Genomic DNA, 138,300 nt, shown 5'->3' on the forward strand with positions numbered 1-138,300 from the left:
ATGGTATGGCATAGTAAAAGAGAGCGGCAACCTTTCTGCTTCATTATTAATTGCACTCTATGCAAATCTCCCACCTCACCAGCACAAAAGCAGCCCCATACCATCACACTTCTTCTGCGGTGCCTGATAGAAGGCATCAAGCCCTCCTCCAGCATCCTTTCACTTTCTGCACATCTCACATACGCTACATTACATTCATTCATTTAGCCGACACTTTTCTCCTAAGCGACTTACAATGACATCTTAAGCTCAGACTCATCCGTCCAGAATACTCTTTTCCAGCCGTCCGCCGTTCAACATCTGTCTTCTTCTACCCGTTTTAACCTTTTCTTTTTATTTGCAAGTCTCAGTTATGGTTTTTTCTTTGAAACTCTGCCTCTAGCCCAGCATCCTGGAGTCGTCTTTTCACCGTTGCAGAGGACAGTGGTATTTGGTGTGAAATATTTAAGGAAGTAGCCAGCTGAAGACCTACGGCCTCTTATGTACTTGTCCTCTTGTGCAGTTGTGCATCTGGGTCTCTTGCATCTTTTTCTGTCCTGGTTAGATCCAGTTTGCCCTTCTCTCTCAGGACAATAGTGGACACGTCTGTGTGAAATTTTCCGTTTCTTCGCAGTCTGACGCATTGACTAATTACGCAGTTCTTTCAAAAACATGAAAATTTCCCGGCTGTTCCAAACTTTTGACAGCTAGTGTATCAAAAGATCAAACGTCCTTAGCGATTTCGTGTAATTTACACGTCACATTCCACGTTGCCGGGTTTTTCAACTGCTTGGATGTTTTTATTCATGCAAAGTTTTGATTTTTTAAAGCACAACAGCAATATAGAATAAGAGTCATTTTGACTGACATTTTGTCTGTCATTTGCGTCCACGCTTGTGAATTATAAATATAGGAAGGCAAAAGGGAGCTTGTTGACTTCTTCCCTAGACTTACCTCACTCAGTGTAGCTATCGGTGGTAAAATTCAGCAGCAAATTATTGCTTAATCCTGCAGAATTCATGCTACTGGAACTGAATTATCGTACAAAGCACACCGGAATATCCAAATGTACAATGAAAGTTTATTCAAAACAAATGGGACACGGATATAGAGAAAAGGTGGAAGAGATGATCAGAAAAGCACGGAAACAGCACGTCCAACATTGATGTCATCAGTATTTTGCCTGAAAGGAACATCCTTCTGTCACCAGTGCTGAAGAATGGGAAGGATACACACTGACAAGGGTAACTGGGGTAACTGAAGATCCACCACAGGGCCCTACATACTGTAACTACCACTATAAGTACTTGAGGAAATGACACTATGAATTGGAACAACAACAATGAAATGCCCAGTATTCCCCTTTAGAAACTTATTTACATAAATATATTACTTATATATAGTTATGACTTGAGCTTTCCTATCAGCTCCGAGTCACGTCAATAAATGATTTGGTTGTAATGAAGTGCAGTAGTCTGGGGAAGTAATGAATGAGAGAATTTACAGAGTGAGTTATGAATAATAATAAGCCCGAGTCTGTTTTCCTTTCTATTTCTTTCTGCTATTTTTGTGATCCAGAGCCGCGATTCGGTGCATCTGCCCTCTTGGGCTCCTCCGAAGCCCTCCAGGTCTACAAGTCAGACGCCCGCTGGTACATATTGGGACACATGTACAGCTTGAGGAGCGCGTTCACCCTGTCCATATCCACTTCCGTCGGGCTGTGGAGGACAGCAGCGTCAAAGTGTGTCAAACAGCCCACACTTGGCAGGAGAAATATCATCTCATTAAAATCTAAACCAATCGAACATTGCGTGATCATGCTGACTCCAAATGCCTGCGATCCATACATGTCAAGAACTATGGCATTATTCATAGCTCGCTGATAGCCAGGCCACTTGGTAACATTGTGGTTAAAGCTGCTGATGCCTTTGGACCCAGAGGTCTCATGCTTGAATCCCACCCTCTGTAGTACCATTGAGCAAAGTACTTACAATAAACCAGTAAAATCACTCTCCTCTTCAAATGAGAAAATAATTGTCAGATGCTTTGGAGAAAAGTGTCAGCTAAATGTCATATTCCGAAATATTAGTTTCCAGCATGACTTGGATGCTTGATATGCGGTCAGACATTAAGAGCACAGCTACCCAAAATCCAGTGTGACAGTGTTCGGTGATGGGAGGGCTTTGCTCCAGTGCCTGAGCTCTACCTGTTCTTACTGTTCTTCATGCGGTGCAGCAAGGAGCAGAGGGTGTTGAGCTTAGCCTTGGATCTCAGGTACTCTGCGTATCTGTTGGAGAACTCAATGTCTCCCAGCTGCCTCGTGTGGAGCCCAGACTCGTGGGACACGCTGGACCAGCAAGGGGGAAAAAAAAGGAACAACCAAAGAATTGAGCCACGCAATGGTCCTTTTTCTAGTAGTCTTTTCTAGCGAAAGTTCTGAGAAAAGAGACTGAGTTTGAAATGAACAGGAGTCTCGCGTGGTCTAATGTCAGAATAGTACTGCTACCTTTGAGCAAAATGCACAACAAAAACCTCTTCAGAAAACATTCCGCTACACTAATAGATGAAGCGGCATTTAAAGTTCAAGCTGTTGATTTTGGATGGAGGAAAATATTTGTCACCTTCGTTTTGCTTCCAAAAGAGCAGCATCATAGCTACGAGAAAGAGAATTCATCTGGTTTGCTGTGCTTCTTGAGTCCTCGCCCATATCCTCCTGATTGCTGCAATAGTGTCACAAGGTGGAACTGATTATGCACAATATCTAAAATATAAATAAAAACTGACCAGGCAGCACAGCTGGAATGAGGCCGCAAACAAGAGCACGGCCTTTGGTGGATTTTAGCAGACAGTGAGTGCCAAAGAAAACATATCGACGGGGTAGGAAAACAGGAGATCGCCTGATAAATTTAATTCAGAGAGGCTGGAAATAAAACAGCCACGTTTTGAAATAACAGCCTGGAAATAACAGCCTATATATAAGAACTGTGATTGTTTGAAAGAGAATATATGAATACTAAACAAATATATAAACAGCCAGGATTTTTTTCACATTTTGAGGAAATGTTAGAAAGCGACTGACTCCTCCAGGAAGAAGTCCAGATTTTAAACGATTACATTCAAACGAAAAGTTTAGCATCTTAGGCAAGCATGCGAGGGCTGCGATGTTTTAATTTTGACCTTATAATTCATTCAATTATAAAAGCAAATTTAATCAACGATGAAGTCGAAATCCGAAATTCTCGATTCGTTATGAATAAATTCATTAACGCATATTGTAGTTACGTAAAAGTTATGTAAAATTCTGAATTGCCAAGAAGGTGTGGATGCAAAATACTTCCTAAGTAGAAAGCGATCAAAGAAAACACTGAGAAGGTGAACAAATATTCACTCGGGGGACGTACCTCTGAAAGACAGGAAGGGATGTAGTCTGCTGGAGGAAAATTATGATGAATAACAGCAGTTGCCCTAGGTTGATAAGACAGGCCATAATGTCACCCTGGAAAAGAAATATTTGAAAATGTCATAGTTTCACTTTTTAAAGTTTCTCAGCAGGCCTCTTTGGCTCAGGTGGAGCAGTGGACCTCAGCCCCGATCTTGGCGATCCACGGGCTTTCAAGCTCTCGCTGAATTCTCAAGAGGCAGAGAAAAGAAGAGTTGCAAGTTTCGTTATCGTCACGATTCATTCAGATCAAGAGCTGCATGACACAGAAAGAAATCCTGCACACAATACAACCTGAACCATGGTTAAGGACCACAAGAGATGGAGGCATTTCAAGATCTGAGGAAGAGAGCCACCCCTCACCGTAGACAGGTCAGCGTTGGAGTGGAGCAGAAGAGCAGAGCTGGATCCAGAAGAGTTGTGCTCACTGGCCCAAAGCTTGCCTTAAGTACCCATCTTTATTGACCCTCTGACAGATAGAGTCCCACGATGACGTCATCATCATCACCTGAAAGACCAACCACCAGGATGCCTGACAGATGGCATTATGGCTATGCTTGTTTGAACTTGTCATTATATCTGTTTGCTATTGGTTTTCTTCATTGTCACACTTGCTCTTCTTGTGTACTCCTTCCTGTGACCCTTCAAACCCCAGCTTCCTTAATTGGCATCAGTTGCTGCAGATAACGTTTTATTGTCATTGATGCGAGCGTACGGCAAAGAAGCATTCATGGAAAAAATCAATGGGAGGGATCTGATTTGTTGACATTTAACACAACAACCCCACCGGAAAAGATTAATGAGACGAGACGTGTTGGCTGTATGGAGTGGACTGAAATGTTTCTAGGCCTTGAGACTCTGTAGGACATCATTATTCTGGAAAAAAGAATTTTCCTGAGATTGATTCAGGAGAACCAGTGTGAATGCTGGGTTTTGTTTTAGCTATCTTCATATTTTGTCTGAAGGCACACCATATCATATTAATAAAACTTCTTTAAGTGGAAATGAGCAGCAGGCGTTCTATAATCTACAGCTGGTCTTACTATAGTCAGGTTTGCCATTTTTTAGACTTAATAAATCATTAAATATTCAGATAATCGAAAATGATTGAGAATAACACTGTGTGAGAATAGCAATATTGTTTATTTACATTTATTAATTTACTCTGTTTGAGTTCCATGTTTCAGAAAGACTTATGGGTGTTTCTGTAAAGAGCTAATAATAATAATAATAATAATAATAATAATAATAAGAAGAAGAAGAAGAAGAAGAAGAAGAGCTTTTAGTAATTTTCAGCATAACCCTCCGAATTCATGGATATGAGTCAGAGGAGATGACACCACATGTTGGTTCCAGTTTACCGGGGACATGGAATTTAGTCATTGAGCATCATTCAGGACTTCAGATGTGACCCTTTGGACAGAAAAGATTTCTTAGAACCAGCACAGTTGCTAGGGGTGGCTTCCCATGTAAGTGTTTGGATTGAAGAACAGGAACCTGGGGGGGGGGGGGGGTAAAACAGCAGACCGGGACTGAGACAAACGGGAGTTGTTCCTGAGCACTGCTGCGCAGTTGCACTAGGTTGTGACACAGAGAGGAGCCTCTCTGCCATCGCAGCTGCCATTGTCACCGGTGATGAATGAATAGGGCTAAATCTCCTCCTGCAGGCGTTGCTCTAAAATCTGTCTTTCAGAGAACCTCCAGTTCACATCTCAAATCTCCATTGCATTTTTGGCACCCGGTGCACCACCTCAAGAGTGATTTTTTTTTTTTTTTTTTTGCCCGAGTTCAGTGTTCAAAATAAACACTCCTCTTCGCCGCTGTGATTTATTCCAGGTGAGTGGTGTTTTGAATTTGTCATCCTATCCTCTCGTGATATTAGGGGGAGTGTGACTCTAAAAATTAATATCTACAATAAAAAGGTCCGTTTAATAAAATTACTCGAACTGTGAAAGCTTGTGTCGAAGAGAATTAGACGACCTCAATAAAACAAGCTGTTACATAATGAAATGTAAGGCATCATCAGACTGAATTATGAAATTAGTAAACATCAGCAACAGATGGGACTTTGGTAACGGATAAGTAACAGGGGCACATTGCTAGGATGGTTTTCTACTCTGGGGAAGTTGAAGTCGGACCGTATAGTAGAGGCATGATCTAGGCACACATGCTTCAGGCTGATACTTTAGATGAACTGTGGCACTAAAAATGATGGATTATAATTCAAATGGACACATTCAGAAGGAAAATGATCAAAATGAGCCATTATGAGCCATTCATTCATATTCAGCAGGTGGCACAGTGGTTAGGGCTGTCCTCTTGCAAGTGCAAAATCCCCAGTTTGAACCCCTGTCCAATACCCTTCTGTTTAAATGTAACTAGTCTTGAACAAAGGTTCATATTAAATTCTGGGAAGCCAGTTCAGGACAAAGTGAGGTGCAATAAAAAAAAACTGTGTGAGCAGTTAGAAAGAGAATAATGGTGTACTGCAGACTCCATAAAGCTGAAGTGTCAGAAATAAGCAGTTGTGGGTCATAGTTTTGAGCAGCGAAAAGTTTAATTCAGGTTTTTCGTGCAGCAGGTAATTCGTGAAGTGATTGAAAGTATGCACTAGGGTAGCAGCGAGGTAAAAGCGAAGTAAAAGCGAAGTGATCGTGACAGAGGAGGTGAGGGGGACCTCAGACTGACCGTGTTCATCTTCGAGACCATCGAAGTGCCCACTGGAGCCGCGATCGCAAGGAGAAATGCGAAAGGCGTCTCGTAGAAAAATACGACGCCAAGAAAGGGTAAGGAAAAATCCAGGATCGGCAGAAATGTTGGAGCGAAGAAGTGAAAAATGAGTTACTCTGCCGCGGATCAGGAAACGACATGTTCTTTTGTGCTTTAATTATTGTAGTCAACATGCCCAGAGTGATTTTCTCTCTGCTGATCAGGCAGGTCGTCATTAAGCCACGTCCAGGGGGTTGAATCGGGGATGAAGGACTGTCACGCTGAACAATGCTGAAATAAATCTGACGCCTGAACTCTTCATTGCACTGAAACCTGCAGCGTGGGATACACTCGCATTGCATTTATCAACATTTTATTCATGTAATATGTATAATAATTGTCTTATTTTCCAAATGCTAATATCTATTTCTGACCATGGAATTTGTACATATAATTGACTGCCTGCTTGCAAGAATTATAGTTTACATTATTTTTGTCCATATTGATTCTCTGCCATGTTTCACCCATCAATATGTTACTTTATGAGTTTGTAGTGAGAATGTGCATTTTTGCTCCATAAAAATTAATAACAGTGAACTATCATTTATTCAGGGCCACAAATAATGCAATTTTTCAGAAACAATTAACATTAAAGTGATTTTTTCTTTTCTATAATGAGGTAGAATTTGACTCCAAGGCTGAACCGTTTTGGGGCATTTTAATGGACTGGAAATTTTACATTTGTATAAAACTGTCGCCCTCAAGGATAAGCAATGTATTAAATTGTACGAAAATATTTTATTTGAGAGGGAAAGTCAGGGAAAAGCTCGGTGCCTGCATTATCATATTGATTAGTTATCGTGACGTTTCCCAAAAAAGGTCCTCCGTGTTTTTTGTGGTGAAGGCTGAAGTTTGAGGAAGCACGTCAGCCATGAATTTTCCTTGGAGATGCAATGAAAAATAATGAAAAATCTAATCATTTTATTGTGGCTGTAAGAAATCAGATGTGAGCGTTTGTGTTTGGGATTGAAATATCCCCTGCTGAATTCCAATATGTAGTGTGGTCTCGAGCAAGTTCTGTGAATAATTGACAGAGCCTCAGAAAAGAACCAAAATGTTCATTCCGTTTCCTCTGCAAAAGTCACATTGTCAAAACCATCATCATTCTATAGTAAGGAAAAAAATTATAACACTACGCATTCATGTTTAACTTTAGTGAAATATGACAGGAAGTGCAATTTTACCTTGAAATCTGACAACAACTGGAGTAATGAACAGAGAAGCTTCTTCAGCCAGGAACATTTCTCAGTGCATCTCGAAATTTTATAAACATCTACCTTACTATCATTATTAGGTACGAAATTTAAAGGAAACATTTTGAACGAAAGCCCAGAGACTGGGAAATCCTGGGCACTTTTTACATTCCAGTACATTCTGTAAATGTATTGCTGTTGAAATTCATTTTAAGAAAGTGTTTCCCTTAAGAAAGTGGTCCCAATGTGAACAATTCAATGTTTGTTTCGAATGGAATGAATATTAACTCACACGAAGCAAATATTGTGTGAAATGAAAGCAGCTGATTCAGTTTTAGAAATTTTACAGTCTGTAGCTAAATATTGTCCAAAAAAACCAAATAATTTGGACACTTGACCTTCTTGGGGGAGTTCCAGAGTACCAGGCGTCTGACACTTTAGGATTTTTCACTTTTTCCAGACGGACACATAAATGTGAAATTATCTACCGTTGGGACCCATTGGGATCATTCACGTGGATATTTACCATCTATTACAACCTGACTATATGAAATCGTGGAGATATTGACTGATACCTGTCTTTCAAAAGTAAAAATACATGATTACAAAAAGTTACACCTTGGAAGTTGTTTTCAGTGAAACAAAACGGTGCATATTTATTGATCTCAAATATAGATAATTATTTAGAGGCAGAGACCTTTGGTGCAAAAAACCGATTAAGGAGTGCTGGAAACCGCCCATGGGTGTCCTGTAGATAACTGTGTAAAGCTTTGCTATTGTCTTCATTTTAACATTATTATTATTATTATTATTATTATTAGTAGTAGTAGTAGTAGTAGTAGTAGTAGTAGTAATAGTATTTATTCTTACCGTATACAAAGTGGTAGCAGATTAATAAACTGGTTACATCTATCTTTGCTCAGGATTGAAACCCTACTCCAGCAACAGTCCCCTTGAGTAAGGTACCGACCCTGAATTGATACCGTAAAATACTCCGCTGTATCAATGGGTAAATCATTGTAAGTAGTCTAGTACGCAAACCTAATATTGTACGATGCTTTAGAGAAGGGTGTCGGCTAAATAAATGTACATGTAACCACATCTAAGGGGGGCGCGGTGGCGGGGTGGGTTGGACCGGGTCCTGCTCTCCAGTGGGTCTGAGGTTCAAGTCCCGCTTAGGGTGCCTTGCGACGGACTGGCGTCCCGTCCTGGGTGTGTCCCCTCCCCCTCCGGCCTTACGCCCTGAGTTGCCGGGTTAGGCTCCGGTTCCCTGCGACCCCATATGGGACAAGCAGTTCAGAAAATGTGTGTGTGTGTGTGTAACCACATCTAATGTTGCCATAGTAACACACCGACACACATGTAGCTGCCAGATGTGCGTGGGAAGATGGAAATGCAACAGCGGAGAACGCAGGAGCTTCATACGGACACGCAGCTCGCAAACGCGAGGCTCATCCCGGGTGCTCGGAAAGCGGACTCAGCTGGAACACAGGGACACGGCGCTCCCCGTCTCGCTGTTCGTTCAGCCAGCGAAGGTCTCTGACGCGTCTCTGACACATTGCCGGTGCACATGTGTGGCAGGCTGGGGGTTGGCTCCACTCCCTTGCGTGCCACAGCGTGTCATAACTGTTCACCTCACTGAGTGTAAAGTGCGCACTGCATCTATACAGTATGCACAAATAATATTACAATAAAGGATGGCAGGTAACACAGTGGTCACAGCCACTGATGGTCACTTGTGCCACTTCTCCTGCTGTGGCACCCTTAAGCAACACACACTGGCTGAAACCTCTTGTACCGAGCAGGGTCGAGGTGAACCGGAGCCCAACCCGGCAACACGGGGCGCAAGGCTGGAGGGGGAGAGGACGCACCCAGGACGGGATGCCAGTCCATCACAAGGCATCCCATGCAGGACTCGAACCCCAGACCCACCAGAGAGCGGGACCTGGCCAAACCCCCAGGCGCCACCGCACCCCCTTGAGCAACATACTTACTGTGAATTCATACAGTAGAAATGATTCAGCTGAATAAATCGAAAATAATTGTACAAATCGGGCATTGTAAGTGTCTATAGAGAAAAGCACCAGCTAAAAAAATAAAGTAATACTGAAGTTTTCTGAGGTCGGCATCAACGTGACGAGTCGGTACAACCCTGGAAAGAGATAAACTGTCGTGACGACATTGTCAGCGTTGTCCAGATTTGTTAGCGTCACACCTCGCGTCTTGGTGTGGGGTCGATGTGCTCCTTCCGTCTTTTCTTCAATCGGCGGTAAGTGGCAACATGCCTTGTTAGCGCCAAAGGTGTTTATTAAAGTTCCCCAGTAAGTGAGATAAAAGAACTAAATACAGTACGAAATTTATATAAGTCCGCAATACTTCACATTTTCCACGCATCATACACATCTAAACCTCTCCTTTCACAGAGTGCAAAGAGAGTCCTTTAAATAGCCCCCCCCCTTGTTCTCATAATGAGGACTGAGGCTTTTTCACCAAAAAAGTCTATCGATGACATCGACACGACCTCAGCAAACACTTATAATGAGGCATGAACCCCCTGTTCCCTTACATTGCCATTCATATTTTCATAGAATGCAACGATTAATGAAGACCACTTCATGACGTGCTTCCCGGGTAATTTTTTGTTTTTCCCATTTACATCCCACTAAGCACGAGCCACCATACAACAGGTAGCATTGAGGGTCGTCTCAAACCTTACTTGGGTTTTTTTGCCAGGCCTACAAACAATACTGCTGGATAAGTGATGTAAGTATCAGCAAAACTCAAACATTTGACACATACATGTGCATCACATAAATAACAGACATACCAGGAAGACTTGCTTGTGTGTGTGTGTATATGTATATAATCATTTTATAAGATATATAAGGAACGGATGTGGAAGGTGAAGTCCAGAGTGGTCCCACTGGTAATAGGAGCAATCGGGGCTGTGACCCCCAACTTGGAAGAGTGGCTCTAGCAAATTCTGGGAACAACATCTGAAGCATCTGTCCAGAAGAGCGCAGTCCTTGGAAGAGCTAAGATACTGCGCAGAACCCTCAAACTCCAAGGCCTCTGGTAGAGGACCGGAGCTTGAGGAAGACACACACACACACACACACCACCCCAAGTGGGGGTGAGAGAGAGATTTTATCTATATATATTGCTATATATTTATTTTTACATATACAAAATACATATAATGTGAATGAGTACAAATATAGTATATTTATTTATATATATAATATACGTATATAGAATTTGCCCCAGATGGAGGGGTTCAAGTATCTTGGGGTCTTGTTCACGAGTGAGGGGAGAAGGGAGCGTGAGATCGGCCGCAGACTGGGAGCAGCGGCAGCAGTAATGCGGGAAGGGGGAGCTGAGCCATAAGGCGAAGCTCTCCGTTTACCGGTCGGTCTACGTCGCTACCCTCACCTATGGTCGTGAACTTTGGGTAATGACAGAAAGAACAAGATCGCGGATACAGGCGGCTGAAATGAGTTTTCTTCGCAGGGTGTTGAGACTCACCCTCCGTGACGGTGAGGAGTTCGGACATCCGGGAGGAACTCTGAGTAGAACCGCTACTCCTTCACATTGAGAGCAGCCAGTTGAGGTGGTTCGGGCATCTGATAAGGATGCCCCCTGGGCGCCTCCCTTTGGAGGTATACCGGGCACGGCCAACTGGGATGAGGCCCCGAAGTCGGCCCAGGACCCGCTGGAGGGATTATATCTCACAGTTGTCCTGGGGGCTCCCCCAGGCTGAGTTGGAGGAAGTTGCGGGGGACAGGGGTGGCTGGGCCTCTTTGCTCTCCCTGCTGCCACCGTGACACAATTAGGACAAGCAGGATGGAAGATGGATGGATGAATGGATGGAATATAAGTGTAGTGTGAATGAGTATATTTGTATATATATGCTATATGTATACAATATTTATGTGATGTAAAGAATAAGTAGTGTTATGAGCCCACACACCTTATACTGCTAGATACATTACTTACACTGGCTCACTCATCCATACATCAGTGGAACACACTCTCGGTGAACCTCAAGAGCATGTCTTTGGACTGTGGGAGGAAACCAGAGCAGACATGGGGCGAACATACACCTCCACACAGACTGAGTGGGGATCGAACCCACATCCTCTCACGCCACCCAGGTGCTGTGAGACAGCAGCACTACTCGCTGTGTCACCGTGCCATCCCCATGTTTAATGTTTAACGTTTCACATTTTAAAAGCTCCCACATCAGTACCTGCCCTGAAATATGAACATGCAACCTGTGATTTGGATCCTTAACCACTGCTAAAAGGAAGAGATGAAATAGTGTTGGTTTATGCCAAAAAGATTTGAGGATTTTGAGGGATTGGGTCAGATTCCTCGCTTAGCTTTCACTGTGTAAACCTTGTCGTTGCTTGAGCAGTAGGAAGTTTCTCCTTTTGTCTTCTGGTTCGACTGTAGGGCTTTGCTGAGATTTATGACTTCATCTCCCGGACAGAATACTGGACGTTGGCCCGAGAGCACGATTATACGTCCACGGAAAGCGTTCGCCTTGGCAAACAGGACCGGTCTCAAATTAAGAGCAATGACAAATTGATGTTGATGCTGTGATGGTAAGGAATGAAAACTTTGAAATGTTTAAAAGATTATGCTGTGTGCAAGCAATGCTGGTTCCCTCACACATAAATGTGGAGAAACTACGTCACACAGAGCAGAGAAACCGAACGTTAAGACGAATGAAATGTGAAACGTTACACAGCAGCGCTTCATCCCCACTAACCCTTTATTATGACTGCAAAGTGTGACAGTTGAGCCCCTTTGGCAGGGAACCGACTAGGAATTTTTGGGTAACGGGGAAATTTCAGATACGTGAAGCAAAACAGGACAGAACAGAGAGCAGGAATTTAGAGTCACCACAGCTGGATGAGACTCTTCTTCTTGGAACAAGATTTTTTTTTAACACTGACGCATAGGTGAATAAAACCAACACATTCCTCAGCAAATCGTAGTGAAACTTATTTAAATAAACAGATTAAGAATACTGTGGCATGCAGCACCATGGATTTGGATGGGGCAAAGAAGGATGCTGAGACAGCGTTCATCACAAACAGTTTATCTGAGCACCAGACCCAGAGAAATAATGCTCTCAGTCCAAGAACCCCACTTCCTTCAAAACCTGCACCCACAACCAGCCTGCTTAGCACCCCCAGGCTCTTTCTTAACATGCTCGTAGACAGAGTCACCCCATCATTTTCCCCCGAAGTCCCCCAATGGTTGCACGCCCACATTTCACATTATTCCCCATAATGCAACTATTTACATTTAGGAGTTTCCCTCCTGAAACAGTAATGCAGGGTCCTTACAACATATTCAAGCTTCTCAAATAGGAACAAGGGCATTCTTACCCTTTTCTAGTGCACAGAAAACACACACACACACACACACACACACACACACACACACACACACACACACACACTGTCGGAACCGCTTGTCCCATACAGGGTTGCAGCAAGCCGGAGCCTAACCTGGCAGCACAGGGAGCAAGGCTGGAGGGGGAGGGGACACACCCAGGACAGGACGCCAGTCCACCGCAAGGCACCCCAAGCGGGACTCAAACCCCAGACCCACCAGAGACCAGGACCCGGTTCAACCCGCTGCGCCACCGTGCCCCCCCCCCCCCCCGTGCACAGAACAGTTAACACAAATCTAAAATCTATGGCTTTCTATCTACCCAGCTTTCTCATCACGAAGGGAGTTGTGGAGGATAAAGAGCTGCTGGCTTGTTAAATGGATTACCTTCCCATTACCTCCTGATTTCATGCCTTTTCCTCTCTGGCTGATTGTTTATTCCTCAAGCATCTCTCTGAGTGCCAGAAAGAGCATACACAGCATGGGTTCCTTCCGAGGGTCCTGATGACATTTAATTTTGCTTGTTTGAAGTTGCAACTCATTTCCATATTGCTGTCAGAATCTGGGCATCTTGGGAAGAGTTCAAAACAGCACCGGAGACCTCAGAAGGGAAAAGGAGGGTGCAAATAAAAAAGGCAAAGGAGGTTCATCGTCAAATTTAATCACTTCTTCGTATCAGATTCGTGCAGCGTCGGGATTTCTTGACCCAGTGAGGTCTGAACGAAATCTCAAAGTTTTTTCTTTTCTCGGTCCAAAAGCCGCCGTTGGCAGAAGCGGCGCGATGCGTCTGCGACACCATCACACCGATGTGTGCGGAGGCGTGGCCCATGTATTTCTACCTCCTTCACTGATGCACACTGATGCTGAGAGATGCTGGCAGAGATGAACGTGACGCAAGCTTATTTCCATTCAGTATTGTTCTTATACATCTGCTCGGATATGAGAAGGAGTTAGAGCTCTTAGATAAATCAGTTATCTTTCTCTAATGACGTTCGTTCTGCGTTATGACTAAATGAGAACGAAATTTGCACGCACACATTCTACATTAACAAGCGGTTGGACTCTAATGACCTTCTGTTCCTGCATTGGTCCTCAGGAGCAAACGTCTCCGTCATAAAATGAAGGCTCCGAACATCAGGAGGAAACAAGGCCTATGGACAGGTCTAGTCCGGGGAGAGGAGGAGAAACGTCACTGAGCCCCTGCTGAAAATGGGAAGGGGACTTGTTTCAAAACGAGGAGTGCAATACCAAGCTCATGAGGTCGAAGGTCTGCCACCCATTCAGCCTGCCTTGGTCTCTCTGCTGTCTAATTCCCAGGACTGTTACAGCGAAGACTCTCCATCACGTCTGATTTGTTGGCCAGTCTTCCTGTGCTACACCCCAGAGTACAGAGGTGTAACTGGTTCCTGTCATTTCTCCTGCTGTCACCATCTCTGGGGCAAGGACAGGTTAGCTATCCAACATAAGGTGTTCCTCAGGCCAAATCAAGACCTTTGTGCATTATTCAGGAAGACCATTCTCTCTTTTAAAAGACTGCTCCTTGTATATTATTATTATTATTATTATTTTACAGGGATGTCCCCCATAACTTTAACCTTATTATCAATGTCATGATGATGTTTAGTCTCAAAAGACCAAATTCCATTTTGGCTTCATCTCTAATGCTATAATGTCAATCCAGTCCTTTTAAATCTTCTGACTGTTTTCACCTTTACTTTGTTGAAAGACAATAAAATCTTGCATGAGTTTAAATGTAGTTCTGAAGTGCTGTTATACACATAGTGATCTATGCCTTAATCTTTCTGATCAAGATACAGAGGAAGCGTTTTTTTTTTTTAATGTTTTTGACCTGAAAGGTATGGCAAAAATCCATCTCTCTTGTAAATCTCAGTGTTTATGACAGGTGGAATCCCTACACTGAGCTGGGCCTTTCAGATTAAAAAAACCCAAAGCAGATGAACAGCAACTGAGTAGATGCAGCAGGTACTTCCTAGGCTGTGGGTTCAAACTTGGGGTCGGATCTGTCTGGAGTTTGCACGTTCTCCCCATGTTCACATGGGGTTGGTTGGTGTGTGGAGGGTTGCCCTGTGATGGACTGGCATCCAATTCAGGGTGTACCTGGACAACCACAACACAGCACTGGACCATCAGTCTTCTGTAAAGGGTGGATGGATGGATAGATGGATGGATGGATGGATCTTAACACGGAAAAAGGTGACAGAGGGTGTTCAACACGTGGAAATGTAAAGCTCATCGAGTGCATACAACAGTGCCCTGAATGTTACACGTCATCAGAGAAGGTTGATGGTTTCTTCCTCCACAAATAAATGCTGTGCAGTCAACAGAATGTTCACTGGGTGAACCCTGAGTGGGCTAGTGAACCAAAAATTATCCTTATTTTCCATCCATTGAGTATATCATATATCCACTGAGCCACAGGGCAGTAGCTGGGGGAAGCATGTGGCCAGCTGATAGCAAGCGAACACAAAGCATCTGGCATCAACACCGCAGCATCAGATATCCTGGGAAGAAGAGCACAATGAAGGAGTCTGTGGGAAGTAAAAACCAGGTGAACACCGGGAAAAATAAAAAGTGACTTCATCTGCTCCTTTAACAAATGCCCCCCAGCTCCGCACCAAAAATTACCACAAAAACTAGTCATATTAATGGTGACATTATGGCCATGAAAATCTGGGTGAACAGACCTGATAAATCACACTAGGAGCACAGAGCCGGGGTGGCAGAATGGTCATTTTGTGGAAAGTTCCCAGAAATAGAATGATTTAGTCTAAGGGCGCGTCGATGAAGAATTTGCTTCTAAATGGGATAAAACTACAAGAAGCTCCAAGCAGCCACAGCAGCTTCAGTTTCATTGAAGCATGAAATGCTCTGCTCAGCAGCAAAGCTTTTAGGTTGTCTTCTCCTCGTTTTCGTCAGAACGTCACAGAATTGTCAGCTTTTGGCCCATCGCGCCGGTTTTGGTCCGTCACACCGCTACCCAGAGGCTCGGAAGATGTTTAACATCTAGAACATGTATTTCCTCCCTTTATTAATCTCTAAAATGGGCCAGAGCATGCTTCTGAATGGTACGTATGTTGTTTTTTCATATCCCTTCCTTTTGTTTAGACACACCTGGGATGTAAAAAAAAAAAGACTGACTAATAATTTATTTCAACAGTCTCGCGTCCTCCAAATGTTTATGCCTGCAGAAAAAAAATGTCAGTGTGTTATGACCTGTTGATAAATATGCTCCACTGTAACATGTAACGCTGCAGGTTGTTTCAAAAGGACAGACGGGCAGCGATACCTTCAGATCTTCAGAGCGGAGCGTATGTCTGATGTTCGGTCACAGGTCTTCCCTTACACACGATCGTTTCAACGCACTCCTTCACACGCTCACGTCCTCACGAACACACAGGAATAGGTGTTGTCTGTGAAATGATGGCAAAGAACTAAAGATCGCATGAAAAATGCACAGCGGTGCAAATGGTTTCACGTTCATTTGGACGATTCTTTAAGTTTTTAGTACTGTAATTTTCTCTGACTCCCATATCAGTCGGATGGTAATATTTCATAGCTTCAATACCGGATTAGTTTTTTTTTTTAAACTGTCAGCTGACATCTTTATCCAAACACTCTCACATACACGACATATAATATAAGTGCTCTAAATACTTATTTTTGTACAACTCACACACACTGGCTGAACCCGCTTGTCCCAAGTAGAGTCACAGCAAACCAGGACCTAATGTGGCAACACAGGGTGCAAGGCTCAAGGGGGAGGGGACACACCCAGGATGGGACACCAGTCCATCACAAGGCACCCCAAGAGGGACTTGAACCCAGACCTACCAGAGAGCAAGAGTCAGCCAAACCCGCTGCGCCACCCTACACAAGAACCAGTAGAGACACAATTAAAGTTCCCTGCTAAACGGCGAAACATTAGTAGCCAACCTTAAATAATATTGCAGCATTTTCTCTTCATCCAGCTCCTTAACTGTACATCACCAGCTGCCAATATATTGACAGATCTTAAATATTGTTTACTAGATTGCGTGCAGCCGACTAGAATACTCGTCGCAGATAATAATGGGGGTGATTAGCATCTCTGCAGCTCCCACATCTCCTACAGTATGCAGGCATATTTAGATGCAGACGACCTAACCAACATCCACATCCTGAACATTAACTACAATCTGGTCTGGATCTAGCAGAGCAGCTAGCGGTTTTGCTTTGTAGTCTGGTTCAAATCCTGTTTCTCCTGTAAATCCTTTGATTCAAGAACCCCTTCTTGCCCCAACAGGGTGGCACAGCAGGTAGCACTGCTGTGTCACAGTGCCTGGGTGGTGCCAGAGAACATAGGTTTGATCCCCACTCAGCCGGTGTGGAATTTGCATGTTCTCCCTGTGTCCGTGTGGGTTTCCTCCTGGTGCTCTGGTTTCCTCCCACAGTCCAAAGACATGCTGTTCAGGTTCCCCCATGTGTGTGAGTGACAGAGAGAGAGTGTGTGTGTTCCACTGATGTATGGATGAGTGACCCAGTAAAAGTAATGTATCTAGCAGTGTAAGTCACCATGGTGAATAAGGTGAGTGGACTAACACTACATAGAGTTCATTGGAAGTCCCTTTGGTGAAAAGTGCTAAATGCATGTAAATGTACCCTAACTGATACAGTTAAAATACCCCACTGTATAAATGCTCAGTTACTGTAAATCACCCTGGTGTCAGATGAATTAAGCTTAGTAATAGTCATTTACTTTTTTCAGTCTCTAGCTAATCTATACTTTAGTTCAGGTGAAGGCCTATGAAGTCCAGCATTGGTACGTAATATATTTTTAATTCGTAGTACCTCTGTCCCTCATGTCCCTCACCTTGAAAAATGTGAAAGATTTCATTTAATCCCATGATCTGTAGTGAACCAACCCTCTTCTCTGGTGCCTGACAGCACGAGGCAGAGTGAGACACGTGGGAGAAATAAGTGAGATGAGAACGAAGCCTTGAAGCCCTATAGAATTAATTATACAGGGTAATGTCCCGAAATGACCTATCGACACCTACAAGCTCAAGCTGGAGACGCGTCGCCCGTGAACTCGAGTCGAGGGGGGATTTTCCCTTAAATCTGCGCTCCTTGCGCCTGCAAAACTGCGAGCCTCTTCGTTTTATTTCATCGTGCCATCGATCATCGTCCTCGTGCGCAAACAAAGTTTCGTGCGTTTTCCTCCGGTCAGTCCTGGTCGCCGCGGAGAAGCACGTGCGCGGTCCCGGGTCCGACGAGCCGCCCTTTTCTCTCCAGCTTCACCCTCGCGGAGCCGCTGAGCACACAAGCAAGCGCTCCGACTCCCGTGGATCGGACACGTCCCGGGCGCGTTACGCATGACGGCGCAGCCAGCTGCCGGAACGTGTCTCTGTGCGCGGACGGGACTTGATGCGTCATGTGATGTGATGTGTCCCTCCTGCGATCTTTCCTCACTTTTCCTTGGGAAAACCCTCCTGATGTGGCCGTGGGAGGGAACCTGCGTGTGGCTCGGGAAAGGGCGGCACGTGCAGTGATTGAATGGGACTGTGTGTGTGAAACATGATGAGGAGGAGACGGGCGGGCAGGGCGCGCGAGTGACTCAGTCAGTGTCCTGTGATTAAGGGACCCCCCCCCCCCTCGGCAAGAAGAAGCGGACACTGTACGCTGGTACAGTAGTAAAGTAGGGTTGCGGAGGGGCAAGTTGCAGGAAGACTCTTCTCCTCGGTCGTATGAGCTGCAGACGGACCCAGGACCAGGAGCGGGACCGGGACCGGGACCAGGCAGGACCGGGACCAGGACCAGGCAGGAGCGGGACCGGGATCGGGATCGGGACCAGGCAGGACCGGGAGCGGGACCGGGACCAGGACCAGGCAGGACCGGGACCGGGACCAGGAGCTTCAGCAGCCGACATCATGCCGCCGGGTCTCAACGCGTCCGACCGCAGCGTCCCGCCGCTGCCGCCGCCGCCGGACTCGGGACACAACGTGCCCGCCCTGCTCATCGGGGTTCTGCTCATCGTCTTCATCATCGGCGGCAATGTGATGGTGTGTCTCAGCGTGTACGCGGAGAAAGCTCTGAAGACAACCACGAACTACTTCATCGTGAGCCTGGCGGTCGCAGACCTCTTGCTGGCGGTGCTGGTCTTGCCTCTATATGTGTACGCGGAGGTGAGTGACCCCCTGCGTCCTGCCTGCGGGCTCTCAGTCACATCACTGCTAGGGACTCTAGGGATCATCCGCTGTGCGAACCGCTACAACTTTTACGCGCTTTAAGGGGGCGAGAAACGCGGTTCATTTTACAAAACGTAGTAATTACGCAAGTACTGAAACGTCGGTAGCCCTAGCCCTAACCCTAACCCCTAATCCTAACCCGTAACCATGACCCTAACCCTAACCCCTAACCCATAACCATTACTCTACCCTCTAACCCTAACCCCTAACCTTAATCCTAACCCCTAACCATGACCATAACCCTAACCCCTAATCCTAACCCCTAACCACGACCCTAACCCTAACCCCTAATCCTAACCCCTAACCATGACCCTAACCCTAACCCCTAACCCATAACCATTACTCTACCCTCTAACCCTAACCCCTAACCTTAATCCTAACCCCTAACCATGACCCTAACCCTAACCCCTAATCCTAACCCCTAACCACGACCCTAACCCTAACCCCTAATCCTAACCCCTAACCATGACCCTAACCCTAACCCCTAACCCATAACCATTACTCTACCCTCTAACCCTAACCCCTAACCTTAATCCTAACCCCTAACCATGACCATAACCCTAACCCCTAATCCTAACCCCTAACCACGACCCTAACCCTAACCCCTAATCCTAACCCCTAACCATGACCCTAACCCTAACCCCTAACCCATAACCATTACTCTACCCTCTAACCCTAACCCCTAACCTTAATCCTAACCCCTAACCATGACCATAACCCTAACCCCTAATCCTAACCCCTAACCACGACCCTAACCCTAACCCCTAATCCTAACCCCTAACCACGACCCTAACCCTAACCCCTAACCCATAACCATTACTCTACCCTCTAACCCTAACCCCTAACCTTAATCCTAACCCCTAACCATGACCATAACCCTAACCCCTAATCCTAACCCCTAACCACGACCCTAACCCTAACCCCTAATCCTAACCCCTAACCATGACCCTAACCCTAACCCCTAACCCATAACCATTACTCTACCCTCTAACCCTAACCCCTAACCTTAATCCTAACCCCTAACCATGACCATAACCCTAACCCCTAATCCTAACCCCTAACCACGACCCTAACCCTAACCCCTAATCCTAACCCCTAACCATGACCCTAACCCTAACCCCTAACCCATAACCATTACTCTACCCTCTAACCCTAACCCCTAACCTTAATCCTAACCCCTAACCATGACCATAACCCTAACCCCTAATCCTAACCCCTAACCACGACCCTAACCCTAACCCCTAATCCTAACCCCTAACCATGACCCTAACCCTAACCCCTAACCCATAACCATTACTCTACCCTCTAACCCTAACCCCTAACCTTAATCCTAACCCCTAACCATGACCATAACCCTAACCCCTAACCACGACCCTAACCCTAACCCCTAACCCATAACCATTACTCTACCCTCTAACCCTAACCCCTAACCTTAATCCTAACCCCAAAAATATGAAACTCCATATTTTACGCACAGGTTCTTTTGGAGGTTCTTCTAGAGAAAATTAGTATTTTTTTTCTTATTCGCATAGATCAGGAACCACCACAGTCACTCTCATTAAGAAACGATCAAAATGAACATTAAATACATTGACATTAAGAAACAAGTTAGTGATAAGTAACCAGGTAAGAAGCAAAAGAATAAAAACTTGGTGCCAAAGTGAATGTGGAGTCAAAACTTGCACTTTGTTTTTAAAATAAGCAAGCGCACATGTATAAAGCAGTAAAATAAAGTAATGGTAGCACATTAATATGTCAATAATTAAGTGTGGCATAATGTAGGTGTCACTTTGACTCCTTTGAGGAGTTTTGTTCTGGCCTTTGCTCCAGATTTAGCATGTGACGTCAAGTATTGTGTCCTTGACAAACAGGATTTCACGATAAATCACAGAGAGTCACTTACATGCCCTAAAAGTGAGATTTTTCATCAACTAAGGATTTTTCAAGGTTTCATATGACGTAAGAGTCGGTTTGACACGAAGTGCAGTTCTGCTGAACAGGGTTTTCGTGCTCATTTCAACAATCGAGGGAAGTATTTATTTATCGTTTTAAGCATGGTTCTTACTGGCTCTCCTTTAGTTAATAACTTCATGAAAATCCTCAGTTTTAAGAATTGTTTGTCTAAATTGATCTCAGTTTGTCTTCTTTTAAAGTAATTATAAACCAAGCAGTAGAGCACAAGGGCACAGCTGGTAGTGCAGCGGTTTGAGCTGCTGCCTTCGCACCCAAAAGTCAGCAGTCTGTATCGCACCTGTACCTGTAGTACCCTTGAGCAAGGTACTTGCCCTAAACTGCCCCAGTAAAATAACCCAGCTATGGGTAAACAGTTAATTAATTTGTATCTTAAAATTGTAAGTCACTTTGGATAAAAGTGTCAGCAAAATGAATAATAGTAATCAGTAAGTTTGTTGCTATTATTAAATATGGTCATAATATGACAGTTGTTTATGAGTGACAGAGAGAGTGCGTGTGTTCCACTGATGTATGGATGAGTGACCCAGTGTAAGTAGTGTATCTAGCAGTGTAAGTCACCGTGGTGAATAAGGTGTGTGGGCTGATAACACTACATAGTATCCATTCAATGTAAGTTGCTTTGGAGAAAATAAATAAATAAATAAATCAATAAATGTAAATGTTTTATAAGCTCTGTTTTCATGAATCGTGGCTGATCTTTAGCCATGCTAGCGCAACCTCATCAGTGCATCAACATTAACGGACGTTATTTGAAATCTGAACACGAAAACGTTTGTTTAGTAATTAAGGTTGACCTTTCCACTCCAGGAACAGTCTTGTTGTCGAGTTCAAGGATCACATGAGTGAAGCGGTGTCTTAATGACACTCTTGCACTCCAGTATGAGGGTTTATAAGGGTGGGAATAAGATCAGCAAATGCAGAGGTTATGGGTCCGCGATAACATCTGAATTGAACACGTACTCGAGGTCGTCATGCCGTCACGCGTCCCTTCCAGTGCGCGTCACGTGACTGAGACCCTCTTCACGAAGGCAGCCTCGTCCAGATGTTTAAGGACTCGTGTGGCTACACCTGAGTTCGGTTTTAAATCAATATTAGCGTGAGGACGTATCCGCCGCACCCTTCTCTCCCGAAGAGGCGGAATGTCGAGCCGTCGTAATCCGCCGTTATCTGGCCTATATCTGATACCAGCTACGCCTCTGTAATCGTATCACTTTCTCTCCTATCGCACCTGCAGGATTCTACTCGACTGATTTTCCGCAAGAGATCGGGGAACGGTTTCGCGTTTTCCCCGCAACCTCGCACAGGTTCTCTGTAGTAAATGATGGATTGATGTTGGCTGAAGTCGAAGCATAATGACACACGCCGGGTACACATACCGCACACGGTGATCCTGCTTCGCACGGGGACAGTCGAGTTCATCAAAGCCACGATGTGTAAATGCGCTCTCTGCTGTGACGTTCGCCCCATTAGCGGAGCTCTTCGAATGTCACCTAGAGCCAAACAAAAGTTAGTCCTGAATCTAGAGGCCCAAACGCGTCCCGGACAAACACCGAGCCCTTTTCAGTTCCAGGGCGGCACGTGGACCCTGAACACGGTCATCTGCGATGGACTCATGACCATGGACGTGATGCTGTGCACGGCCTCGATATTCAACCTGTGCGCCATCAGCATTGACAGGTTTGCGTTCCCTCGCCCGCTTTTTCATCGTTTGCTTCGTCTTTATCCTCGACTTCGTCTCGTGTCACTTTTCCTTCTTTCGAAGTCACCTAAGCAGTGCGGTCCAGTTATGACTACTGACCTCATTTCAAGCTCGTGGAGGAAAAAAAATGCTTTTTTTCCCCCCTCGTGCTCATCTGATTTGTTCTTTGTATCGATTCTATCGATTTATTGATTATCGATATTGATTTTCATAGTTTCCTTCTTTCGTGATGCAGCGTCACTCCTCCGCGCAAAACACGATAATCAACGCACCTAAACTGCCCACCCGGCTCATTCGCACGAACTCTCTCCCTGCAGATTCATCGCCGTGTCCATCCCTCTCAATTACAACAGGAAACACATAGACCAGAGGCAAACCGTCCTGCTCTCCGCCACTTGGATACTGGCGTCGGCCGTGGCGTCGCCTGTCCTCTTTGGCATCAACGATGTCCCGCAGAGGAACCCGCTGGAGTGCAAGCTGGAGGACGACAACTACGTGATCTACTCGTCCGTCTGCTCCTTCTTCATCCCCTGCCCGATCATGCTGCTGCTCTACTGCGGAATGTTCCGGGGCCTGCGGCGCTGGGAAGAAGCGCGCAAGGCCAAGCTGCGCAACAGCGTGGAGATGTGCCGCAAGCTGCGGCGGGCCGCCGCCGCGGACCGCGCCTCAGCGGGCCGCAAGCCGGAGGAACGGCGCCCGCGGGCGGACTGCCCCTTCCCGCCGGCGTACCGGCACAGCTCCATCCAGACCGTGGCCTTCGCAGACACCGTGTACGAAACCCCGGCCAGAGCCAAGAGAGCCAAGATCAATGGGCGCGAGCGGAAGGCCATGAAGGTGCTTCCAGTTGTGGTCGGTAAGCCAGCCCCCTCCCCCGCGGCAAATGATTTCACTTCTCGGAAGTAACACTCTTGCAGAACGGCATCTTTTTTGCAGTACGAGTAATTTTCCCCTAAACGTAATTGGCGATATGAGCCAGTTTGAAGCGGTGGAAATAGAAGCACAAAGAATGACAATAAAAATACAGATTCATTCTTATTTATCTTATTCTTTATTCTTAAATAAGAATAGAAATTTAAATTTACATTATCGGGATTTTAGATTTTTTCACCGGCGGCACACGGTGCTGCTTCAACTAAGTGAACCCCGTAGGGAAGGTTATTATTTGTGTAAAATACTAAAATAAGATTTAAATTAAATCTTGGATCTTATAAATAAGATCTGAAGAGATCAAAAGATCTAAAATCTTAATCTCGCACGCAATGTCTACGACCGCTTGTCCCGAGCGGGGTCGCGGCGGGTCGGAGGGGACACGTCCCGGACAGGACGCCAGGACACCGCAGGACTCCCCAAGCGGGACTCGAACCCCAGACCCACCACAGCGCAGACCCCGGCCAAGCCCCCCCCCCGCCCAAATCCCCATCTTAAACTTACAAAATGAGTAAGTGATTGATTGACACACCTGATTCTACTTACCTGCTCGGTTTAACCAATACAACTTAGGCTTCGCCTTTTTTCGCACCTGAACTACTTCCGTGTTTCTCCTACGCACGTGATTTCCTCTAAAGCGACATATGGAATCGGTCACTGCGCGCCCGTTATGTCATATGAGAAACACCGATTCGTTAAGTAACCTTTTTGCGGTAGAAGGGAGGGACGCAAGGGCTTCGCCGTACAAGCTGCGGACAGGAGGCGGCGGAAAGTGGAAGACGAGCTTTCGGGGGCCTCGTAGAAAAGGAGCAGGTGCTGCTCAAAGGCAAATGAGCTGTTGTGGATCTCCGCGTGTGTATTTGTGCGCAGCCCCCCTTCAGTGGCGTCGCAGCCGGAGCAACAGGTCGGTGCGGCAATTCATCACGTTTCTCTTTCATAACAAACAGCGCTCTTGCCTTTTATTAGCTCCTCACTTTGAGGTCGTCTTCTTTAAACAACGGGCAGAAAGTGGGAACTTGAAGCAGGTCCAAAGGCGGAGGAGCGATCGCTCGTCAGATAAATGGAGCGCCCGGCGGCCCTGCCGTGCCGTGCCGTACCGCGGCCGAAGTCGATTTGTCGCCCGGAGTCACTGACCCTGCGAGGAAAATGGAATATCACTTCTGAACGGAACACTTTCCCCCCAGAAAGGAATCCGGACAATCAAAACACGGGCCGTTTCATGTTAAATCCACAAAGCGATGTATCTGTAACCTTTTAAAGCTTAATCCATTCGGGCTTCCGCAGCGCTTATAGAGGCTCTTCGTTACCCTGCTGCTGCTGCTGCTGCAAACTGCCATGGCTGCACGGGGCCTTCTTCATTTTTCGCACAAATGTAACATTTCTACGCACGCTGAACTCATTTTATATCGTAACTTATTTAATATAAGTATTACATAAGTAGTAAAAATAGCAATAAGTTACTTGTTAAATATCAGGATTTTATACTTATTTTGTATGCGGGGAGTGCGGTGGTGCAGCGGGTTTGACTGGGTCCTCCTTGGAGTGCCTTGCTATGGACTGGCGTCCTGTCCTGGGTGTGTCCCCTTCGCTCGAGACAAACTTATTTTATATTGTATCGGGCATCACGGTGGCACAGTAAGTAGTGCTGCTGTCTCACAGTGCCTCGGTGGTGCGAGAGGACGTGGGTTTGATCCCCGCTCAGTCTGTGTGGAGTTTGCGTGTTCTCCCTGTGTCTGTGTGGGTTTCTTCTGGGTGCTCTGGTTTCCTCCCACACTCCAAAGACATGCGTGACAGAGAGAGAGTGTGTGTTCCACTGATGTATGGATGAGTGACCCATTGTAAGTAGTGTATCTAGCAGTGTAAGTCACCTTGGGTGCTCTGGTTTCCTCCCACACTCCAAAGACATGCTGTTCAGGTTCATCCATAGTGTGTGAGTGACACAGAGAGTGTGTTCCACTGATGTGTGGATGAGTGACCCAGTGTAAGTAGTGTATCTAGCAGTGGAAGTCACCGTGGTGAATAAGGTGTGGGGGCTGATAACACTATAAAGAGTTCATTGGAAGTTGCTTTAGAGAAAAGTGTCTGCTAAACAAATGTAAGTTCTGGATATAGAAAAAAATCAAAACAATTTCTGCCATTTTATATTCGCTTCTTAGCAAAATGGATTTTGACTCCAGTCTCTAACATAGCACATGGAATAATTACAGGTCATTTATTCTGTATGTTATCTATTATTTAAGTATAAATTGGGTTAAATAAAGAAATCAGTAGGAGTTTTATTTTCGTATCAAAGACAAAGGATGACAGTTACAGGATTGAATGTTTCGCTGTCGCTGGTCAGAGGGAGGATCCTGAAATTGCTTATCCGTGTTGTGTCAAGGTCTAGACGGGAAAAGTCAGATGCGGTCAAGCTTGCCAGCGAAGATGGCTGTATGCCCGGAGGGCAGGTGGATTATGGGAAAGGACGAGTTCCTCCGTGCAGCGGGAGCCTCGCCGCATCGGGGCGCCAACCTTTGCCGTTCAGCCTATTCGTACCCGGTCCCCCGCGTCGCACACGCACGTGGCTCTGGGTGATGGCTGCGGCGCGAACGACCGCTGGTTCTACAAGGGCTGCTCGTTAATTCAAGGCATCTCGCTGAAGCCGAATAAATAGCGAACGGGGGGCCGGCTCCCTGTGTCAGTCGCCAACTAGGTATTTATAGAAAACCCATTAGCGTCCCTGAATTATTCAGCTGCGAAGAAGGCGTTGCGTGAGAAAGTCATACTCCCGACCTACAAGCACACTTGCGGTGCAGCTCTGCTCGTTTCCCACATGCATGTCATTAATTCATCATCATCATCACCTGAAACCGCTTGTCCCAGGTGGGGTCGCAGGGAGCCGGAGCCTAACCCGGCAACACAGGGTATGAGGCTGGAGGGGGAGGGGACACACCCAGGACGGGATGCCAGTCCATCGCAAGGCACCCCAAGCGGGACTCGAACCCCAGACCCACCGGAGAGCAGAACCCGGTCAAACCTGCTGCGCCACCGCGCCCCCCGGTGCGTCGTTAAGTGGGTCCGCGCTACAGTCAGCCGCATTTCGAGGCGTCGGCGTGAGTTCGGTTCACTTACGACTCATGAATCCATTTAAAAACACTTAGAAATGAGTGAATAATTGAAGACTGAGCTGTTTGCGGTTAACATGAACACCGAGGTTTTGAAACGGTCGAGGGAGGAAATCAGACGCTGGGTAGGAGCTGGGAGAGGAGCGCTGGTTTGCTGTGTGTGCGGACAGTGGCCGCGCTAGGATCGCGAGACCCAGGCAGGGATCTTCATCCCCCTCGTGCTGCTCTCCTTCTCCCTCCAGGTGTCTTCCTCTTCTGCTGGACGCCGTTCTTCGTGGTGCACATCACGCGGGCCCTGTGCGCGACCTGCGACATCTCGCCCTACCTGATGAGCACCGTTACCTGGCTGGGCTACGTCAACAGCGCCTTGAACCCCATCATCTACACCGTCTTCAATACCGAGTTCAGAAACTTCTTCCGCAGATTCCTGCACGGCTGCTGCTGACGGCATCGGAGCCACCGTGCGGAAAAAGCACAACATCTGCATTTTATGCATATGCTTACGAAGGAATACGCGCGTCGGCCGTATCTCGCTCCAGCACCTCTCTCGCATTTACTCTTCTTTCGGTTTCGAATCCACGTTTGCTTTCCGTTACCGCAGCAGCCGCAGCTCGGCGGGAACGGCGTCTTCTGTTTGGATCTTCTCCATGTACGCGATGACACGTTTTAAAATAAAGATACTATCAGCAGAGCTGGCGGGTTAAAGATTTTACAGGGTCGTTCATCTTGGTCTATTATTGTACTTTCGAGGCCTTTGGCAGACGTTTGGTTTAGCGAAAGGCAGAGCGAAAGCAGAAGCAAGAGTGACCCCGACTCTTAGGAATTTGCACATCGGTCAGACTTTGTACGTGGCGGTCGGTGACGACGGCAGCGCGGTCGAGTTCCCTCAAACGGAAAGGATCCGTAAACCGTACCGATTCCTCCGTTAGTCTAGGCGGGCGAGGTGATGGAACCCGGTAGTTGACCGTTCGGACCGTTTTCTCCAGGCCCAGGGGTGAAGCGCTCTGCTCGAACGGACAGGTTTCTTCTACGCTAAGTAACGGTGTAAAGAACGAGTTTGGCGTCCGGTTGGAGCAGAAGGAAAAAACGCATCGGCGTGTTTTACGAACCATGTGGAAAATTGGCGGTCGGTTCGATTGTCCATTCGGCACTTGCCTCTCAACGAATTATCCCACCATCGCGACCCGGAGACGGCAGCTAGAGGTAGTAAAGCAGAAAATCGGTGTCACCGGAGCCCCGGAGATGACCCACTTTTTGAAATGTAATATTTAATGTTGCATTTATTCATTCAGCTGATGCTTTTCTCCAAAGGGACTTACAACATTACAGTTACAATTATTCACCCATTTATCCAGCTGGGTAATTTTACTGGAGTAGTTTAGGGTAAGGACCTTGCTCAAGGGCACTAGGCAAGTGAGGATCGAACCTGCAACCTTCAGAGCCAAGGGCCGCACCGCTAACCCCTACGCCACCCGCTCTTAATATTAAATGCTGCAAGTGACTTATTGAAAAGCACTGCTGCAAAAATTATTTCTTATGAGCAAGTCAAAATCCCACAGCCAATAATAATGATATGTATAGGAATATGTACGAGAAGCTGGATTCTCTTTGCTCGTGACTGAGCCTCCAACTGACTTTCATTCCTTCGGCTGCACGCAGACGGCGGCGCGGCGCACGTATTTTTAGCACTTCTACGAGCCCAAAATGTTTGTGTTGTTTTACACGGAGTAGTGAGGTGCCACTTGGGAGAACACAGATGAAGGAATGAGGGACACAAATCACCGCAAAATCCCGGCTGATCGTCCGGTTAGAAAACTTTGACGAGTGACAGCCTTAAATATCGTGGCAGATTTCGGTTTGCTTAAATTCGGCCTGCGTTTATGCAGCGCCCCTCCCAAAACGATTGCTGCGCAACGCTTCCGGGCTGATCATTTTATATCGGTTTGATTCACGGAGAGAACCTGTCATGTGGCAAACAGAGATCATCTCTTCTGCCGTCCTTAGTTACGGCTCGGTTAGTAATAAGACAGGCCAGCAGGTGGCGTAGCGGTTATAGCCGCCGCATTTGGACGTCCCAGGTTTGAATCTCACCTCCTGCTGTGACCCCCTGAGCAACATACTCACCATGAATTGCTAAGGTAAATTTGCCCAGCTGTATAGATGGGTAAATCAGTGCACGTAACTAAACGCTGTAAGTCACTTTGGAGAAAAGCACCAGCTTTATCAGTAAATGTAGATATTGGGGGAAAATCCAACATTAAAAACCTAAACATATTTAATATATTAACTTAATGATATATTTAATCATGACCTCAGTACTGGTGTTTTAAATTTCACAGTTTTATCGATGAGTCGGGTATTTTCATTCCACATGTCCTCAGAAGAAAGAGAAATCAGGCGATGGAAGACTAACCCACCGGACCCCACTATCTCAGAGTCGTGAAATAAGCAGCATCGTTGCAGGAATGAACATATCTAAACCCCCAAAGTAGAGCAGCTACTCAAAATGCATGCCTTCTATAGAAAGCTTAACTTGTTCAATGCAAAGAGGGACTTCATGATACTTCAAAGCTCAAAAATCCTACCTGCGAAGTTCAGATAAGTGTCACTTCTTAAGCTCTTCTTCAGGGACTTCAGACAGTTGCGCGAAGATGACCGCAGCTGAATTTCTGCTCTTGCCATAGTGCCATCAACGCCCCGGACTCATGTTAAAATGCGAACCCATCTTCCGACAAAGCATTTGTGAAATCCAAGATGGAACTGTTAAAATCCCAAAGCCTGGAAGCAACTTCTCATGAACATCATTACTTTATTGCTTAGCTGATGCTCTTGTCCAAAGCAAATTAGAACCTGACCGGTTTAATCAACTAGATATCTGTAAAGAAATGCCACATAAGTACCTGCTGTAGGGTACTACAGCAGGGCTTCTCTTGGGACTTGAACCGACAACCTTCGGGCGACCGATCCTTGCCGTAAGAGCAGCCGTGAAAACTAAGACGAACGGTTAATTAGCCATTCTCTGAAGTAGTGTGATGTTATGAGGTTCATTCATCGAGACGTTTGGAACATCTTTCTCGGCTCCATTTTACGATCCTAAACTGCCCTTGACGGGGACGCCGTGTCCCACCGTTCTCTTGCCTCTCGCCTCCTCTCTTTAAGTCCATCGCCCAGGACCCGCCTGATCTGATCAGACTGAGAACCCTGCACCGTTGCCTTGATATGACGCTGGGTGGACGTGCATGCGCACGTTCGCGGTGAACCAGAGCCGATCCCGGAAGCACTGGGCTCAAGGGCGAGGGGGGTGCAGTCAGTCCATCGCAGCAATCAGGTCGCCCACATCATCGTCCTCATATGAGAAATATATTTATGCCCAAACCAGACTGAGATTGAGCCCCCGGAATGAGGGTCGGTATTCATTTAAATCTACGTTTATCCATTGAGCAGATATGCTCTCCAAAGCAACGTAGAACTCGGAGTAAACAAAGTGCATTTCACCAACAGGTGGACAGATACAAATGTAGACATGCGACTCCCCAAGCACAGTCACTTAGTGTAACACCACCATTTCTGAGACCCTTCTTGAATGAAGAGGGGGATTCAGCAGTTCTGAAGGACAGAGGGAGCCCTATTCGCCCGATCGTTTTTTTATTGTGTTTTAGGAGCTCAGATGCATTGACCGGCAGTGAAAATATAACTATTATTCTTAAGAGTGAAGTAAAAGGTCGATTTCAAAAAGAACCCGGAGGGCTGCGTTCTCACCAGCGCAGGGGGCCGCAGTCACACCAATATGACTAGTGTTGCACTCAAACCAAACGGGGTGCTGCTGCTTCGGCGCAAACGCGGTCCCCGAGGCGAGATCGAAGGGCCGAACGCGTTCGTTGAGAGGAGCCCGCCGATTTGTGGGGGCGCCTCACTTACGCGCCAATAAATGGTCTCGGAGACGGCGAGGAGGGGCACGCCATCTTCACCTGGCGTTGGCGTTGACGGTGACATCGGCTCTACAGCTTCGCAGGGCTCTTGCCTCTGCTTCCTTTGCTGTTCCACTAAACTGAGCGTGATGAGTTGGGGAAAATGCCATAGATATTATATCGCCCGAGTTCCCCACAATGCCCCTCTGGTCTGCGAAGGTAAGAGAGCAACGTCCCTCAAGCTGCAATCCTCTGAAAAAGGTACCGCGGTACGCACCCCCACCGGCCCACTAAAGGATTAGAGAATAATCACCCATGGCAGCATGATCTTCACAGGGAAACGTTCCAGCTGCAGGGATTAAAGATGAAGCAAACAGAGCGCGTGGACCACGGAAACACCTCATATGCAGCTATCGATCGGTTCAAAAGCGATCGGAGCTCCGAGAGAGCGGGCTCGTGTCCACCCCGGGTGTCCGGAGTCGTGACGTAGCTGTGAAAGCAGAAATGCCAGGGGCGAGAAAAAATGAACAGGTTCATCTTCTGGTGCATCTGTGCTTTAGTCCTGTCACATTGGAGGAAAAGTGCATTTTGGAGTTTAAAGCCAACCCTAGAGGGAGAAGCAGAGGAGGAAACGGGAAATTATACAGCACGTTTACATTGATCGAACCGTTTTGGAGTTATACCACGTCGCCTCGCTCTCATAAACATCTAATTTCATTTTGTCCTCATCTGCAGCAATTACTTTTTGCCTGAAATGAAGAGTGAAGCGAAGGACTCCGGTACCAGAAGGGTAGAGTCAACCTGCATTGACTTACTTAGAGTTACTTAAACACAAAACTTCTAGACAAATGTCGTTTTTCAGTAGTTATACCTTTTAACTCAAGTACAAAAAATCAGCTTTTACTCTAGTACATTTCTGCCACCCTCTTCTTCTCACTGTTTTTTTTCACTTTTAATGTTGACATGATCTGAACTGATCACTCGTGCTGGGTATATTCTGCCCTTCTGGGATAGGCTCTAGACCACCATGACCCAGGATATGGGATGGTATGGGATATGATGGATGGATGGATGGATGATGTGATACAAAGGTTTAAAGAGGGTTTAAATATGCCGTCATTACAGAAGTCAGACTGGCAGCCAAATCCCATTCCCTTCCAGCTCATTTGCGCGTTTGTTTTACTAAACGTTGGATTTTGTAGTGTGTGGTCATAGCGAGCAGTCGCATTTAACCCTCTCCAGGCCGACGCTGCAGATTAGCGTCAGCTGGTGCAGATTTTTCCACTTCTAGTATTAATTTGAGCCCGAGAGGGTTAAAACTAATTGGAAACGACATTTTAAATTTATAATTTTTTATTTTAAGTTAATTTTACATTATAATTTTCCATGACACAGGACTTTGACTCGTTTTTCCTCAACTTTACCGATTTCATTGCGGAACTGTGAAATGAAGCTCAGGAAAAAAGAGCAGTGTGGAACATTTAAGAGCAAGGAGAACAGAACTTACTCCTCTTTTCTTCTTCTTTTGTGCAGGAAAAGACCTTGTTCAGTTTTAGAGTCGGGCGGAGACAAGAAGGTGTCTATCGGTCTCCACTCTATACAAATAAACAAATGTTTCCTTGGCAGCATCAAAGCATAAGTGGAACACACTCCCTGTGTCACTCACACTATGGGTGAACCTGAACAGCATGTCTTTGGACTGTGGGAGGAAACCAGAGCAGACACGGGGTGAACGTGGAAACTCCACACAGAAGGAGCGGCGATCAAACCCACGCCCTCTCACACCACCCAGACGTTGTGAGACAGCAGAGCTACTGACTGTGCCATCGTGCTGCCGGATCATCGATATCAAAGCACAACGGTCTATGACACTTACTGTACATGGTGTACTTATAGGCACTACCCCTTTACATTTACTCTGGTGTGACACTGATACTTCTACAGGACAAGAGAAATCTCAGTGTATTTCATGTCTGTAAATCCACTGCTACTTTATTTTTTTTAAAACAAAAAAGTACTTTGGTCTGAGGGGTGGAGGCATCCTTTGGAGTCCGTGACAATGAATTAAAAACTGTAATGAAAAAGCAACGGAGTGGGACCAGAGGAGATTAACAGGCATTTTTTTTTTTCCCCATTTATAACATTTCGCATCATAAACAAGCAGAGCACTCCAGCATTTCAGCTGCACGTCATTGCTGATCAATGGGGGGGGGTTTGGTCAGAAGAAAACCGAGATGGAAGGGTGAAAAGTGTATTCTGTGACACGCCATTAATTCCTTCAAGAAGACCCCTAGCATTTTAGTGAAAAATGTCTTGGACAATGCCATTTATGACATGTGAAATCTTGTACAAAAAAAATGCTGGTAGTGTAGTTGGTTAGAGCTGCTACCTTTAGACTCACAGGTTGGAATCTTACCTCCAGCCGTAGTACCCAAAAAGAAGGTACTTACCCTAAATTATGCCAATAAAATTACCTGGCTGTATAAATGGGTAAATAACTGTAGGTAGCCTCATGCTGTAAGTTGCTTTGGAGTGAAGCATCAACTAAATGAACTAATACAAAAGAAATGATGGCAGTGAAAAGGAAGGTCAACCAACCCCCTCTAACGGCCATTTGACATGCTGAAAGTCATTCAGTTTTCTAGACTAGGTTTTTCAAAAAAGCATTTCAAAATTATTGGTATAAAGCCAAATGTGTATAGAAAGTTTAAGTGGGAAAACATGAACTCACATTTAGGACTGTGTAGCTTTTCTATATCTTACATAAATAAATCTGCTTGAACAGGTAAAATACTGTACTAAAAACACCGTAAAGTAACAGCACAATATCATCTATTGTTTACATGCATGGCACACATTCCAGCATCATGTTAATAACACACACGGTATTAGACCTCAAATTATGTAAGATTTATTTTAATTATAACATCCAAAGGAATTACCTTGAAAAACCAGACTCTCTGATGGCCAAGACTGCACTCGTGTTTGGGTTTAAACCCCACAAGACATTAGTGCCTTGCATTGTTACTTTGTTACAGTAAAACTTATCTGCCTTGTGCTTCTAGGCAGAAAGCACATGCTTATTTTTTATTTAATTTTTTTTTATAAAAATGGGTTTAGAAGATCCCTTTGAACACACAGTCAACAAAATCAGAAAGCTCCAGAAAAAAAAAATCTTAAGAAAGTGGTGCCCATCTCAAACAGGAGCTCATACAATATTAAAATTGTGGCTCATTTGCAATGTAATCCTACAAATTTCTCCAGCCAGCCAGCACACCAAATACGTCAAAAAATAACCAAGGCATAAAACTCCTAATTTTCTAATTTTGCCATATTACAAGAAAAACTAAAGGTAGACATTGCATTACATCCAAACAAAGAGGTGGTGCATGCATTTTTGGTTTGATTGGTCTTTATATGAAACGTCAGTGTAACTTGTTCAAAAAAGAAAAAAGGCAAAACAATTAGTAGTCATGGGATTTCTTTCTAAACAATCTATCACTTCCCCTCAGACAGCTCATGTTGGCAAATCTTTGCCCTGTGGCATGACGAGAGCCTCTATAATACTACTGTTAGTGCATGTCCAGCTACAATATTACAAACGCATACAGGAAAAAAAGAACTTATCTATAAAAATTGGTCCACCAGTCTTCTGTACCATAAATACAATATACAAGTAATTTGGTAAACTTGCTTTATATATCCTCGACAAGTAGTTACAACTAGAAAATCAGTATTTGCACAGGGTCCGAATTTCAAATGCAATATTGTTAAAGACTCCTTATATAGTGTGTCCAGAGTTAAATATAAAAATATAGTTATATTATAGCTATCTGTACAGAGAGGATCACTACATATGAGTCACTACTTTTTACAAACGTAGTGATGTTCAGCAAACTGCATTATGTCTATGATCTGCATGACCATGGAATCCACCTCTTCATTACTGGGATGAAGTGCTTTGGCTTAAATGTCGCATTATAAATCAACGTCATAATATCACAAGCGCCTTTCTGTACTGTTGGCGGTCTTATCTAACAACACGCATATCAGTGAGTAGAACCTGGACATATGGCAAAAACCACCACCATCAACAGGGCTCCACTATATAGACCAGTTTATATTTGTCCTCAAGTCACTGGGCTCATGACTTCAGGAGGACACGAGAGACAAAAAGAAAAAAAAAAAAAAACAATTCTTGCTCATTCATCACGACTTTCTAAGAGTGAAAAGTCCCAAGTACCAATATTACTCATACTGAGGTCTCCTGCTTCCCGGTAAACACACCTTTTCTTAGGGATTTAATGCAGCCATTCAGTCAACAAAATGAAAACGAGCAAAGACCACGTGTCCACAGAAAACGACTGATCCCACATACGTAAGAAATAAATATCCCCTTGTCTAAGATGCACTGTTTATCCCAGCAGTCCTTCCTTACGTCTGGGCCCTGGACACCAGGTAGTAGAGCAGAAAGAAGAGCAGCACCAGGCCCACGGAGACGTAGCACAGGATCTTGCGGTTGTCTCGGCCCGAGCGCACCATAGTGGAGAACCTCTTCACGCTCCCTGTCAGCAGCCCCGTGGCACTCAGAAAGTTCGAATCCTGTCAAGAAAAGGTCGTACGGAAGCGCTTGGTAGCCGAAATGCTGAAAACACCCACTGAAGTACATTTTAAAGTACAAGTGAGAGTGAAACTCACCATACTGTCCAAGTATGAGTTCTGCTCCTCTGCTTCCTTGTCAATGTCGAAAGCCAGCTGAGGGACAGAAGGAGCACCGGCAACCTCATTAACAAGGCAGAAACATTCTACTGTATCTAAAACAATTATACTGAGCTCTATTATTAACCACACAGCTCTACATACATTGTTATAGGAATAATAATAAACAAAAATAGACCCACAGATTTCAGTCTGGACACTTTGGCAGCCAGGTTGTCCCCCAGCAGCTTGTTCTCTGCGTCCAGCACATCATCTACTGCCCCGTGACCACCTGATCACAGTAAAAAAACCAAATATGAATATTCACAGCTTTTTTAAGCAGAAATCATGAACAGTAATCATCACATGTTGCGCGAGGCGCATAATTCTACAATTAACAACATGCATGCTCCACATTAGTACTGTGTGAGAGAACCGCTTATGTTGAATTCTTCGTATTTTCTTTAAAATATGGTACGTATAACAAGTTTCTAAGTTGTTAGCTGTCCGATTTTATGTGTCTTTTTTTATCAAAATTATTAGGCTAGCCTCTCTCGTCGTGAGCTCAGCCGGCCACAGTGACACAGTGTTTGCTAACGGCGGTAACAACCAAGAAGCCTGTTTTGTAACGTTACGGTAATCGGTGTTTAGAAAAAACATTACGAAATAAACATGATTTTATATACGACAGAAAAGTTAAAGTATTCCAAAGTTGCCTACGTGGCAAAGAATACCTCTATTCCAATCGGCCATGTTTTGTTGACTTCCTCGAAACGGCGGATCCTTTTTCTTCGGTGGTTTTTCCTGGGGCGCGAAGATTATCAGAAATGTGACAGCGCCCCCTGGCGGCCCCAGGGAGCACAGGCCGCGAAGGGAACTGCGTCCTCGGCATTGGACAACTCTACATGTTCATGATGTACCATGCTGTACATATGAACATTAGGAATTAATTGGTTTTGTATTCAAATGCCACTTACATGTAATACTCAAGAAATTAGAAGGCACAAAAGCATGGCTGCCAGATCCTGAAAAGCTCAATTAAATGTACTGTTTTCGCTTTCAAGTCCTGAAGTCCCTTTTTTCAGGAACTCTTTATTAGGACATTTATTTTAATATAATTAAAATGATGGCAGTGTTATTGATTTCTACATATTAAATTAGGACAAAGCTACTTATTCTCACACCGTACACTGGAATGAGTGCGATGCCACCTCTGCAATGTTACCTTTTGTCCAGGTTGGCCTCCTTATTCATACACGTATCAAGTTATGTCAAGGGTAAGGGTACCTTGTTCAAGGGTACTGCAGCTAAAGGTGAGAATTGAACCAACAGCCTTTGGCTCCAAACACAGTAATCCTTAGCCCTGCGCTATGAGCATGAGCTCTTAATGTGTTGTTAGCATCTTAGAAAATCCCAGTTCAGTGCATTGAAAGCTGATAGACAAAAAACACAGAGAGACCGACACCATATTTTTCTAATTTTTTATTAACCTTACATGAAATCAGACATATATAATAAAATATACATAAATAAATATTTAAAGAAAATAGAAATAAATAGAGGAGAAAAATATAGTTTGCCAGTGTTCAAGCAACAAAGAGGATGCATTTCTACATAAATGTAAGGTTCAGGGTTTGTCCCTCATAATTCTTCCTGGGTATTTTTTTTTAACCTTTAAATGGCACAGTTCAAGAGCAGAAAAAAACAGCAAAAATATTTTACAGTGTTATATTAGGGTCCAAAATAGAGTTCATTCACATCCTATGAAATTAAGTTACAGCTGCAATATTTTCCAAAACAATTATTTCTCCAGAGCAACACAAAGTGTCAGGATTGTACGCCAAGCTGGTGATCGGGATTTATCCAACTGTACAGCAGGGTATTGTCAATTTATCAGTTCAGGGTAAGTATCTTGATCAAGGGATCTACAGCAGGAGAGGTGACGATTCTAACCACTACGCCACCTGCTGGTCAGTATGATTTCTCTGAAATTAAGCGGAGGTCGAACCAAAGCCTGAGGTTAAGGAAGGCCACCTGAGGCAGTGAGATGGGCAGCATTCTGGGCAAAAAGCAGTTCGTACACTAACTTGAAAGAGAGTTTAATGTCACAAGTGAGAGGAAATGCGTAGCAATTTAACATTTCATGGCACAGTGTCACACAACAACAGAGCTGGGACATAACAGCACGAAAAACTAAGCGGTGGAATTCAATGTAGGATAATGCCTGTTTTCCCTGCTTCACTGCTCAAGACAAAATGCATGGTTCCCAATACAGAATTATAAGCTTCTGAAGTTTTTAAAATGTCATCTGCAGTAAGGTTACCGTCATCACTGTTCACAAAATCACATACAGGGTTAGTGTGGTTAAAGTGAAGCGCTCAAAGTCTCGCTCGCTCTCTTCGTCTTAAGCAGTGCGGGTTTTACACAGTACCGGCGTGACAAAAACACTCGGCACAAAGATGTGTCCAACTACGCAACGTCTTCATCGCTGTCAGATGCATTTTGCGGTGGCTCTTGCTCCGCTAGTCTCCGCAGAGCGGTGACGTCCAGGGAGCTCATCTTCCCGTCGGGCCCTAGCTTCATGGGCTGGATCACGCGGTCCCTGCAAAAGGACCTTCCAACTCGGTTACATGACATCACCCTCCACTGCTTTGCACACACTCATATGGAATGGCCACATTACATGTAAATAGATGCAAATAAAAACTATTAAAATACTCTCATTTACATGCTGTTTTTCTAAAAAAAAAAAAAAATCTGACACCCCCCCCCCCAACACATGCCTTCAAAATGCAAAAAAGGGCTCATATCTATTTTACATTTATTCACTTAGCTGACGCTTTTCTCCAAAGCCACTTACAACCATTTACCCATTTATACAGCTGGGTGATTTTACTGAAGCAATTCAGGGTAGGTACCTTGTTCAGGGGTACTACAGACAATTGAAGAGTTTCAAACCAGCAACCTTCAGATCCAAAGGCAGCTGCTCTTACCGCTATGCCATCAGCTGCCCCATAATATACTATTTTGTGCTGCTGAAATGTATTTTAAGCATATATATATGCTTAAAATATATATATAGATATATATATCTTCATATCTGCTCTCCAGAAAATACAGATTTTCCACAGACAAAATCTATAATTTATGTATTTTTTCATTTATCTGACACTTTCCTCCATAATGACTTGCAGTGTTAAGTTTGTATATTAATCCACTTGTACTTTTAATCTGCTTAACCTGATTCATCTGCTTATACAGGGAAGTAATTTTCACTGCATCGGTTCAGGGTATGTGACCAAGTATGTGATCAAAGGCGCTACAGCAGAAGCCTTCATTTAAATCCAGGTTTTTCAATTGCAAGGCAATGGCTCTAACCATTCGTAACACACCGAGGCGGGCACGGAGGGGGGCGGAGTCCGGGGTAAGCCGGCCGCAGCTGGAGCTAATTGCAACCTCTATTTCTCCCCCCCCCAACCCACCAGTGAGGAGAAGAGAGAGACGGAGGAGAGAGAGAGAGAGAGAGAGAGAGAGAGAGAGAGAGAGAGAGAGAGAGAGAGAGAGAGCGAGCGACCTGAGACAGCCACGACCCCGGTCCTGACCACAACCCCGACCCCAAAGCACCGCCCCGCTCTACCAGTTCCCGGTTCCCCCCTTTCCCCGCTGTTATCTTCCCCTGCACTGTCATAAATAAAGACGCCGAGAGGCGAGCACCTCACCTGTCCTGCCTCCTCTGTCACAACATTGTTTCATAATTTGTTTCATGCTGGAAAGCCAATATGAAGGTACTCGTGTAATGTACACTGCTTTACACTACGGGATGCGACAAATGGACTGTACTCAAGAATCACGTGTCTGCATGCCAATCTCTCCTTCTGTGATGTATGCCATTTTGGAGAAAAGCATCTGCTAAATTAATAAATGTAAATATGAACCACTATGGCACCTGCCACCCATTCATTTAAAAAGTGTGTCCCCTCGGCTCCCTCAAAATGCTCCTTTACCTGGAGAGCTTGTCAAACATGTCGACCAGCTTCATGGCCTCAAATTCCTTCTGCTCCTCCGTCATGCCCTCCATGGGGTTGAGCTGATTGTCCTCCACGCGTCCCGTGACGGGGTTAATGCTGACACGACAAAGAATTGTGTAGAGAAAAAAAAAATACAGAAACACCGTGAGAAACTAATTCCCTTTTTTCTGCTGTTACTTTGACGTAGGACAACTCTGCGTTTTCCTAATTTATTCCTCCTTTATGAAAGGTAGTACCAGTGAAAAGTCTGAATACACTTTCTGGGCACCAGTTTGTTTTCCATGACACGTTGGATGAGGAGATGAGGTGCCATGTGTCCCCAGCTCTTCTGCAGAAGTTCCCAGTGATGTAGGAAACCTGTGTGCTGCTTTTACGTCGCTCTTCAGTCCAGTTTGCCCCTGAAAGGTGTTGTCCAGGTGTACTCAAACTTTTGACTGGTACGGCGCATACCCCAAAACATACAGACGTTTGACACGAGCCCAGAAACCCCACGCATCCCTTGTCTTCTCTAAGCCCCTGTGGCTCAGAGGTGCCGACACTCACAGAGGCTTGGCTTCCCTGTACTCCTCCGTGTCACTGTCCTCATCCTCGGAATAATGTCCGGGGTCCCTGGCCCCTTGCATGAGCCCCCGTGCGGCCAGCAGTCCCGCCGCGTTGCCGTATCCCGTGTACTTTATGAAGCGGGACACTGCGGAGACAACGCCAGGGGAGAACGTGAACAGGAGCACAGGCCGAGATCCAGTACCTGGTATGTGTGAAGGGATCGGCGTGTGGCAACGGATCTTTTTCAGACAATTCCAGCTTCTTCGGAGTCTCAGATGAGCTGAAAAAATCTCCGCAGATGTTCCCTCATGGCAGACGGCCGCTTGGCCACAGTCTCACTTATCTGGTTATATATGCCCACCGTCCCTTATCTGGTTGCGCCCATAAAATATACCATCCAAGGCCTCCTAAACAGGAGAGCTTGGTATTCCAGAAATTTCCATGGCAGACAAAGGGAAGGAAAAAAATAATGGAGTAAAAAAATAGCACAAATTAATACTATACAGGTAGCTCCTAATGGAGTTCTGTTCGGATGAGTTCGTCATCACTCAGAAATACCCATTTGCTGTATGATATCAACAATTATCATGCACGAAAGCTGCATTGTATATAAGGGCTTAGTTTTTTGCACTAATTTCACACTATATTCATTTCAAAATAAGAATACTATATAGAACTGGAGGGAGGTGCGGTGGTGCAGCGGGTTTGACCGGGTCCTGCTCTCCGGTGGGTCTGGGGTTCGAGTCCCGCTCGGGGTGCCTTGTGGCGGACTGGCGTCCCCCCCGGGTGTGTTCCCTCCCCCTCCAGCCTTGCACCCTGTGCTGCCGGTTTAGGCTCCGGCTCCCCGCGACCCCGCATGGGACAAGCGGTTTCGGATGATGTGTGTATATAGAACTGTATATAATGATATAGAGTACTGTACTGAAATTATTTTTTCATGCTGCAATATTACTTGCACTTTCACTTCTAAATCTGATTTCTTTTGCTTTCCTCTTTTACTCCACCGGAATCCTCACGTTTTTGCTTGCGAGCCGCTGTAAATAAAAAGCGACTTGAATAGAATCCCGAGCGAAACGATCCGGAAATAACTTTTTCGTAAATAAAACACAGCCGCTGCCAGACACTGACCGAGTCAAAACGAAATACTGAAATAAATATACTGTAGAGCAGGTGGAGCCGTCGCCATGAGACGGAACGAATAAACACCGGGAATAATATAATCGGGATGGCTGTCATAAATCTGGGTTCGCATAAGCTGAGGACCACCTGTAGTGAATAATATAAAAATGAAACAAAAGAAATACAACAAAGAAAAGAACAACAAGGAAATCATAATGATATAATAAAGAGTAAATGATTAAATTTTGAAAAAAATAAGTACACCTCAACAAGCGTTTCTCTGAAGGTGTGTGTAACGTGTAATTCTCCGCGTGCGGCTCACCGCTCTCTTTGCAGAGCACGAAGAGCAGCTCAGCAGCGCAGTGCTTCAGGTCAGTGTCGATGTGCGTCATGAGGCGCACCAGCTTGTTGCGCAGGGTGCTGCCCACCTCGGGCCTGTTCTTCACGTCGCGCAGAGGGGGCAGGATCTGCTCACACACACACACACACATTACTTCATTTAGCAGACTTTTTTTTCTCCAAAGTGACTTCCAGTGAACTCTATGTAGTGTTAAGAGCCCAAACACCTTATTCACCGCGGTGACTTACACTGCTAGATACACTACTTAAACTGGTTCAATCATCCATACATTAGTGGAACACACACACACACTCCCTCTGTCACCCATTGTGTGTGAGTGACAGAGTCACCAATCCACCTGAACAGTAAACTGTGGGAGGAAACCAGAGTACACAGAGGAAACCCATGCAAACTTCACGCAGACTGAGCGGGATCGAACCCACGCTGCGCCGTCGTGCAGCCCACGACGGCACAACGGGTGCACGTTCCATCCATGCCAGCAGCCGCAGTAAAGCTCACCTTTGCTACCAGGTACTCCCATCGAAAGCCTTACCTTCATCCTGAGGAATTTCCTGGTCTCCCGGTGAACGCGTGCGCTTTCGGTCAGGAGGTTTAAGGAGGGCAGGAGAGTCTCCTTCAACTTGTTCCCCTGAAGCAAAAAAAAAAAATTGTCATTCTTGTTCAGAAAGAAGCTTTGTGATAGTTTATTATAGTCTAAAACATTTTGGAAAGTCTGCAAACAAATATGGTCCAGGGGCATCGATACGAGTATAACGCCTAATATCAATAAAATATGTTCAAAGGTGATTCAGGCAAAGTATGAACCAAGTGCAACCAATGGGTATTAATATTTTACTATTAATATTAATATATTACACTTACATTTATTCAGCTGATGCTTTTTTCCAAAGTAGCCTAAAACAGTGGTTCACCCGTTTATACAGCTGGGTCATTTTTACCGGAACAAGTAAAGTACCGTGTTCATGAATACTGCAGCAAGAGGTGGGTCTCAAACCAAGATCTTCCAAGTGGATGGTGGCCGTTCGAATCACTATGCTGCCTGTTGCTCGTCACAAAAATGCGTTCAAGAGACATCGACGCAAAGGTTTACCACCGAGTTAAGAAACACGATTTGACAATTTAAATTTAAAAAGTTGCTTAACAGTTAAAGTGATTGCTGGGGCAATAAAACAGGTTTAAAAATACTCTTTAGCGAGACCCATCGATAGCAATCTTGGCATCATTTTCAGGTAACATTAAGTAGTTCAAAATTCAATGGAAAAACAGTCATTAAAAGTATGCGTACTTTACATCCCCATCTAGGCACTCCGAAACCACACGTTAAAACAAATAAACAGTTTTGGTGAAAACAAAGTATCTTTTTCCAGTACTTTGATTCTGCACGTTTTTCATTTATTTGTTGGTTTATTTACTTATTCATTCTGCTGATGCCTTTATCGAAGGAGACCTAAATGCACACGGGCGCACTTGGAAGGAGCTGATCTACAGCTGGTTCTCCACTTATGATATATGTAACTTACAACAATTAAGGCTTACAGCAATCTCATGAACCTTATTATATTATTTGAGCTACAACGTTTGGCTGTGACATCTAACAACAATCACTCCATCTGCTCTACGGTAACATCAGCTGACTGTGCTCCTGCAAGGCACCATAATCCTTACGGACTCAGTCAGGGTGTCTATGAGCAACTGCTTTATTTACAAGAACACTTTTATTTAGAGAACGTTTTGCTTGCGATTCCATTCAAGTTACTAGCAAGCACTCATCCATATATCCTTATATCTACATATGGGGGGCAGCTGGTAGTTCAGTGGTCGAACTGGTGCCTCTGGACCTAAAGGTTGCAGGTTCGAGCCTCGCCTCCAGCTGTAGTACCCTAGAGAAAGGTACTTACCCAGCTGCATAAAGGGGTAAAGAGTAAGTAGCTAGACACTGTAAGTCGCTTTGGAAAAAGTATCAAATAAATGTAAAATGTAAGCAAAAAAAACCGTGTGTTCCGCTGGTACAGAAAAGGGACGAGATCTAGAAGATAAAAATAACAGTATAAAACAAAAAATACTGTACGGTACTTATCTTTATTCTATATGAGTATTACTTCAACATGAATCATCTGCAAAATGTGTGGAAAGTGTAACAAAGCTATAGAAAATAGCATTTCATGTCTGTTAGTTGTTTATATATCCTTATCATTTGTACAATACAGCAAAGTGGGGTTTGCGACTTCCGAAAAAGCCGACTTTTGACGGGGTCGTTGGAACGGAACCCCGCGGGAAGCGGAGGACCACCTGTACTTAAGTAGAAAGCAGCCCGTGCCGCGGCTCACCCTGTCCAGCCTCCTCTCCACGAACCGCAGCAGCACGCTGACCGAGTCCATGTTGACGCCCATGTACTCGATGGAGCCCTGCTGCACCTTGGGCATGAGCAGAACGTCCAGGCAGAGCAGAGGCAAGTTCCCCAGCAGGTTTGCTGTATGTCTGCGTGAGACACACAGGACAGCTAGAACGCAAACGCACGCAGGTATCCGATCCGCTCGGCAGTCGGACTGTCGGCTTCTCGTCCCCTTCACCTGTGCAGCTCCTCGGTGCGCTCCTCTCCGTCGGCCGTGCTCATCAAACAATGCCGCAGGATGGCTGCCAGGTGTCTGTATGTTGCTGCCTCCTCCTGCAGGACACAGAGATGAAGCACTGCATCGCTGACTCCGGGATTTTTCCCGATCAGGAGCACAGATATTAGGCGATGCGGTCGCGCAGCGGGTAGCGCTGGAGCTCCTGGGCTCTGTGATTTAGACGTGGGTTTGAACCCGACTAAGTCTATGTGGAGTCTGCGTGTTCTCTCCAAGCTCAAGGGGGTTTCCTCAAGTGCTCTGGTTTCCTCCCAAGAACAAAGAGATGTCTTTCAGGTTCATCAATGACTCGGTGTATGAATGTGCATCAGGAAGTGTGCGACTGCCCTGCAACGCGCTGCCGTGCCATCCGGGGTGGACGCAGCCGTTCCTCTCGAACGCGACTCACCTCGTCCACCTTGTGGCGGTTGGTGTCAGAAGTGACGGTGAAGAGAATCTTGAGGATCTCCATGGCGCGCTCCGTCTCCTCTCGTCCCAGGGGCGGCGGGCGTGCGGAGTCCTCCGCGTTGGCCTGGACCACCTCGTAGGTATCGACCCAACGCAGGCGCAGGGTGGCGTCCAGGACGTTGGCCAGGAGGGTGACGCCGCGCAGCTCGCGGGCCAGCTGGGCGCGCACGTCCACGCGCAGCGCCGTGAGGAGGAAGGTGAGTCGCAGGTCGAAAAAACGCACTTCGTGGCTCCACTCGCGCCCGCGGCACTGCTTGAGCCGCTCGGCCAGTCCGACCACCAGGCCCAGCTGGGCGCCCGCCTCCCGCGCCGCCTCGCTGTTTAACGCCACGTTGCACAGGCACTTGAGCGCCTCCACCACCACATCCGCATCGGGAACCTCGGGCGCGGCGCTCTCTCCCCCGGCAAGCCCCGCGTGCCGGACGAGCATCTCGACGGCATCACGCGTGGAGAAGGGCCCCAGGCTGTTCTTGTCCCGCGAAAGGATGCGAATGGTCTCCAGGCAGGCGAGCCGGCAGGACGGCTGCAGGTCTCGCTTCAGGAAGCTCAGAGCGAGCTCTCCCAGCCGCTGAGGGGACAAAAGTAGTATTCCACTTGGGCTCAGCTACAGGGAACATGCTGGGTCCAGACAGGTTTTGCACTTCCAAGTCACCAAACAACACTTGGGTATGTAAGCTTTTACGCAACATCATCCCCCGCAACACATCAGTGAACATGCGACACCACGGTATGTATTCAAGAAGACTTAGGAGATGAAGGTCTTCACAGCCTAACTCTGGACAGGTAGCGCAAAAAATGGCCCCGGACCCAAGACAACTTTGAGGGGCCATAGAGACAGCAGACAAAGAGATACCAGCTACAGGCAACAGATGAGGGAGAGCAGTAAAGGGAAGACATCCTCAGAGAGGGAGGCACAGTGACAGCCAACCTGCTACACCCATGATCATCACTTTAACCTAATATTAGCTTCTTGTTAAGCCAGTGAATCCATCTAAATGTTTCCAACAGGCCCAACTTTCAGAGCTGAGTCTAATAAGCACCCGCAATGATCCCTGGGGGGGGGGGGATATGATGGAGAAATGCAACTCAGATAAGAAGGCCATGTCCTTCACAGAGTTCTGGATCCAAAACCAGTTTCCCAGTGTTGGCATTATTATGAAATTTAATTCTTTGTACTCACATTGTTTAAAAAAGGACAATCTGTCTCGACTTATTGCAAACTGAAGAATAATATACTGGTCATTTCTGAGCCAGGGAACCAAATGGACCTCTGGACTATACAGTTGATCATGTAAATGTATAATTTGATGTGTACATTTATTCATTTAGCTCATGCTTTTCTTCAAAGTGACTTACAGTGTTAACCTACTTAGTTATTTATCCATTCATACAAGTTAGATCCCTGTTTGAAGAATGATAATAAAAAAAAAATTATCGGAAAAAAAGAAGAAGTTTTTGCACTTTCAGAAACACCTTTGGGGATGGGGGAGTATTCGAACCCTGCTACCGCAACCTCCAGAATGCGTCCAAGTCGACCGTTTCCTCGATAAGTGTAACCTCCCGTTAATTTACATCCATTCCTAGAGCTGATACTTTTTTTCAAGGACACCTACAATGATAAGGTACTTACAATTATTTACCCATTTATACAACAGAGTAAGTTTTACTGGAGCAATTCAAGATAAGTGCAGTACTGTGCAAAAGTCTTGGGCACTTAGATGTTTCATAGGAATATTTGTTTTAGACGGTTACGTAATGTCTTATCTATTAGTGTCAATGGGAAAGAGCATATTTTACATTTCCCAGAATTCCTTTTGCAAAAAGTTACAGTATTAGAGTAAGGGTTTTGTATGTCATTAAAGAAAGAAAGCACACACACAAACAGAGTCTGAGACCTTTTGTCCTGAGCAGGGTCACGGTGAACCGAAGCCTCACCCGGCAACACAGGGCACAAGGCTGGAGGGGGAGGGGACACACCCAGGACGGGACGCCAGTCCATCACAAGGCACCTGGGACTCGAACCCCCTACCCGCCAGAGAGCGGGACCCGGCCAAGCCCGCCGTGACCCCACTCGGGACAAGCGGTTGTTGACGATGGACGGATACTAAGCTTCGCAGGAAGTTCATTAATCAAGAGCATCATTTTTGGAAGCATTCTCACTTTTCAGATTTTTTCCACAAGCGCCTAAAACTTTTGCACAGAACTGTACCTCGCTCAAGAGTACTACAGCTGGAGGTGGAGTTCAAACCCGCAACCTTTGAACCGAGCAAGAACCCGCACCCGTTACTATGGAAACGAGCCCAAAGCAGAGCAGCAAAGCGAGCATGTACCGTACTCAGGCAGCCGCAGCAGCGTCTCCACGCTACGAAGGATAGACGTAACGGTTCCTACCTCTCGTTCCTCCTGCTCTTGAGCGGAAAACGCGAAGCACTGACCCTTCTGGAAAGAGGGAACAAGAGAGACAGAGGAGAGCATCAGAGCACAACTCAAACTCCATCTGGGCTTTACGCACTTGGCGATGCCGATCTCTTCTTCTTGTGCCACCGGGAGTGACGGTCAGCTGCTCCCCTCCCCTCCCCTCTCCTCCCCGAGAAGAACCGGCCTTTCGCACGGCTATCCGGATCCACTGCTGCTTCACAGGGACGCCGGCAGCAGCGACGTGAGATCCGGTCCACGACAAGCGAGCCGCCGGTCGAAAGCGAGCGGTTCGCCTGCTCTTGGGCGGAGAAGAGCAGCGACCGCAGGAAGGTGCAGTCTCCGCATGGGCCAGCAGGTGGCGTGCTGGTTAACACATACACGATGTTGCCGGTTCGAGTCCATAATCCTCGACCTTAGTAGAACTGTGATGAAGGTATTTACCATGAATTGCTACAGTAAAAAGACCCTGACTGCTGTATAAGTGTGTGTCTGACGCTGACTGTCACATCTGGACCGAAATAAGTGCGTAACGTAATAATAACTTGGAAACATGTTTATATATATAATATATAATACTACGTAACAGTATTGCTGTGTGTGTAGTATTGCTGCCGGGAGAAAAAAAAAAAATCGAATTTAGCTTTACTTCACTCCATCCATCGTGCAAAGACAAAGATTAATAATAATATTAGCTGAGGCTGTTCGTGTTCCTCCTGACCTGCGCCTCGTGTCGTGTCGTGTCGTGTCGTGATACGCCACACCTGCTGCTGAGATGTAACGTTCATTTACCTCTCTGTTAAAATCCTGCAGCGCCGTCAACGCGGCATCTTGATCGCCCATCTCCATCTTCTCTATAATTGTATTTATATTCATTTTCCTCTCGTGCAGAAGTAGCTAATCTAAAAACCGATGCGATTCTAGGTTGCTTTCCTTTGCAGGTTCGACCCCGGAACTACAAAGGTCCGGGTTGAAGGGATTTGCGGAGGTTGCACGCCCGTCGCAGAGCATTTTGGGATATGTAGTTTTGACGCGCCTTCTGCTTTCAGCCAAAGAGACTTGCGGCGTCTCACCCGTTTGCCAAGGCTGATTGTTTTACTAGGGAAATTCAAGATAAGTATGTCCAATAACAGGGCACCAGAAGCAGTAGCACACAGTCAGTTTTCAACCGTCTAGCTATCGCTTGTCCCGAGCGGGGTCGCGGCAAGCCGGAGCCTTAACCGGCAACACAGGGCGCAAGGCCGAAGGGGGAGGGGACACATCCATTACAGGATTCCGGGCCATTGCAGAGCACCCCAAGAAGGGCTCGAACCCCAGACCCGCCGCACGGCAGGCCCTGGCTGAACCCGGCGTGCCACCACACCCTCCCGGGTTTTAACCAGAAACCTTCAATTACAAGTCTGTGCCCTTGATCACACCACTACCTGTTTGCAAAATAACAGCATGTTTATTTTGTGATTACACAAAGTTTTTTAATTTACTGTAAATCTGAGGACATACAGACCAGCTGCCCAGAAACTGGCACGACGAAAAAACCCGGAAGCCCATGAGATGCTAAGGACAACTGGGCAGGCAAAATGTCGTCAGGTATTCAGCCAAGTTCTCGTAATGGAGACCCAAGGGGAGGAGGTGCGAGGGTAGCGATCACTTAATGACCGAGCCGTACCGAGCTGTCCTGCACCATGTCAATACACCTTGCGCCACTTCGCTTAGCTCTGCCCTCTCTTATGCTAAATACACTTGTGTATTAAATAACATTATTTACCTGATTTATCCGTCTTCAGTGCATGCGTGTACCAATGTCGTACATGGCGTGCTGCTGCACCCAAACAGAAGCTCCCTCTCCGATTAATAGTTTCAAGCATTAACCAGTCAATAGATCAATCAACAAATCAATCGATTCAACGTTTGCAAAATGAGAGTACGATCATTCATGGTCTGCTGAGCTAGTGCAGGTCACAGGATGCCAGAAGATTCATGAGGGAAAAGTACCATCTAATAGGACTTTAGCAAACTTATTTATAACTGTGGTAGCAGGACAGAAGGGGAGAAAATGAAACGAATGGCTCCAGCAGTGCTCAGAATTTCATTGTATTCCCTCATTAAATCATCAGTCCGTAATGAAATTAAACTTATGATGCATCTGACTGCCTGCCAGAGGCAAAGATCAAGAAGAGAAAAAAAGGTAGAAGGAAAATAAAGCAATGTGATGCATAGAGTGGCATGTTTCTCTAACGAAATGAACTGACGCAAGACAGTAGCAGCTGCTACAATATCAGGGCATCTTTGTAATTTACAAGGACTTCAAAGTTCTAGATTCCTATATTTGGTATATAATATGTACATGTTATACATATGTTCTTTAAGTCTGAAGGCAAAACAACCACAGGGATCAAGGAACAATCAACATGGGACTATCGCAGGCTTTCGGCCGGAGTTTCAACCCCATAGATACATGCGATCACAGCCATCTTCAGCTTGCTGTTTGGATTTTATCAAGAGGGAGGACTTTATGGCATTAAAAAAAAAAACTTTATGGCTCTTTGAGTAATATAACATTACCAATAACAAATTACAAATGATATGTTTTCAAATATTACCAATTTTAAGAGGTTATAAAAACATACATACAATCACAGACAGCAAAAAGTCTTCCCAGCTCTTCCCGTTTCTAAAGTAGGATCCAAACTGCATTTTAAAAAAACTGAACCCAATTAAAAGGCAGGCTGTTGACACTGCCTGTTTTAATGAGCATATTTTGTTTCAATAGAAATTTTATTCGTATATAACAATTCAGCTCATAATTAAACATACCTTCATTAACTCCATAGTAAGGTTTGAAGACAACCGCTACACCCCAGCCAGGCCCCTTCGATCATCTACTTCTGCTCACTTGGCGGTCCCGCGCACGAAAGGTAAAGCACGGAGGTTCTCAGTTCTGGGTCTGTTGTGCTAGAATGACCTTCCCCTGTCACTCAGAACTGCGGAAACTCTGTCTATATTCAAGAAGGGTCTGAAAACTCACCTTTTGCAGATACATTTTGCCCAAGATCTCTCCAGCTCATTTACAGTGTAACTGTTCAAGTATCGTAACTCGATAAGCATCCCCAGAGTCAACCTTTACTCAGCCACTACTACTCTGGCATTGTACTTGCTTATTTGTGTATCTTATAATATTTAAATAAAAAAAAAAAAAATTGGTAGGAGGGTATCAGGACCCTTTTAGGACAAGCGGGACAGAAGATGGATGGTATCAGGATTTGTCTATCCTGCATTTTACGCACCTACTTGAACGATGAACCTCGGTGCAGCAAGTGGTGGGCAACAAACTAGGTTTTCTTGAGTCACATGTCTGCAGCTATGTCTCTTTCTCTTAACGTAATGCATAAATTGTACTTTTGCTGAGATGTACGTGGCTTTGGACAAAAGCGTCCAAAACGTAAATGTAAAACAACTAGCATATTAACCAAGTGTCAGTTTAAACCAAGTTTCAGTGCTCTCTAGCACAGAGTGCTCAAGTAACCTTCTCTGCATTTCCATCATCCAGCAACAAGAAAACAGTAGTACTTTTTCCTTCTGGACATAAAAAAAAGCGTCAGATGACGCTAAATTTCCCTTTGTGTGTATGTGTGAGTGAGTGAGTTTGATCGCCCAGCTATAGACGGGCATCCAGTATGTATCCTGCCTCGAGTCCCGTTTTTCCAGGATAAACTTTGAACTACAACAACCTTTCATAGGACAGTTAATAATTATAGATGCACAGAAATACTCTGCAGGTTTTTCCCTATTATAAAACTCCATCCTGACTCAAAACACAAGGTCCCTCTATGGGGGACGTTGCTTATAAGACAGGCTTCCACAGGAAACCAAATGCAGAACAGACATGGCCTATGACCTGAATTTCATGTCGCCGATGTTCATGCAAATTAATATAACGAGATAATGTGAAATTAACACTTCTGACACAAACACAACATGGTTGGTATTTTTCCTTAACTGGTTGTACATACCAACAGGATTTCAACACTCTGTAGCCAGCAGCACAGTGGGAGAAAAGAGCAAGGAAATGCGGCAGCACAAGTGAGGGAAAACCTCAGAATATCTTATGAATCAGCTGTGACTTGTAACCAAATTAGATATGAGCCTTTACAAAATGTTGGTGAAAGCGTCACATGAAATCAGACACACACACACACACACACACATCATCTGAAACCACTTGTTCCGTACGGAGTCGCGGGGAGCCGGAGGCTAACCTGGCAACACAGAGCAAAAGGCTGAAAGGGGAGGGGACACATCCAGGACGGGACGCCAGTCCGTCACAAGGCACCCCAAGCGGGACTCGAACCCCAGACCCACCAGAGAGCAAGACCTGGTCCAACCCATTGCACCACCGCGCCCTCTCCACATGAAATCAAGCTGAATTTAAGCACAGTAAAAAAAAGTATAAAGTTTCTCATGCAGGGTCCATATTGCACAAATGCTAGATACGATATTTCAAATTAATTTTTTACAAGTTACTATTTGAAGATAGAGAGGGGGAAGCAGGCAGGAGGTCATGTGAGGCACACAGAAGGATTAGTGGTCCTGTTCGTAGCCTCAGCTCTTGACAACGGCACTCTCAGTTTTGGCATCAGCAGTAAGGCTGACAGTCTCCTTCATGGAGCCATTGGTGGCTGTCTCTGTAATGCGGTCAGCAGATGTCTGCTCTTCCACTTCGGAAACACTCTCCAACTGCTCTCCAGCCAGTCGGGGGGGGGTCTGGCTCTCATCATCTGGCCACTGCTCCATTCCTGGAGGAACCAAACCAAGTGTCATTCCACAGAAGTTTGAGGCCCAAAAGACTCACTGTACCCCAGCACGGTTCCCACAAAACACAGCCTAGACCATCACCTTCAGACAATGCTGGACAGCTAGTGGGGGTCAGACAATGCTGGACAGCTAGTGGGGGGGGGGGGTTTGTCAGTCTCTAAGCAGAGACCAGATGCTTCAAGCACAGGGTATCTTGGAGCCTGACCCTCTAATGGCCACGCTGGAAAAGTACGTTTTTTATTTTTTTAAAGTCATCTCTAAGATATCTAGACACCTACATCTTCATCCTGAGATGGTTGTACCATGTCCACAAGCTGTTGGACAACTTTCTCTTCATTCAGCCATTGATAAAAACATATGCACGAGACAGGAAACTGTTTTCAAATAGCTTTTTTTTTACCAGTCTGATTTAAAACGTATAGGCAGACATACCATCTTTCTGACCACAAATCAATTTGTCAACAAAAATCACATGTCCCAGAAGGAGAGAAGGCTAAGAAATTCGCACTCACATTTAAAACATCACGCCTAAAATGCTGTGGTTCAATGCAGGTCAGCATCCTAAGCAGCAAGTCCATAATAGCTGAGGTACCTACAGTATATTCTTTATCATTAGACACACAAAGTCTTCCCTCAGTACTTTTTCCTTTTGGGCAAAAAAAAAAAAAAAAGAGAGTGTCAGGTGACTCTAAATTTCCCTTTGTGTGTATGTGTGAGTGAATGAGTGTGTTTGATCGCCGTGCTACAGACGGGCTTTTGAGTCAGGATGGAGTTTTATAATAGGGAAAAACCTGCAGAGTATTTCTGTGCATCTATAATTATTAACTGTCCTATGAAAGGTTGTTGTAGTTCAAAGTTTATCCTGGAAAAATGGGGCTCAAGGCAGGATACATCTACAAGAGAAGTTGTGAGTCAGCAAAAAAACATATAAACACAACAGAATGATTATTTGCCAATTATCTGGGTTTTTAATAAGAAAGGTTGTTCTTCAAGCCTACATGGTCGGGCTTCCTGCTCATGAGAACGCCCAAGAAGTTGTTGAAGAAACTTGCCAACAGAGGGTTGGGGGGGGTCATTCTGCAGGAATCCATAGAGCTTCATCCTCAATGCTTCATCCTCACCCAGCCAGTTGTTGACTTCAGCCACATCACAAGTGAGAAGCTCACAGGATATGTTGGGGTACCTGGATACACCAAACACTGGTGTTACACAATTTCACATGATAATCTGTCCTCCAAACTAAAAACATAAAGAAAAAGACTCTTCGTAAAAAATGCTACAACAGCACAAAGGATTACGCAATATTCTTTACTCTGAAACACAGGACACCAAAACCTACTTACTTGTACTTGAGCTTCTCGTCCGTATCGCTGCAGGGCTCCCGAGTAATGAGGTTGACCAGGTCCTCCAATCACTGCGGCTGCACCAGGAAGTCCGCCAGCTTACGGTCGAGGGCTTTGCACTCCTGCAGAACATCCTCCTCATCCATCAACTCTGTCGGAGTCACGTCGTCCTTCTCAAGCGACGTGTCAATACGGGATGTTGCACGCAGGTCGAACTTCCAGGACACGGTGTCGTTACTGCCACGCAACAAGGGGCGCGTGATCTGAAGCAAGTTATTTAAAGAAAGGATGAGTTCCCAGATGCAAGATGCTGGATCAGCCAGTTTGATAAACTCCTGATTTCACCTGCCTCCGAGCAAGAGAGCTGGGTAATAAAGTTCACATGCAAATTTACAAGCCTACTTCTCATTTATGACACTTTCATGGACAAAAATTAACTTACTCCAACTACAATTCATAGCTATACTCTGTAACCAATACAGAGCCAACTCATTTAATCATTACTGAACAGTGAAATGTCTTCTGTAAAACTGTACCTGGTTAAGGCAGTAACGTGAAGGTCAGAATAATTCAAGAAAAATTAATGCTTCTTGTTGCGACTCCTTTCCCATTAGAGGCATCACAGGTTTCGGTGGCAAGAGAAACCGTCGGAAACAGAACGCATAAGGCAGACGACCCATCAACCGCCACCAATCAGCAATCACCTGCAAATGGAAGAACAATGGAAGGCTTTACAGAGTTAAAAAAAAATAAATAAATAAAAATACTGACACACAAATTAATAATGTATTAACCTTTACCCACAAGTGACCAATTCGTATGAAGCGCATTTCTTTGGACTGTGGAAGGAAACCAGAGCACCTGGAGGAAACCCATGTGAACATGTATAAAACATGCAAACTCCTCACAGGCACTACCTGCTGCACCACTGTGCCTTATCGTGCAAAAACAAAGTCAGTGAGACACTATTTTCAACTGCACATTTACCATAATTATGATTTGTGTTGCAATTAGTAATCTAGATTTTCCTGCTCATTTGAAATGTTTATTACTACCAAGCACGTCAACAAGGTACTCATTCCTTATGTGTTCACTACACGTTTGTCCATCTGTCCTTTTTTGATTTGTATATGATTGTCCAGGATGTCTCTACGCTTGAAATTTCAAACAAATGGTTGATCTGCAATGAGACAAACAGGTCCTTCTATACAGTAACGGAGCTTAAACAAGGTTACACTATATAAAATATTCTTCCAAAAATCCTCCATAGAGGGCAGCAGATGATAATGAACCTCACAAAGCATGTACTTAATTTTTGCACTTTCTGCATCTAAAAGTGAACATTTGGGGGGGGCGGGGAGATATTAGGATGTTGATGTTGTAACCTTGAGAATAGCACTAATGTGAAATGTTTCAGTAAAAAAATATTTTAAAGAATGCAATGCATGCATGTACAATATAATGGATAAGATTCAGATTATGTAAATACTAAGCAGCAGTGTCCACTCATGGTGTGCATACTTACACAAAGCATTTCTCAAAATGTCAATTTGAAAAATATTTTTTAAAAAAATTCTGCAGAATCATAAAACATAAAAAAAAAAAAAAAAAAAAAACACATATGCCGCACCATCAACGATAGCCTTGCTCCCCTTTCCAAACGCCACCAACATATTTTGCGTCTTCCCTGTCGATGTGTGTACAAGAACAGGCCTCTTGGGTTCTGGGTGTCAGAGTCGACTTCTCAAGGACACCCCAGCCCCTTCCTTACCCTGGTATCTGTGCTGTGACAGGCAGACCTGCTGAGTGGTGATGAGGATATAGCAGAATGCACTTGGTTTCCCTGCTAGTCCTAGAGCAGAGCTCCAGCATGCACCAACCCAGAGTCGCTGCACGAGCTCCACGCACAGCCCTTGAGAAAACAAACACTTCGCACACCCTCGATTCAGTACAGTTAATCAACTTACCTCTGGGGCTGCGGGGACCTGGGTTTCGCACCCAGGCTAAAATAAACACAGAATACCTTCAGCAAAGGTTGTTAGCCGGCTCATTGTTGAAGTATCCCGAAGCCTTCCCTGATGTTCGCCTATTCATCAATAAGGTTTACATCATAACACGGCCATTTCAAAAATAAAATAACTTACCTGGTCTATAAAAGACAAATATGTTACCAAAGGAGGATGGAGAGGTTTCTACAGCAGAGTCAGCCAAAAAACAAAAAGGCCTTATCAATCTGAGCTTCTCCTTCAGCCTGACAGAACAGCTGTGTGAAGCGATGCTTGGACTGAAATGTCTTGTTTCTTAGACGGTCAAAATGGATTTTCGCAGTCTTACCATCCTATAAGGCAAATGTCTCCTTTTAGAGTGCTTCCTTTTACCTTTTTACAGTCTTATCATAGTAAAAACGAAAACATTTCCCAGCACACAGCATCCCCTAAAATATAATTTAGAAAAGTATCGTAGGGGGGTGACTTTACAAGGCAGTTGTACGCAAAAAAACAAGGCAGCGAGGAAGCGTTTTGGGGCTCAAGCAAGATGGTGGGGTTGAAGGCATGTGGCGAGGATGAAGGGTAAACTGGCTTGTTTAGTTGGTCACCACAGGGACTACTATATGACAACAGAGAGCTGGACCTAGACCTCTTGTTGGTTGACTAATGTGTGTTCAGAGCACAGGTGTTGGCATTCTTCATTTCACTGCTCCAAATGTCACTAGCATCTAAAAGACCACAAGTGTGATGATACCACAAGGACTGAGAAAAACCATAGCACGTGCTCCAGGTGATAAAACAATCTGAATTTATCTCGCACAATACATTCCTATGCTTTTACTATTCAAGACATTTATTTTCTCTGCGCTACTTGGTAACCCATAATCAGAGGGTTTCATTGTTGAAAATTAACGCTTTGGACACATTTACATGGTTTTTTTCAGACAAGCTCGTACCAGTCGATTTCTAACATACCAAATCCAAGTGAACAATTTGGGAGAACACTGGAGCATCATACAGCTGTATATCCTTTCCAAGAGTGTACACATCATAATTTATGGAAGCGGGAAGCAAGGGAAAGGAGACCGATTACAAGAATGTCTGTTCTCAGTTGTTTCTGTATTCACCATTTATGCAAATTGTATTTACTTTCACAAGATCCTTTCTTCTAGTAACCCAAAAAGGAGACTTAAGCCAATACTATTTCTATTGTAATGCAGGCCTATTCAGGCTAGACACTATTTTCGTTATATACCACATTCGCCTCGCAGAGGAGACAGGAGAACATAGCACTTGATGGTGAAGAAGTTTTTCTGGATGTACTTTTTCATGTAGAGTACCATCTTCAATTTTTTCCTTCTTCAAGTTAACAGTAATGGATGATTAAAAACATCATAGTGTGCAAGCTTACACTGGCATAGATCTATTCCACTAACAGGGCATTTATGACTATCATTCATTGCAGAGTTCTTATTTCACAAAGTACATGCACATTCATTCATACTGATCTGTACAGAATAAAAAATTTCAATCAATAAGAACAATTAATACATTATATTTGAACAATATATAGACATTTCTGTAAATTCATTGACAATGGAATTCTGAGCATTGGAGGCTTTTGCAATTCTTTAGAAAAAAAAGGTACATTGTACAGTAGCAGCAGACACACTGATTTGGATAATGAAAACTGAAGAAACCCTTGGCGATTTCATATTCATGGAAAAAAAAAACTCCACGATACTTACATTTGTATGTTCAAAATGATGTTGGCAGCAGTAGTGCAGGTTGGCTACTCACGTTGTGTTTCAGTAGGAAGACAAGTCATTCCTTCAAACCAGTGGTTACAGTGGGAACGGCCTTCCTGTGACCACATACTAGAGCGGCTCTTAAGACAACTGCACTGTAAGCTCTCGTGTCAGAAATGTAAATACATGATTTTCAACGGGCACAAGTTTTTTCACAGATTTTTCAGAATGCAGGGCTCACAAGTCAGAAACAAACTTATTGGACATATAAAGATAAAAAAAAAAAAAATTAAAAATAAACTGCAAATTAGCTGTAAAATCGATTCATATGGCCTAGCAGAGTTCAGCATCATTTATCCCCACAGAAGTTTATAAAATAGCTTTATTTGTTCATATTTAAAAGTATATACAGGTATGCTGGTTTCCTGAGGTCAGGAGGAATCAGTGCAGGGTGAAGGAGGAGGGGGGCCCAGGTGGAAGTAGCTGTGTTCAGTAGAGGGCGACGGAGGGCAGCTTTCCTCTGCCGACAAGTACTGGCTCCGAGGGGTAGGGGGAGGCGGGTAGGGGTCTGAGTCTGAGTTCAGGTCCATGTTGTATTTGTTGCTCTTCCACCTACTGGGGGCGTAGTCGCTGTCACACACATCTGTGCTGCAGGGCGTGGTGGGCGGAGCCACACCTCGCATCAGATAAGGCCTGAGGGATGAAGTGCAGTTTCAACATCACAATGACCAAAGACATGGACCTGCCATTGCTTTAGCACCCTTAAGCATCCATCCCCCATTGCTTCAGCAGAACACTCAGCTGGAAAAATGAGTAAGCTAAGCAACAAATTAATAATTATTTGTTTATGGCCTGATTATTTTTACAGCTGAGCCTCAGACCTATAAAAACAGTCACTGAACATAGATGTAACATGAAGATGATGTAATATTATCCATGACTAGTAATTTTTTTTTTTTATAAAGATTAGAAATGCTGGACAGGGAAAATTACTCGTTCAAAAAGGATCAGAAGGCAGGCAGCCAAACCTATTTTTGTAATCTCCACATTTTCTTTTGCTGTCCATTATGGTTGAGACATACTGCTGTCACAATGGGTTTATGCCCGTTTCAGGCAGAATGCACATAGGCCTCATTTCAACAGTCTGGCAGGCTGCTGTTGAAACACTGGTATATAGATCTAAAAACCCCATATGCCCTGAGGTGTTCATATCCTGTAGTCTAACTTACGGAGGTGTTAATTTTCAAAGTCTAAACCAGTGAAAACTGCTCTGGAAGAGAACAGTTCTGATTACCCACTCTTCTTCTAACAGCACTTCTGCTTAAAATAGTAAACTGTTGACTTTACTTTGGGTATGCTGTTAGGAAGAACATACCTGTAGGATCTGATGGTTGAGGGGCTATTGGAGGAGTAAAAGAGCTCGACATTATATAATGAGCGGTCCGTGGCTGGGGAAGGAGGAGGGTTCAGCATCTGGACAATCAGAGACAGAGATAAGCCACATGTTTAAAAAATGGAACACCATTACTTTGCCACTCTGAAGCATGACTTTATTCTTATGTACACATCATTTATCATTTATGTTGAGAAAACAACAACTCATCCATAAGTTCTAACCCTGATATAGCCCTGACCCCCTACAGAGCCGCCCACCTGCTACAGAACATATGAACGTGGAGTTTTGTACCTGCGGGTAAAACGCTGCCTTGGAGCTGGAGGAGCTACTGGAAGAAGCACCGGTGACATGGGTTCTGTCATAGAGTGGTGCTCCACTGTTACTGCTTCCCATCAGGCTCGGGGAGCTCATCATGGACTTCTCACAAGTGATACCTGTTTCAACACAAAATAACTTGAGTCTCCGAACACAGGACCATACTATTGGATGCACAGCGACAAAGCATCTTGGTCTACATATGACTTGTTGGAACACATTTCAGCTAGACGGGGAGTTGTGTGAGCTTATTCTGGCCCGCATTCGTAAGCCAACAAAACTTCTTTCAGACTATACTGACATAGGATCAGGTGAGCGATCTCCTCCACAACGTACCAACAGTGACTAGGAACTTAAATGTGGGGTCTCACCCGCGAAAGTGCTGTGCTGTGAGCTACCCGGATCAATGAAGTTTAGGGGCACGTGGGGTGTTCCGCTGATGTACTCATGAGGGAAGGCTCCACTGGGCCGCTTGTACCAGAGGCAGACAACACGTTGACAGACGAAGTACATTCCACCCATCACAAAAACGGACAGGATGATGCCTATGACGGGGCCTACAGTGCTGGAATCAGCCTGGTAGATGCGAGGCGGAGCTGTGAGCATGTCTGTAGAAAAGAGGGATAAAACAGAGCAACATGAGCTCTGTAGCATGAACTAGCTTGCGGCTCCAGTTCCATTGGTATTACTGAAAAAAAAATAGAAGAGAAAAAAAAACGCACCACAGAAGAGCTCGTCCGAGTTGTCTGCACAGTCCATGTAAGAGTCGCACTGCTGCTTTTTCTCAATGCACTGGTTCTTTCCACAGTGAAACTGGCTGGGCAGGCAGACAGCTGTAAGAACAAAATGGTCAATAACTTGTTCTATGTGCAACGTCCCACATAAGCTATAGATCCAGTTAGTCTGACAGGTCTTAGTGCGAAAATGGTGGTTTATAAAAATCAAGAGTGCATTCATAACTCAGGGAGGGGAGCGCGCGGTGGCGCAGTGGGTTGGACCGGGTCCTGCTCTCGGGTGGGTCTGGGGTTCATGTCCCGCTTGGGGTGCCTTGCGACGGACTGGCGTCCCGTCCTGGGTGTGTCCCCTCTCCCTCCAGCCCTTTGCCCTGTGTTGCCGGGTTAGGCTCCGGCTCTCCGCGACCCCGTATGGGACAAGCGGTTTCAGATGGTGTGTTTGTGTGTGTGTGTGTGTGTGTGTGTGTGTGTGTGTGTGTATTCACAACTCGCACGTCTGAACAAGTTAACATAAAACTCTGAAGGATGGTATGTATACAGTGAGAAGTCAGAAGGTTTGCTCACTATCACAGTCCTGCTCATCAGAGTTGTCTGCACAGTCAGCCTCTCCATTGCAGCGCAGATGGGCATCAATGCACTGGCCTTTGTCACACTGGAACTGGTGAACTGTGCACAGTGGGCAATTCTCTTCATCGCTGTTGTCATCGCACTCGGCCAACCCGTCGCAGCGCCACACCATCGGGATGCAGACGATTTCACCAGTGGCACAGGTGAACTGCTCTGTGGAGCAGGTGGGCGGCTCTGTAGGGGGTCAGGGGTGTATCAGGGTTAGAACTTAGGGATGAGTTGTTTTCGCAACATAAAGCTGATGTGTACATAAGAATAAAGTCACGCTTCAGGCTGACAGGAGATGTACGGAAGTTTGCAAATCACACCAAAACACTAAGCTGCAGCAGCAGAGACCTGATTCATTACAATTTCTGTCCTTGCAAAAAATACTGTTGTACGTTTAGCCTAAAAAGGTGTGGGTGGAAATGCCTACCTCCACAGGTGAGCAGGTTCTGAAGCAGTACAAGATGCATAGGACAGGAGCAGCGTGGCGTCCCATCTCCTTTTGCAATGCAGATGTGGGAGCAGCCTCCGTTGTCAAGGTAACAGGGATGTGATGCTGCAACAGGGAAATTAGTTAGCTGATGCTGCTGAGGATAATGCAACATCGAACTGCAACAGCCTGGCTGAATGCAGGCAAAAACAGAGACACCAAGCAGAAGAGTATACAATGTTCTGACTGAATGGAAGTCACACTGTTCACTTATTTATTTCCACTACAGTTAAATTCAGGCGTGAACATGAACACGTTCTTCAATACACAAAGGTGGTGAACTGAGCAATCATACCAAACTCCTCTGGGTCCACATCCTCCACAGCATATATGCTAGTCAGATGCACAATGCGGCCTTGAATGCGAGTTCTCTTTTCCCCTGTGAGCTTGTCCACGCGTTCAATCATCTGCTGCTGCCGGTCAATCCAGTACAGGTGTTCGCCCAGAACCGTTAACCCCACTGGCTGCAAGATGTTTGAGTCCTGCAGCGTGATCCGGTTGGCTCCTAAAAGAAAGGCCAATACATGAAGAGTACCTCACACAGCTTTTAAAACCATATTCTTGAGAATCATGGTACCAAATTAAGTCGTTACTGAATTATCAGAACTAGTTTGTCGGTAGTGGATTATTGTTTAAATGCGGAGGGCCCCACATTTATAGTCACAGAAACTGATTGCACAATGTCCAGAAAGGGGTAACTGGGCCTACCCAAAGAGTGTAATCATACTGCCTTGGAAAAGACTAAACTGGCTGGCTCTGATTTCTTTCAATTGCGTCAATTTTAGATAACTCACCTGTACAAACATTTACATTAGTCTTACGTAGTAGCTTATTTAGAGGGACGGCAGAAAGTTTTGGAAGGGGAAGGCTTTGGGGAAAGCGTACTAACAAGGTGAAATGCTCCAAATCAATCAGGTAACGTACCCGAGCCGTACGAGTACTTTATTCAAGTGATCGTAAAGCTACTGGAACTCACCAGAGAAGTCACTGCTCTCAATACGCTTCAGGTCTGCGTCAGCCCAGAAAAGTTTGCCCAGCTGATTGTCCAGAGTCAGGGCTACAGGCCGGATCAGGCCCGTGGTGAAGAGAGACTCGCGCTCCGTCCCGTCCAGGGATGCTCGCTCGATTTTGGCAGAGTGCTCCTGCACGGTGGTGAAATACATGTATCTGCAGCACAAGAGAGCACAGAAATGAATCTCTATTTTAAATCAAAAACAATCACAAGAATTCAATTCTTGTTGGCTGCTGTCCCAATAAATCAATATTTTTGAAAGAAACTTGAATTTAACCAGAGAGTTAAATCAGTTCAGTATGGAGTGGCACAGATTTATATAGACAGGCCGACTGAACCTGATATTTGGCCGCTTAACATAAACTGACTATATGCAATATCAGCAGCCAAAAGGACCATTCGCTCTAGTTGTTCAAAGACAGAAAAATCTGAAAAATATATTCTCATCTGTTAGCTATTTGGTTTGCTCCTTTATGAATGTCAGAGTGTATAACTTCTTCACATCTTTATTCGTGGAGTTAGACAAGCACCTAGATTAACTACGTGAAGATGTTTCAGACCGCCTTTGAAATTTTCTGTAATTTATCTCAGTAGTTTTGCCTGAACTCACCCTTAAATCAGGCACATAGTTGTGTTGAGGCACTTCAGTGCAGATATCACGTTTTCTCCAATTAGCCTCATAATGACCTATTGTCACTGGAAATTGACTTTGCTTCAGAGGCTATCTTAGCAATTAAATAAAGCATTTTCTGCATCTCTCAGTTTCTCCCATTACAGGAAAACTTGAGGCACTGCTGTGCTCTGATAAACTAAGAAAAAGGTACTGAATATTCTTATTTCTGGGCATCCAAACCATGGGCTTCAAGCCTACTGCTAATAAGCTACAGACCATCCCTATTAGATTGAGCTAACTGATAAAAAAGTCTTTCATTTTGGTGGATTCAATGTTTCCTGTCATTAAAAGCAAGCATAATAAGCTCCGGCTTCACTGACCAAATATAGGTTAATTGCCATCAATATGGCCACTTTGTTATTCTGCCAAACACTGTCCAGATCCCTATTAACACAAACATGTTCCAGCGAACCCCCTAAAAGAGACATGTTTAACTGAATGGAAGCTAACAGGCACCGCACTCACACTAATAGTGGGCACACAGCTACAGGAGGGCTAGCCAAAACACGGATCACGCTGAACCACGACAGAGGAAAACAGAACATAACCACAGACAGCCATCTGCTCTGCACATGGACCGAGAAGTGCACAACCACGTCCCTGCTTACTCTGGCCGTTTCAGAGAGGTGTTCCGCCGTGCAAAGGGAAAGATTCTGAACCAATATCTAATCAAGCTATAATGCAGCCATTTATTTGAAATCTACAAACCCGACAGCTGAGCGAGTCAACGTGACCCACGTGTGCATACAAAGTACTGACGTCTTTTGCTACTGTGATGTATTGCAGCACTTTAACTTGAACTTCCCCCAGTTATCAAGCCCACTTTACCCTCTCTCAGCATTGACCACGATGGCACGTGGCTTGTCTACGTCATCCTTCAGAATTACACCAACAAAGACCCCATCCAGACGATGGGCATTGATGGTGTTGGTGATCTCACAGGTCCAGAAGAGAGAGCGACTGTACGGGTCCAGGCTGAAGTCATGGGGCTGCTTTTCCAGGTTCTGCTGTTGACCGGGTGTGTTTGACACAACCACAAAAGACTGCGGAGGTCCAAGATAGTGGAGGAAAAGTTAGTATGGGGAGCAAAAGAACCTGAAGAATGTTGTGTAAAACATGAAATCAGCCAATCCTTAGCGTACCATTTTAACAGTTTAAAAAAAAATAGTATTTCTTTTTTTTTTTTTTTTTTTAATTGAAACTCAGCAAAAGATTACTTCCACCAATTGAGTGGTTTACTTCCTGAGGGACCTGAGTTGGGAACAAACCTCAGAACCATCATCACGGGCCCTCCTGATGTTCTGCCGCCCATCAACCCAGTAGATGAAGCGTTCCAGTGGGTCGTATCTGATGACCCGCACATTGCGCATTACATGGATAGGGAGGATGATGTCAAGGCTCTGCTCGCCCAGAACCATGCGGCTGATGGACGCTTTCTGACTGAACAGTAGGAAGCTGGAGGGTGCTGGGATTGAGGAATGGGGGAGAGAGGAAAACAGACAAAGAGCATTATAAAGAGAGCCAGGCATATCCATCTTTGTCTCACCAATGAAGAGTCCTCAAGAAGCTCCCAGAAATGAACCACATTACTCATTTAGAAAGCAATAATTCACACACGAGTTTCAGAAACAGAGAAAACAAATGTTAAGCGTCACTGCATTTACATACAGGTATTATATAGATGTGTTTCCCCAAAGTAACTTCCAGTAATAAGTTACTGACAATGATTTACCTACTTAAACAGCCAATTTTTATTTTTTTTTTTTTTTTTTTTTTTTTTAAACTGAAGCAATTCAGGGTAGCACTTTAATATACGGAACGAGATCAGTTAGATTGGGTTAGAACCTGTGCCCTCTGAGTGCAAGGCAGCAGCTCTAACCACCACATGACCTGCACACCTTCATTTTTGATCGATCCTTTACTTTTAATTTGGATAGACTACATCCTGATGAATGTGCTCACTGGCAAGTGCAGAGAAAGAAAGCCTCCGGGTTATTACACACGTAATTTAGATTTTTGTATCTGTCCTTTTCAATTCTCGCAAGCTTTCATATCTTTGAACACAAGTTCTAGAGTCAGGGATTGGGTATGACATCGCTACTCTTTCTGAGCCAGGTTGTCCATAAAACTGCCTGTAAAATCTTTCATCTTGTTAAATGAATCCGCCAGTTCTCAAAAACATGCCTTGGGTCCAGTAATAGTTGGAAGAAATATTCCAAATGTATATTCCAGTATGACCCAGTTTACCCCCTTTCTCCGTTCAGCGAGCAGGACTACGCATTTCTGTTTAAACATGGCCTATTCTCACTTCCAGCGCAACACATCTAACACATAACAATGCAATGCAATCACTATTACAATAGCCTACTGAAGTCTAGTTGCAAATAAAACACAGATTCCTGGGGTCATCCTCTCACTGACAAAGCTAATGCGTCTCACCCATCCGTATGCTACAACAGTTGACGAATGCATTGATTTACACTTGAACATTTTATAGCTTCCCCACAGAGTAAATAAATGTGTACCACAATGGTGTAAGACAGCTAAAATTTTACATTTACTCATTTAGCAGACGCTTTTGTCCAAAATGGTATAATGCAACGGACTATTTCTTCTCATATACAAACCTGACCCGATAAGTCATGCGGGATCAGACAAGCAGTCATCACACACACACACACACACACACATTTTCAGAACCGCTTGTCCCATATGGGGTCGCAGGGAACCGGAGCCTACCCGGCAACACAGGGCGTAAGGCCGGAGGGGGAGGGAACACACCCAGGACGGGACACCAGTCCGTCGCAAGGCACCCCAAGCGGGACTCGAACCCCAGACCCACCGGAGAGCAGGACCCGGTCCAACCCACTGCGCCCCCACAATCAGTCATCCTCTGTTCAAAATAAATTTTTTACACTAAACATTCAAAGTATCTAAGCTGAAAGGACAAAAATTGACAGACAAATGCCTTCACACCTGAGGTCTCAGGTGACAGGCCCCCCATCTGTCTTTCTCAAAGCCTCCATTAGGATCCTGTTCGCTCCCTAATGCAAAAGCAGGCTGTAGATTGTCTTACACAGTGTGGTGGAAACAATACCTTCTGCCAATCCAAACCACTAGCCACAACAAATTGAAAAGAGACATCCAATGCCAGTGTGATAACCATGAATGACGAACTCCATAATACCTAGATCCTTCTACACATAGTTTTAAACCAAGTATTACACCATTATGGAACTCTGAAGGCAGCGAACACAAGTGAACTGAAAGTGAATGCAGTTCAATCTAGCCAGACAGGCAATAAAACAGGCTAAAACAAAAGCCAATGATGCTGTGCCACTCACAGATGCAGTTCTTGCCGTTGGGATCTAGGGAGTAGTGCGATGCACAGCGGCACCGGGAGCCCTCCGGTGTGGCAAGGCATAGATGGGCACACTGGCCATTTCCGTGCGAGCATTCGTTGGAGCCACTCTGACGAGAAGCATGGAACACCAAGATGTCCATAACATAGTCCAGCTGGCCCTGGATTAAGGTGCGGTTGAGCCCACTGCGCTTGTCAGCACGCACAATGCTGCGCAGGTTCCAGTCTGTCCAGTAGATGTAGTCCCGGTACTGGGTCAGCCCAAATGGGTGTGGCAAGTCGTCGGCTACCGTCGCCCTCTGCTGGCCTGGGGAGCACATGGTCACTCTCGATGGTTAATAGAACAGACAGAACACTTCTCATTTCTTCTAAAACGCCACTATATAACAGGAACACTTACATTTGTTAATTCAGCTGACACAATGTTAAGCTACCTACATTTACTGTATTTACCCATCAATTCAGTTGGGCAATTTTTACCGGAGGAATTCAGGGTAAGTACCTTCCTCAAGAGCACCACAGCCGGAGGGTGGGATTTGAACCAGTGAACTGTGAGTGCAAAGGCAGCAGCTCTAACCATTATGTTACCTGCTGCCTTTGATTATTGATATATTAGCAAAAACAAGAGGGTTTTTTTTTTTTTTTTTTTTTTTTAGTGTTGCGTGTCTAAGACAAGCTAAGATGCAGCTGATCTGTAAAATATGTTAAACAGATCAGTACAACTTGAGCTACCATCAAATATTTGGGCAGCTTTTCTTGGGCACAAGTTTTCTTTTGAACTTATACTATCAATCACTATAAATGTGTCAAGTTCTATCTCACAACACTCAGTAAACACCATTCACAGAAGTTAGATTGATTGAAAAATCATTGTTATGTTGTATGTAATCATGTTAGGGGCGGCGCGGTGGCGCAGTGGGTTGGACCACAGTCCTGCTCTCTGGTGGGTCTGGGGTTCGAGTCCCGCTTGGGGTGCCTTGTGACGGACTGGCGTCCCGTCCTGGGTGTGTCCCCTCCCCCTCCGGCCTTACGCCCTGTGTTACCGGGTAGGCTCCGGTTCCCCGTGACCCCGTATGGGACAAGCGGTTCTGAAAATGTGTGTGTGTGTGTGTGTGTGTAATCATGTTGTTAATATGCTCAAAAAAAAAAAAAAAAAAAAAAAACATACTGTGATTGGGTATGTGCATGTTCTAGCTGTTGAAAAAGGTTGGGTGTAGAATGGAGGCTGAAGTTACTAAGATCTTTTTACCGAGCATGTCAGAGGACTCAATCATGCAGGTGTCCAAGTCGGTCCAGTACATCCTCTGGTCCATATGATCGATGGTGAGGCCATTGGCTCTGCCCACCTTGTCCACTAATGTGGTAATATTGTGGCCATCCATGTAAGCACGTGCGATTCTGGGCTTCCCACCCCATTCAGTCCAGTACATGTAGCTGGAGGAAAGCACAGAACAGGAACGTGAATTACTTCAGCTCAGCGCTTGATGCCGAGATAGTTACAGAACCCTGCAGCTAATTAAACCAAAAACATTTGACAGCAGTCTTGATCTCAGCAACAGTGCAAAAAAAAAAAAAAAAAATGCAGGGAGTGCTGGTAGGTAGGCTGAGTGGACATAACCTTTCAGGCAATCAAAAACTATCCTTATCAGAGGTGCTAAGACGGTACACAGATATATAAATGCAGGGCTCTATAGTTCATGCAACAAGACAATGAACCAAAAGATCAAAACACAAAACTGTCTTAAAGAAAATTTTAAGACACTGACACTAAGACATCAACTTTGAAGAAAACGTATCTGGTTTTGTCGTACCAGAATTGCCTAGGAAAGTTCAAAGTGAAATCCAATTTGAAAAATGCAGCAGCTGAAATGCACTAACAAGAGAGCAGAAGTATGTGTGAAAAATATGATTAGCACTGAATTACTCGAACATCACAGAATATAATAAATAATCAGCAGTGGGAAAAAAACAGTAATCGTTGACCTTTCTCTTACCCATTGGCAGGGTCCAGTGCCAAAGCACGAGGGTTGTCCAAGTCCTTACAGACCAATACTTGCCGGTACTGACCGTCCAAACGGGCCACCTCAATTCGGTTGGTGCCAGTGTCAGCCCAGTAGATGTTGCGTCCCATCCAGTCCACAGCCATGCCCTCGGGATAGTCCAGGCCAAATTCAATCACGTGCTCCACAGAACTGCCATTCATGAAGGCCCTACTGATGGTCTACATGGAAAAAGCATGTTCGGACTATAAGACAATGGGGATGTTCATTCAATACCACTACTGAGAACATCAACATGAACTTTGTCAAATCGAGACAGCACCTTGGTGCTGATGTCTGTCCAGTAGATCCTATTCTCTGCAACATCAAAGTCGAGTGCAGAAGCCTCCTTAACACCGGTAAGGGGGATGGCTACATTGTTGCCGTTGGTGCCCAGCGAGATGCTGCGGATGTTGGCACGATGAGTGAAGAGCAGAAAGGCCTCTGGCACCACACACGTGGAAAGGTCACTTAGCAGCTCCAGCCCCATGGGACAGGCGCACTGTGGACCCTGTGGCCGGTAGAGGCATAGGTGGCTGCAGCCACCGTCGTCTACTGCACACGCATTGGTTCCTGCAGATTTCACCATTGCAATTGCACCATTAGCCCTGAAATCTTTCGCTTTCTACTTTGTCCTCAATTAACATTATTTACATTCTGCATTTACCTTCAATGTCATTAAGTGGTACAACCTCCTAAGTATTCTGAATGACTATTTTAAAGTACATTATTCAAAATCTGACAGCAAATGAGCAATTCGCAGTAACATCCATCACACAACATAACACCATTAGCAATATATAAAATATTTATAGACTAGCTATATTACCTCTGAACCCAAGAAAAAGTTTTCCAAATGAGAACTGTTAATCAACAACTTTATTATCAAATAAAAATGAGCCATTCTTAATAGTGGCTTTTTGAAAATTATGTCCAAACGTTACTGAACACAGTTTAAAAAGTATACCTTAATATTATATTTAGTATACAGACGGGATTTAAAGACCACAACACAACAGATCAATGCATGTGTGTTCTTTTAAGGACAGCCTGAAAAAATGCTGGTATTCACGAGCGCTTTATGTATTCCTAGCGAACAACTAGAACGACTGTGGTGTTTCACCAAATATGCACAGCTGGGGAAAAGGACTGACGGTTTGTCCTCACCGAATGCCTTGGTGACGCTGGTGGCCTTCAGCCCCATCAAGTCGGGTAGCTGGTCGATGATCATCTCACGGGCAGCACCCGTTTTGCGCACGCGCTCAATGCTCCGTCGCTGCCAGTCCGTCCAGTAGATGTAGTCCCCCAGCAGGGTAAAACCGAAGATGTGGGGTAGTTTGTCGTCCAAAATTGTTCTTCTGTCCGTCCCGTTGATGTTAATCACCTGAAGAAAAAGGATTTCGATTGACATGTCACACAAAACAAAGTGAAGTACAGAGTGTATACTTAAACATGGATTTCCCATGATGAAAATAAGGCAAAATGTAGTGCTGAACACAAGGGAAGGACAATTTTAAAGGATAAAGAGGTTTAAATATTAATCTTTCAGTTGGTCCACTCTGCTCAGTCTATTGCAAAAAAATTAGCAGTTGTCATTAAAAGTCTCCTCTCCACCAGTACCTTCAAATCTCATGCTCTCTGGGCCAAAACTGTGCAGCTGTAAATTTACGCAGAGACCTTCAGACACGAACTGTCAGATGAGGCGCTTAGAGTGGGAAAAGTACACCTCCCCAAACTCACAGATTGGAATTTAATAAAACCACATTTCACATAAATTGAGAGGTTTGCAAGTCAAACTTCCTCCACAAAAGTAGCACGAAAAAATTGCTTTATTCAAAAGACCAGAGGAAATGGGTTGAGTTTGCAACTTTACACCTCTGTGGGGAAATACATTACAGTCACCTCTGGATTTCAGCCATTTGCTTGGCATTAAAACATTTCAATTCTGCTTGATATATTACAGCCACTTTTATGAAGAAGAATAAATTACTCCTTCAGTAAATAAGAGACATGCTGTAATATATCACCTTGATTGTGTAACAGGGAGATAATGTTCCGCAGCTAGGATGTCAGTATGTGAGTGATGGGTGTATTAAGGCTTTGTGCTTCTTCGCACTAAGCGGCACTTTAAACAAGGACTTCCTACAGGGTGTCATTCCAATTCTGAGCCTTTCCTGTGTGGCCTCTGCACGGGGATATGGGGTGACTTCCAGGGGCTGCTCTGGAGGGGGTGTCGACTTGATTTATTTCAGTTACGGGACCCCTCGCTTCCTACAGCTGGTAGAGTCACTAACTTCTGTTCATTAGGGGAAAAACCACGAGTGAGAAAAAGAACAGGGCCACCTTGCTCTTATATGGATTACATTTTACAGCAGCAAGCTGCTGGAGATCAAGACCCTGATCAGCGGAGAAAGTCGGTGAAGAAAAACAAACGGCATCACTCCTGAGGGACTGGAAGGCAAGAGCCCGTAAATAAATCAAGCTGATGAAGAGGAAATGGCAGGATGGGATAAACCAAATTTAAAAAAAAAAAAAAAAAAAAAAAATCTCTGAACATATGGAGAAAAAATGTGTCCTCTTTCATTTCACACTCCTTTCGTTTTGTATGGTTGAATAACAGTGGGGACACACACGCTGCCAGACGTGAAGAGTCGTAAAAGGAATCAATCTGGATGGCGACGCAAGCCGGATCAGCACCCGCTCTACGTTATCGAATGTCTGTATCATAAGAGGCTCAGGCATCTCTTCTGTTGGATTAAGAATAAAGCTGACAGGAGCATCCAAAAACTTAAGAAATGGTCAGCAAATTTGCATCAGGCCACAGCGTGGAACACACTCGGGAGGTAAAACAGGGTTATGCTCTTCCAAGCACAAATAAAATAGATTTAACCAAGTTATCGTATAAATATATATTAAATAATACATATTTGTTTTCCCTCTTTTTGTGGAAATACACTTATTTACCACAAGTTACTGCGGATGGATAACTATCCTTCAACTCTTCTCTATGACTTGAGCTTCACTTCATTTTATGAAACAATGAATGCTTTCACAAAGTATTAAATATCATTTTGGACCTAGAATATTCACATCATCCATTTCTCATTCTTCTACTGCTCCTACAAAAGAAAGGGGTCTTAACTGTCCGTGGACTTCATCAAGACTGGTGGATGTCAATATTTATCAGCTATACTGTCACTTATGAGACGCACCTGTGAATGTTGGAGGTCAAAAAGACTATGGAAGTCAAGGGAAGGCCAAACACATTTCTAAGTGAGTTGGGGAAAGCAGGAGGGCTTCGTGCCTCTTCCTGCTCTAATCCAGGTACAAGCAAAGCCCGCGGCACGGAGCCATGTTTTCCCACCTCCGGACATTTCCGCCAGCTCGTCTCTTTCTCCAGCGTGTCAGCGGATTAACCAAAGAGTGCTTGACTTTGGTCCAAATGTGAGCGGGCCAGCGACTTTGCCCAGGTCGCCTCTTTGGGAAAACACCCTCCAAAAACCTAATTCTCTCAGCGCTGTATGAAAGGCAGGTGCAACATCAGAAACTGACACTGAAAGAAGGCAGTAAAAGGAAATCTCAATCAAAAGTACAGAAACCCCAGAGATTTCACGTGTTGCTCTATCTCACCATTTTAAAGTGTTCGACACTATTGCCCTAATTATTAGCTTAAGAATTAACGCTTTATTATAGAGGTGAGGAAGCAGGAAAAAGCTGGTATACCAAGTCTAGTCACAGAAAATTACGTTTATTTTTTTCCCACTCCATTGAATGAGGCAACTGCAAGAAAAGAAAAAAGAAAACCGGCACTTTGAAGGCCTCTGTATCAGCAGGAGTCTTTTTAACTTCTTACAAAACCACTATTCATTTTTGAGACGATTCGACATGGACAGCCCCATTGAAAGACACTCAAAGATGGCAGGAGCATTTTTCTCTGCAGCACCGAACGCCTCCGCCCCCTTATGGTGGGAGAATTTTTTTTTAAAACCGACCCAGAAAACACTAATTTAAGCACAAAAAGTCTCATCTATAATTCAGACATAAGTCAAACTTGCAAAAGCTTCATTTAGAGCTGCCTCCAAAGCCATTCTTTATGGCCCCTCTGCTACCGAGACGCATACAAATTGAGTGCGAAGAGGTACGCAGAACGGTCCTGTCATGATCCGTAAGCCAAGTCCAGCTTCCCGGCTGCGTGCAACGTTATCATCAAGGGCTTGGATCACTGTAAGATAACATGTCAGGGAAACTGGATTATGAGAACAGATTTGCCATGTCACTTATCTTAGCTGAGAAGTGTTTTTGAATCAATTCCATTGAACATTTTCTTCTCAAACACTTAAATTCAAACCCAAATGCTGATTTGTTCAGAAAAAAAAATGTAGCTAGGAAACATCAACTTATGGGGAATTACAGGCATTTTTATGATGAAATTTTGAGAAGCTGATCAAAATTTAGGAAGCCGTGCAGTTTTTTTAGGCCATCGGTCATGTTTTCCTTAGATCCAGGTTTCAAAACCAAGGGTGCGAAGCGCTGGAAAGTCCAAAGTTTAGATTTATTTGCTTTTTTTTTGGGGGGGGGGGGGGGGGGACACCTGTGACAACAACTTGATTAGAAGATTTATATGGTCAAAAAACAAGGCCAACAAAACACTTCAGAGTTATCGAATCCAGCGGCGGGTTTGCAATATCACTTTCACGGAGGATATCAGGACTGCTGTACTTTATCGGAAAGGAGCAAGCATGCTTACAGCTTTCTGCACCAACTGCCCCCTGCCAAATTTCATCAATAACCCCCATCCACCTCAGGCGAGTTTTGCACAGAAAAACCTCCCTGTTCCCGACCGTGCTTTGAAATATTAGAGACCTTTGCATGAGTTTTGGCCCAGGCTTCTGAAGCCATGGCTCAACTACAAATGGTCTTGGTCCATTTATCTGTCATTTACTACTTTGGGCCAAGATGTGTACAAATCTAATTCAAATAAAATGCTGGGGCAGTGCCTCTTCTCGACTTTTCTCTTCCCTCTCCGAATCATAGACACGCGATTACTTCCCTCTGCCTTTTTTCTCTCAAATGGCAATATGCTTTTTCCAGTTTTACACACGATACCCCAGCTACCCATCCCTTCCCTGCTGTCAAAAAGGAAAACTTAATTCGCTGTTCAGAATTTGCCTAAATTGTTACCAGGAGCAACAGAGTAAAGACTTACCAGATCCTAGATGTTTAAATGCTGTACAATGCATTAAAAAAAAAAAAAAAGAAGTACTGGCAATTTCACAAGTTGCACCGCTCATGCAGTAATGGAAGAGTAACTGGGTATATTTTTTCCTCCAGGAAAAACGATTAACACAAACAAACGTGTGCAAACATCCTGTAATCTAAATGATCGCAGCCAAGCTTCATTCCTTCAGACGGAAAACATAAATCATCGGGGGCAGAGCATAACTCAACTCGCAGCGCAACGTTTCTCAACGTTCCTTTCTACTCCAAGCGACACGAGGTCCAATAGAATATAAAGAAATCTTGCTTGGCGATGGACGCGCGAATGTCCTCGTATGCACCCCGGCTGAACGCGCTGCCCCCGCCCCCCACAACAGCGCCACCGGCATCAGAAAACAACGTGGGCCAACCCATTATACAGTTAAGGTGAAGGTCAATCCAAGTGCGCAGGGCTGTGCCGACGCCGACGCCTGAGCCCCGCCACTTTCGTTTCTTCCGTCGAAGCGAAAGAACACACCAGCGCCGGCAGCGACAGCAGCCAACACACAATAAACCTTGTGGATTAAGCTATAACAGGCTGCGTGTTCTCATTACGCACTGAACTAGTTGGCCCGGCCGTGCCAAACGGTAATTGCGTTAACACTTTGATGAAGGGCTCACACGCAACAAATGTCCTCCTCCTCCCAGCGCGCTACACGATAGGGTCTCAAAAAAACAGCTCTGGCAAACTGGAAAGGAGGGGGGGAGAAAAAAAAAAAAAAAAAAAAAAAAGTGCCTTGCTGCTTGTAAATTCCTACAGATTGTGGCCGAACGCACATATGGGACGCATTGAGAACAGAATGCTCAACAGCTGTGGCGGTGGACTCTTCACCGCAACACCACTGTAAAGAGAGCGGAAGCTCGGAGTGGCCGCGCTAATAAGCCGCAAACATAGCCAGAACAGGAGCGGCCAGCTCGTGCCCCTTTAACCACCCAAGCCAGGCCTCAAAACCCGAGAGCGGCCCGCGGGGGCCGCATCCCTCAGGAAATGAAACGGATTGTCCTGTAAACGGGAGACGAGGTCTCGCGTGCGCCGAGGCCTTTTCTTTCTTTCTTTCCCGCAGCCAGCGAAATCGAGCTGTTCTTCGTTTTTCAAAAGCAGTTTTCCGACAATCGGACCGGTGAGCACGAAAGCGTCAACAATCGCAAGTTTTCTGCCTACGGGAAGGAATGTTTAAAAGGGGGCACCGAGGTTCTTTGAGAGCTGCTAACTTTTTTTCACGACAGAGTACGACACAGCGATGAGAAACCTATTCCTCAACAGGCACAAGTGCCCATTTCTTAAAAAAAAAAATAAAAAAAAAAAGTTTCATTTAATAACCCAACTTCATCTTGGAAGGAACTTCTTCACATTTACATGTACACCAGTATATGACCCATTGTAAGGTAGTATATCTAGCAGTGTAAGTCACCACGGTGAATAAGGTGTGTGGGCTGATAACACTACATAGTATCCATTGGAAGTCATTTTGGAGAAAAGTGTCTGCTAAATAAATAAATGTAATTTCAGCATCACCAGTTGACGTGAAACGCTTTGGACTGTGAGGAAATGACGGGAAACTGTTACGATAACGAATGTTAACCATTGAAGCGACTGTCCATTTTGATGGGATTTGGTAATTTAGTATAAATGCATACCTTTGTAAGGTTGAGGAAGACTATCAAGATATAAATATTTCCAAATTTTTGAATTACACTTTGAGTGGATGTCAGTGCAGGATTTTTTAATCAGATTTTTTTTTTTTAAAAAACACTTTTTCACAGCAAGAAGCCTTTTGTGAACAGCTCTGCCATCTGATGGCTTGGTGCAAAGCTAAATGTGAACACTGCAGATCACGGGTTCTCACCATGACCTTCTCAATTTGTTCTTTACAATTTTTTGTAGCTCTCCCTTTTAATTAGGTATGTCATCTATGCCACAGCATTACAAGATACCTAAAAATGTACATCTGTACCACAAAATTAACATGCAACATAAAATATATGCAAATTTAGCCATTCCAGCACAGAAAGGGCTTGAAGAAAATTGTTGCCCACCTCGGGTATAACAGTTTTACATCAGTTGTACATTTTGAACCAGAAGGCTGTGGTTTTAAGCACCAGGTGGGACTATAGCTGGCTGAGCGGACAGCAGACTATGTCTCTTGAATTAGTCTCATTTCTTTCCCAGCACTGCTCATGTGTGTTACATTTTGTAAAGGCTAAAGTATTCCCTGTGTATGGTCTGTTCGCAGATGTCTGAGAAGCCAAGCACATAAGCACATTTATCTATCATCCTCTTAATTATCATCTGATGCATTTACAGTATGCTAATTGCAATGGATGAAACTGCCCATAGGACTAATATCATATATTATGGTGCAGCACAGCGCCTGCTCTGCGTTATTGGACATGGGATCAATCCACACCTTAAATGGCCACAAAATATGCGTGCGCGCAACTGCCTAGGTGTATCACAGGGAATGTTTATACAGAGTTCAGTGTAGTGTATTTAGCATTGCAATTATTTACCTGCCACCTGGTGAAAGTGGTGAACAAAGAACAGAAGATGGAAAGGAAAGCCAGTGCAAAGGAAAACCAGTAGAGAATGAAAGCTTTGGCATTTCACTGTTACCGATGGACAGGGATGAAAGTTGAGCACTAAAACAGCAGCATGTCATGTTCCCGGTCAATTTTCCCCACTTTCTTTGGACTGCGCTCACACCGCCTTCTCGGTAACCAGACTACGTCGTGTGGCTCTTCCTCAAAGCGTCACACCGGCGGGCATTTAATTGCGACAACAAATCTCGGTGGTTCACGTTCACAAATTTTAGAAATGCAGAAACGTTGCTTCATTCGCCGAGGGACACTTTCCTTGCCCTGCGCACTCCTTATAAAGTGAATAAGTACTGGAAAATGAAGCAGGAAACAGCAGAGGCATTGTCAGCAGTCACATTTTTTTCTGGCTGACTTCGGCTGATGCTGGTGCACCGCACAAAGTGCCCTCTGACCTTTGAAATTACTGCGAGGACATCTGTAGCCTACAGCAAGGGGGAAACGGCAGTTTACACAACCAGTTCCGCTCCGCAGACAAGTGGCTACTTAACTTCTAATGCAATGAAACTACAGGACGCAACACCGGTTATGACAAGAGGGGCCTGTGCCGTGGGGAGAAGGGAGGCCGGTGCCAGCATCTCGTTTTTGTTCGCAGGAAATTCCATAGTTATAAGATCCGATATGCCGACAAGAGAACCGAATGCTGAAAGAAAGTGACCAAGAGAAGCGATTTCCCAAACATTTTAATTTAAAATAAAATATATATAAATAAATAAATAAATAAATAAAAACATGACCCAAGACCAGTGATTTGACCACATTTTAGGAATCCTGAACTGAAGATCAAAGAAGAACCATTTCTGGAACACGTTGAACATCCTGGTTTTTAGCTCCACGCATACGAAGGCTACGGCCTCGTTTCGCCGTTTCAAACTCATTTTGTTTCAAAAGAAGAAGTCTCTGCATCAGAGCTGCCGAAAGACGGGACACATTCAAACAGGGTAAAAGAGTAGGTGCTTCAAAAGCTTTACAGTGTGGGAAGATGAACTGCAGCAAAGAACTGACAGTGTATACCACGACCTACATTAAAAACAGTGGGAAGATGCTTGTCCCAGAGGAACCTGACTTTGCTGCAAGGGAAAAACTTCATGCCTCCACAGAAAAATCATTCCGAGCGAGAGATGAAAGACAGAAAGAGAAGGAAAGGGAAAAAAGGAAAGTAAAGAGACTAGGAGGAGGGCTACAAGGCTTCCAGACTTGTATTTATAATCATTCAGGCAGCAAACAGGCACATTCCAAAGCCAAAAGCCATTCTGAAAACCTTTCATTCAAGACCTATGTTGATTTCATTTTGAAAAAGCCTGGGCTAAAGAAAAAAGGTAAACAATAACATGTAAATGTGCCCTTCGTTTCTGAAAAATGGCCCTGAATCATTAGTAGGCATTTAAAAAGGCTGAAGGGAGGCCCAGAACAAAACCTTCATTCTACAAAAAACTTTAATAATAAATTAAGACTGACTTTAAAGCGCAAGGATTCCAGGCCCATTAGCACTTCAAGCAGGTTGTTTCTTTCAGGGGAATGTGGGTTTACGTGGGAAAGGCAGCGAGGCCCGCCGCTTCGGGATGAAGCGGAGCGAGCGGCGCACACTTCGCGAGGCCGTTTAGGGGGCTGTAGGGCCAGGGCGGCCGCTTCGCTGCACGTCTGGTGGGGGCGGCCCACCCTTTATGCCCTTATTGGGGGGGGGGGGGGTGGGATCGAGGGGTCAGCTTAAGAAGAAACAACAGAGCTTCTTTCTCACTCATGCCATTGGTTAACTGCACTGTGAAAGGCAACCATCCCCCTAGACACCCAGCCCCCTTCCTGCTTCATTTATTGCTTATACAAAGTTGGTGCCCCCAGGATACAAGGCAAAACCCTCACAGGTGTTTTCACAGATGGAAGAGACAAGGAAGCATGTTGATTATTACATTACCAAAAACATTTCCCTGAGCGCTTTAACTAGGACATCAGGAAACAAAAACGCAAAGGCTCTGAAGAAAACGGGGGGGGGGGGAGAAAAAAAATATATGGCTAACTAAACTCTGATACCCTAATGGTAAACTTGATCGTAAAATAAACCAAGTTGCAATGTGCCATACACCTGCCATCCCAGGTGAAGAGAGTGTGTACTACATTCATTTCTCCTGCAAAAAAGGAAACATATTGTTTGTTAAATGAAAAAACAACAGTTTTCTTCAAAGTTATTGACTATGTTAGGTTAATATCCTAAAAATTTCCGCATTTTCACAAGGAGGATTTTTATTTTTATTTTTTAAACCCAAACCAATTTGGAGTAAATACAACATAGGAGGACGCTATCAGGGGATCGAACCTCGATCCTTACACTGCAAGGTGACAACAGTAAGCACTACACTACCTGCTGCCCTAATAAAAATTACTTCACACAAGCTGTACAAGTCAGGAGACCTGCCTGCCTGCAAGAGGTCTAGAAAGCCAGAGGACTAATGCTGGGAGAAGCACATGAAAGTAAATGTCTGCCCAGAAGTGTGCCTGCAGTGCTCTAACACCCTGTTCAGCCCCCTCATTTGCCATGCCATGTCCCTTCCTCTTGGTTTCCCGAGTCACATCTTAATTTCCGAAATGCAGTGCATCAGAAGAGGATTTGCGGAGGTTACGTGACTAAACGAAACCACGTCAACCATGGGCATGTAGGAAGGTGGCTCAAATAGGATGCAAGATAAAGGGGAGGAGGGACGGTTTGTTTGCGAGGCCCTGCCAAGTGGCTCCTGGAACATGGTGGCAGTGTAGGGTCCTTGCTGTACCAGGACAGAATGCACAGACAGGAAGGCCCCAGTGCGCAATGAGGAGCTGCCACTCGCCCGACACCAAGGTTCACCTGCGTCTAATCAGCACGCCCTCACATCGGGCACTGTGGCACCACCCTTGGAGCACGAGGCCCACCCCCTCTTACGCTGTGAGCTAAACAGATTCATTAGAACATCTGCTAGTATTTTCCTGAAGTATGCTGCTTTTCTTGTGGTATAAAACAACACTTGAAAATGTATGCAGCAAAAATTGATGTGACAGAATGTTGCATGTTTTGAAAGGACACCAACAATTTAGGCAGCGTATTTTCCGAAAAATATGATATTTAAACAACAAAACAGCCGGACTTCACGTTTTGAGCAAAGTAAAATGAATGTCAACGCTGAACATATCAGTGAAAATAATCTGAAGTCACATGTCACTGAAGCACTTGAGGTTAACGAACACCACCTCCCCAACATGCTCAAAATCTATTCTGAGAGCCAAGGTACCTGGCTTGCACAGGAAGGGAGACTGCAGCGAAACACTGAAGAGGCGAGAGAGATTCGAGTGGAGATGGGAGGGATGTGGAAAGGAAGAGGCATTAACCTTTCTGGTGTGAAGGCCTAAGTGCTTGAACCCTCGCGTTACTGGGGGGAGAGCACTCGAAAGAGACAGACATATCTGGTTAACGGTCAACAGCTAGTTGGCAGAGGGACCATCTCATCAGCTCTGCAGTGCTGTTGGCACTTCAGTGAGGTCATCGCTCCACAACTAAAATTATGAACGCAGCCAGCCAGAAAGTGCAGAATCCCAGGCATTGCCCAACACATACCACTTTCCAACCCTCACGCTTCACGTTACCTCTATCTTGTTAGTCCTGGCATCGCCCCAGTACAGCTTGCCCGCTTCGTAGTCCAGGGCCAAGCCATTGGGCCAACCCAGAGAAGAATTGATGAGCACCACACGCTGGCTCCCATCCAGGCAGGCACGCTCGATCTTTGGCTTCGCCCCCCAGTCTGTCCAGTACATGTATCTGTGATAGTCGTGGGATTAACAAGACATTAACAAGCAATTTGATGCCATATACCCATATTATCAGCTCATCCTGCACTTCTAAAACAAAGGAAGGGCAGACTAACAAGAGAAAAAAAAAAAATACTGAATGGTGTCTGTGTGGCAGGACATTGAAAATTAACTTTTTATACTGTCTGGACATTTAAGAGAACTGACAAACGTGCTGCCATTTGAGCCCATACGTACTATCAGTTAAGTATTCATAAGTGTTTGAAATGCTACTCTATGTCCCATCTACAGTCCAAGTTACTGTAAGTCAGCCACCATGACCATCTGCTTCAGCAGTTAGGATGATCAGGCTTATTAGGTCTTTGTCAATGTTTCTGAAATCCCTGGCAGAACAAATCAAACGGATCCTAAAGTAACTCAGCCACCCGAGCAAACCTTTAAGGTCGTCGAGTCTTCCATACTAACCCTCTGACTGGGTCCAACGCAATGGCCCTGGGCTCATCCAAGTTCTCCGAGACCAGGATTCGGCGCGAGGTGCCATTGAGCCGTGTGACCTCAATGTGATCCGGGCCGGTGTCAGTCCAATAGAGGTTGCGCGCAACCCAGTCAACAGCAATGCCATCTGGGTGGTCGATCTCGGTAGTAACGAGTGTCTGGGCCTCGCTGCCATCAATGCGGGCGCGCCGTATACCCTTTGCCTCATCATCTGTCCAGTACACATGGCCGTCCACGGGGTCATAATCAATGGCAATGGCATTTCGGATATCATCCACCTGCAGCACGATGTCAGTGAAGTCAGGCAGGTCCAGAGAGATGCGCCGCAGGTCAGTCCTCCGGGCCAGCAGCAGAACTTCCTCGGCTCCTGGGTCCAAGAATAATGACAGTGAAAACCAAACCAAGGAGTGTTCTCTGAGCAGAATTTAAATCATAGTTTAGAAATATTTCCTTACTGAAGGCCTAGTATTTGGAGAAAAATTTGCTCCCTGGTGAAATCAGTGAAAATACAAAATCTGGCCTACAGCAAGTGACATTTACACATAGCGATAAGTTTTTCTTTTGACCTTTGACATTCCGACAGATGTCCTGAATACAGGCTATCTAACCAACATGAGACTTTCAAACCATGGAAAAGATTTGGGGGAGGGAATCACTTATTTGATAATTCAAAGACCATGATACATTTCATTTTATTGCTCCAATGACGCATTTTAATTTTATCTCTTAGTGTTGAACATTAATTTATATCATTACCATTTCCCTAAGTTGTGCTTCCACACTGCACTTGCATGCTACACTTTTTTTGGCAGCTGAATAATTTTGCAGAATGCAGCTGAAACATAGGAGCACAATACCTTGAATTCTAACTACAGATTTAAATAGTAGGAAGAATTCAGTTTACAGAAGTGAAAACATGGGAAACCTTTCAGAGGCCTGCCATACAATGACAAACTTTATGCTACAGAGAAGCATGGGCCAAGAAACCAAAAATATTCTATTTCACATTTACCTTTAACAACATTTACGGCATCTCTTACGTGGTCCAGAACATACCAACACAGAACAGCAGGCTTTTGATTAATGGCTCTAATGTGGACACATGCACCATCAACAATATTTTTTTTAAACGTAAAAAAAAATCTCAGCACAGGGAGTTTTGTTAGGTTCAAATAAGTCTTTTCACTGTCTTCACACAAATTATGACTCGGGGCTGCTGACCCCCATTAATCTCCCAGCTATCAGCCGCTCTGGATGGAGGGAGAACACCCGAGAGGAAAGTCCAAGAGGAAAAAGAATGTAAACAAGGTCCGGACAAATTAAACAAGCAGACCTGGTCATGCAGGTGGGGTCATACGGCTAAACACACAAACAGGGTGAGCAGTGAGAGACCCCACTTTAAATAACCATTTTGGGTTTATCCCAAAGCAAAGCTCAGCACCTGGGAGGTGAACCAACCTTCACCTGTGAGGTTGGGAGCTGCAAGTTGTGATCTTATTGCAAGATGCCAACCTCTCCCACCCTGCAAGACATGCCATCGTTCTGCCAAGCAGCGGGACAGAAAGTATGAGTGCACTGGTCAAAACGCCACGTAGCTGGCTCCAAACAGCATGATTCATGTATTAAATTTTGACATGTCTTACCTTATTCTGTCACTGCACTGCTTGCATTAAAAAAAAAAAAAGTACACAATTCGTAGAGGAAAATCTTGAGACTTCCAGCACTTGGACGATGCACTTAGACTGACATCGCTTTTAACCTAGAGTTAAGCATATGCCCTCTCTATCACACCAGATAAAAAAGGCTGACATAGGTGTAACATGCATGAAAGTTCTTGGGAACCTCGGCACATGAATCTGCAACCCTAAGTAGCCGGATGACATTACTGCTAAGAACAGGACACCCACCGTCATGGTAACAGGGCAGCAAACCTGCCCCGGACAATGCAGATGAGCTCTGAGCAAATTTTCAGTTCCATACAAACCAGATTTCCTCCACTAACTTGATTTGCAGATAAAGCAAACCAAAAGATTAAACAAAGCCGAGGGCTAAATAACTAAACAAATCAGACAGGGCAAAAGATGACAGAAACCGGGACTGCTGAAAGTGAAACAAGCAGGAAGGCAAGGCCAGGCGACGATGTGATCAAAATTAGCGGAAGCAGACATAGCAAATCGCGCCATTTGGGAGCAGTTGACCTAGAGCCACCATCTGTCATAGATTAAGTCTGTCAAAGCACTCTGAATGTGACTGCAATAATAAAGATTTGTCAACACTGCGCTTCGCACAAACATCTCTACTGAGAACAGTAAATTAGATTAAATGCTCCATTGCTGTGAACGTCATAATACAGTGAGCCATTCAAATCCTCTTTGTCTACTAAGAACTCGAGCGATGCTTTTTGAAAAATTATTTTCGCCCATGTCCAGATTAAGTTACTTGTAATATTACGCGCAACTTACATTGTTACTTCTTTCTCTTGAAGACGGGGACAAAGGAGAGGAGGAAATCAGCACTGGAATTCCCCATAATACACTGCCTCGCCTATTCTGAGCATTGACATAAAGCTGAACATCAGCACATATTTACATCCATCCTGGGGTGCGGATGGAATGACGCATCAACACAGCCCATAACCACTTAACATTCTTTAGGAAGTAAGCCCATGGACATTCAGAAACGCGCAACGTTAAAGCACATACAGTACTGCTCCGAAGCATGGGAAACCTACGGGGATGGTCATTATTCTTGAATATTACAATAAACTCATAAAATTTAACCTTAAACTTGTAAAATGAATAAATGAGTATGATTTTCACATCATATTCTACTTACTTGGTTTAACCAATGCAACCTGGTGTTTGCTTATTATTGCACTTGCACTACTTGTACTGCATGCATTATTTCCTCTAAAGCAACATTTGGAATTGGTCGTTGGTCACACCTATTATGTCAGATGAGAAAGACTGCTTCTCATTAAATAACCATGCTGTGGTAAAATTGAGCGACACAAGGGAGTGCAGATACTTTCAAGTAGCACTGCACAATCCTTAAAATTGATAAACTGATTAACAAGATGTACATGGCACAACGTACGTCCAGAGGGATTAAGACAATAACCCAGTGATTTAAACCTAAAACGTTTCAGGGAGAAGTCGAATATGAACACACTTCCAGACCACCTACATACTCAGAGACGGTTGTTTATGCACAGGGGCTTTAACAAAGGAAATACTGTGATTGCAGAAACGGGAGGGTGCTTTTTTGCATCTTTTCCATTATGACTGAACGAACCCCTTCTGCAGAACTCTTAAGATGAGTTTAAGAACCCCCCTACAAAAAAAAAAAAAAAAAAAGAGAAATTTGTTTCCCCCCCATCAGCAAAATAGCCAACTATAATTACACGTATTAAACATGTAAAGAAGTTAAACAAGTTTTCCAATCAGTGGAAAACATGAAAACAGCCATTGTGCTATTTTCTGAGCAGGTCCTCCTGCCTGAGCCGGAAGGTCAGATGCTCACCTGGCCGACAGGTCTTCCCATCATCCTGGAGGCGAACACCAGTAGGGCAGGCACAGCTGTAGAATGGCTCCATAGGGGACAGCAGGCACAGATGGGAGCAGCCACCATTGCCATGGCTACAGGGGGTGGACACTGCAGCAAAGTCGGACACAGGTCATTTCACCAGCTCCAAGTCCCAAGCTTTCACTCCAAGGATACGAAGAAAGCTAGTGATATACATCCAGTTACAACAAGAACATGAACTAAAACGTTCTCCACAATTACCTAGAGAAGGTGCTGCTTCATTTAGATTAAAGGAAAAATAAAGTCAATTTATAGCTAACTTCGCTAACTACATTACTTTCTGATGTTTTTTTGGACTTGCTATCTGAAAGAAAAAAAAAACAGTAAAATCTTTATTGTGCTCCAACTAAAACATTCCCAGAATGACTGCAGACATGCACTCATAAATGTTCCAGAAGGTCTAATTTCAGTATTTTTTCAACATGACTTTTCGTTTGCTGTGGTTCCAATGTAAAGAGGAGTCTCCATTTTTTAACTTCGGTTCTGGTTGCATGTCATTTTTTTTCATCACGCACAATGGCAGATTTAAGAAAGGTAATGAATGAATAATAAGCGCCAGTGAAAGAGCAAAATGCTTCCCCAAAGCACAGCCGTGAAAACATCTTGTATCGCCATTTTAGTTTTAATTTCCATCAGTTTGCAAACTGAAAACTGATCCAGCTAGTCCCCCCAAAATAAAGACCAAAAAAAAAAAAAAAAAAAAAAAAACGCTCTGACCCCAGGCGTCTGACTGGCAACTCTCTCAACCGTAACCCAGAGGCTGTGAGTGGCTTGCACAATAATGGATGCTAGGTGTCAAGATGCAACAAACTTAGAAACAGAGAGGCATCAACAGCCATTCTGCACCACTTGGGTGGAGGAAGAAAGCCAGAATGTGCTGGAAACCATCTCACCCCAATGTCTGTGGAGACAGATTATTTATTTGACTTGGAGAGCTGGTCAGATGCTTGAGACGGTAGCGGCCCTGAGAAAACAAAAGGGAGCGTACAGTTGTGTTGCATTCCTCCGCTGGCTTTTCAGCTCCGAGATCGAGGACATTCCTCAGGGAAGCAGAGTGACAGCAATTACGGGGGTGGAGGAGGAGGTGGTCTGGATTTATATGCAGGCAAAGATACTTGTCGACAGTTACTGGACTGTTTTAATTAGAAAACTCACAACTGAATCTACAGCATTAAGTGGAGCAGCCTGTAGTGTAACGGTTGCAGCTACTGCCTTCCACGCAAAAATCGCAGGTTCAAATCCCCGCTCCTGCTGCAGCGCGAATGATCAAGGTACTTATTCCAAATTGCTCCAGTAAAAATAACCCAGTTACGTAGATAAAGCGAGCAGACTAACAAGTTGCTTTGGGGAAAAGCATCCGTGAAATGAATAAGCGAACGATTGGTTAAAATGGCTCCTGAATTTCCAAATAAAACTGTTCAGAGTTAAAGCTCTTAAATGAGTGGAGAGGACTTTTTCTGCAGCGAACTGGTAGAGGAGACAGAAAAAAAAAAATTCTTAATGCAATGTCAAACCTCAGCGCAGCTAAAAACATCCAGAGATGGGGGGGGGGACTAAGCAAAAGGTGGAAAGAAAATGAAAAGCATTTTAAAAAATTGAAAGTATTAAAAACATAAAAATCAAGGGACTTTATACAAGGGAAGGTAGAGAATCGTGCGATCTCCAGCGCAGGGCTTTGGAACGGAGACGCTGAGGATGAAGCACCGGCCCTGGAGCTTCCTCTGCAAATAAACAGGACCAAGGCTGTTGAAAGGAGGGTGCCCCTTGAGGGCTGGTGATGCCGAACTCTGGGGGTTACAGGGAAAACCACCGGAATCTATCACTCTCTGGAGAACAAAATGACCAGACTGTGCACCAAGATCCAGCGGAAAACAGCCTAATGCTTTTCTATCCTTCATTCGATGCAGAGGGAATCCCTCTCAGACGTGTCGCTTCTTCTGAGCTTCCTGTTGCTTCCTTCTAGCTTTTCACAAGATTCTTTTCTCTCTGTTGTGTCTACCGTGATGAAGAACCGAGTTAATGCAGCTTATATGGAATTTCATCAAAACCAGCTTACTGTACATTTTCAGCTTTTTGTACAACTGAGTATGAATCTTGGAACAATTTTTCCTGAAATGTGATGCCCCTGTTCCGGCCTACATTTTACATTATAGTCTGGCACAACCTCCATTTATTATTTGATTCCTTGAGGTTTATGTGAAATAGGAAAGATAAGACAGGCGACCTAGTACTCAGCACTTACACAACACTGTGGTCTAACTTTTGCACAGGAACACATACAATTGTAGCACTAGACTGCTGTGTGGTGAGGCTCACCGTTAGGTTGCCTGTCCTTGTCCAGCACCTGGATGTCCATAGGAGAGTGGAGACCACTGAGAACCTCCCTCCTCTTGTCACCTGTCTCCTTGTTGCAAGCATGGATGGACCGCGTCTGCCAGTCAGTCCAGTACAGAGTATCGCCCGAAAGCGTGAGGGCGAAAGGGTGAGTGAGGGTGCCCTCGACGACTGCCTCCCTGTCACACAGGCAGACACACAAAAGATATGGATAAAGTCGATTACTTCAACCTTGTGCATTTCTGCAAAATGAAGCACGGCGTGTTCCTATTTCTACAAAGTTCTAAAAAATTTATAACCGTTTACCTTCATACCAAGATTAGTATCTTGCTCTCTCCATTGCTCATTCAAAAAAATAGTAACAGAACATTCACTACAAAGGAATGCTTTTAAAAAATAAAAAAAATCCCTTCATTACGAAGAAACCGACTGTATTCAAAGCGAGTTGCACTTGTTTATCTTTACAACTGTGAAAAGTATAAAAATGTAAAAAAACTACCCAAAAAAACACATACACACAACTAAACAACTAAAGCCTTGTTTTGAGAGCTAAAGGGGTCAGTGAAATGGGTAAAAACCATAAAACCTCTTATTATGAAAGTAAACAAATTACACTATCAGTGACATTTCGTGCAGAATCCATTAGTTACTGAGCAAATGCTGCTCAACTGACCGTCAGAAAAGTGCCCATTAAAGGCATACAACTATACAGCAGAAAAAAATAAAATATGAATGATGCTCAGGTTAAATCACTAACAAAGGACAAGCAAAAATTCAGCCTTTAAAAATTTTTAAGCACTGGAACATACTTTACAGTGTGACGTGGCTCAGTTTAATATAGCAGAAACAACACAGCTGGTTGTAACTTGTCTGAAATGCAAACAGTACTATATACCGTAACCCTCTCACACATCAAAAATTAGACATTCCAGAATGTACAGACAGAATTTTTCATTAAAATTGAAATTGCAGCACAGGCTCAAGCAGGAAACTAAAGCTAGGGGCCCGGGTTGGGACTTCTCACCAGTGCTGGGGGAGGCAGGATTACACAGAAAATCACAGAGGCGACTTCAAGGTTAGGTTAACTTGTGGATGACGAGGTCACGGGGAGTGGCTGGAATGGTTCTCAGTGGAGATCTTAATCAGATGCCACAAGTCCGTTACAACAGTTGCTCCACCGCACCTCCCAACCAGCCAGAGTCGAAGCAAGAGTTTGTTTCCATTACCTACGGACTTGCGTCTCTAGCTGCGCAAAACAGGTCCTTCTGGAAAGCTGAACGGAAGATCGTGCCAACTTGAGTCACCGCAGCCCATTTCCCAAGCAACAACATCCAGATGACTCCCAGACAGGAGACAAACATCTCACGGTGGCTTAGAGGAGACAGCAGGGACCCCTCACCGTAAGGAACCATCCAGGTTGGCCCTGTGGATGAAGGTGAGCTTGGCATCTGCCCAGTACAGCTTCTGCTCCTCCAAGTCAATCGTCAGACCATTTGGCCAAAAGATGTTGGATTCCACAATGATCTGCCTGTTGCTGCCATCCATCCCAGCTCGCTCAATGCGGGGCTCCTCCCCCCAGTCTGTCCAGTACATGTATCTAAGGAAGAGAGAAGAAGGTCTTTCAATCTCATGTGACGTTTAATAAGTGATGCAAACACAGGGTTTACTCACATTGCTTTATTCCACACAGTACACTCTTTCTAGATTACAACCTTCTCCTCTGCCCTGCCCTGATGGTATCCTTCTCTTTGAGTTTCTCACTTAGATTTAGACGCCCTGAGAAAAGCAATGTGAGGGGTGATGCACCTGAAATGGAACCTGCTATCTCAGTGGTGCACATCTTGAAGCACAGCTTGCTTGTATATCCCCAAAGTGGCATGGCAGTGAGCAGAGGGAGAAAAGAAGCAGAAAAGAGAGCAACAACAGCAGAGGAAGAAGTCATGAATAAGTAGCAGGAAATGAGAATTAGAATGGGTGTTTCTCTATTGAAAGCTTACATAAATAGGCAGATAATTTTAGCTGACATATGTCTGTGGGTAAAATGTAGACTAATTAAACCTAAAGAATCTACATTCGTATACAGAAATGGAAAAGGAAGGGATACAAGTCATCTGAAAATAATTCAGGTAACTGGTGTGGTTTTCCCTTGAAATTCCAATGCAGGGGATGTTACTTGGGTCAGTATGAGTCAGACTTTAGTCAGTTATTCAGAGATTCAAGAGTCATTTTGTAGAACTCTGTGCTCAGGTTCTCAACGTGAATCAAGTTTCACGCAAAGAGAATGCTCTCAAGACAATACAGGAATGTGGGAAATTCTACCCAAGTTTGAGTCCTACCACGTCTTCCAAAAACTGGCTGACTAATAAACAAATGCTCCTAGTCACGGAGAGAGCTCTCAGCCTGCACTTAGCCGTTACCAAGAAAGATACGCAACACGACCATCAAAGGGAGTACCATGTTTCACAATGTTGGCTAGGATGAACGTCAGACACAGTGAACGCTAAATGTAGGCCAAAGGGCCGACATGTCTGTCAAGGGGTTTGCACTAGCTAGAAGATCAGCATGGAAGACAAATCGAGAAAAAAGCAGCTAAAAAAAAAAAGCCTGATAAAGACATTCCCCGTTTGCCCAACAAAGACGCCTTACGATGTTATTTTACCCTTATTGTTTCAGTCCTTTTTGTTTATCTCTAGATGAGTACATGGGGTTGACAAATGCTTCTTGCTGTAGTTCATATTAAGGCTTAGTTTCTGAGCACCTGCACGTCAGCCCATGAATGGGTCCGCTGCTAGGTTATTAACTATAACTTTTTTCAATCCAATAATTAATAATATTTATTTATCTGATGTGTTTGCCCATGACATCTTATATGGAATATTTGGACAATAAGCTTCTTACACTGATTTACCCATTTATACAGCTGGGTATGATTTAATGCATCTGTTCAGGGTAAATACATTGATTAAGGGTAGTACAGCAGGAATTAAATTGAGTGCAGACATGTTAAACTACCAGTTTCTCCTTGCAGAACACTGAGGTGTGTCCCTGTTCCATAACTTGCTAAAGAATGAATGACTAGATAACTGTCTATAATCCTGATGGGATGGCATTCCTCTGAAGTTTGCTATAATAGCCATATTGTTTGAGATTGCTACTAATTTGGTAAAGATTAACTACAAAACCACCAAAGCAAACAGAGACCATGACACTGCCGCCTCCATACTGGACAAACCCACTCTGCATGTTACATATACTCACCACTCGGGCTCAAATATTTAACAGTGTGACTCAGTCCATAAGATCGACTGCTGCTCCTCAAAAATCCAGTTTCTGTGGTTTTTTTTTTTTTTTTTTTTTTTTGAGTGGAGGCAAGTCTTCTTTCAAGCAGGTGTACTCAGACTTTTCACTGGTACTATGGCGCAAAACCAGGTACTCTGAACAAGAGATTTAAATGTCTGCCTACACACACTCTTTAATTTTTTTCAAATGAAAACAGGAACTGGTTACCAACTTGAAAAGGGATAGAGATTTCATAAGAAAGAACCAGCGTACAATAGAGCAATCTTTGGGTAAAACCCAAGTCAAACCACTATTCTATACAACAAAGAAATTTAAACACACATTTCTCTAAAATGTACTGACATAAAACAACAAGTCCTGAGCTATCAAAACAAGTTCCTTAATATTCTGAGAAAGGTTTTTAAAAAATCTGAAGACAAATACGTTACAAAGCCAGTAAAAGCATACGGTGGGGAAAACTGGTGACTCATAAGTTACTACATCCAAGTAAGAGGACACCATACCAGCAACACAAATACTTATCGAACACCAGGCCACCCTGCAAGCCGAACAAGAAAATCAAACAACCTCCCACCCCACCCCCTGGCAGGGGCCTTGTATTGTTCTGCCTATTGCTGCTGCTGAAGCAATGCTTTGGTGTGAAACCAGAGCCACCCGCACTCAAATCCCATGCTCATTGGCACCAGTGTTAACATGGTCACCAGCAGTGAAGAACAACAGCCACATGGTCCAGGAATTAAATCCATACTAATCAGAACAAGCAGAATTATGAGCCCGGGGGAAATTAGCACCAAACCCAAGAGAAGTTACACCGGTAGCAGCATTTGGCATTTCCTCTTTAAAAAGCTCTTCTCTTTTGTGTTAATTTTTTTTTACCAGTATAAAAAAGGGTTATAATAAAGTCCAACTGTTTCTGTGTTTGGGCGGTCTGCTTTATACTGGTTTTCGCACTGAAGCCTGCCAGTATGATGAATATACTAGACAAGCTGTGTTTATTTGCCAGCAATAAATGAAGCCATACAATTAACAGCCATTACGTTACCTGCTGGGCTGCATGTGCTTAATGACATAACTTCCTTTTAATGACATACAACTGAAGAAATTAAACCACTTTTTTTTTTTTTTTTAAACAATACTTTTTTTAAACTGAATAATGATACACAAAGCATAATAAATGTCTGTTTCCACAAATAGGCAGGAGTCTTGCAAATCCCAGTTTCTTCTTTTTGGATATCCTCACTCCAGTAAACCACTTAAAGGTCTCTGCAATGCAGAGACTTGGGGATTATCGATGCATTCGTCAAACAATTTTCCTTTTACGTATCTCATTGTCCTGCCCGAATTACTTTTGTCCAGATTATTTGAAGTAAACTTTCAGCTATGGCAACAAACGTTTAGTTGATATAGAATTTTCCTTTTGTGAACCCCAATGATCCAAGATGGTATGCACATGTCTATGTTGGTATGCTCTAAAGAAAGGGGGGTGGAGGGAAGCCAAGCTGACTGAAGAAAAACACGTCCTGTGAAGTCTTCTTCACATGGTTCTTCGTAATAGTGAGAACTAAAAAAAAAAAATATATATATATACTTCAGCCGATTCCAGAGAAGATGCTCTCATCCACAAAGACTACACTACACTGCAGACTACACTGGTCAGATTCAAGTGCAGTGACTGAAAACCAGGTAAAGCTGTGGACAGCATCAAAACAAGAAAGCTTCACAAATATGAAGCTGTTCCACCAGTTTTAGCCACAGCGTTTTATATTCAGAACCTTGCTTTATTTGTCATAAAACAGTACGATGATATAAAACTGCACGAAAAGCAATTTTATCCGCTTTCAACAGCTGGGGAGAATTTAAACACAATAACTTGAATTCAGAATAAGGCAATAACAGCAAGAATGCCTGATGGACTGAGTCTGCAAAAAAGCCTTTAAACAAACAAGACAAAACCTGAGATGGCAGTTTGTTAGGACTGTTAAAACACCTCGCCCTTCACTGGTGTGTAATAAGAAAACACACATTCGACTCTAATGCAGCAGATATTAAACTGAAAGCTGAAAGATTTAAACTTTTATGAGGAGTGATTTGAGATACTTTCACTTTGTACCTTTTGTACTACTGGCACGACCTTAGAAACAAACGATATGCCTATCTTGACTGTCAGCATTATATCATAGCAGTGTAACAAAATGCAAACAATCTGTACAAAAAGTACAATGCATAAATTGTACTTTTGCTGAGATGTACGTCGCTTTGGACAAAAGCATCTGCTAAATGAATAAATGTAAATGCAATCGTTGAGGGCAGAAATTCTTTTGGAGAAAACAAATATCTCACAGGAACAGATCAGATTATTTAGGGACAAAAATTTTAAAGCAAAGGAACAGACAACTCAGATGAAATCCTGTCCAACATTAGGATTCACAGGAAATCCCCCTCTAAGTAGTGAAGATAGCTTAATTTATGTTCAAAAAAATATTCCAACCTGATAATTCTCGTACTACACCACAAAGTTAGACATACAAGGTTAACATTTCAGGTCAAAATCCAGAGCACTGAAGGCAGTCCAGAGCTTTTTCAAGAGAGAATCGCTTAAGTGAAGACATTCATTTTTAACTGTCTTGTGACCTCAACATATCCAGGAGTCGATGTGAAAAACAACATTACCTCACAGGTCAGTGGACAGACTCCAACGGCTGCCTACACCAATGGGGCGTCCTGCTGAATAAGTTCACAGAACAAAAAGAAGCGGACAACAGAGCCACAAAGTTCCTCCACGGGACCACTGTGGAGATGTTTACATTTGTTCTAGGTCTGTGACACCTAGAGAGATCGAGTGGAGGGTGGCAACCCCCTAGAGAAGCATTAAACCCAAGATACTTACCGATGGGCCGGGTTCAAAGCGATGGCCCGGGGCTGATCTAGGTCCTGCCAGAACAGAACCTTGCGGAAGCTGCCGTTCATGTTGGCCACCTCAATGCGGTTAGTCTCCGAGTCGGTCCAGTAGAGCTTGTGTCCGAGCCAGTCGCAGGCCAGGCCATCGGGGGAATCCAGGCCTGCCAGTACAGTCCGGCCAGAGCCTAGAGTGGCCTCTTTCACAGCTAAGAAACAGAAGACGAAAAACCGGGGGGGGCGGTGGCGGTCAAGGGGTGCACCCATCTCTTCTAAACACATTTTACTCCACAGTCATCATTTCTTCATCTCCATGACGGAGTTAAATAAACTGATTTCCCCCCCATCCCACTGAAATTCTCTGGGACCAAATTAAGGCTATCAGATTTGCTTCACCTACAATGATTTTATTGTGTTACTGACTATGTATAGTATGTAGAAATTGTATTATGTTAAAAGGTATATCAACACAAAGCACTCCAGTACTCTGGAACAGCTGGCTTATTAACACGCCAGTAAATATAGGCAATGATCTTAAACAACAGTTACCCAACACAAACATACTATGTCCCCCCAAAAATAAAAAAGTTTACATCATTCACGTGGACATGTGTTATATCCCAATGTCCTGTCTCGTCTCTCTCTCTATGTCACTGACCTGGCACTGTTCACAAAACTAATTTAAAAAAAGGGAAACTGCAGGACAAAATTTTGTAGGATAGGATAGAGATGCCTAAAAATAAGAACCATGTACTATTGACTTATTAAATTCTTTTTGGAGCAGCAGGTGGAGCAGTGATTAGAGCTGCCACTTTGCCCTTGAAAGACCAAGGTTTTAATCTCACTTCTACAGCAGTACCCTTAATCAAGGTACTAACCTTGAACCCTAACATGTATAAAAACGTATAAAATTCACCCTGTTGTAATAATGGGTAAATCAGTGTAACTGAACACCAAGTCACTTTGGAGAAAAGCATCAGATTATTAAATGAAAATGCAGCACATAGGGTTGAGTTAAAGCTAATTTTACAGTTTGGGGGTTGCATGAATTGTAAAGCTACGGAAAAGCATGAACAGCCGTGGGGCAAAAAAAGACACTGATCACAGTCAGGAGACAAAGTGCTGTTTGTTGTCAAGAAGTGCAAAACAATGCAGTGCCACGGGGGAGAGGCCAATGCACTACCACTGCTCGACTGGTCGTAGTATGTCTGCTTGATGGCCTCCTCGCTGACGTCTGTCCAGAAGATCAGCCCCTCGGAGAAGACAAAGTCCACCGCTACCACATCCAGGCCGCTGACCACGACCGTGGACTCGGCCCTCCCGCCTTCCACATCCACCAGTCGCACATCGCGTCGGTTCGCAAACAGCAGCAGCGGAGACCCTGAGAAGAGCAAAGAAGATGACAAGAAATGAAACAAGTGAAAAAATTTCTTTAAATTTGTTAACATGTCTACCTAAGGGAAGGTTAAGCTCTGACTAAAAGCACTTTTTTTTTTTTTTTTTTTTTTTTAATAAAGCCCCCACCGAATTGACATTCTGTTAGACAAGCAAGAACGTTACTATACATTTTGCCTTTGCCGAAAATGAGATTACTGATTTCAAATGAGTTTGTTTTTACACAGGCGTTTATCCAGACTGCTGGAGGCCAGTTTAGTCACACCGTCACAGCAGCAACTGAATGGTTGGCCATGGTGACCCAGGCTGTTGTCATGGTGTGGCGGCACACACTTGGGTGCCAGAGCTGAGGTGAAGAGAAGGGCGAGTTATCGGTTTGGGCTGGCACTCACCTTTACCAGAGCTACAACAAAAGTGAAGACAAGCGTATTTAAACACACTCTTGAACACGAACACACACACACACTCACTCAATTCGTGCTCCATCATCTCAGTGCCCTTCCAAGTCAAAAGCACGCATAACGGAAAAAAGACAACTGCTGGATTGCCACAGGTTCACTTTTTTTCTTTTTTAAAATTGAAAAAGGCTGTTAACATGCTGTTTAGCTGTAAATCACATCCACAGTTCTGCCGCACGATACAAAAGACAAGTATGCTCACTTCACCGTATACTGATGAGGAAGACATACCGGTGGAGGGCGTTACCCGTACCTGTGTAACAAAGGGCAAAATATTTACACAAAGATTATCATTATATTTATATATAACGATTTATTCGTTTTTGACATAACTGTCAGATGGGTCCAGAGACCTGGAGCTCAGTCCTTTCACTGCTGACAAAGAGTTAATCCTGAGAACTTCCTCTCCTGACAGCAGGAAGTAAAGTAAGCACAGCTTACAGGCCATCTTTACCTGGTGCCAAGATGATGGGCTTTCAGCCTGCTTAATTATCACAGGGTCATGGGGCAAGTGAGCTGACAAGCCTTACAAATAAACTGGGGGAAAGTAATCGGGCCTCCCTCAGCCATCTCCTACCATCTCCCCGGTCCCTACTGTCCAACAGGAGAAAAAAAATTAGGCAAAAAGCTACACGGGTGACTAGCGTCACAACGAGGACGTGGTGGTGGAAAGACACAGGAGCGCAGGAATTGTCATGCTTTGGGAAAGGGGTTCATCTGGTGTTTCAAGCGAGCGGCCACAACATCCCATCCTTCAGAAAGCGCACGGAGAGTTGAGCAACAGACCGGGGGAGAATGGGAAACGAGGGATGGAGTCACCAGCTCCCACATGCACTCACATGATACATGAATAACGGTCTAAAGAACCAGTATGTAGGCTCCGTGCAGACATTCGGTGCACCGCAGGACAGCAAAATCCATCAAATGAAACATGAATGAAAACATGAATGAAACATCGCATCACCTAAGAACATGAGTAATGCATAGTATGAGCTTTTTACAGTGTTTCTGTCACAGAAAGCGAGACTGGGCAGACAGATGGCTCTTTTCACTATTTTTTTTTTTTTTTTTTTTTTAAAACGTTAGCCCGTCGTACAATTACCACACCCAAGCTAACACTGAAAGTTGGAGAAGTGCTCCATGAACTCAAACTTATTTTCATGGCCGAGCAATTCGCGGGACCCCACCGCTCCAGCGCTTTGCTTTGGCTGCAGCTCGTGTCGTTCATCACACGCCGCCGGAGCAAGAGCGAGAGAGCCCAGGGCTGACGCCGACGGCCTGCCGCAATTCCGTGGAGCTGCGGGACGAGAACTACGTCTCCCCGAGCGCAAAGCGATGGGACATCGATAGGCCAAAGCCCTGCGCCAGCAGTGAGGATTTGGTCATGGTTTACCCCAGGAGGCTACATATAATATGGGAATAAACAGTGCACAACGGGAAGCGGTATGCATGTTTGGGGGGGGGGGGGTGAGAAGGGGTGGGGGCTTTATCCTCAACAGCTGCAGTTTTATGACGATCAGAGCAGCCAATCTGCAAGTGCGATACTAGCCCTTCGCCACTGCACGTGCGCCAGAAATCACGCGGAACCAACAACGACACTACGCTCTTAAAAATGCACAGCTTTTGGTTACAGCGAGCCATATATCCGCACACGTTCATAAAAGCGACATTTCTCCCAAGTGACTTACAAGGATTTCCCCCGAAAATGTCATTTTAGGAACAAAAAAAACTTAACGATTTTCATAGCAAGAGAGGCAGTCCAAGGCAACGTTTCGGTGGAACTTCAGAAGTACGCGCGCTCGCTGCCATCAATGTGCACAAATACAGATGAGTGCTTTTCAGCATTTTGTTGAAATCGCAGCAAAAGATGATCCGGGAGTAAAATCGGAGCAGCCTTACTGCACTTTTCACTGTTCTTGCGCATTTCACGCAGACAAGACGACCGAACCTGTTATCACAATGGCAACAAAATACAGAAAATAGGAAGCAAAGCACCGGTGCCTCGCAGCTCCTGGGCCGTGAGTTTGGACCTGGGCCCGCGTGGAGTTTACACGCTTCCCCCGTGTTCGAGCGCGTTTCCTCCTGGCTGGCCGGATTCCTCCCACCGTCTAAAGATGCGTTCCAGATGAACTGGTGACTTAACCGGCAACAGCGAGAGTCAGGTCGTGCACTACATTATCGTGCACGTGGCCAGACGGTACTTTGAAAGAAACGTAACGGAGGACACCTAGCACTGTAAGTCACCTTGAGCAAAATTGTCAGTTAAATACAAATTGCTGTCATTAACTTCTAAGGTGAGCCCAAACGGCAGCACTGGAGGGAAGCGATGTACACAGCTACAGAACAATGTGAAAATGTGCCAAGTTCACAGTATTTCGGTCTTGCCCCGGCCCGCCCACTCGTTACCCATCAGATAAGGAGGGGCGCAGTTATACAATAAGCAGCGAGACAACACGGAACGGTGAACCTAACGGCAAAACTCCAAACGGAGCAAAACGCTCACGGAGCTCAACGCCTCCGACACATGCAGCTCTTTGGCGTACGGCGTTGTGCCGCACGCAAGTCGGGAACGTCTTCCTTTCACGAGTCCGCCCGCCCGGGACCGTTCTGGGCCCGGCTCGAGCGAACCTTTGAACCATTGTGAGATACCGGCTTTTCCGGTCTCACGATAGGAGGACAAGCAGCACCTGGCCGCACGCGGCTCGGCCATTATTGGCAAGGGAGCACAATGGAACAGCTGAGCGGTCTCGGCTTGTCGCCGCCAACAACGAGCCTCCCGCAGGACGGGAGGGGTTTAGCGGCGAAGGCAAAAGCCTAGCAAACATCACAGAGGTCGTTTCACCTCACTTGAGCAGTAAGAAGTCCACACCTTCCTTTCCACACACATACTTCTTGGTGTGTTTTGACTCTCTGCTCTTTTTTAAAAGGCTTATCGGAGCACTCTCTGCCATTTGAGGTGTACAGATTCCAGGTTCCAGGCACAAAGTGTGTGCGATTGCACGTTAGCGAGCGTGTGGGTGACGGCAAAGCTGGACCGCTAGACTTACAACAATTTTCAATCACACTCCCCAAACCTGCCAGCAGGAAAGTGAATAAATAACTTCTCATATTTCACAAAACCCATACGAAAAAGTCTGGGAATACAAGAAAAACTTTCCCCGTTTTTCCCTTGTTTGGCCCAAAACAGTTAAATCATATTCACACTTCCTCCACTTACAAACTCAGCCCAAAACGTACGACCGTTTTCACCCAGACAAAACATAGCATGAAAAGAGCAAAGTCCTTTCACTTCAAAGTATTTCAATAGTCAATGAAAATAATCTTTTCCAATGCAAGACATGTAAAAAAATAATCTTTAATATCTTACAGGTATGAATTATTCACACTTACATCATTTATAATATTCAATATAACTAAGTAGAGATGGAAATTTTAAGAGAATTTAATTTATTTCGTGATACCTACAAACTAGCAGCGTGTGCACAGATTATCATATTCTGCCTTAATTTTCCAGCCTATGGAAACAAGAGGATGACAGAGCATCCTATATGTTGTCACCAAGAGTCAACACTGACTAGAAGGCACTTGACACCAACCTAAATTGGCGAGCCATTCAGTCTCACTGCTGCTGAATCATACTTCAAAAATGCATAACGTACATCTGAGTACATTCAATGTTACTCTTCCATTTAAGAAACAAAAATGGAAACACCTTTGCATAAGGACTTGAGAGCAACAAGCCTCGAGTTGCCAACACACAGCTTTCCACAAGTCCACGGCAAAGTCACCTGAGAACTTCAACTCCAACGTTAACATAATGGAGATTGAGTGACTTCTCCTTGCATGTGGTGAGGCAACTTCTTGCCTTTTGCTCTATTGTCCTGAACACAGTAATCTGTTCTTTAAAAATATCTTTACTAAATAATAGATAAAATCCAGAATAAAGAAATTATCAATTGCTCTTTGGTTTCAAATCACTAGTACTCTGCATTACTAATATTAAACAAAATAGATATAATCAGAGCAAGTCTCTCTAGTTTTTTTTTGTGAAGAAGAAGAAGTATAACCCTGCTTTATATCGTCATTTGGCAAGCAGTTTGAGGAACTCAACACAGAGCAAGTTGAAAGAGTTTGTGCAAGAACATTGGCTCTCCATTTTGGCCCTCATGTACGAATACAATGTTCTCATCCCACTTCCAGACTGCCTTCAAACTTATTTATTACAGTGCACCAAGAGGTCTTTCCAAATCCTTCCTTCGGCGTGATCATTTACGAGGCAGGGCACACCAAATTGTAAACCCAGTCGCTAACGCAGCGTTTCACACACAAGCAGAGATTTTGTGCATGTTGATATTTGCATGCAAATGTGCCATCTTGAAAGTAAATTGGAATATTAAAGAAAAATAAGACATTTCTTAGAACTGTTTTGTACACAAAGACTTGCATTTAAATGTTCTTCATGCAAACAAACAAAAACTAAATGGCGGTTGAAAAGGCAGGGCACATTTCCCTCCCCCAAAGGCATTAATTACAGAGTCATTCCAAGACCTCATTCTGATCCCGCAAATTGCTCTGATCCGTTTCATGATGCCTTGAGCACCTAGAATATCCACTCTTGACAAAATCCTTAAGAGTCAAACCAAATAATGAATTGGCAACCTGCAGTATGCACAACACAAAAGCTGAACTCTGTTTATACTAAAAGGCAATCTGATGAATGACCTATGACTTCAGATTTCACGTCCACATTCAATATCCACGCAACTGTATCCACTTAACTGTACTTAAGAATCACACATCTGCAACTATATCTCTTTCTCCTAATGTACTGCACAAATTATATTTTCTATGAGATGTATGCTGATTTGGAGAAAAGCGCCTTAAGTGAATAAACGTAAATGTAAACGGAAAAGAGGACATAACTAGTATACAAGAGAAAGTTCAAGGTGTGATATTTTGAATATTTGCTGCTGTTGTGCCAGTGGATTACAGTTAACACTCCTTTCCCCTTTGTTTGGTTTGCCAGATAATTCCAGAAATATGTCCTCTGAGATATACATAAATAAGACATTTTTAAAACTCTTATTTTAGGTTGTAAGAAAGATATTGACAGCCATAAAGAACCATGTTGTAGCCTTCCACCTCATGTATTTGTGTGATTCGCCTATAGGCCTACATCACTTTAGATACCTAGAACTGCACGCAAATAAATATATATGTATATATACATACATACACACGCGTTACATATTTATACATGACAGATACATATATTATATTTAATTCACACCAAATATAACCCATCCAGGGGACAGCTGGTAGTGTAGTGGTTAGAGCTGCTGCCTTTGAACCCAAAGGTCGCAGGTTCGATCCCCACCTCTGGCTGCAGTACCCTTGAGCAAGGGACTTTACCCTGAATTGCTCCAGTAAAATCACCCAGCTGTATGGGTAAATAATTGTAAGTCACTTTGGAGAAAAGCTTCAGCTAAATGAATAAATGTAAAATCCAAGACTCTGGAAATCTTCCATGAATCAAAATCTAACGAATGTTTCAGCTGCTCATTAGTAATCGGAGAAACTGTTTAATAAGGACAGTATTATTAGAATAATGAATTTCACACAAAGCTAGTTTTGAGCTATTCTTACAGCAAATTTATTTAGCCAAAACAAAGCAGAAATGTATAAATATAGGAGCATTAACTTTTGTTAGAACAGAACTTTTTCCCTCTTCACTGCGTGACATAATGTGTCAAACTCAAAACAAAAAAAACTATCGCTTCAATAAATAAACAGGTAATGAACATGATAAGTTAAACTGAATGTTTGACACATACTGATTCATGCACTTAGCTGATGAACTTTTACTCTACCTGTACACATGTCTCGAGTTACACTCTTTAATTAAAGCACATCAAACGCAAAGGTTATGATGAGGAGATACACTACAGTCAGTGGGAAAATAATTGTACTCGTTTGTTTTTAGCTACATCTTGATGATGTTATCATGACACTTCAGGCTGACGGGAGAAGCAGAAATGACAGCCAGAGTTTTTAGTGAAATCCGTTCCGAACTCCAACTTTGCACTTTGTCCTCAAGTGTCTAGCAGTCACAGATTGTTTAACGCGGCGTTTTTAATTGTTTATACCCAGTCCGACTCATTTTTGGTCCGTTTTAAATTCCACGGCTGCTTTGATGATGATCGCCCATGCGTTTTACTCTAAGACTAATCGCAGTCGCGTTGATGTATTTTAAACGTGTTTTCAAAAGAGACTCGTGTGAAGGACACTACTAACTACTAACTGAGCGAGTGTCCCTGCTTAGCTATACCCAGAAAAAAAAATGTGTGCAAAAATGAAGGAACTGGGACTCGTCGAGAGGAGCGCAACAAAGAACGCGGGCGATCGCTGTGTCAAAACAACAAGGCGACAGCGCAGCGAGAAAAAAGTGGCTCGCGACACGTCGTCTCGCGCCTCTTCCAGTCCAGTTCCACCACGGCCACCGCGGCGCGCGGTTTTGTCCAGAAAGACTGAAAGAGCAAAGTCGACTGAGGCAAGTAGTAAGCAAGTGGCCGCGCTCACTCTACTCTCGGCACCTCGCCCGGCAGCAAAGAAAGTGCCCCGGCCGACTCTCCGACTTATTCAACTTTTACAAACTCGCCCAGCTAGCTCGCTGCACCACCTCAACCACAACAAGTGAAGTGTTCCGGACGCACGCGCGCGCTCGCTCGCTCGCTCGCTCACTCACTCACTCACTCACTCACCGCGGACCGCGCAGAGCACCGCACCGCACAGCAACCATCCCGCAACCCGGACCTCCATGGGGGGGAGAGCAGCGGCTCTCTCAGCTTCCGCAGCGCCCTCGCCTCAGCTCCTCACTCCGGCTCCATTCCTCCGCTCATAAATGCAGCGGGGAGAGGGAGCAAGAAAAAGTTGGAAAAGGTCTTCCACGAAGAGTCAGAGCGCAGCGGAATCACAGCAACCTCTCCGACTCGGCTGCGCGTGAAGGCGGGAGTATAGGGGTTGGCCTCGCGGCCGCGGCTGGCGACGCAAACCGTGTGACGTCACACGACACGCTCACAAACTAGCGGCTCGCTCCCGGGTCGGGCCGCGCGGCGCCGCCCCTCCCGGGCCGTTGGAGGGGGAGGGAGGGGACACTATGCCCGATGTGCAAACACACGGAAAATACGCACACTGTACCTTGACTCGTCGACTGATCTGGCGCAAGAATTCTTAAGAGGAGGCAGAAATGTATCGATAAATATAGATGCAGCGAACTATTTCGAAGAAGTAATACAGATAACAGTGTTAAAGGCCTGAAAGGTATAATATTGTTATCCTTTGCGTTTCAAAAACACACACACACACAGTCTGAAACCACTTGTCCCATACAGGGTCGTGGCGAGCCAGAGCCTAACCCAGCAACACAGAGCACAAGGCTGGAGGAGAAGGGGACGCACCCGGGAGGGGACGCCAGTCCATCACAAGGAACCCCAAGAGGGACTCGAACCCCAGACCCCGCCAGAAAGCGGGATACGGCCAAACCCGCTGGACCACCACATCCCCCATTTCAAAAACATGATACTATAATTTTGAAGTGTGAACCACATCCACCTGAAAGACCATTCAATTTAGATTTTGTCAGTGCCAAACATTTAAATGTTTTGTAAGTCTGTTATCCAGGAATCATTATTACTGTTATTATTTTGTATCAGAGGTATCCACACAGATCCGCTGCAACAGCGTTAGAATGTCCAGGTGGGGTGGGCAGCCGCCTTTACTTGGACCTCAGATGGTTTATTTAATTTCTTTTCTTTGCAGCTAGGAGTTTTTTGTTTTCCTCTCCTCGGCTGTCGGCTGTGCAGTTAATTTTAATACTGGATCATTTACTGTAACTTTAGAACTCTGTGTCACTTTGGTGGGAAGAGGACTATTATTATCACTGTTATTACCTGTATTAGTATTGTATAAATTAAATGCCCATCAGTGTTTGGGCAAATATTTTGATAATTGCCCTATTATAGCAGTGTAATAAGACTGTAAGTTCAATTATCACAAGGATAGCTCATTAAAACCCCGTGATTTAATTCTATAAGAGTAAGTGATGTGCCTCAGAGAGGCACTACATCCTTGGAGGTTCATTCCTGCACTTAAATTTTTACCTCTTCAGAATTACAACAAAAACGCTGGGTAAAAATCTCACTTAAGGGTATATGTGCATAACCAGCTTATTAGACTAACACAGGATGCTTTACAAATGTTTTGTTAGATGTTTGCAATGTTTCTGTCATATCCTTAAATTAACATCTTATGAAGCTGACTGGGGGGTGCGGTGGTGCAGTGGGTTGGACCGCAGTCCTGCTCTCCGGTGGGTCTGGGGTTCGAGTCCCGCTTGGGGTGCCTTGTGACGGACTGGCGTCCCGTCCTGGGTGTGTCCCCTTCCCCCTCTGGCCTTGCGCCCTGTGTTGCCGGGTAGGCTCTGGTTCCCCGTGACCCCGTAAGGGACAAGCGGTTCTGAAAATGTGTGTGTGTGTGTGTGTGTGTGTGTGTGTGTGAAGCTGACTGATCATAAACATAACTTTGCTATAGATGTATGGAACACCAGACTTAGCTCCGATTTTACCATGAAATACTTTGTTTCAAGGGGGTGCGGTGGCGCAGTGGGTTGGACCGCAGTCCTACTCTCCGGTGGGTCTGGGGTTCGAGTCCCGCTTGGGGTGCCTTGTGACGGACTGGCGTCCCGTCCTGGGTATGTCCCCTCCGGCCTTACGCCCTGTGTTGCCGGGTAGGCTCTGGTTCCCCGTGACCCCGTAAGGGACAAGCGGTTCTGAAAATGTGTGTGTGTGTGTGTGAAGCTGACTGATCATAAACATAACTTTGCTATAGATGTATGGAACACCAGACTTAGCTCCGATTTTACCATGAAATACTTTGTTTCAAGGGGGTGCGGTGGCGCAGTGGGTTGGACCGCAGTCCTACTCTCCGGTGGGTCTGGGGTTCGAGTCCCGCTTGGGGTGCCTTGTGACGGACTGGCGTCCCGTCCTGGGTATGTCCCCTCCGGCCTTACGCCCTGTGTTGCCGGGTAGGCTCTGGTTCCCCGTGACCCCGTATGGGACAAGCGGTTCTGAAAATGTGTGTGTGTGTGTACTTTGTTTCACTAAACAGGAGTCATGAGGGTGGAGAACACAGAAGAGGTTACTTTCATTTATGCAGTTCTCTCTCAAATTGATGCTAATTTGCTCATTTACAGGGGGCACTTTCAATTTTGGGTTGAGTGGCTCCCTCACACAAAGGGGCGACCGGAGCCGTTCTAACTGCTTGCAGATTTCTCTACTTTACATCTCTGTTCATTCTTTTTGGATTCTGCCTATAGAGCAGAAGTGCCTTCGTGGTTAAGGAAGAAGATCCACACTTTGGAATGTGACAGGACTGAGACGCATCTGGCCTTTCGAGTGGTTTCCTTATACGCAGCACCTGGCTGGTCGTAGTGCAGAGCTGAGACATCTCGGGAGGTAGAGATGGAGCATCACGCCCTCCAACAGCTGCATAACACATTTCTTGGCAGACATCAGAAGCCTGACACTGCAGTACAGTAGAGCTTCAGCAGGAGCCGATGGGCTTAGGCAGTTTAAGGGCAGTTAGTATAAGGCAATATTCACAAAGACCCCTTAACTTATAGATGTATGTATGTGTGCATGTAAATATATATATACCTACCATCCAACGTCAAAAGCCACTTATCCTGAGCAGGGTTGCAGCGAGCCGAAGCCTAACCCGGCAACACAGGGCACAAGGCCAAGGGGGGAGGGGACACACCCAGGAGGGGGCGCCAGTCCTTCGCAAGGCACCCCAAGCAGGGCTCGAACCCGAGACCCACCACACAGCAGGCACCAGCCAAACCCCCTGCATTAATGTAATTGTATTTCTCTGCCGTTTTACATAGTGATTATTTTGGGATACACCTCTACTCATTTTTCTTTGTTTATCAATTTTGTTCTTCTTTTATTTTATTTTTGAATAGACTGTAGCACATAATTTGCAAAAACAATTCATCCAGATGTTACTCCTGTGATATGAGCTCTGTTCCACTTTTGTCATTTTATACTACAGTGTGTTAAAAATGGGTTCTGTAGATTTTGATGATTACTGTTGATATTACTCTTGCTTGATTGAATATGTTCTTGTTCTTACTTTTGAAAAATGGCAGAAGGCGGAGTAGTGATTTCTGCTGTCACCTTCCAAAAGCAGGATGTAGATAGTTTGGATCTCTGCTCCTATTGTAATACTGTTGAGCTAAGAACCTACCCTAAATTGCTCAAGTAAAAATGCTCCAGTTCTTTAAATGACTAACTAATTATAATCGGTATATAGTAATTATTAAGTAATTAATTACAAGTAGTGTACAAACCTAACATTGGACATTTCCTTACACAAAAAAGTACAGAAGTGTCATCTGAGTAATGGTTAATGGATTATGTTTATCTTGTGCCTTAGATACTTAATTGTACCAAAAACGGATATGCTTAATAAAATTTGCAGCACATTAAAGACAGATTTTTTTATTTTTTTTGCCGATTTTAAAATATTACATTTGTATGTCTGCAGAATGAAGCCCAGAGAGGCCGTAGGTTTTGCTGAACCGGGTGTAGAGTTTGTTTCTGATTTTATCCCAGCTTTAATAGCAAAATGTATTCTGCAGCCACACAGTCTGTATACAATCATTTGGACAAATGCCTTGAAACTGAAGAAACTCCACAATGATACCCCATGTTGGAAGGAGATCAAGAGCGCCGCCCCGAGGCAAAGCTGAGAAGGTCAGAGCACTCTTGGTAAACTGGGGAGTTCATGTCCCTCATCCTGCCTTTTCCCCATTAACATCTATGGCAGGTGAACGTGGGGACCAGGGCTCTGGATCCTGACTCATACGAGACGTGTCTGTGTGAACCGGAACAACACGTTATTAGCGCTCAGCTATAACATTATAAATAGCTGTAAATTGACTTAGAAGTCTTTTTTTCTATCTAGAATGTGTGCAGCCACTGGTCCATGGACCCCTGGATTTTCTTTTCTCCCTTGTCTCTTTGACCAGTAGGCTTACTTACAGCTTTAATTACTTAATTGCTTTGTTATTGTAGTAATGTAACATATCGCCAAATATCTATTTCTCTTATGCCTTTGTTCAGCATTCTCCATCACTGTGTGATAACAGCTCTCTATTAAAATGAATTGAATTGAATTGAATTGTTTGGCAGTACAAATGTATATATCAAGTACATACACCGATCGGCAACAACATTAAAACCACTGACAGGTGAAATAAATAACATTGAGGGGGCACAGTGGTGCAGCAGGCTTGGCTGAGTCCTGTTCTCTGGTGGGTCTGGGGTTCGAGTCCTGCTTGGGGTGCCTTGTGATGGACTGGCATCCTGTCCTGGGTGTGTCCCCTCCCCCTCAGGCTGACCTGTGTTGTCGGGTTAGGCTCCGGCTTGCCACAACCCTGCTCGGGACAAGCGGTTTCAGCCAGTGTATGTGTGTGTGATTACCTTTATACAAAGGCACATGTCAAAGAGTGGGATGTATTAGGCAGCAAGTGAACAGTCCATTCTTGAATTTTGTGTGTTGGAAGCAGGAAAAATAGGTAAGCGTAAGGATCTGAGTGACTTTGACAAGTACCAAATCTTATGGCTAGACGACTGGGTCAGAGCATCTCCAAAACCACAGGTCTTGTGGGGTGTTCCCGGTATGCAGCGATTAGTACCTACCCAAAGCGGTCCAAGGAAGGACACCCAGTGAACCGGTGACAGGGTCATGGGGACCCAAGGTTCAATGATGCGCATGGGGAACGAAGGCTAGCCCGTCTGGTCCGATCCCACAGAAAGGTTACTGTAACACAAACTGCTGAAAAACTTAATGCTGGCCATGATAGAAAGGTGTCAGAACACACAATGCATCGCAGCTTGCTGCATATGGGGCTGCGTAGCGCCGATCGGTCAGAGTGCCCATGCTGACCCCTGTGCACCACCAAAAGCATCTACAATGGGCACGTGAGCGTCAGAACTGGACCATGGAGCAATGGAAGAAGGTGGCCTGATCTGATGAATCACATTTTCTTTTAGATCATGTGGACGGCCGAGGGCGTGTGAGTCATTTTACCTGGGAAAGAGGTGGCAGCAGAATGCACTATGGGAAGAAGGCAAGCCGGCGGAGGCAGTGTAATGTTCTGGGCAATGTTCTGCTGGGAAACCTTGGGTCCTGGAATTCACGTGGATGTTACTGTGACGCGTAGCACCTACCTAAAGATTGTTGCAGACCACGTACACCCCTTCATGGCAACGGTCTTCCCCGACAGCAGTGACCCTTTCATTTACATTTACATTTCAGCAGGATAATGCGCCCTGCCACATGAAGTATATGCCGCAAATGGCAGTAATATGAAGTACAACAATGCCCATAAAATACATGCATTTTTAGCATAGCTTAATGTGCATAAACGCTTACACTTCATATTTCCTAAGCCATGGTGGGACACAAGATGCCGTAGACCACAGGCGCATGCTCTTGTGTCCTTCATTTTTCCCTTGAGACAGACGGGGGATTGGATCACGGGGAAGGGAGTGGAGGAAAGGGAGGAACTGGGAAGCGGTACAACGAGAGGAGGTCTTAAGGTGCGGACAAGGTTGGGAGAGGTTGTCGGTGTCTCATGCTCTCTGTGTGTGTGTGCGTGTGTGCGTCTGGCTTCCTTCTCCATCTCCTTCACTCCCCGTCGGACATAGGGTTAGAAATAACGGTTGATATTCACCCCAGATGTGGCGAATCCTTCCCCCTCCTCCCCCCCGGCGTTCGTCCGCCTGGGTGTGCCACACGTGGTCTGTTTTTTAAACTAAAGGTAACTATGAGCTGGGTATTCTGTATTACTGTTTATTCAACTGTTGGCTCATTTTAGTGTTTTATGAATTGAAACTTTTTTAACGATTGTGCAGGTTAACTGTCGCAATATTAACTTGGGTCGTGGTGTCTAAGGTGCGGCCTGTGGGCGCTTCATGTAATGCAGCCTGCAAGAACATTTGTAAAATTAACATTATACTAGGTCTATCATAAATACTTGAAATTTTACTGAATCACATGATAATATAGTTAGGCACTCACTTGAATGCACACTGCAGCTAAATAACAGCTAATAAAATATTTTTTTTATTTCGGCATTCAAGATTCAGTATGTCATTTGCTATGACTTTTACTTGTGCGGCCTTCAAACCAGTTCATATTAATGGTTGTGGCCCTTGACCGAAAAGGGCTACGCACCTCTGATTTAGATGTTTTTAATCCCTCCATAATCCTCAGACAGTTCTGCGCTAATTCTGCAATGTCATTAATGTAAATGGGGGGCACAGGGGTGAGGTGGTGCTGCGGTGTTGGCTGGGTCCTGCTCTCTGGTGGGTCTGGGGTTCGAGTCCCGCTTGGGGTGCTTTGTGATGGACTGGTGTCCCGTCGTGGGCGTGGCCCCTCCCCCTCCAGCCCTGTGCCCTGCGTTGCTGGGTTAGGCTCCGGCTTGCCGCAACCCCTCTTGGGACAAGCAGTTTTGTCAGATGTGTGCCTCGTGTACAAAACACTTATGAAAATAGGCTTTAGAAAACAATGCAGGTGGACTGGGAACAGCGGCAGCAGGTGGCGCAGCGCTTAAAGCCACTGCCTGCGGCCTCGGAGGTCACAGCTTTGAGTTCCCACCTACTGCTGTAATACCACTGAGCAAGGTGCTAACCCTGAATTGCTCTGGTAAAACTTCCCAGCAGTATAACTGAGTAAATCATTATAAGCCACTTTAGGGAAAAGAATCAGTTAAATACGTGCATGGAAGCAGATCTGATCAGAACAAAAGCCACAGATGTTGCTGAGATGCTTCCTGAGGCTCGTCCTGTGGATATATTGCTGGAAAACTAATAATATGGCACTTCTGCCCTCTACGTGTGTGATCCTGCTGGTGGTTTTATCACATCTGGACTGACTTGTTATAACCGCAAAACATGTGACCAGCAGAGACACTGAACCTTGTAGTTTAAAGACCAAGTCTCCATTTCCTGTTCTTCTTCTCCTTTAACTTGTATCAGCACATGCTTTTTCCCAAATCATATTAGAACATTACAATACCTACAATTATTAACTCATTGACACAGCTGTGTAATTTAGGGTACGATCACAGGCGCTACAGCAGCAGGTGGGATTCAAACCCACAACCTACAGATCCTGAAGTGAGAGTGCTCACCACTCTGATACCAGCTGCCTCTACAGATGATATAGCAGTTACGGACAGGGTTTCTATCTATCTATCTATCTATCTATCTATCTATCTATCAGGTTATTGTTAACTGTTGTTTGTTATGTTGTGTTTTTACTGAAACACATTTGAGATTGTGGGGTGAGTGGGGGAGGGAGTTGCCAGGGTTTGCTAGGGTTTGTGGGTCTGGGGTTGGTTGGGAGGGTTAAGGCTGTTGTTCGATTGTGTTTTTAAGCAAAATCGGGAATTACAATTTACCATCTGGAATAGTTTTCGTTTCAAATGCACCGTATGGCTCCGACACACTCCCTGCCCCTCCAGTCGCTTTCTATACACGTCCCAAATCAGGGGAGTGCTTCGCAGGGACACCGCTTCCAACTGGTGGAGCAGCTGATCTTTCACTTGACAGTCAGGAAGTTACAGGCAGCAGACAAGCCCGTTTGGTGACATTACATAACATCCAGCCGGAGATGTTCAGGGCAACGTAAACCCACCCCCACACGGCTGAAACGGTCCCCGATATCGATGTGCACTGAGATCTGAGCTGTAGAGTAGGACTGTAGAGGGCCGCCTCTGCTGTCTGAGTCACTGGGAAGGCCCTGGTAATGACAGGTCACCTTAGTGTCAGCTTATGTTTATCCGTAACAAACAGCCCTCCTTCATACCACAGAGCTCATATTAATGCACACTTAAATATTATGCAGGTCAGGGTATCTAATAATCTTATGGTCTGGAGTGACTTTGAGCAATGTGTAGGTTGTTTGGGGTCGGGAGTCAGGTGTAACTCGTGATCCAGAGGGGTAGAGCTGCGTGAGCCACGCTTCGTCTCTGCGTTCGCGCACACCCGTACGCAATGTGCCCGAGTGCCATGCTTGGCACCACCTGTTGCACGAGTGTGTCTGAACACAATCGCAGGGCGAAGACACAAAAGCGTTTTTAATGCAGTGACACGCTTCTAAGAAACAGAACTGGGAGTAAGAGTCCCTTTCACTTTCTCTTTGTAATGGAATGTCTTAAAATATGTATGTGTTTCGTGTTAGAAATGTTATTAAATAAGAATTCATCATACTTTGGTTTGTAAAGTCCCTTCACTGAATACAGATATGGTCTCTTGTCTCCCAGTACTACATATCACTTTCAGCAGTAGTACAGGATAACAGTTTAGAATATAATAAAGGATACGGTAGCATAAGACTTTATTAGTCCCTACAGGGATATTCATACACAGCAACTCAACATGACATATGATAGACATGAAACATAACAACAAAGTACAGCTATAGCAACAGAAATAATAAATTACAAAATAAGAAAAAATGATAAAATCAACACGTCTGAGTAGGTATATTAGAATAAAAGTAAAAGAGATTTCAGCAGTGCAGTAACGCAACGTAATTGATGCATCGCCACAATTAGGAGGTAACAAGCAAACTGGAATAAGGATAAGAGGTCTGAATGGAACAGACTGCAAGAAAAAGCAGCAGCTGAGTTGAAATAAAAACTGTTCTTTGGACAATACTGGGGAAAATGAGCCAAGCATAGTTACTGCAAGTTTTACTGTGTTTTACTCAAGTGCTCCATCTAGTGCACTTTCTCTAACCGCACAGAGAAGATCCTGGTGCAGTCATTATCAACAGCTGCTTGTCCAGTGCAGGGTCCTAGTAGTCTGGAGCCTATCCCAGGAACATATGGTATCAGACAGGGTACACCCAGGGTACACATCAGTCCTTCACAGGACAATCACACACACACACACACACACACACATAAAGGGCAACGTGGAGTTGCCAGTTCAACTGATATTCAGACTTTGGGAGGAAACCTGCACAAACATGGGGAGAATATGTAAACTCCACACAAACCTAGCAGGATTCAAACCCCTGTCCAAACCCACAATCCAAGAGCTTTGAGGCAGCAGTGCTACCAGCCACCGTGCCCCCCCCCCCCCCCGATATAAATACAACTGTTCTGAATTACAAAGCACACATCCAGGATTCGAAAATATATGGAAACACACAAATGTATCATATATTTCTGCATTTTTTAATAGAAAAATTAAGCTATATTTTGCGTTGCATCCTTTATTCATTGAGTACATAAGGAAAAGGTTAAAACATCTAGGATCTGAACAAATCTTACCGGGCCTATCAAGTAAGCGGACGCAGCTCATTAATAAACTGATTTACAATTAATGTGCAGTTAAATTAGGGACTGAAGCCCTTGACGACAAATTTTGTGTTACAAGTAGTTCCACTGGGACCAATTATTTGGCATTTTTACAAGATGCATTTTTTTATCACGTGAAAATTATTTCAGGAAATTAAATCTTGTGCATTTAGAAAGAGCAGCACCTTTCGAAAAGTAATATGCCCTGATTGATTTATGCTGATGTTCTCCTAATGTAATGCTTATGGTTTCCCATGATCACCTGGGGCAGATATACCTGTAAACGGTTGAAATGACACATTTTCTTAGCCACAGCTATATTGATATTTTACAGAGGAAGCTGCACTGTTCGCTGGACTCACCAGTGACCTCGCTGAGCCTGAGGATGGGTTCTAACAGACCATTATAAGAGCCAGGGAGAGCTGGTGAGAGACCCGTGCAGTGGAACAATGTAATCCCACGAGTTCTTCATGGTTATTGACCGCCATTCATCTTCATTGTGTTGTGCTGGCTGCGGCAGCCCACCGCCTCCCGGCGCAGACAGAAATGAAAGTCGGTTCCGCAGAACCCCAGCAAAATGAGCCTCTGTACCCACCTCAGTCATGCGTCCTCCATCCTGCCGTGTATTCCAGCCCCTCTTCCTATACACAGTACACACACACACACACACACACATTTTCGGAACCGCTTGTCCCATACGGGGTCACGGGGAACCGGAGCCTAACTCGGCAACTCAGGGCGTAAGGCCGGAGGGGGAGGGGACACACCCAGGACGGGACGCCAGTCCGTCGCAAGGCACCCCAAGCGGGACTCGAACCCCAGACCCACCGGAGAGCAGAACCCGGTCCAACCCACCGCACCACCACGCCCCCTCATAGAGGGCAACATTTATCATTTATTTATACTTAACTTCTCAGTATTTAAATGCATTTATGAAAGTATACAAACCCTGTGGGGGGCGCGGTGGCACAGTGAGTTTGATGGGGTCCTGCTCTTCGGTGGGTCTGGGGTTCGAGTTCCGCTTGGGGTGCCTTGCGACGGACTGGCGTCCCGTCCTGGGTGTGTCCCCCCCCCCTCCGGCCTTACGCCCTGTGTTACCAGGTAGGCTCCGGCTCCGGTTCCCCGCAACCCCGTATGGGACAAGTGGTTTCAGATGTGTGTGTGTGTGTACACAAAACCTGTTACAGCTTATATTTTGTCTAAAACTACTTATATTTAACTTGTCGTCAATTATCAAAAAAAACAACATTTACAAACGTCACAAAAATGATTTAACGATGGATTTTCCGAGCACTGCTGAAAACCAAGAGAGAAACGGGAACGATGTTCTGGAAATGCACCCACTGCAGTTCCCTCGCCAGTTTTACTACGTGATCCTCATGCGAAGCTCATCCGTACTGGACACTGACACATGGTGGGGTTTCGTGGACAGTGAACGCAGACCGGTTAAGCACCTTCCGAGGTTGAGTCGCCTTCACTGTCATGTCAGCTGCTTTTTTTTCCCCTTATTTTTTAATCACACACACACACACATTTTCAGAACCGCTCATCCCATACGGGGTCACGGGGGAACCGGAGCCTACCCGGTAACAGAGGGCGTAAGGCCAGAGGGGCAGGGGACACACCCAGGACGGGACGCCAGTCCGTCGCAAGGCACCCCAAGCGGGACTCGAACCCCAGACCCACCGGAGAGCGGGACTGCGGTCCAACCCACTGCGCCACCGCACCCCCATTTTTTAATCAAATATCCAAAATAAAATGTTGGCGGTCACATTTAGCCAACACATTTCTCCACAGCCACTTACAACTATTTATCCATTTACACACCTTGGTAACTTTACTGGAGCAATTCAGGGTAAGTACCTTACTCAAGGGTAGTACAGCTTGAGGTGGCAATCAAACCTGCAACCTTCAGATTTAAAGACAGCAGCTCTAACCACTACACTACCGGTTTTCTCAGTGTTACTCAGTCCCCCTGAGAAGGAACATGATATGGAAAAAAGTGCTGCGTGCGTTATGTAACATACTGTATACCACGCAGCATGGTAACACAAGGCCTTCCAACTTTTTTACATGGCTACTCCTTAAACGTTGAACCTACAGGCAGGAAAAGCAGCACAGATACGCCCTCAATATACTCATTAACTGGTATTAATAACATTTAAAAGTATAACCCTGTAAACGTATCGTAATCTTGTATTAATAACGCATTGTATTAATATCATAAATTCATGAAACCATCCGTATTAAAGAAAGAACATGTACTGGACAGCTACTAATGCATTCAGTACATTTATTTTTCCTGAATTTCAGTCATAAAAGAAATAAGTTACAGTTTGCACAGTGAGAATATAGGGGGGAAATTATATTTACAGCTGCTAGGAAAAAAAATAAACGAGCCAAAACAATTTAAACCATTTAGACAAAGCAGTTAATTAAGTACTTCACGCGTTTGATAATCCCTTTGTACGACTGATTACTGGAGTTTGCCATGGCAGAGCGGGCTCCGTGAAACAAATGGAATGGAAACGACAAGACTGTTAATAAGGAAAACAATTATAACTGTAGTAAGACCAGTGTAAAAACAGAGTAATGTGCTCATGTGGTGAAACAGAGGATGATCATGCTGACATCCCATTGTTAGCGAGCAGTCACATCGCACAATACGGGGACTGCCGTTTCACTAAGATACTCGTGGGCTTTTTTTTGGAACACGAAGACCAAAATTCGAACTTTAAAGTGAAAAGACGAGTTTGAACTTTTCTTTTTGTAGGAAAATTGGTGTTTTATTGGCACAGTTGCGAACAAAGTTGCCCTGCCGGCCTCCGCGCGGAGTCTCGCTGCCTGCTGTGGGAAGATGTTTAAAGGGAAAAGCGGCCCGTTTTCGCGGCACTACTTTCTGTACACATCCGAGGGTTGTTAAATCGCCGGACTTTGCATTGGGTTGCTTAGTGCGCTTTTGGCCAACTACGCGCTTTCTGTCATTGGTCCCTTTTTTATGGTTTTTAAAACCCACTTAGTGTACGAAATACGATCAGGGATTGAGACGCAGTCAGGGCTCCGACTTTTCTACGGGTCTATTTTCTTCTCAGCGGTGGTGCTGCGGCCTTTCCCCCCTCCTTCCCCGTGCCGGCCGCCATCTTGAATTTTAATGTGAATTTCTGGAAATTTTTTTGTTTCCTGAGATACTCTGCCGAAAGGATTTCATGCCGTTTCTGGGCTCCTGTCGGGGAGCAGCCGCAGCACGAGAGAAAGGTCGAAGTGAGTATTTTCCCACACGCGTGCCCCGTCGAGGAAAACGTGGCCTTTTCGGACACTTTAGTGCGGGCGAAAGCGCTGGCAGGGCGGTGTGGCGGACGGAGCAGACGCTCACAGACCAGTTGTGTGCTTTAAAAGGGCCCGCACTTGGGAGCTGTTTTCAGAGAAGATGTAAGTTATCCTCGCCTTAACGCGATTTCCACGGTCTCCCGCATCGTAATGCGAAGCTCTGGACCCAGAACTATCTTAATATTTGCCCAGGCTGCGCTTCATTGTCTTATTTTCACCATTTCTGCAGGCGCTTGTGCCGACAGGTGTAACTAGCCGTTCCGTTAGCTGGTGTGCTAATGCGTTCCGAGCTTTGGGAGGTGGTATTTATATTTATTTCCGTTTAGATGGCTCCGTCGCAGTGCTGACCCCGAAAGGACTATATAAAGTTGAGCGTAGCCGCTAACGAGTGCCGTTGGCAGGTAGCGGACTCGGTTTCTGGAAGTTGCTCAGCCGTACGGCCGGGCTCGGTTTGAGCTGTGTGTGTTTAGCTCGTAGCTGCACTTCCATCATTATGTCTCAGTTGGTGAACTGTGGCTCGGCTCTGTTTGGGGCTGTTCCTGCAGCGTCCAGCAGGTGGCGCCATCGCACAGCGCTCGGATAAACAGATATGCCTGCCAGGCGGTCGGCTAATATTTATATTACTTTTTTGTTTTTATACAAATCAAGCGCTAGTGCTGTTTGCGGTAAGAACTTTCCTCAAAGGCGCTGTAACATCGAGCGGCAGTTGGACTCGAACCTACAACCTCCCGATCCCGAGTCCTTCTCCTTAACCAATAGGCCATGCGCTCGTTGCTGTGGTTAATGCGGTAAACGAGTCTCTCACGCAGGTTTCCAACAGGGACACGATTTTCGTAGTTCCCTCCGCAAGGATGTCACTTTGGAGATGCCGCATTTTAATGCAGTTAGTTATTTGTTCTTTTTAACGCACATGATCATCATGGGTTATGTAACAGCAGCTGGCAGGATCGCCGTAGATCCGCACGTGCTGGTTTTTGTTGTTACTGATCATCTTCCACGTCGCCAGTAACAATATGCAGCCTCTCGCAGCTCAGTCTTCCAGGAGTTTTTGTCGGCATATGTGTTCCATGTTACCACCAGCTACACGTAGAGGATGTCTGATTCCTTTGATGGGCCTTAGAATCGTGTACTGTGGTTGTTCGCCTATTTTTTTTTTTTTTTTTTTGGCTTTTCCATTTATGAGGATATTAATTCCAGGTGAGCTCTTCTAGGAAGTAAACATTGTATCCGTATTCACTATTTTTTTTTTTCCGGTGAGGCATTGTGCCGCTAGGGGGAGCTATATATACGAACACTCAATTAAGGTGGGTTGGGTTGGTGTTCTTCTCAAGTGTCCGGATCCCAGCCTCACTACAAGGTGTTGGAGATACCAAAAGTGTGAATCCACAGTGTAAGACATTTTGTTTTAAAGGTATTTTATACAATAGATTCCAAATATGGTGGGAGGAGATGTCCAAAGAAGCCTTAAAGTAGTCAAGAGTAGTATTTATTACTGTTTGTTCATTTCTGGTGGCGGAGGAGCAAAAGGATTGTTCACCTTCTTAAATTTGGTGGAATGATCGCAAAGTGGCCCGTTTGGGTACTTCGATATAATATGCGTATTATAAAGGATGAACATAAACTAAAACCTTTGTCTTTACTGATAAATGAGCGAAAGTCACAGCTGAAAAGCACTGTAACAGATAATCTAGAAAATAATGAAAACATTAACCTCCAGATACTTTGTCATCTGGGGCGGCACGGTGGCACCGCGAGTAGCCTGGGTGGTGTGAGAGAACGTGGGTTCGATCCCCACTCAGTCTGTGTGGAGTTTGTATGTTCTCCCCCTGTCTGCATGGGTTTCCTCTGGGTGCTCTGGTTTCCTCCCACAGTCCAAATACATGCTGTTCAGGTTCCCCCATAGTGTGTGAGTGAAAGAGAGAGATTGTGTTCTACTGGTGTATGGATGAGTGACCCATTGTAAGTAGTGTATCTAGCAGTGTAAGTCATCTTGGTGAATAAAGTGTGTGGACTCATAACACTACATAGTGTTCGTGGCAAGTCGCTTTGGAGAAAAACGTCTGCTAAGCAAATAAATGTATGGAAAGATAATTAGTATTTTTAATTTATACTGTTATATTTTACTCACGCTAATTTTTGCTGGTTCTAAAAGGAAAAAAGCACAACATGAGTATGTATATTGCTTTGTCCGACAGTGGTCTGGGTCTGGGACTGATGAGCAAAGCAAGGTCTGTTACCTAAACTGCTCCCAATAAAAATCCAACATCTGAATGTGTACAGCTGGAGGTGTGTGTACAACTCACTTTGTATGGAAGGCAGATCCAAGAAATCTAGTAAGAAGTTCTGTAGCATTTTTTTTTTTTTTTTTTCTATAACAACAGAAAAATAGAAAAATCATTGGTCCCCAAGCCCAGATGTTTCACTTCAGGTTCATTTACTCTCCACGGTGCTTTTGAGTACTTGAGTAGAGAACACTGTGAGGATATGGTCAAGGTGTTCTGTGACAGTTTGTAACTGTTGGAACTATCCTGTCAGTCTCCTGCAGTCATCGCCAGTCAATTCCTGGCAACTCAAAATGGTTTTCTGTACTGGAGTGTCTGGCAATTTTATTCTGTTCACTGAAAGAACATTAATACAATAGTGATTTCAGCTTCCAAAACAGTGTTGGATGAGCTGTGAAGAACACTCAAGATTACAGTCGTGTGTTAGAGGTGCATCCTTGTTGGTGAAATGCACTTTTGTACATTTCCTTGCCTCGTGCAAAATTAGTAAATATATGTATTGTCTGTGTGTTTACTGCTCAGACAAAGGTGACAATCTGTAGAATCAAAATTATCACTTGTAACTTTGAGAAACTTTGTTTTAGAAGGTTCTTTTACATAGTTAGGAACGTTTTGGTGCAGAGGTGACCTAGAGAAATGAACTGTTAATACTTATTTTATTTATTAAAATACACATCAGATCTTTACTTGCTAGATATTTTGCCAGATGGCTTCTTCATATCATGAATCAGAGACAGTCTCTGCCCAGCTAAAACAGGCTATCAAGAACTGTGTGTGAATTACATGTGGATTAACTTATATAAACGAGGAAAATATTAAAGACAAATATCTGTTAGAAACAGTGTTTTGGTCACGTGTTCAAAAACGATGCGTTCACAATAGTGACGTCAACATCCAGCTTTGCTTGTTTAAAAAAAAAAAAAAAAAAAAATACTTTTAGAATTCCTGTGTATAGATCTATCTGTATTCTGTGTATAAGCTGTGAGTGTTAGTATTATAGAATGATGGAAGAAAATGTTGCATTTTAACCTTGCTGTCACCATCTGTCCACAGGAAACACACTTGGGCTCATCTATCCACACACCGCAGGGCTCCTTCAACACAGAGACTAAATGCAACTGGACCAGGTGGCCTGTTGGTATGAAGTGGCTGGGAGAATCCAAGAACATGGTTGTAAATGGCAGACGTCATGGCAGCAGGTTCTCCAGTGAGCAGCCACTGAGCCAGCCACGGGCGCAGCATCCCCAGCGGGCCCCGCTGCGCCACACCAAGAGCTCCCACAGCGGCCGCAGATGTAGCCGAAGTGAGTGCTTTTTCAGGATACGCCACCCGAGATCATTTGAATGGAAGCTTGTGTACATTTGGTTGCCAGGTTTTCTCCCCGTATTTAAGCCATAGCTTAATAGCTTTTGTGAACTTAGTTTGTAGATGTAGCGTCTCCTGCTCAGAATACAGATCTAAAAGTTACATAAAGCATGACGAAAATGCGTTCGTACAGATGCAAATTCCCATGTTAGAACATCTGCTGGAATGGTCAAATGGCAGCCTCCAGGCTCTCACAGAAGTTCCATCTCCACAGGGTTTGGTGCTGCCCCCCTGGAGGCAGAGAGGCGCTATGTCCCCTCCTCGGGGATGACAGCCAAGGAGCTGTGTGAAAATGATGACCTGAGCACCAGCCTGATCCTTGACCCCTACCTTGGCTTTCAGACCCACAAGATGAATACCAGGTTTGTGCTCATTTCACTTATTATTCCGGCTCTTCGTCACAAGTTTGCATAAAATGACCATCTCTTTTGTAAATCACTTGTCATTACAGTGTGTAGTTATTTTTTCTGAAAGTAACACTAGTAGCACTAGTTTTGTGAAATTCAGCTACATAATGTATGTTTGGTGCTCAAGTGATTATTTTGCCGTCCTCCTAGATTTCGGCCCATCAAGGGGAGGCAGGAGGAGCTGAAGGAGGTGATAGAAAGCTTCAAGAAGCATGATGACCTGGAGAAGGCCTTCCAGGCCTTGACTTCGGGAGACTGGGCCCGCCACTACTTCCTGCACAAGAACAAGGCCCAGGAGAAACTATTTAAAGAGCATGTAATATATAGCTGAAATATAACATTCCGGATTTTTATACAGCAAATATTTTTTTCAGTAGTGTTTGTGCCATCTTTTTAAGTGTATCCTGAGATTCTGTATAGAAAACACTTCCATTTACTTTGGTTTCTTTTACAGGTGTTTGTTTATTTGCGAATGTTTGCAACTGACAGCGGGTTTGAGATACTTCCATGTAATCGTTACTCGTCAGAGCGAAATGGAGCTAAAATAGTTGCGACGAAAGAGTGGTGAGTAATAAAATGTCATTTTTACAGCTGAGAAACTAATTTCCATTGGCCTTGGAGTATTTTCTGTTTTGCTTCTTGGACATTTTTGTTTGTTTTAATATTCTGAGCTAAGTTTTATATCATTGTGCGGGGCAGGAAGAGGAACGATAAGATTGAGTACCTAGTGGGTTGCATCGCTGAGCTTTCCGAGTATGAGGAGAACATGCTCCTTCGACACGGGGAGAATGACTTCAGCGTTATGTACTCCACCCGGAAGAACTGCGCTCAGCTGTGGCTGGGTCCTGCTGCCTTCATCAACCACGGTACAGTACATACCAACAACAACTGACAACAGACTCATTGGATATTTGTCCCATGAAAGTAGCCGGCATAGCTTTGAACTTTGAACCTGTGTCCCCCGTACACTGTCTGCTGTCCCAGGTGAACTGTCTGTTTCTCAATATCGTTTTATGTGCTTTACTCTCAGTATACTAAATAAATAATTTGTTTAAAAAAAATCAGACAGTGCACATGTGTATTTTAAAGATTTCTTCATGTTGTTTTTGTTTTTGTTTCTCCAGACTGTCGGCCAAATTGCAAGGTGAGTTACTGTTTAGGAATCGGTTTTGTAACGGTTCAGTGTAGTTTAGAAGTTGTGGGGATTGACTTTATATTGACACGAAAAAGTACTTAGACCTGTTTTCTCCCCTTCGCTAGTTTGTGTCCACTGGTCGGGACACGGCTTGTGTCAAGGTTCTTAGGGACATAGAACCGGGGGAAGAAATCTCCTGTTACTACGGTGACGGCTTCTTTGGGGAAAATAATGAGTTTTGTGAATGCTACACTTGTGAAAGGTACGCTTTTTGTTTTTCACTTTGCATATTTAAGAACTTTCAAATTAACTTGCACATAATTTGCATATTTTAAAATGTAACATCACATGGTGGTTTTTATAACTAACTTTTTTTTTTTTTGTAATAATAGATCACATCTGCATTTCTTTATTTTTGGACTGTTGCTTTTTGCAGGCGAGGCACTGGTGCTTTCAAATCCAAAGCTGGCCTCCCTGTAGCAGTTCCAGTGATTAACAGCAAGTATGGACTTAGGGAGACAGACAAACGTCTCAACAGGCTCAAAAAGCTGGGCGAGGGCAGCAAGAACTCCGACAGCCAGTCTGTGGGCTCCCACACCGATGCAGATTCTCAGGAAGTGCCTGGCGCACAGTCTTGTAAGCAGTGCTGTTGCTGGCCTACCTCTTTGCTAAGTTCCACTTTCTTTAGACATGCGATATTCAGTGCCTCTGCTGATTTTGAGTCGCTTTTTAAATTCATTATACAGGCAGTCCCCGAGTTACAAACATCCGACTTATGTACGACACGTACTTACGAATGACCCCCTTGCCGACCGGAAGTTGAACTCTTTTGTGAGTCACCCATGAGTACCAATCATGTGAAATCTTCATAATTAAGCCTATTAAAAATTCGAGATAGTGTATATACACTGGTTCGTAATAACAAACAGGTGCTTGCAAAGAACATCAAAACATTGTGCGAGTACCATGATTTCTCGGCTTGTGCGGGGGCACGTGAGCCCGAGGTACGACAGACTTCCTTCTTTTCCCTTTAACAGTGTCTCATGATACTGTATTTCGCTTTAATTTTGTTTTTATCCTCCTATCCAAGGCACCAAAGTGTAAATGTGATGATAGCGATGCATCCAAGAAAAAGGAAACGATCACGATTGAAACTAAAGAGTAAATAATAAAGCGAAAGGTGAAACGCCAACGAACAATGGAAAAAGTCAACATTAAAGTTTCTGTCTCTCTCTCACTCGGCTACAAATGACACTTCTTCCCAGTTGGGGAATCTCACTGCAGACAGCCTCTCCCTCTCTGCTCTTTCAAGTCCTGTCCCACTTCGTTCCCAGTCCCGTTCCATTTCTCTTTTATAACCACGACGACTGCCCGCCTTGTCCCTCCGCCACGATTTCGGGTCCTCGCCTCTCTTATTTCGCCAATAGACTGACCATTTGCCCGTCCCCAACCACGAGAACATGTCTAGTTCTTTGATTCTGAATAAACGATTCTACACTTGGGTCCAGTCTCTTCTGCATCCTCTGTTCATCATGACAGTAGTAACATTATCTGTTTCTATGTCTCTCTCTATTATAAATATTGTAGCTGCATTTATTATTACATTTATTCATGTAGCAGCCGCTTTTCTCCAAAGCGATGTACATTTCATTATTACATTGTATTATTATTACTGTATTGTTTATATTAAAGATGTTTTAGTGTATCTGAAATGGTTTTTTTTTTTTTTTTTTGCATAGACAGGTAGACGATATACAATATATTAAGTCAAACATTTGACAAACTGACGTTAGATAGCCATCATACCCAACTGTTCCGACTTACGTTAAAATCCTACTTGGATGTACTGAGGACACGGAACTTGTTCGTAATTCGGGGACTGCCTGTACATGTTCTTTCTTCATATGGTAGGAAAAGAGACTGCTACATAGAAAGGAATTCAGTGGCAATACGTATTTTTTTAATTTAAATCTTACGGTCATTATGAAAATGCGATTAATGTTTTCCAATTCTTTGTTTTTGTCATTTAGCTGCACGGAAAAGGACGTCCGCTAGTGTGAAAAAGTTCACCAAAACTCGGACTTTAACCAGACAGTCATTGTCAAGAACTCCTACCTCTACCTCAACTTCTAAACAAAGTCATACAAATAACTCCAGGGTACCAAAGAGACTGAAATCAAAACCTGCAAAGCCTTTGCCCTCTAAAGTCAAGCTGAGGAACAGATGCCGTGGATCAGAGCAGAAGACCACCTCTAAAATGGATGCGCCAGCCCTGGGCCTCAAAGAGCCCAAGGTGGTCCTGTGCAAGAATGTCCCGGTGAAGAAAGAGGACGCAAGAGGGCCTGCTCGGGTGGAGAGCTCGAGGGGCTGCTGGACACACCACACGGCGAAGGAGAACAATCATGACTCTCTCAAGGGTGCTCCTCTTTGTGACGGAAGCCTATCATGCACTTACAGAACTCGAAGGTCAGCCAGAACTCAGGAGGCTGCCAGCATTAAGCTTGAACCAAACCCACTGGAGGGCCTTATGCCTATTCCAGGTGGTGTGGTCGTCAAAACTGAGCCCGTGGAAGAGTGTGTCACTCCAGGGCTGGTGCTCAACAAGCCGAACCTGGAAGGCAGTTGCTCCAGGAAGGGTGCCTGCCCGCGGCGGAAACGGCTGCAGGTCAAGCCAGAGCGGACAATAAAGGTTGAGGAAGGGCCTTTCGTTCAGCAAGACCTGTGCAGCACAGAGATGACCGACTGCGGAAAGATGCTTCTGGGCCTTCCAGACAGATCTCGGGATTACAACGGCGTAGCAAACTGTGGAAAGTTCCTTGGCCGGGACAAGTCCAAAGGAACTTGCCGGGGCCTAGCCAAGGGCAAGAAAAAGCGACAGATCACTCGCTATGATGCACAGCTGATAGTGGAGAACAACTCGGGGATCCCCAAGCTAACTCTGCGTCGACGAAGGGATAGCAGCAGTAGCAAAACCAATGAGCCCAGTGAGGCAGACATGGTGAACTCTTCAAAGATCAGCATCAAGTTTAGCAAGGACCATGACAAGGAGAAGAGTGGCTCATATGTGGCCAGGTTGAACAACGGCTTTGGCTCCGGGGCCCACAGCAGCTCCACCAAGCTAAAGATCCAGCTGAAGCGTGAGGAGGACAGCCGAGCCGTCACTCAAGCTCATGCGGACGAGCTGATCTCAAATGGGGTTGGTGCTGGGCATTTAGGGGAGGGTCTCGAGCCTGTAAGTGGAGGACAGCTAACGCAGACCACGGACGAGTCGTCGTCTTCGGAGGAAGAGGAAGACTACTTTGACGATGAGTTTGAGGATGACTTCATTCCGCTTCCGCCAGCAAAACGTCTTCGACTTATTGTGGGGAAAGATTCCATAGACATAGATATCTCCTCAAGGAGAAGAGAAGATCAATCTCTTAGGCTCAATGCATAAGCTCTGAGGGTCTTTTCTTGACCTTAATGTACATAATGTTTATTTGCAATCAGTGTTGATTATAAAAAAAAAAAAAAAAAAAAAAAACTAGTTTTTGGGGGAAAGAGGCTATGAAATACATAGAGATAAAAGAATGATATATGAAATCATGTAAAATTTAGTGAAGGTAATTCTATATTCATTATGTACAGACATGTAGAAAATGTACAGTATATGAACTCTTAAGAACCTGATGTGCAGATTTTTATTGTACTTTTTATTAACCACACAATGTGCAATTTTGAATTCTGTTGATAGCTTGGGTTTGTAGAAAAAAGGCTGAAAAGGATCTAATTGCGGTCAATGATTATTAGTTATTGGGAAACACAGTGATGATACTTTAAGCGTCTCCAGCTCTGCAGTTCTTATCCCTTCTAAGGGTTCCTAATACCGGTGTATATGAGTGTGTGAATAGTGTGTATATACATATATTACATTGCCTTGTGAAATGTATAGGGAAGAAGTTAAAAAAAAAAAAAAAATGTACAGAACAACTGGGTTAAATTATATTTAATTTTTATTATTAACAAGTGAAACTCATTGAGTTATGTTTGACATGTCTCAACTGCTGAAGACCCCTGATGAATGGGGTTCATGGTGCTTCGTGTGGTGGTGCTTGCTCAGGTTGTCTCCTGAGAGTGAGGAGCGGACTACCGTGGAGCTGCAATCATACATTGCTTAAAAAAAAAAGTACCGAAACTATGAGTTTTTACCCTCTTCTATCCCTCTGCAACTTGATGGGGAAGGACAGGTCAGTTGGGTTTGGCATTGGCAGCCTTCCCGGTTCTCCAGGATAAAGCGCAGCCCGTCAGCCACCCGCTCACTTGTTGCGAAGGAGGGGCTCCTTCTTTGAACAGTTTGCTGCTGCAAAGGTGATTAGTGGCCACTGTAGAGTTTGCCCCCCCCCCCCCCAGGTGCACTGTTGGCTGTTTAGCACACAACAGTAATGGGTGTTCAGTGTAGGATCCTCCATTCTTCTGTCTCCTTTCTGTGATTTAATTTGGCTTAAAATGTTTTGATGCAATGCTTTCTCATGCCCTGTTCCACAGAAGCAGTATGCATTCCTTCCAAATTCGTATAAAAATGGGCACTTTGATCTTTTGAATTTGTGGGAATAAATACATTGTTGGTACAATATCCAAAAGTGCTGGAAAAGCTCTGCTGTGTTTGAACTGAAACAATTAGCCCCCTTCCTGTTCTGTGGCTTTTTATCAGGCCTTAAGTGGGGCTGGTTCGACACTTCTAAACAAGTATGTTCAGAATGAAACTCTGGGGTGGTTATTAGCCATAATTTTAGCCATGAAATTTTACTGAGTACATTGACAATATAATGTTGCATTACTTACCCTCAGTCCTTCTGTATATTATTTTTATGTTGGCGGTGTCCATGTTGTCAACTGTTACAAGATGTTTGGGATTTTCATTCACCCTTGTATGTACTGCTCCTATCACCAGCAGCCTGGTGCAGCTTTGAACTCTGCAAAACGTGTTCCCTCTCTCCCCCCTCCCTCCCTTTAACATGTCCATCTTACACTGTGTGCTGTTCCAGGTGAACTGTCTGTAATTTCTGTCAAGTAGCCAACTGTCAGATGGAATTCCAGTTGATTTGAGGAATACCTGTGAATATTTTGCAGAAGTTTGCAAGCATTATGTGTACAAGAGTAGCAGGATACAGTGACCAGTTTTGAAGGGGGAAATACTGATGTTGCCCACTGAATCATGAGAATACCTTGTACTTATTTAATAGTTTTGAATACTTGAAAACAAGATAAAAGTTTCTTTGCAAGACTGACCTGTGTGTTTGCTTATTATTATTAATATGGTTGCTGACGTATAGCATCGCTGCCCGCTCACCAGTATTTCTAATGAACGTAACGTGTTAGGAAACTGACGAGTGATTCCCAATAATTGAGTTAAATGGAAGTTGAAGGATTGCAACACGAAAAGATGTCAATGGTGCTGCGTGTAGTTGTCCAGCAGTGGAAGTGAGAAGTTTCAGACTGCAGGCATAGCTTTGAAAATCTCTCTGGGTGAATGATTGACTGGCCTCCTTCAGAAAGAACCATTGAAGTCATTTATACCCGAGTTGTTCGCTCTATTCAGCGTCCTTACAGAAGCCGTTCTCTGTCGAAACACAAAAACACTCAGATTCATCAATTGATTTCAGTCATACGAGACAGACAGGTTTGACAGAGAATCATATTAACATAAAAGCAGTCAGCTTGTGTTAATACTGTGATTTAGATTTGAAATGAATGCTGTGCGTGTCATGTCTTCTTTTGAAGTGTCTCTGCTGTCCCAAGTCGTTCTAAATATACAAGCCGTCAGCACGTCTACAGCAACGAGAAGGATGTCGTCCATGCCTTGGGCACGAGTATGCGGTGCTGTTCCAAAGGGTACAAATATGGTTTCTCTTGTTTTTACGACACCCCTCTTGCTATTTGCACTGTGAGTGTGGGGGGGTGGTGGTAGCTGCGCCTCCAGCAGTGCTGAAACGAATCTCACGCACTTGGGTGAAGTCCACAGCAGACCGCAAAGAACAAGCCCTCTTCTCTGGGTTCTCCGGCAGTTGGGCTGATGCCTCGGACCATCTGACAGAAAGGAGGGAACGAAGAGGGTGGAAGTGGGAGGAGTGTAGATGGAGGGTTCCAGATTAACAGCATGCTGTAGGCTCACACTGATCTGTCCACGTCTGCGCTACTGCAGTATTGACCCAAATCAAGGCTGTTTGTGGGTGAGCCTGTCTGCATCATTACTATTTGAAATATCACCCATATTAAATGCCGACCTGCCTCGGTTAACATTTTATTGTGCAAGTCACAGCGCTTACTTCGGAGCTTGTGGCTGCTTTAGATCCTGGTTACGGCCCGCCTCTTCCGCCTCTGGCTGTCCGGTGGAACCGCTCGCATGGGTTCCAATACCGAAAAGGCTGTAGGTTCTCAGTTTTGGCTCCAGCGGAGTGAAATGAACTCCCTCCGTCCCTCAGAGCCGCTGAATCCTTTTCAGTTCAATAAGAGTCTCCAACCACATCCCTTGATCCCACCTGTCTCCTTCAGACGGTTCCATAAAGCTGCATCACATCTGTCGTTATGTTTATATTTTTTGTCTATCAATTCCCTAGGCAGCTTTTTGAATGACGTGTGCCGACAAAAGTGACAAATTATGCTTCCGTGAGCACATCTGTATCTACAGCTGTCTTGCTTGCCCTCAGTTGTACTGAAAGAGTACAGGTAAATGAGGCAGTAGTGTCAGTATGGACAGATGTAAAGGTACAATGTCGTTAACAAAATACTTTTCGTGATCATCGCTAAGACTCCATCAGTCCGGTCTTGTTTTTTCCTTACTCCGTTTACTCGCCCGTATATTGTCGCTCGAACCTCTTCCGTGTTCTCGACACCCTGACCTCCGCGTCTCGTAACTTCTGAGACGATGCGGCCCCCGGTCCTGTTCGCGGTCGTTTCCGCTCGCTTCCCGCGACGAGGCCGTCTCCTGGACCGAGATCACAGGCTTGGGGTTTATCAAAGGGCCCGATGCTCCGCGGACGCCCGGGAGTTCCGTCCTCTCATATTCCCCTTAATGAGGGCGCGTACGCATCTGCGGCTGCACGAAACCGATCAAAGTAATTATTCGCAGCTGACAAGAAGGTGCTCGCGCTAAAAAGTGAGCGTCAGTGTGTTGTACCCCTGATTCCGATGTGACGATGTGGAAACAGCGAGCGCTTCAGGCTGTGTACCGCGGTAACGTTGAATATTCCTAAAAATGACTCCTTTCCAACCGCAGGGTGCGGTCGAGGGCGGTCGGTTTCGGAGACGGTAGAGCCGCTGCCTTTTTGCTCTGAAGGTTGCAGGTTTGAATCCTTCCTCCTGCTGCAGTACCCTTGATCATGGCACTTATCTTGAATTGCTCCAGTAAAAAATACACAGCTGTACCAGTGTGTGTGTGTGTGTGTGTGTGTGTGTGTGTGTGTGTGTGTGTGTTTTGCTCCAACTTCCATTCTTCAAAAAGCCTCCCCCGTCGTTGTAAGAGTTCAGTGGAGAGCGCATGTAGTGAAGTGCTGGCTGAGCAGCTCCGTCGATGGCAATGGGTTGGAATGAAGGGGCAGCTAGTAGTACTGTGGTTAGAGCGGCTGCCTTTGGAGCCCAAGCTCACGGGTTTGAATCCCCCCTCCAGCTGTAGTACCCTTGATCGGGGTACAGTACTTACCCTAAAATTGTTCCCGTGAAATTACCCAGCCGGGTAAATAATTGTTGGTACCTTAACGTTGGAAGTCGCTTTGGAGCGAAACATCAGAAAAACTAAAAAAAAATGTAGATGAGAAGGAAGAGGAGTCGAGCCCGATGGCCCTGATGTGCTGCGGTCACGGTGAGCGCCGGGGCTTGACGTGGCATATGGTGGAGAAGGTCCCCTGCTGTTTATGACCTGTACTCGTGCCAAAGGGAGCCTGGCTGGACAGGAAGTGCCCTGCAATCTGCCTTTGTTCCATACTGGCCAAGTACAAACATTTTCCATAATTTTTCATTCATTCATTCGTTCATGGAATGGGTGCAAAGCCTGGTAAGAATAGAACATCATCCAAAAGCATCCAGCGGAGGTCCTCTGTCTCAGTAGGTTCTAAAAACACCAGCTTTGCGAAAGACATCAGCAAGTCAACTGATCCAGTTGTTCCCAATTTCCTTTAAATACTGTTTTCTTATCTATTAGTTGCAATGGATTACAGCATGAAGTGTGTAGCTTTTATACTGCCGATAGCTATAGAATTGAACATAATGCATGGGCGCTCTGGTTTCCGTCCAAAGACTTGTATCATGTGGATTGGTGACTCTGAATTGCCCTTAGTGTGTGCGTGTGTGTGTGTGTGTGTGTGTCTGCGAGTGCTTTGCAGTACAGCCTGCCTCAACGCTATGCTTCAGGGATAGGCTCTGGACCACCGCGACCCTGCGCTGGACAAGAGGCTCATAATGATGGACGGATGGACGCTCCTTTATTTGATAACATCTTTCTCTTCAATACAGCATCCTCAGGTGAGAAAGGCAGTTTTCTGCACTACTTTCTTTTTTTCCCTGCACTATTTTCTTTTACTAATAACTTTCCTCTACAATTATATGTATAGTTATATTATACATGTCAAATTATATTTTACATACAAATCAGAGTTATGTATGTGTGCGTGCGTGTACACTGATGGTTCTCGACTTCCGATGGGGTTACGTTCTGCGAAACCCATCGTAAGTGGAAAATATCGTAAGTCGAAAATGCATTTAATACACCTAACCTACCGAACTCATAACCTAGCGCACGTACGATGGACGTTACGGGTTTGACGCCTTCATGCCGTGCGATTATCTTGAGTTTCTCCTCAACAGTAATTTCCTTCCTCCTCTTCTTCTTCCCTCCACAAGCAGGAGACACAGATGAGCGTTTCGTAGACTTGATTGATGCACGAAACACAACGTTGATATGGGGGGGCATCTATATAGCGACCGCGTGACAGACTGGGAGATGCGGATCGCTGCTGCTGCCCAGCATTGCAAGAGAGTATCGCACCACATATCGTTTGCCCGGGAATAAATCTAAATTCATGGTATCTACTGAATGCGTCTCGCTATCGCACCATCATGAAGTCGAAAAATCGTAAGTCGGACCATCGTAACTCTGAGACCGACTGTGTGTATATAAAAATATATGTGAAAAAATATATATATATATATATATATATATACATATAAATGCTTTGACCCCATGTAAACTGGTGGTTACATACCATAACCTTTCTGATTTCAATTTTTTAAGTATTTATTTCTTCTATTTTCAAAAATCTTTTCGATTTAAACCTTTTTTTTAAAAAAAAAAAAAAAAACTCTTCGGATGAATAAGGAAGCTTTAGACTGATTTTGACCGAACGATTTTCGGAACGGAATTCCTTCGAGGTCGGACTCCTTTGTCGTAACGCCGCTCTTAACTTCTTTCGTTCCGCTCCGTTTCAGGGTCATTTGGCCGTTTCCGCCGTGTATTTGCGCGGCGTTGTATACAAGGCCTGCTTTCCCTTTATTGAAACTGCCCCGGGCTGCTCTCAGATGGAGGACGAATATTGGAGATCAGAGTCCAGAAAGATAGTGTGTGTGTGTGTGTGTGTGTGTGTGTGTGTGTGTGTGTGTGTGTGTGTGTGTGTCATACATGCACATGCTGGTATTTCTACAAGATAAATGAGTGCTTGTATAGGAATTACAGGGACTGTCTTGTACCCCATTTAATAACATGCCACTGATGCATCATGGGAAACGAGTGCCCCTTTGACAGACTGTTCAGGGCCTTCAGTAAATATAATGCACGCACAAACCACTTGTCCTAAGCAGGGTCACAACAAACCAGAGCCTAACCCAGCAACACAGGGCGCAAGGCTGGAGGGGGAGGGGACACACCCAGGACGGGACGCCAGTCCATCGCAAGGCACCCCAAGCGGGATGCGAACCCCGGACCCGCCAGAAAACGGGACCCGGCCAAACCCGCTGTGCCACCGCACCCCTTTAGTATACTTCGCTCAAATTAAGACAAGGAAATTGCACCGGATCGTGTTTGGTGGAAAAGCATATTAAATGTGAGTGCCGTACCTTCCCCGCAAAGGCAGGACAGGCTGGAAACGCGGCGAGTGCAGCCAGGTTTTCTCCCCACTGGACGGATGTCCAATTTCACACCTCCCCTTTGCCCCGGGGCGTTCGTTTTTTTTTTTTTTTTTTTTTTACCTTTCAGCACGGTATGAATCACAGGTGATATCTCAGCTGACATTTAACCCCAGAGAGCTGCTGAGAGCAGAGCGAGGAGCCGGACAGGGGCAAATAGCCTTTGGAGCACATCTGCCGAAATAGCTGGAAATGTTGCAATAACTGTTATTGCGGTATTCGTAACCGTTCATAACCGGGACATTGTGTCAGTCAGTGATATATGTGCGTGTTCCTGAACACGCTGATTGCAGAGATTTTAGTGGCGCTGTGTGGATAATTTAAATTTGGAAGAGAAAAGTCAGATATGGTTCGGTCCATTGCAGCACTGTCACACACACACACACACACACACACACCTGCCCTGTTCCATCTCAGGATGTCGAAAGCACATGGTGCTTTAAAGGATCTTTCGTACTCCCATTATGAAATTAATTTTAATCACGTTGACGTCGGTGATTTTAATCACTTCTCATGCTTTCTTCATCCCAGCCTCGTCGTTATTGCCATTTACTCATTTAGGCGACGCTTTTCCCCAAAGCAACTTAAAATGTTTGTGCACTACGCTGCTTTCACTGATTTACTGCATCAAGTTCAAGGTCAGGGTGCTACAGCAGGAACAGGGATCAGAACCCACATCCTGAGTGACAGCGCTAACCACTGCGCCACCTCTGGACGGATTGAATGTATGTAAAAATATCTGCACCATTGATACAGTTCATTCGTTCGTTCATTCTGTTTGCCACCAAGGCATTGTGGTTTGTTTGCGGGCATCACCCCACTTTATTTATTCCCACTTGTGCTGCAGCCCATCGAATTTGGCCTCATCTGCTCCCTTGACAGCTTCATCACTCTCTTGGCGCATCAGAAATGCAACGGTGCTGCAGCGTACGCACCGAAATACCGCGATTACCTTAGACTCCTCCCACGGCAGAGTAACGGAGTGTGTCGTGCAGCGCTCGCTGCTCTCGTCACCACATTTATGACCGCGTCTGCGCGTTTCCGTCGATTCAAAACCCTTTCAAGAACATCATGAAGACACTGACTAAATGAAGCCTTTATTTTTCTTACTGTCTGCCAATGATATTTCGTTTTCATGTAAGTATAAATTGTGACTCTTGCAGATAAATATTTGTTGTGATTTTTGTTGTTCCCAAACAAAACTTTCTTAGGTTACCCGTTTGTAACGACTATGAATTCAATAGTTAAACGAAGAAGAGTGCTGCAAAATGCCAAGAAGAGCTCTGCGGTATCGTTCATCCGACACTTTTCTCCAAGGTGACTAACCATGTTACATTATTTACCCCTTTATACATCTGGGTGATTTTACTGGAGTAACTTAGGATAAATACTTTGCTCAAGGGTATTGGGGCTGGAGGCAGGATCTGAACCAATAACCTTTGGATGCAAGGGCAGCAGCTCTAACCACTGCACTATGAACCCCTCCCCTTGCTTTTTATGAAAATGACACCGGAAAATGTGGGCTGTCATCACGCATAGACTGAAGTCACAGCTTCTCGCCAAAGTAAACATTTCCACATGTACTTAGAGCTTCTGAGCTAGTATTTAAAGGGATATTGTTTGAGCTCTCATGAAGTTCAGGTCCATCTCCATGTCCAGTTTACTAATAAATTTCATACATCATTTTAAGAATAAATCACTGTTCTCCACTCGTGACGTAAATCATAACTCCGATAGATGCAGACTTGATTAATTTTTGTGCGTATGGGCTCTGCTTAAAACTGCTTCTTGGAAGCTGCTGAAATGTTACGCTGTAATGAAACGGTCCACCTGCAGCGAAGCCCATCCGCGTTCTGTTTACTGCGGTACGGCTGGTTCGTTTACTTTACCGAAGGAACGAAATCGGAACAGGAAGATTCTAATTTGCCTCGGGTGTCCGACATAGTCAAAGTATCAGACGATTCCTACATGTGAAACGAGGAAACATTTGCATCCTATTTCCATTTGCGCACGAATGTGGCTCATTATGTCTTTGTGAGAATTCACTGCACTTGTTACCATGGCGAGTGTCTGCTGTTTTGTTTTAGTACTCAACTGATGTCTTCCTTGCATCGTTTACTACTTGTATATAACCATGATCATACATTTAATTAATGTATTTTCATTAATCTCAGCATGTCGAAGCCAAAACCTGGTCCTGTTGATACATCTAGGAGAACATCTGTAGGATCCGCCCCTTTCTCGCAGCAAACTCTATGTAGCTCCTGGTCCAGGCCATGGTGATACCCCACCTGGACTACCGCAACTCTCCCCTGTCAGGTCTTCCATCCTCTGGTTGTGTCTGACCTGCTGAAGGGTTCCCGTGTGTCCCCCCTCCTCGCCTGTCTGCGTTGGCTTCCCGTAGCTGCCGGGATCGATTCGACACTGTGGTTACTGCCTACAAAGGCATCAGTGGAGCTTCTCCTCCCGATATCTACAAGACCCGACCAATCACTGCACCCCATCCAGACTGTTAGGCTCCTCCACCTCTGCACGATTGCTGGTCCCACACATGAAAGGTCCAAAATGAAAAGTGTCAAGTTTTACGGTTCTGGCTCCAATGTGGGGGATGAGGTCCCCCTGTCACTCAGAACTGCTGAATCCCTCTCTGCATTCAAGAAGGGTCTCATCTTCTTCACGCTCACTCCTCCCCCGATGTCCTAATTCCTCGATAAACCGTTTATCTGTTTAGCAATAATTAAAAAACCCTCTGTATGCAGCTTCTCCTGTAACGTACACTGGTTTATACTGTGCTGAGAGACAAAAGGACTGTACTTAAGAATCACGTGTCTGCATCCAAATCTCCTTCCGTCTCTCGTTGTACGTTTCTCCGGGACGTACGTTGCTTCGAAGAATTCTAAATGAATAAATTAAACGTAACTGTTACAGCTGTGGGAGCCTCACTGACAGTGATCACCCCCCCCCCCCCCCCCCCCCTTGTAATATTACGGTATTAATGTGCTAAACCGTTCCGAGAAAGAACGTGTCGAGGAAAGCGTCCAGTCGCCTCCCACTCCGGCCTTGTGCAGATAAAATTTTGCTCTCGCTGTTCTGCACGTAGTGGCGTCCCGGCGGGAGGACAGCGTGCGTGACACACTCGTCAACCGCTCCCTGGCTGTGTGTGTAAGGGCTCTCGGTGTCTCCACTGGGTGTGAACCGCTGCAGATACACTTGTGTGTGATATGTGTGTGTGATGTCTCCCCCCCGCGCAAATTAAAGGCAATCCTCCAGTTTCATTCTTTGCGCATCCTTCCGCGGTTCTTGGTGCCGTGACCCCGGAGCGAGAGAGCCGGGACCGGGCAGCGTCTCAACGGCCCGCTTGGCGTCTCGCGCCGCTCTCCCTCAAACCCGAGTTTCGTCCTCTCCGCGCGGCCCTTACTGCAGTAACAGGTAAACCCGCCCGCGTAAGCGCTTCGTGAGAAATTGTGCGGCGCCGTGAAGAAAAGCACGTGACGGCTCAGCCGGAAGAGGGAAAAATCACTCCCGCCGCGCGCTCATTGAGACGCGCGTCACGTCCGGCCGCACGCGCTCGGATCGCGAACCGCAGGCTCTCGGAGAACGGAAAGTGAGACGCGGGCCAAGGGAAGAGCCTCGTGCGCTCGACCGCTTCACGCTTCTCGTTTTTTTTCCGGGAAGGATGGAGGCCGGCGACCCAACAGCTCGACTTCTGCACGGAGAGGGAAATCGGCAGCAAGTCGGGCAAATATACAGGGAACCTGAAGCGCCCGAACAGTTCGGCTGCTGCCGTTAACGCACTATATACCGAATGAATAAAATTCACCATAACGACGAAGATCGATGATGTTTACGATGAACTGCAACAGGAGCTTTTTACAAATAATAATTCAAAGCTCTTTTCAACAAGGGGGAAGATTTTTTTTTTAACCTTTCTCCGAAGGGACTTGCGACGTTAGGCTGTTTACAATGATTTACCCATTTATACAGCTGGGTAATTTTCCTGAAGCAGTTTGGGGTAAGTACCTTGCTCGAGGGTACCAAAGCAGTAGATTGAAGTATGTTACATTACGCTACTTTGTCAGCTCTCACATACAGTATGTAACACACACACATCGTCTGAACTGCTTGTCTCATTCAGGGTCACGGGGAGCCGGAGCCTAACCCGGCAACACAGGGCGTAAGGCCGGAGGGGGAGGGGACGCACCCGGGACGGGACGCCAGTCCATCGCAAGGCACCCCAAGCGGGACTCGAACCCCAGACCCACTGGAGAGCAAGACCCACCGCACCACCGTGCCCCCCCATATGTAACACATAATGTTTAATTCATCGAGGGGGTGTGGCGGAGTAGTGGGTTTGACCGGGTCCTGCTCTCCGGTGGGTCTGGGGTTCGAGTCCCGCTTGGGGTGCCCTGCAACGGACTGGCGTCCCGTCCCGGGTGTGTCCCCTCCCCCTCCGGCCTTACGCCCTGTGTTGCTGGGTAGGCTCCGGTTCCCCCATGACCCCGTATGGGACAAGCGGTTCTGAAAATGTGCGTGTGTGTGTGTGTGCATCCCCCAGAATACAACCCCATTCCCCAGAAAACATGGCATACAGCTGCAGGTCCCTTAAAGGATCCCAGAGAGTGGCCGGGATTTGGAGATGTCGCGATAGATCCCGCAACCCCTGTCGTGTCGACGGGGCCTTGATTTGCAGGCGTGAGGTGACGAGGTTAGATCCCGAAGGCTGAAACACTTGCAGATGGTGGGGACACGGCGTCGCGGCAGGACGTAGCATCGCTCAGAGACGACGACTTCCCTTCACGTTGTCGGCCGTGATCGACGAAAGGTCGTTTTTAAAGGCCCCGGGGAAGGTGGCGCTTTGGGTTATCGAAGTGCTGGGATTAAATTTAACAATCAATAAAAATAAAGTGCTCAGTAGCTGCCGACCGCCACTGCTGCTGGACCGCGTTCGGCAAGCGGCAGAAGTTCGGTGCAAAGTGTCCCGCGCGGAAGATTTCTGCTCAGAATTTCAACCAAAAGACCCGCTCAAGATCTCAACGGTCCTGCTGGAGCAAACGGATGAGAGATTCCTCGTGTCCGGCAGCGTTTCGCTCTCGGCGCACGAGGCCAGTATAAATAAATGACCGTTCCTCCGTAGACGCTCGATTTGTTTATTTCGATGCTTTTCTCCGAAGCGACGTCGTGGGGGAGGGGGTTGAACATGGCTCTAACCGCTACGCCACCTACTGCTCCGTGCGAGTAAGCGTCCGTGTAAGTGCGAGTGTTCGAAAGCAGCTCGGGAGACTGCGGTCGTTCGTTTAGAAACGAGTAAATCTGGGTGAATTTGGACACCGGCTTCGCGATGACAGCCGAGTTTCCGAGACGCGTGTCGCTCGCAGAGTCCGCGCACAAAGGAGTCGTCTTTTTTTTTCGGATCCTGAAGCCACCTTGCGGACGAAAGGGAAACTCAAAACGGGAAGCGTTTCTCTTTACGCTGATCCTGAGCTTCGTGCTTTTACGCCATCGGATGTGAGGTTTAGGAGAAGGTGGCCGGCGGCCCGGCGCCTGGGGACAGGAGCCGGTTTCCAGCGGAAGTGTCCCACTGCACATATAGGCCATCTTCTAAAACTGAAAAGAGCTTTAATCGGGCTATTTCCCCCTGCAGTTATTATTTTTGTCTGGGTACCTGCTGGTGTCGGGTCCGCGTGATGAGTGAAAACACTGTCATTGTACGCTACTGTTGCTGGGAGACACGTGATCAGGCCGGGCCAACGCTGCAGTGCCGAGAACGGCCACTAGATGGCGGAAAGATGACTGGAAATGAAAGAACCAGCGCTACTGTGGGAAGGTGCGCTGGAGAAAAGGTTCTACACGTGACGATGACCTGGATGAAACCCTCAGCTGAACCGAGTTGGTGAAAATACCCGTGCAACACGGTTCAGTTGACGTCACCATTGGAAATATGAAACACGAAGAACCTCCTCATCTGGACCAGGCGGCCTCCAACCCCCGGATGCTCGTACCCTTCCACGCGCTCTTTGTCCCCGGCACATTCTCTGGGATCGTTTCCTGTGTTTAAAGGCCTAGTTTGTCTATATTTATCGCGCTCCGCTCCGCGGAGATGCCCTCTCCCCCGGTGCTCCCACTCGGACCCGTTCCGCCGTGTGCGAGATCTCCCCTCCGCCCTCCGTCATTCGTCGCCATGTGAATCGTCTGGGCAGCGGGAAGCAGGGTGGTGCGTGAACATTAACACAGCGCTCCCAGAGACCGAGCGAGACAGCGGACCATGCCCCTCCCGCCACCACCGCCACCACCACCACTCCACACCAAAAATGATTCAATCCCAAAATTAATAAACAGGACTTCATGGTGATCAGGCAGTGCTGCTCAACTCTGTTATGCTCCCAACATAAGAAAAAAAAAAATCTATCGAAAAAGAGGGCAGCGGGCGCCTGACAGCGATCGGAAGTGCGGCCCTGCGGCCAAATTCGAACCCCTGCTCCGCCTTAGTCCCCCTTTATTAAGGGACTTACCTGGAATTTAAACAGTAAAAATTAATGCATAAAATGTACAAATGGGTAAATCATTTTAAATCGCTTAACATTGTAAGTAGCTTTTGAAGAAAGTGTCAGCTAAATAAGTAGTAGTAATGATGATAATAATAATAAAAGGCCAGTATGTAAACATTTGTTGCTGCTTTTTATTTCCGTCGCATCTCCGCTGTCATCCACTTGTTTCCACGTTCTCCTCAAAGGCTGCAGCCCCCAGCCCTCGCCGGTCACGGGGGGTGACGACCCCCTTGCCTTTCATCCCACCTGTCAGCCGCCGCGCCTCTGGACCTGCCGTTGCCATGGCGACACAGCCTCCATTTCTTATCGCTCAGGAGCGACGCATCTGCTCTCGGCCCTGTTGTCACGCTGCTTTTTTATCTTAAAAGCGACAAAACAAACACAGACAATACAGTGAGATACGATGAGCTCCCCTTTTTTTTTGCGCACCACGAAAAGCGTGATTAACCAAACGAAGGAATAACTGCTCTGAATATTTCTTGTTGTTAATATGATGAGTGAGCCCATTTTTAATACACAGCTGGCCTGGCGAAGGTGGAAACTTTGAGGTATAGATGTCACGCTACCAGTCTTCAATAAGCTGTTAAGATGCAGCGTGTTGTAAGGTTTAAAGTGCGATCGGTTATAATTGATGCACTATGTGCTCATCCGGATCTATATTTTGCAGCCGCCACAGTCGGGTTGCTTTCAGGCCAGCTGCCAGAATGCTGTCCGGCGTAAAATTGCAGTAACAAGTAATCACGTTATTAACGTTCGTTAGTAAACACAGTGCATCTGGAGGGGAAAAGAAAACGACTGCTGCGAGATTTCAGGCAGGAAAAAATTCATACGTCAAATAAAATCTGCTTTCAGCACCGACTCTTCGGTGATTTGTTATAAGGGGGTGAATCCATAACTGCGCTTGTCGGATTATCGGAACGGTTCTTGGTGCATGGGACAGGTGGACTCTCGCACCTTCGGGATGCCGGAGGGGACGAATCTCCTTCGCGTGCTGGAAATGAGGCCGCGGTAATTACCGCGGTACTGCGACTGTAGCCTGCAGCATGACCGTGGAGAGCAGAGCTGTATCGGGAGCTGTAGTGCGTGACTGTGTGCAGTGGGAAAAAGGGACAGCAGGTGGCGCAGCGGTTAGCGTCCTCACCTTGCCGTTGGAAAGACCTGGGTTTGAATCCCTCCCCAATCCGTAGCACCCTTGAGCAAGGTACCTACCCTGAGCTAATAGAGTAAAAGTAACCCAGCTGTGTCGATCGCTAATTGAGAGCTGAAGGGGGACCTGTCGTTTGCAGCTTTGCACAAGCACAGGATATGAGTCGTGATCTATTCTCATCCTGATCTCATCACCCTGCGAAACGTGTGGAATTATTTTTGTGGCTTCTTTGTGTCACCCAGACGCGTGAACAGCGCCGCCGACGATCTCCCGCAGTTGGACGTCTGCCGTCACGTGTCCCCGGAGACCTCCTCTCTTTCGGGCCTCTCCCCTCACCTGCCACCGTCCCACCGCCGTCCGTGGGCTTTCCGGCAGTTCCGTGACAGCGCCCCTTTCGGTGCCACTCACCCGTGCTGAGCTGCTGTCGGCCCGCGGATGGTCGATCTGCCACGCTCAGCCCCGCGCCCCACCGCGAAGCGGCCCGTCATGCGAGTGATGCCAAAGGGTGCCTTATTTCTGTGTGTTTCATCACACGCTTCCCCAAGCTGCACGCCTCTCCCTGACATATTGAGTCCATCAGATTGTGAGATGTGTAACATCTGCCTGGACAAACCCATTCCCTGCCTGTTCCACAGACGTGCTTGCGCACGCCATCATTTCGCCACTCCGTTTTGAGCTTTCACAATCGATGGCCAAAGCAGGTTGCAGCGCATAGCCGGAGAGCACAGGAACCACCAACGGTGATTCCTTTCACGAGGAATGCAGAACACACACACACACACACACACACACACACACACACACATTTTCTGAACCGCTGGTCCCATACGGAGTCGCAGGGAGCCGGAGCCTAACCCGGCAACTCAGGGCGTAAGGCTGGAGGGGGAGGGGACACACCCAGGACGGGACGCCAGTTCGTCGCAAGGCACCCTCAGCAGGACTCGAACCCCAGACCCACTAGAGAGCAGGACCCGGTCCAACCCACTGCGCCACCGCACCCCCTCGGAATGCGGAACATTCCGGACTATCTTCGGAGAGAGATGCGGTGAATTGATTTAATTCCTTTACCTGACACCTTCCACCAAAGCAACTCTGACTGAGAGGTTTTTACACTGATCTGCTGACAATGGGGAGCATGGCGGCGCAGCGGGTTTGACCCGGTCCTGCTCTCCGGTGGGCCTGGGGTTCAAGTCCCGCTTGGGGTGCCTTGTGATGGACTGGCGTCCCATCCTGGGTGTGTCTCCTCCAGCCCTCTGCCCTGTGTTGCCGGGTTAGACTCCGGTTCACCGTGACCCTGCTTGGGACAAGTGGTTTGAGACTCTGTGTGTGTGTGTGTGTGTGTGTGTGTATACGTACTGACAATGTTTCATTCATTTATAGACCTTGGTTATTTTTACCCTCTGAATTCAGGGTTAGTACCGCAATCAAGGGTACTACAGCAGGAGTGGGTGTTCGAACCCGGGTCCCTCTGTTGCAAGGCAACACCTCCAACTAGTACACAACCCACAGCTCTGGAAGAATGATTGAAATGCGAGGTAGGAAACACAGCCAGTCCCCTGACGCTTCCACGTTGTCGACTCACGAGAGGATATACAGTGCTGCTTGAAAGTATTTGAACCTTATAATGAAGGTCATGATTCTAGCATAAAATATTAAAATAAAATTCTACTTTATTTTTTTAAATCTAAATCTTAAACATAGAAAATGAATAAATTGCTGTGATTTACACACCTGATTTTACTTACCTGCTTGGTTTAACCGATGCAACTCTGGCTTCACTTGTTTCTAGAAACTTCCGTGTTTCTACTAGACACATTTTCCTCGAAAGCAACAAATGGAATTGATCATTGCACACCTATTGAGGAAGACTCCTCCTATTAAATAACCATTTCATGGTAAAACTAAGGGACAAAAGAGCTTTACATACTTTGGAGCAATATAGATGTACAAAAATCACTGTTGTCAGAGAAAGCGAGATGGACTCTGATAGCAGCAGAAGTTCTGTATGCAGAATCTA

General features: G+C 45.1%; 5 protein-coding genes and 1 pseudogene across 6 annotated transcripts; 2 read left to right on the forward strand and 4 right to left on the reverse strand.

The window, feature by feature from the left end:
* Positions 1-18,713: 18,713 nt before the first annotated feature.
* Positions 18,714-27,427, forward strand: LOC108934547 (D(4) dopamine receptor-like). Its single transcript, XM_029256452.1, has 4 exons — positions 18,714-18,968; positions 22,570-22,682; positions 23,022-23,557; positions 26,978-27,427. Exons 1-4 carry the CDS (start codon positions 18,714-18,716, stop codon positions 27,178-27,180), a joined length of 1,107 nt encoding a protein of 368 aa, XP_029112285.1. The 3' UTR covers positions 27,181-27,427.
* Positions 27,428-33,161: 5,734 nt separating this feature from the next.
* Positions 33,162-36,126, reverse strand: bet1l (Bet1 golgi vesicular membrane trafficking protein-like). The gene is made up of 4 exons (XM_018752545.2): positions 36,076-36,126; positions 35,545-35,633; positions 35,342-35,398; positions 33,162-35,245 (listed from the first exon to the last, which is right to left on the reverse strand). Exons 1-4 carry the CDS (start codon positions 36,092-36,094, stop codon positions 35,078-35,080), a joined length of 333 nt encoding a protein of 110 aa, XP_018608061.1. The 5' UTR covers positions 36,095-36,126; the 3' UTR covers positions 33,162-35,077.
* A 784-nt stretch (positions 36,127-36,910) lies between these two features.
* LOC108934548 (synembryn-A-like) lies at positions 36,911-47,821 on the reverse strand. Its single transcript, XM_029256529.1, has 10 exons — positions 47,674-47,821; positions 46,858-46,905; positions 44,408-45,034; positions 43,963-44,057; positions 43,720-43,870; positions 41,925-42,020; positions 41,354-41,498; positions 39,913-40,057; positions 39,346-39,465; positions 36,911-37,943 (listed from the first exon to the last, which is right to left on the reverse strand). Exons 1-10 carry the CDS (start codon positions 47,755-47,757, stop codon positions 37,811-37,813), a joined length of 1,644 nt encoding a protein of 547 aa, XP_029112362.1. The 5' UTR covers positions 47,758-47,821; the 3' UTR covers positions 36,911-37,810.
* Positions 47,822-51,480: 3,659 nt separating this feature from the next.
* Positions 51,481-56,367, reverse strand: LOC108934549 (serine/threonine-protein phosphatase 6 regulatory subunit 3-like; annotated as a pseudogene).
* On the reverse strand, positions 56,125-100,515 carry LOC108934668 (low-density lipoprotein receptor-related protein 5-like). 2 transcript variants are annotated; one of them, XM_018752675.2, is made up of 24 exons: positions 100,250-100,515; positions 92,819-93,016; positions 91,628-91,844; positions 86,840-87,037; positions 85,423-85,619; positions 83,044-83,175; positions 79,492-79,888; positions 78,865-79,036; positions 68,572-68,788; positions 67,688-67,977; positions 67,360-67,586; positions 66,615-66,799; positions 65,349-65,672; positions 63,273-63,469; positions 62,833-63,047; positions 61,296-61,486; positions 60,615-60,824; positions 60,260-60,385; positions 59,782-60,018; positions 59,206-59,316; positions 58,855-59,091; positions 58,460-58,602; positions 58,148-58,245; positions 56,125-57,465 (listed from the first exon to the last, which is right to left on the reverse strand). In XM_018752675.2, exons 1-24 carry the CDS (start codon positions 100,305-100,307, stop codon positions 57,204-57,206), a joined length of 4,839 nt encoding a protein of 1,612 aa, XP_018608191.1. In that variant the 5' UTR covers positions 100,308-100,515; the 3' UTR covers positions 56,125-57,203. The 2 variants fall into 2 exon arrangements, with proteins under 2 accessions (XP_018608191.1, XP_018608192.1); XM_018752676.2 differs by having other exon boundaries at positions 57,204-57,465; positions 92,822-93,016.
* A 12,515-nt stretch (positions 100,516-113,030) lies between these two features.
* Positions 113,031-123,706, forward strand: LOC108934513 (histone-lysine N-methyltransferase KMT5B). The gene is made up of 10 exons (XM_018752400.2): positions 113,031-113,184; positions 116,586-116,835; positions 117,112-117,259; positions 117,455-117,620; positions 117,759-117,868; positions 118,004-118,170; positions 118,429-118,448; positions 118,565-118,701; positions 118,876-119,075; positions 120,470-123,706. Exons 2-10 carry the CDS (start codon positions 116,673-116,675, stop codon positions 121,873-121,875), a joined length of 2,517 nt encoding a protein of 838 aa, XP_018607916.1. The 5' UTR covers positions 113,031-113,184; positions 116,586-116,672; the 3' UTR covers positions 121,876-123,706.
* The last annotated feature ends 14,594 nt before the right edge of the window (positions 123,707-138,300 follow it).

Source organism: Scleropages formosus, chromosome 11 (genome assembly GCF_900964775.1).
Source record: "Scleropages formosus chromosome 11, fSclFor1.1, whole genome shotgun sequence".
In the NCBI taxonomy this organism is placed as follows: domain Eukaryota; kingdom Metazoa; phylum Chordata; class Actinopteri; order Osteoglossiformes; family Osteoglossidae; genus Scleropages; species Scleropages formosus.

Bases quoted from the DNA above. Each gene is read 5' to 3' on its own strand.
- LOC108934513 (XM_018752400.2), top strand. From the start codon at position 116,673: ATGAAGTGGCTGGGAGAATCCAAGAACATGGTTGTAAATGGCAGACGT. The intron at 117,260-117,454 runs GTTTGTGCTCAT...CCGTCCTCCTAG, and splicing joins ACCCACAAGATGAATACCAG to ATTTCGGCCCATCAAGGGGA. The intron at 118,171-118,428 runs GTACAGTACATA...TTGTTTCTCCAG, and splicing joins TGCTGCCTTCATCAACCACG to ACTGTCGGCCAAATTGCAAG.
- LOC108934668 (XM_018752675.2), bottom strand. From the start codon at position 100,307: ATGGAGGTCCGGGTTGCGGGATGGTTGCTGTGCGGTGCGGTGCTCTGC. The intron at 61,487-62,832 runs GTAAAGTGGGCT...CTTGTGCTGCAG, and splicing joins GTGGTCAATGCTGAGAGAGG to ATACATGTATTTCACCACCG. The intron at 58,246-58,459 runs GTACAAAACTCC...CTGATTGTCCAG, and splicing joins AGGCAGCGTTTTACCCGCAG to ATGCTGAACCCTCCTCCTTC.
- LOC108934548 (XM_029256529.1), bottom strand. From the start codon at position 47,757: ATGAATATAAATACAATTATAGAGAAGATGGAGATGGGCGATCAAGAT. The intron at 41,499-41,924 runs GTAAGGCTTTCG...GTGTGTGAGCAG, and splicing joins GGAAATTCCTCAGGATGAAG to ATCCTGCCCCCTCTGCGCGA. The intron at 37,944-39,345 runs GTAAAGGAGCAT...GTCCTTTTGCAG, and splicing joins ATGTTTGACAAGCTCTCCAG to GGACCGCGTGATCCAGCCCA.
- LOC108934547 (XM_029256452.1), top strand. From the start codon at position 18,714: ATGCCGCCGGGTCTCAACGCGTCCGACCGCAGCGTCCCGCCGCTGCCG. The intron at 22,683-23,021 runs GTTTGCGTTCCC...CTCTCCCTGCAG, and splicing joins TGCGCCATCAGCATTGACAG to ATTCATCGCCGTGTCCATCC. The intron at 23,558-26,977 runs GTAAGCCAGCCC...TTCTCCCTCCAG, and splicing joins GGTGCTTCCAGTTGTGGTCG to GTGTCTTCCTCTTCTGCTGG.
- bet1l (XM_018752545.2), bottom strand. The intron at 35,399-35,544 runs GTGGGTCTATTT...TCTGTCCCTCAG, and splicing joins AAGTGTCCAGACTGAAATCT to CTGGCTTTCGACATTGACAA. The intron at 35,246-35,341 runs GTGAGTTTCACT...TTTTCTTGACAG, and splicing joins ACTCATACTTGGACAGTATG to GATTCGAACTTTCTGAGTGC.